General features: G+C 57.0%; 8 protein-coding genes across 22 annotated transcripts in view; 6 read left to right on the top strand and 2 right to left on the bottom strand.

Moving 5' to 3' along the window:
• Positions 1–173, top strand: part of LRRC25 (leucine rich repeat containing 25) — a 4395-nt gene extending 4222 nt beyond the window's left edge. Inside the window, exon 3 of the mRNA XM_081288293.1 lies at positions 1–173. This exon is cut by the window's left edge and continues 205 nt beyond it. The gene's annotated coding sequence lies outside the window, so the exon portion shown is untranslated.
• A 2212-nt stretch (positions 174–2385) lies between these two features.
• On the bottom strand, positions 2386–5156 carry GDF15 (growth differentiation factor 15). The gene is made up of 2 exons (XM_081288239.1): positions 4536–5156; positions 2386–3253 (listed from the first exon to the last, which is right to left on the bottom strand). Exons 1-2 carry the CDS (start codon positions 4867–4869, stop codon positions 2613–2615), a joined length of 975 nt encoding a protein of 324 aa, XP_081144365.1. The 5' UTR covers positions 4870–5156; the 3' UTR covers positions 2386–2612.
• Positions 5157–15581: 10425 nt separating this feature from the next.
• On the bottom strand, positions 15582–42477 carry PGPEP1 (pyroglutamyl-peptidase I). Of its 5 annotated transcripts, XR_014020725.1 has the most exons (6): positions 42343–42477; positions 40414–40466; positions 26573–26689; positions 23317–23549; positions 20041–22222; positions 19351–20000 (listed from the first exon to the last, which is right to left on the bottom strand). XR_014020725.1 is itself a non-coding variant. In XM_081283056.1 (5 exons), the coding sequence occupies exons 1-5, from the start codon at positions 42374–42376 to the stop codon at positions 15614–15616; spliced, it is 525 nt and encodes a 174-aa protein (XP_081139182.1). In that variant the 5' UTR covers positions 42377–42477; the 3' UTR covers positions 15582–15613. The 5 variants fall into 5 exon arrangements, 4 of the variants coding, with proteins under 4 accessions (XP_081139182.1, XP_081139179.1, XP_081139180.1 ...); XM_081283056.1 differs by lacking the exons at positions 19351–20000; positions 20041–22222 and adding an exon at positions 15582–15701; XM_081283053.1 differs by having other exon boundaries at positions 19351–22222.
• A 10891-nt stretch (positions 42478–53368) lies between these two features.
• On the top strand, positions 53369–66476 carry LSM4 (LSM4 homolog, U6 small nuclear RNA and mRNA degradation associated). The gene is made up of 5 exons (XM_081284226.1): positions 53369–53483; positions 58119–58160; positions 61017–61115; positions 64432–64615; positions 66043–66476. The coding sequence occupies exons 1-5, from the start codon at positions 53481–53483 to the stop codon at positions 66132–66134; spliced, it is 420 nt and encodes a 139-aa protein (XP_081140352.1). The 5' UTR covers positions 53369–53480; the 3' UTR covers positions 66135–66476.
• Positions 66477–81401: 14925 nt separating this feature from the next.
• Positions 81402–83248, top strand: JUND (JunD proto-oncogene, AP-1 transcription factor subunit). The gene has a single exon (XM_081283088.1). The coding sequence runs from the start codon at positions 81543–81545 to the stop codon at positions 82581–82583; it is 1041 nt and encodes a 346-aa protein (XP_081139214.1). The 5' UTR covers positions 81402–81542; the 3' UTR covers positions 82584–83248.
• Positions 83249–91204: 7956 nt separating this feature from the next.
• On the top strand, positions 91205–103816 carry IQCN (IQ motif containing N). The gene is given in 4 exon segments (XM_081287261.1): positions 91205–91335; positions 92613–92722; positions 92724–97808; positions 100317–103816. Coding segments are annotated over 4 exon segments (8679 nt in total). The 5' UTR covers positions 91205–91322; the 3' UTR covers positions 103788–103816.
• Positions 103817–104660: 844 nt separating this feature from the next.
• CIST1 (colon, intestine and stomach enriched 1) lies at positions 104661–108194 on the top strand (the record flags this gene model as incomplete). The annotated part of the gene is made up of 4 exons (XM_081288191.1): positions 104661–104751; positions 107073–107429; positions 107896–108050; positions 108147–108194. 4 exons carry the CDS (start codon positions 104661–104663, stop codon positions 108192–108194), a joined length of 651 nt encoding a protein of 216 aa, XP_081144317.1.
• Positions 108195–123119: 14925 nt separating this feature from the next.
• PDE4C (phosphodiesterase 4C) lies at positions 123120–134713 on the top strand. 11 transcript variants are annotated; one of them, XM_081284221.1, is made up of 16 exons: positions 123177–123316; positions 124572–125160; positions 126098–126289; positions 126792–126828; positions 126903–126976; positions 127244–127296; positions 127647–127759; positions 127837–127930; positions 128417–128580; positions 128742–128840; positions 129225–129389; positions 129469–129568; positions 130250–130518; positions 131853–131975; positions 132367–132549; positions 132764–134713. In XM_081284221.1, exons 4-16 carry the CDS (start codon positions 126805–126807, stop codon positions 133037–133039), a joined length of 1737 nt encoding a protein of 578 aa, XP_081140347.1. In that variant the 5' UTR covers positions 123177–123316; positions 124572–125160; positions 126098–126289; positions 126792–126804; the 3' UTR covers positions 133040–134713. The 11 variants fall into 11 exon arrangements, 9 of the variants coding, with proteins under 9 accessions (XP_081140345.1, XP_081140342.1, XP_081140346.1 ...); XR_014020836.1 differs by lacking the exon at positions 124572–125160 and having other exon boundaries at positions 123120–123316; positions 132402–132549; positions 132764–132898; XR_014020837.1 differs by lacking the exon at positions 124572–125160 and having other exon boundaries at positions 123120–123316; positions 131853–131987; positions 132402–132549; positions 132764–132898.
• Positions 134714–136989: the final 2276 nt, after the last annotated feature.

The following is a 136989-nucleotide window of genomic DNA, read 5'->3' as shown; positions in this document are numbered from 1 at the left end:
GCCTCAGTCTCCCCGTGTGACCAATGGGGACAGAGAAGGTCCATCCTGGAGAAGGGCCATCCTTTGACAACACCATGTCACCCCCCTCTCGATGTCGCGGAGGTGCTCAATAAATGCTTTGGGACACATACGCTGCTGGCTCAGTGCCTGTGGGTTCCTCCTGGCGGGCATTTCCAACGCTCCCCAGACCACGGCTCCATCTGAGATACCCAGGCTCCCCCACCCCCAGCCCTGCCCTGTGCCCTGCCTTCGCCCCCTTCCCAGGTGTCCAGGCTGGGCCCTGACCCTGAAGTGGCACACCCCTCCTTTCTTCCCAGAAAAGTCTTCACTGGGCTTCTCCAGAAATCTTCACCATGGCTGATTTGGGGACTGTCAGCAAAAAAGTTTCTGCAAAAGAGTTCAACTTAGAGAAACTTCCTGTTTACTTGGCCACTGGCGGGGAAGATACCAGCACTCCAGGTGCTGGACACCCCTTACTAGTTTTCACAAACGTATCCAGTATAGTACTTTGTAGAAATGTGCAAACAAGGCCTCTGGCCCTGGGCTGGGCTTCACAGAGATGTCTACATTTTTAAGATAAGTTACAAATGGGCTCCATGGTGACAGCTGGCAGGGGGTGGAAAGAAAGGGGAAAAGAGGCTCTCCCCTTCTCAGGTGTTGTCCTTGAAGAGTTAACTTGCCCGAAACAGTGACAGAAAAAGCTGCTTTTCTGTGAACTTCTGCAGACTGTGAACTTCCGAGCCCCTCCCCTTACATGCTGGGTATAAAACTCTGAAACTCCCTGAACTCGGGGTTCAGGGGATTGATTGATTACAGCAAAAGCTGTGCCCTCTGAACCTGGCTGCAGCCAAATACAAATGTTTCCTGCTGTCCTCGGTGCCCTGCCTGTCTGTCCCTACAACAACCCCACGGGAGGGAACACTGGCTCCAAAAGCTTCTTTCTTTCTTTCTTTTATTTATTTATTTATTATTATTATTATTATTATTATTATTATTATTATTATTATTTTTGCTGTCATCCCAGTGATGGACCCAGGCACACTTTACCACTGAGCCACGTCCCCAGCCCCTTTTCTTTCTTCTTTTGAGACAGTGTCTTGCTGAGTTGCTTGGAGCTTCACTAAGTTGCTGAGGCTGACTTTGAACTTGTGATGCTCCTGCCCCAGCCTCCTGCGTCACTGGGATTACAAGGCGTGTGCCCAGCTCCCAGTCCTTTCACTTTTAAAAAATTTTCAATGAGACAGGGCCTCACCAAGTTGCTGAGGCTGGCCTGAAACGTGATCCTCCTGCCTCAGCCTCCTGAGGAGCTGGGATAGTAGGTATGTGCCAGGAAGCCCCACCTCGTCTGACCCTCTTAACCCACTTTCTTTCCCACACTAGTGAACTACCAGGGTTGAATCTCCACACATTTCCTCTACAGTGCCCACTTTCTTAGGATTTTTGGTGTGGTGCTGTGATGGCACCTAGGGCCTTGCCCAGGCCAGGGGAGCTTCACCACTGAAGTGCACCCAGCCCCCCAGGATTCCCTCCAGACTCCTGCGTCTCCTCCATTCCATCAGATCATCAACAATGGCTCTTGTCTGTGTGGTTACTGCTGCATCCTCAATGCCCAGCCAGAACCTGGCACAAAGCTGGCACTCACGAACTACATGCAGGGACACCTACTGTCATTCAGGTTGGCTTCCATGGAAGTGGCATTCCCAGGGACACAGCTCATTGCTGGAGATCCTCTATCCCTCCAGAGCCCCCTTCGGCATTCCCCTCCAAGGCCCAGAGGGGGACAGGCTGGTAGGTGGGGTGCTGCCTTCAGCACACCTCAGCAACACCAAGAAGATGCTTATGGAACCTGGTAGATGTGATGTGCATGAAAGTGTTCTTCACCACTTATTTATTTCTCCCTGCTGTTTTTATATGAAAGAGCGGAGGTATCATTAACATGGAAGGAAATGCCACAAACAGGAGGGGTGGTGGGTCTCTTCAGGGAGGGGCAGGGGTACAAAATGATGAACTCTACGGCAGATGGGTCTGGCTCTGGGCTGCCTGTGCTTGGAAAGGTGACCACTCTGGGACAGAGACAGAGAGCCACCTCTTTCCCCCAGAGAAGAATACTGAGAGATGAAGAAAGACAGAGGCAGACTGAGACCCCAAAGGGTCCCAGAAACAGAAGAAAATATAGAGACAGAGAATCCCCAGAGCAGTCAGGGAGACCTCCCTGGCCATGAACGCCTCTGGTGGCTGCTGTTTGAAGGACATCCTGCCACCCACGCTCCAAACCCTTCCACTCCCCCCTCCCAGCTCCCCTGGGGAAACTGAGGCCAGGAGTTGGGAATCTTTCCCAGGTCACCCAGCCCCATCCTGGACAAGAATCAGTTCAGACAGCTCCATTTTTATTACATATCCAGAGTTTTAAATAAATACACCTTCCACCAGGCGTCACCCAGGCCGAGACCCCAATAAGTTAATAATAAATACAGTCATAAATACAGCGGGAGGGCGGGAGGGAGGCAGCGGGAGTGAGTTGATGGTCAAGACCTGCGGGCCCCCTCCACAGGCGGGACCACTGAGGCCACTTCCATTGCGCAGGCGCTGGACTAAGTGAGGCCGGGGGCTGCTCATGCGCAGTGGCAGGCTTTGGCCTGGAGGTCGTCGTAGGTCCTGAGCGAGACGCCGCGGTCGGTCTTGTGCATGAGGACGACCAGGTCGTAGCTGGAGGGCACACAGCACGGGGCGGGCACCGCGTCCGGCCTCAGGCCGTGCAGACGCGCTTTGATCTGCGCATGCGTGTTGGCCGCCTGGTAGTGGCTGGGGCACTCGCCGACGCACACGCTCACCTGCAGCTCACGCGGCGACAGCACCCAATCAGTCCAGCCCAAGTCCTCCAGCGTCGCTCGGACTGTCTGCAGGCGACAGCAACGCCCGGGCCCGAGCGGGCAGCCGTCCGAGTCGCGTGCACGCGCGCTGCGGGGCCCCCTGGCGGCTCGTGTCCGCAAATGCAGTTCCAGCTGAGGCCCGGAGGAGGGCGACAGTGCCAGTGGCAGGTCCGCAGGCGGCGACAATCGCAAATGTAGCGTGGGTGCCCGGGATCCTCTGAGGCTGAGCTGATGCTTCAGCGGCCGCGTCACGTCCCACGACTTCGTCTGTGTCGGGGACAGCCGCAGCAGGGCCCGGTGCACGCGGTAGGCCTCCGGGAGACCCTCTGTCAGCGAGGCCCGGGAGAGGCGCAGGTGCACGTGGCCGTCGGAGCCGAGTCGCACTGGGAAAAAAAGAGATCAGAGAGTTGGTCACCCTACTGTGCGCGAGGAATAGGGGTTACCATCCTGCCAACACACCAAGCAGGACCCCACCACAGGGCCTTTGCACAGCTTCTTCCCAGGAATCTCAGCGTGGCTGTGCCCCATCCCTTTAGGCCACCTAAATAACAACCATCTTGTTTTATTTCGTGGTAAGTACTTCATCTTCCCTAGAATCTCAGTCCCTCTTGGCTTGGTTGCCACCATGCCGGACACACAGTGTACACAGTAAATATCTGAAGGAATGAATGTATATCCAATAATCGGTGAATCTGAGATTCAAATCTTGGCCTGCTTCCTTCTCATTAAAGAAGAAGAAAAAAATCATTTATTTATTTATTTATTGGGGTTGGATGTTACTGTGTCACCTAGGCTAGCCTTGACCTCCTGGGCTCAAGTGATCCTCCTGCCTCAGCCTCCCAAGGAGCTAGGACTACAGGCACAGTCGACTGAGCTAAGCTCAAAAATACCTCACAGGAGGTCTGACCTGATTCTACAAACTTGCGTAGACCAAGGAGTGAGGAGCACCAAGCCCCCCATTATTCCAGATGACTTGGTCCCAAAAACACAGTCCCCCAGGGTGGTGCAAGTGTGGAGGGTCTGTGGAGACCCGTCTGAAAGCCTGCAACCCAGCTCTAGGCTCAGCGAGGGCTAGAGATTTACCAGGAGTCACACAGCAGGGCAAGGATTGGGGGCGTGTGGGGAAGTGCCCTTCTCTGCCAGACCCCTGCTTCCACCCCTCCTGGGTCCCAGCAGCGCCCCCTGGAGCCTCTGTGGAGGGTGCGCAGAGGGAGAACCTCCCTCCCCTGTTGGGGCGCCTGCCCCGCGACTCCAACATCTTGCTGAGGGATTGCATCAGATTCCCATCCGGCTCCTGCAGGTTCTGCTCGTCGCTGGCCGCCCCGCTGCTCCCTCATCCCTCCTCCTGGACCTCTGGGCAGGGACAGGGACCAGCCTCGCCACCGGGTCCGCCAGGTACCCAGGCCCTGTGCGCACTCGGGAGACATAGCATCTTTGAGCCTGGCTTTGCACATCTGCAGCCCCTGACTGAGGTCCCATCCCGGGGGAGCCCGGCCCTGGCCCGTTGCAAACAGGTGGTGGCCACCTTCCCCATCGGACTCCGGAGAGGACAGAGAGTTCCCACCCACCCATTTCCGAGGCCGGAAAACTGGCGCTTGGAGACGGGGCCTGGGCCCGTGGGACAGTCAGACACGGGGGAGCCCCGGGGTCGCCAGGGCCACTCACCTTCTGGGGTGAGGATTCGCACGGCAGGGGCGGGGCCGGGCGCGGTGTCGCACGAGCTCTGCTGTCCCCGGAGTCTGACCTGCAGGTCCTCGTAGCGCATCCTCAACTCCCGGGACCAGGGATCGGGCTCGGCCTCGGGGTGGGTGTCCGATGGCCGCGGGAGGCCAGGTCGGCGCTGCTCGGCCAGGGACACCGCGTCGCCCGACGGTGGCCATGAGATCACCAGGAGCAGCAGCAGCAGCAGCAGCATCTGCGGTCGGGGCGGAGGCGCGGGTCCCCTCCGGGGCCACGCTGTCGGGGCTGTCGCTGAGGCTCGGGCTCCGGGCTGGGGCATGGCTGGCTGCTTGCTGAGCTCAAGACTTGACAGCTACGTTGAACAGCGGCCTTTATAGTCCCGGACTTTGTCCCTCCCGCCTGCCGCCCGCCTGCCCCTGTGCGCCTCGGGAGGTGCTGGGGGACGGAGTCTCCCGGACATGCCCGGGCTCCTCCCCGAGCAGGGACAGGATCCCAGCCGCGGGGCTGTGGGAACATGATTTTGTGCAAAGACCAGGACTGTGGGAAATTGCAGGCAGGAGCCAAGAGGTGGCCTTCCCCCAGGGGGACTCCCGCGCCCCTCTCCATGGGATCAAAGGCTGAAGAGGGTGAAAAACAAAGGAAGCCGAGGAGCAAGGTCAAAGCTGGGAAGGGCAAGTTCAGGCTTCACTGTCCCCACCAGGAAAACAGACTTTCTCTGAAGAGGTGGCCAGATGAAGTGTCAAGGACAGCATTAGGGACCTAGTCAGTGCTCAATAAACTGCTATTGCGGTGACTCAGCCTCCCTGGAGAACTCCTACTCCCTCTTCAAAACCCTGTTCCAGAAACCCCTCCTCCAGGGAGCTGCCTCTGACCTGCCCTTGGCCGCTCAGCGGTGCTGATCCGCCTGTCCCCTCCTCCCCTGCCCTAGCGCTCTGTCTCCTTTGGGGACAGGAGTGCATCTTCTCTACAGGGCTGCAGTCTCCTGGTTGGTCCCAAAACAGAGGCAGCAGGAAACTGGAGTCCTAAGGTGTGAGGGCGGGGGCTGGTGTCAGTCAGGCCCAGTCACCGGACAGGAGAGTTGGGGTGCCCAGGAGCACCCTGCCCCCTGCTCAGGACTCCTGGCCCAGACACCGCCCCTGTGGCTGCTTCCAGCTTCCCGCACAGAAAGGCTGGGCTGTGCCCGCGGGTACCCACTGTACACCTCTCGCTGCGTGTGCCCAGACAAGCCTCGAGCTCCACCCTGGAGGTCGAAGCCTCTGTCCCACGGGGTCACCACTGTGCTGTGTGGGGGGAGAGGTCCCCCGTGAGACACTCTGGGCATATAATAGGTGCTCAGGAAACGTGCCTGTCGGTTCCATCCTGACTGCTTGGTTGGGAGGAGGAGCCTCTGGCCTCGCTCCCCACCCACGTGGTACATACAGTAGGCGCTCAATGAAGGGTGCCACACGGAGGAGGCTGAAAGCTGGCAGGGTACGAGGTCACTCCCCCACAGGTGGCCTGTCAGGAGAGATGAGTAATCCTGATGCGTGTGGCCTTGAGCAGGTCAGGAGGGTCACCGAGACCCAGGAGGCCTGTTCTGGGGTGGCATTGGGGCCAAAGGACACTGCCCAAGTCGGCAGCTTTTCAAGTTCAATAGCGGAGATGGGACAGCCGCGGTCATCGGACTCCCAGCTGGGCCGCGTCCAGACACCCTCTTGTTCTACAGGGAGATGCAGGGGATCAAAAGGTGCATAATAAGTGTTCAATAACCGGGCGTTACTACAGCTACTCAGCCGCCCGGGAGAACTCCTGCTCCTTCTTCAAAACCCTGATCCAACCCCCTCCTGCAGGGAGCAGCCCCCACCCTACTTTGCCGGCTGAGCAGGGCTCATCCTCTGCGAGGGCTGACCGTCCCTGGCTCCTGCTCCCCGGACTGGGGCCCCTTGAGGGCAGGAATGCATCTTCTCTGTGCTCCAGTCTCTTGGCCGGGCCCAGAATGGAGGTGGCAGGGAACTGAGGAGCTGGGGTGTCACAGCGGGGAGGGCTGGTGTCGGTCAGGTCCAGCCATCAGATGTGGAGGCCAGGGGTGCCCCAGGAGCCCCTCCCCCACCTTCTTTCCATGCTCAGGGCTCCTGGCCCCGGACACCACCCAGGGCCAGGCCATGACGAGGAGTGTGTCTGGGGGTGACAGGTGTGAGCAGGCAAGCAGCTCTGGGGCTCCCTGAGTCCCCAGGACTCCCAGGGCCTGCAGGCCTCCCCTCCCCAGCACACACCACTTGCCGAGTGGGCTCCTGCCCGGCACCCAAGGCGGGCACCAGCCTGTCCTGTGGGGTTACCCCTGGACCATGGCAGGGCTCTAGATGTCCCCCATGTGACACTCTGAGTATATAGTAGGTGCTCAGTAAATGCACCTGCTCACACCTGTCGATTCTATCCAGTCTGTGGCCGGGTGGGGAGTGGGTCAGGTGAATCTTGCCTTTCAAACGCAGGGCTCCTGGGGGTAAGGGACCCAAGCCCAGGCCAGGCCAGGGGTCGTGGAGTCCGTCAGACGAGCACAGAAGGGAGAGGGCTGGGATGGGGTTCTCCAGGCAGCCTCCTGTCACCCCAGGGCTGCCCTGGAAGGCTATTTCTCTCTGCCTCCCAATTGTGAAGCACCATGAAAAATCAACTCAACATCCATCAAAGTTTAAAGTTTACCACTCACTGGTGTGGTGAGGCACTCCTGTTACCCCAGGACCTCTGGAGGCTGAGGCAGGAGGATCGCAGAGTTTGAGGCCAGATTTTTCATGTGCTGGGGATTAAACCCAGGGACCTGTCTACCACAGAGCCACATCCCCAGCCCTTTCTATTGTTTTAGTTTGAGACAGGGTCTTGCTAAGTAGCCAGGCTGGCCTCAAACTTGTGACCCTCCTACCTCAGCCTCCCGAGTGGTCAAATAAAATTTTCACAAGGACAGAGGGGTGGCTCAGTGGTAGAGCACTTGCCTGGCATGTGCCAGGCCCCGGGTTCGGTTCCCAGAACCACAGAGTGATAAACAAATAATAAATAAATACATAAAACGTCTGAGGCGGGCTGGGGCTGGGGCTCAGTGGTGGAGCGCTTGCCCGGCATGTGTGAGGCCCTGGGTCTGACTCTCAGCACCACACATGAATAAATAAAATAAAGGTCCATCAACAACTAAAAAGTATTTTTAAAATGTCCGATGCAGTGGCCTTTAGCACATTCATCGTGTAGTATAAGCACTGCCTTAAATCTTCCAGAACATTCCATCACCAGCCCCTGGAGCTGCTGGCCTGTTTTCTGTCCCTGTGCAGTCATGGGTTCTGGACCGTTCATGTCAAGGAGGTGGCCCACTGTTGGCCTTTGCCTCTGGCCTTTGCGCTCAGCGTCGTGGTTTGGGGCTGGAGTTGCGGCAGGTGTGGGCGCTGCGGCCCAGGCACCACGCCTGGATGGCGCACTCACTCTGGGCGGACATTAGGCTCTTGCACCTTGTGGCTCTCAGCCGCTGCGAGTGCGTGAGCACCAAGATTCGTGCCCCTGCGTTCAGTTCCTTTGGGTTTGTGTCCAGAGGTAGAATTGCTGAGTCTCGTGACGATGATGCTTAAGGTGTTTTTGGAGGCTGCTGGGCAGGGACCTCTGGGTCTCCTCAGGCCAAGCACATGCTCTTACCCGGGCTCCGCCCCAGCCCACACCTGGAGAGTGTCCGCACCTCCACCTGCTTTAAAAGTTTTATGAGTTACATAAGCGGGGCCCAGAGGCTCAAGCCTGTCAGCCCAGCAGCTCCGGAGGCTGAGGCAGGAGGATCCTGAGTTCAAAGCCAGCCTCAGCAACAGCGAGGCGCTAAGCAACTCAGTGAGACCCTGTCTCTAAATAAAAGGCAAAATAGGGCTGGGATGTGGCTCAGTGGTCGAGGGCCCCTGAGTTCCATCCCCAGAAATCCCCCCTTCAAAAAAAGATGGAGTTACATAAAACCAAAAGGGTCAATCTGAGGTGTTTAGTTCAATGACATTTTTATAAATGGTGTCTCCATGAGACTTCTCAGGGATGAAGTTCCAGAACATTCTTCCTAGCCCCAGGGAACACCTCCCTAACATCACCCTCCTGACCTCTAGATAACATGGATGCGTTGCCCGTTTCCCACCGTGACCTGAACAGAAGCAGCCGCAATCTCCTCTCCCGCCTGGGGCCCTTCACTCAGCCCATGTTCATGAGCGATGGAGTTTTGGGGTCTCTCTGTTTGGGTTCATCCTTTTCCCTTGTTATGTAATATTCCACGGCACATGCCCAGAGTGGAGCTGCCAGGTCGGGAATGGGCATCTGTCACTTTAAGAGCGGGGTTAGTAAATAGCTCACTTCATTCATGGAATTTCCCCCAGGGGCATAAAAGCCATGAGTCCCCTGGAGAAGGGCCACCTGTCAGGTTTCCGCTCCACCAAGCTCCAGAGCGGGGTGGCTGGGCCGACTCCCCAAATTCTGTAAACGATGACCTCATTCGTGGCCATTCCCGTGGCTGAGCTGCAGGGGGCCCGGGCAGCCAGCCAGGGGTGACCTCAGCCCTGGGGACCCTGACTTCCTTGGGAACAGCAGCCACTGTCCCTGGGGGTGCAGGAGGTGGTCAACTGCGGGGCCGGGTCAGGTGGCTCCTCTGCCTGGTGGGGTCCCCAGCCCGCACAGGCTCTCAGTCACCGGTCCCCATGTCGCATCGTTGCCAGGGAAACCACGAGCCTCCCGCTGAACGGACGAGCCAGACTGTTTCCAAAGTCCAGCGAGTCCCAGGGGGACAGGGTGGACGGCTGTCCGTCGCTTGCTGTGACCTCCCTGGGGGTCAGCATGTGCCTGGGTCCTGAGGAGTCCCCACCGCTGGCTCTGGGTGGCACGCTGGCTCAGCCTGCATTGCTGGGCAGATCTGGGGACCATTACTAAGGACTCCCAAGCCAGTGGCCTCCCCCTGGAGAGGGACAGCTCTGAGCTCGCAGGCCCTCCGCGAGCCGTCGTCCAACACCAGGAGCCATAGTCACCTGTCCTGGGCCGTGGTGCTTAGCCTCAGCTACATCTGGAGCCAGTCAGGCTCAGGCAGGTGGCGGGGACAGAAGGGCCCTGCCGCCACCCGCTCCTCTCAAGCCCCAGCCCCATGGCCCTCCCGCCCCTTCCTGTCCCCTCTCATCCCCTCCCGCCCCCTCCTGTCCCCTCCTACCCACTCCTGTCCCCCCCAGCTCCTCCAGGCTGACAGTTCCTCCTGCCATCTGCCTCTGCCCCCCCCCCCCACAGGGCCTTCTCAGTGACCTTGACGTCCATTCCACGGATGAGACACTAGGACCAAGGTCCCAGGCTGGGAGGCAGCGGGGCTGGGTGGAACCCTGCAGGCAGCCCCAGCCCACCCCACCCCAGGCCTATGGGGTACGGGCAGAGGGAGCCCCAGGAGCCGGGGGGCCGAGGTTCAGGGCCCCGCTCTGTGGCACCGGGCTGTGTGATGGGAGCAGGACTGGGCCTTTCTGTGCCAGCTTCGTCAACATTCTGAGCTGTCCCAGGTCACACCTCAGGACCAAGGGCTCCTTGCTCTGAAGGGACATGTTCATTCGTTCAGTGGATCGAGCCACAAGTCTTCCTTAAATCCCTGTGAACAAGGCTTCCAGGCCAAAGAAAGAAAGGGAGAGGCATGGAGGGAGAAGAGGGAAGGGAGCAGGTGGAGGGGCCCAGCAGGTGCAAAGGCCCTGAGGTGGGAGCTTCTCAGGCAGCTCTAGGCACTGGGTTGGCCCAGGGCCTGGAAAGCTGACCCGGGACCAAGAGGATATTGACAGGAGGTGGCTGGCTTCTCAGCTGGGACCTGGGCCAACTCATGCACATCCCAGAATATTTTCTTTGTCAAAGGTGGCTTCCTCCCCTAGACAGATTTATCTGCATTTCCTGCAGTTAGGGTTAGATTGAAAGTCATGAGCATGGAGATGAACCCCCAAAAGTGCTGGGTTGATGGCAAGAGTGACATTTGTCTATTTATTTGTTCAGTGGTGCTGCGGATGGAACCCAGGGACTCCTGCATGCTAGGCAAGCTGAGCTGCATCCCCAGTCCCTTCTCAAGACTCTTGAGTCTTGAGAAGTTGCTGAGGCTGGCCTCCAATTTAGGATCCTCCTGCCTCAGCCTCCCGATGCCGGGATGACAGGTGTGCACCACGGTGCCTGGCTACAATTGTCTTAAATATGCTCAAAGAGCTAAAGGTAAACGTAAGGAAAGAACTAAAGGAAGTCAGGGAAGGTAAACATACAGAAGGACACCATCCACGTGTGTTTCTGAGGAGCAGCCCGTTCACACAACACGAACAGAGACGGCAGCGCATGCTCAGCTTCCCTCCACCCACAGGGACCACACAAGGAAGCAAGGCCCAGAGGCGCGGCTCAGCGGGCTGCTTGCCCAGCAGGAGCAGGACCCCAGGCCCAGGCCCAGCGCTACAAGAAAGGGGGGGGGGGAGAGTGAGAAAAGAAGAGAAAGGAAAAGAAATCCAAACGCCTGGCACATGGAGTGGGACCGTGGTGAGCCAGGGCTCATCTGAGGACAGACAGACAGACACATAGGACCTGGGGTGATGCAGCCACAGGCCGAGGGAGGCCAAGGATGGCCAGCAGCCACCAGAAGCCAGGAGAGCAGTGTCCTGGGACAGACTTCCCCCCGGCGCCTGCAGAGGGACCCAGCATGGCCACTGCCCTGACTGAGCTTTTGGCCTCCGTGGAGGAGGCTGAAGCCATGGAAGATCCGTTTCTGTCGCGAGTTTTTTATTCATCTATTTTGTGGCGCTGGGATGGAGCCCGGGCCTAGATGAGCGCCAACCACCGAGAACCGGGTCCTTCCTGTTGTTGAAGTCCCCGTTTGGCCGTCCCCTCCCCCCTCCACCCCACCCCCCCCCCGTGGGCCTGGTGTGACATCCCTGGGGCCTTCAGATGTCCAGGAAACTCTGGGGTCCGCTGCACGGAAGTCCCTTCTCTCAGTCCATAATCCATTGGTTTATTTTGGCTCCGGGAACTGAATCCAGGAGCTTGACCACTGGGCACAGCCCGCCCTCCCTGAGCTGCCGAGGCCGGCTCCGAACTCGCCATCCTCCTGCCTCAGCCTCCCGAGCTGCTGGGATGACAGGCCTGCAGCTCCGTGGTTATCTTTTTGGTTTCTTTATTGACATCCAGACATTTGAAGCGGTGATCGCCTCTCGTTTCCGTCCGGAGCCTCCAGGTTCTCACCTTGTCAAGACCAAGGGCGGCCGAGGGCGTGTGGCAACTCACAGGCTGTTAAGGAAGTGAAGGGTTGGCTTCCCCCAGGTGTGACCTCCCTTCCCTTCTGGGTCTCTGCCAGGTCCCCTTAGGGTGTCCAGTGAGTGGGGACAGATGGTGACAGCTGAGCATGACTCAGCAGGTCTGGGCCGTGGGGGAGAAGTGGTCAGTCAGCCCTGGGACCGGCTGTGCGGGTTCCTGCCTGGGGGTGGGGGCGCAGGGCAGCCAGAGCCCAACAGGAAGTGGGTCACCTCGGGATCCAGCACGAGGCCCCACGTGCCTCCCGCCTGAACCCAGCGGCTGGGCCACCTCCATCTCCCTCCTGCGCTCCCCGCACCCCACATCCTGCTTGGTACCCTTGCGCCTCTGTCCTAATGCTATTCACTGTGTGCATTGATGGAGCACCTGCTGGATGCCAGGCCCTGACCGAGCTTGGACCTATAGCCCTACCAGGTGGGTGCAGGGATCAGCTTCATGTCACAAGGAAAAACTGAGGCCCTCAGGGCACAGCCCAGGCTGGGTCCCTCGGCACAGAGCCGGTTATCCCTGTGACAAGTTCCTAGAGAAACTGCATCTGCGACAAGGTCCTGCAGACGGCCTGCCCTTGGCCAGCGGGAACGTGGAGATGGCGGAGAGGAGGAAGGTTGTAGGCCAAGTGCAAGTTCGTGGGGCGACAGTAGTCCTTTAATAGCCCTTCACCTCCTTTACCAGCTGCTTCCCTGGACTTCTGCGTCTGGCCTCCCGTCCTCCTGACCAGTGCGTCTCTAAGGGAGGCAGCGCTCCGGCCTCCACCAGCCGCGCACCTCAGAGGCCCAGGAGGAGCTCTGCCCGTCGCCCCCCCCACCCCGGCCACCAGACTTGGTCAATGTACCGAGGTCACCTTCTTTTGTCTTGTGACTAGGAAATCCATGGATCCTCTCCAACCGTGGGACACGTCGTTCAGCCGACCCTGAATCCACTTCCCAGGATCAGGGTCGCTCACGTTGGCTCCAAAAGAAACTATTTTATTTGAAAATGTTTTTTACGTCCTAGCTGTTATTTTTATTTACTTATTTTGCGTGGTGCTGAGGACGGGCCCAGGGCCTCGCCGTGCTGCCTGAGCGCTCTGCCACCGCAACGTTTTCTTACGTCTTTTAAGAGTTCCTTTCTGCCTGCATCCTGCTCTCTCTGTCCCTCGCTCTCTCTGTCCCTCGCTCTCTCTGTCCCTCGGTGTTTTTAGTCTAAACCAGATGCCCGGGGAGTTCCCAGCCCTCTGTGTCTCTTGCTGTCTGCTCCCCGCCCCTCCCTCTCCTGTTTCTGCCCCCCATGGGCACTGCACACTGGGGGTGGCAGGGCGACCCTCCCATTTCCGGGGCATGGACATGTCTGGGCAGGTCCCCGCTCCAGTCCCTGGCCGGGAGGAAAGCACCTGAAGGCGGGGGGGGGGGGGGGGGGGGGGGGGGGGCTCCCCAGGGTCCAGGGCCAGACTTTGCCCCTCGGCTCCCTCTGGGCCTGTGACTTTCAGTGAGTTCCCAGGATGACCTCAGCATCGCCCCCAAACTCTGGGTTCGGAGGGGTCCCGGGAGCTCTCCAGGTTTGTCGGAGGGGCTGGGAGAGGCCTCCCGGACAGGGGGACGGGAGCAATGAGAGCCTCCTGTCTCCAGAAAGGAGGGGACGGGTTCGAATCCCAGCAGAGGAGTCGGGCTTTCCCCTGGGGACAAAGGGGCCAAAGAGGGTGTAAGAGAACCCAGAGCTGAGACCCCTGCCGCTGCCTAAGGCGAGGCCCCGGGTGGGACTGAACTGCCCTCTCCCAGCCCCTCCCTGGCATGCGCCCGCCCAGGACCCTTCAGCTGCCCTTGAATCCCCGCCAGCTGGGACCCTGTGCCCTGTACTGCTGGGTCCCCAGAGTAGGACCAACACACAGTGGGTGTGACTAGAGCAGCCCCAGGGTGAGAGCCTCCTGAGGCAGGGACAGGGTCCTAGGGACCCACATTCCCAGCTCACAGCACCCCCTCTCCTTCCTGTGACTTACCACCGTCCCAGAGCAGGGCCAGGCTCAGGAGACACAGGCCCAGGCAGACCCACCCTCCATAGAACCTACTGGCTGCCACCCAGAGTGCTGTGATGGAGGGCGCACAGGCAGCCCTAGGAGGCAGAAGAGGTGCCTGGCATCCAGGAGGGCTTTCCTGGAAGAGGAGACAATTGTGTTGATGAAGCCACGGCTCTGTGCCCGGCACCCGGTGAAGGCCCCTGAGGTATGGGGAGAGCGAGGCTCGGGGCGCAATGGGAGGCCAGGTCCCTCTTGGGCTTCTCAAGGCCCTTAGGACAACACCCAGCCTCTCCCTGCCCACCCCAGGAGGCCACTGTTTTGGACACAGCTCCTGTGCGACGCCCTGGGCTGCCCAGGCTTAAAACCAAAATGGAGTCACTCACACTAAAGCTCCATATCCCTGAGGTGGAATTAAGCTGTTTACATGATCTTCCAAGAATTCAGGATCAGCAGCCAAGTTGTCTGAACAGGAGGCCAAAGAGGCACCACAACGAAGTCCCTTCTGCTTTAATTCTTTCGCAAAAAACGTTATCAAGGTCTGGGGTGCAGCTCAGAGGTGAAGGGGTTCCCTACACGCCCAGGGCCCTGGGGGAAAGAAAGGAAGGGAGGGAGGAAAGGAATAGGAGGGAGAAGATGATACCCCAAAGCTTTGTCAGGCTGCGCTGGAACGCCCGTCCAGGGTCACGTCCCTCTAACTGCTACATGGTTGAGTGTGTCCCCAAGGGGTATGTGCTGCAAGTTTGGTCCTCAGTGTGGTGGCGTGGAGGGGGACCCTTGAAGAGATTAATGCAGTTCTTTGGGGATCCTGGTTAGTTCCCCCCAAGAGGGGTTTGTTGTAAGAAGAGAGAGCGTCTCCCCACCGACCCCTCCCTCTCACGCGGATTTCCACCATAGTGTGTCCGCCATGTTGTGATGGGGCCAGAGGCCTCCACCAGAGCCCAACAGATGGGGCCTCCTGATCTTGGACTTTCAGCTTCTAAAATTGTGAACGGAACAAATCTCTTTACAAAGCACCTAATGTCAGTATGTGTTATAGAAAAACAAATCTCGTTCCTCCCCCAGGGCCAGGAGGGGCTCTCTCTGAAGTTCCTGTGTTAGTCCATTTTGTGTGGCTATGACAAAAGACCTGAGATAATCCACACAGTAAGAGAGAAGCTTAATTTGGGCTCATGGTTTCAGAGGGTTCAGTCCATAACTGCTTGGTCCCCTTGCTTTGGGCCTGTGGCAGAAGGTCCATGGTGGCAGAAGCACATGGTGGAGGAGGCCTGTTCACTTCCTGGCAGCTGGGAAGCAGGAGAGGAAGAGGAGGGGCCAGGTCCCTGGAGGGCACACCCCATGACCTCATTTCCTCCCCTGAGGCCCCACCCCTAAAAGCTCCACCCCCTCCCAGTGGTGTCTCAGGCTGGCGATAAAGCCTTTGACTCAAGGGCTTTGGAGGACATTTCTGATTGAAAGCAGAGCCTTTCCAGCCAAGGAAGGTCTTCCAAAAGAAATGCCATTGTTTTGAGCCTTTTCCCTAAAATCTATTAACCAGGAAAGATGAAGCTCGGATGTCAGGACAAAAGGCTGGGACATGTCACCACACCCAGAGAGGCATTGTCACAGCCTGTCTTCTCTTCAGTTTCCAAAGAGAATCATTTACAAACTGGAATGTGTTCTTTGGACCTGTTCAATTCCCATAAAAGTCACTTCTTAACCCTCTGAAATTGCCCACAATGTTAGCCAACTTTTTGTCACTGTAACAAAATGCCTGAGGGACTCAATTTTTTTGGTTCAGAGTTTTGAAGGTTTCAGTCCATGGTCAGCTGGCTGTTGCTTTGGGCCTGCGGCAGCACGTCATGACCGGGGGCCTGTGGCAGGGCAAAGCTGCTCGCCTCATGGCCAGGATGCTAGAGAGAGAGAGAGGAAGGCCTAGGGTCCCATAGTCCCCTGCAAGGGCACCCCCAATGACTTAAGACCTCTCCCTGGCCCATCTCCCAAGGACACTGAGCTGGAGACAAATCTTTGAACAAATGGGTCTTTGGGGACATTCAGGTCCCACCACTAGCAGCCCACGACCCCTCCTCTGTGCAGAAGATGTCTAATGTCAAACCTCTGGCTCTTCTTTGACGGCCACAGGTTATGGTGCTCTGTGCTGGTGGGCTTGTTAACACCTTGTTTTTCTCTCTTTATTTCATTTGTTTATTTCTGGGCAGTGCTAGGGATCAAACTAGGCCTCACCGCTGAGCCACTTCCCAGCCCTTTTCAAATTTTCTGATGGTGAGACAGGGTCTCACTAAGTAGCTCAGGGCCTCGCTAAGGGCTGAACTTGGCCTTGAGCTTGGATCTTCCTGCCTCACCTCCGAGTCATATCATATCTTAATAAATTTGTGTAGCCCCCCGTTTTTTTCTAATCAATCTGTTTTCAATTCAGTTCAGTGAATTTTCAAAGGAGTCGGGGAGTCTCTCTCAGCCCTAGAGCACCTCTGTGCCACCCAGACACCCCTCAGTGTTCGAGATGGGGTCTTGCTACGTGGCCCAGACTGGCCTTGAACTCCTGGGCTCAAGTGACTCTCCTGTGGATGGTGCCACCACTGCACTGGCCTGGGCCACTCCTAGGTCTCTTGTCTGAGAAACTGCAAAACAAGAGTAGCTTGGGAGGGCTGGGGATGTGGCTCAAGCGGTAGCGCGCTCGCCTGGCATGCGTGCGGCCAGGGTTCGATCCTCAGCACCGCGTACAAACAAAGATGTTGTGTCGATGTTGTGTCCGCCGATAACTGAAAAATAAATATTGAAATTCTCTCTCTCTCCTCTCTCTCAAAAAAAGAGTAGCTTGGGAAAGCTGCCCTTTTGTACAGGACACTGGCATCTGTAAAGGACACTCTCGTGACCGGTCCCTGGGTGAGCGCTCCTGCAAGTCATCCTGCTTTTTTGCTATAGTTTCTTTCTTCCTTTTTTGTGGTGCTGGGGATGGACCCGGGGCTTCACGCATACACACGTGCTGTCGCTGAGCCCGTGGTTTGGGTCTTAAAGGTCCCCAAAGAGCCCTGTGTTAAAGGCTTGGTTCTCAGCATGGTGCTCCTGGACGGTGGAGAGAGCTTTCCAAGGTGTGGCCCAGGCCAGCGCAGTGGTGGCACCACCTACAGTCCCAACTACTTGGGAGGCTGAGGCAGGAGGCTCACTTGAGCCCAGGAGTTCAAGGCCGGTCTGGGCAACATAGCAAGACCCCATCTCAAAAAATAAGCAAACAAAAAAGCCTCTGGGTTCTCAGTGGCTCCAAGGCTTCCCTCTCCCATGGGCCTCATGTCCCCCCAAATGCTTTCCTGACTACTAAAGCCCCACCACAGGGTGATTCTTGAGACATCCATGGAGGTGGGGGGGGTCTTCATCCGGGACAAGGTCAGACATGAGCGAGGAAAGATCCTGTTGTGTTCTGCAAACTGATCAGCTCTGGAGAGTCTGGCCTGGCTCATGCCCCACCCCCTCTTCTCCACAGCTGTGGCATGAAGACGGGGGGGCTTCCACGGGTGGGGCCCGAGTTTCCTTGTCTGTATAAGGGGCCATGCCACCCACTGTCGGGGGTTGTACATGTACAAGTTGACACAGATCATGGTTCTAATTCTAGCACCTGCTCTCCCTTGCTGTGTGACCATGAGCAAGTTCCTCAACCACTCTATGCATTAAAACAAAGGCCACTGGTTTTTATTTGTTTTTGCCATACTGGACATCAAACCCGGGGCCTCACGAATGCTAGGTGAGTGCTTTACCGCTGAGACACACCCCTGACCCCAAGGACACAATACCTTTATTCATTTATTTTTATGTGGTGCTGAGGATCGAACCCAGGGTCTTGCACATTCGAGGCAAGCGCTCTACCACTGAGCCACAACCCCAGCCTGTCACCTGGATTTGAGGACAGAGAACAGGCAATAAGAAGTCCTCTCTTCTGGGGTACAGTAGCGACAGCTACTCAGGAGGCTGAGGCAGGAGGATCTCAAGTTTGAGGCCAGCCTCAGCAACTTAGCGAGATCCTGTCTCAAGATAAAAAATGAGAGGGGCTGGGGATGTGGCTTGGTGACAAAGCACCCCTGGGTTCAGTCCTCAGTAGCAAAAACACCACAAAATCCCTCTTCTCATTCATTCAGCACCCTCTTAACAGCTGCCATGAGCCGAGTACCACGTCACCCACCCAGGATGGAAAACCTAGTGAGAGGCGTCCCCTCTGCCCACTGATGCCCCAGGCTGCGATGACCCCCACCAATGCCAGCTTCACACAAGGACACACAGAAAATGACACATTTCAACTATTTTATTTGCCTCTGGGGTGTCAAGTGTGGAGTCTCCCAGAGCCCAGCCCCGAGCAGAGCCCAGCAGACCCTTCTCTGCTCCAGGGAACCCCAGACACGGAACGGGGTCTCAGACAAGGCACTGGCAGGCCCTCAGGTGGGGGAGAAGCCACACTGAGGACGGAGGGGTGGGGCCCTCCCTGGGGGGCAGAAAACAGTCACTTTCAGCAAGAACAACTATTTCCTAGAAATTGAGAACAAAATGAAAACCTGAGATTTGGGTGGGCCCCAGAACAAGCCAGGCAGAAAGGGGGCCCCTTCCTAAGGCCCAGGTGTGGCCTCTCCTCGTGGGCCAGGACGGGGACGCCACAGGCCGTGAGGAACCCAGAGCCGGGGGACTTCAAGACAAAACCCTGGCGCGAGCCAACCTGGGTCCAGGTGGAGGGGGCCATGGCCACTGCCAGCACCAGGACCTGTCCCCTTCTCTGTGCCCTGCGAGCACGGGAGCAGGGCAGGCACTTCTGTGTGTCGCTGGGCAACTGGAGAAAGGTCAGGGGAAGTGGGGGAGGGGGAGGGAGGGGGAGAGGACAGGAGGGGGCTGGGCTGCGCCTCCAAGGTCCTCAGAGGACCCAGACAGTGTGTGACAACCAGCCCAGACACAGGCCACCGGGATGGGGACGTCTGGGTGAGGGCGTTCAGCACCCCCCCCCCAGGCCTGAGCCCTCCAGACAGGGACGTCGGCCAGGCCTGCCCCCAGGAGCCGTGCCCAGGGTCTTGGGGGGTCCCCAACTTCCCCACGGCAAACACACTCCCCCCCTCGCCCCCAGCCCGGCCGTGAGGATTTGCACCTGGAGAAGGAGACAAAGCCCTTTCACTGTCCCGGCCACTCCGGGCGCCCGCGTCTGTCTGTGAGGCCATTGGTGCCCGAGGCCAGCTGTAGCCTCCGAGGCTGCCCCGCAGTCTGGGGCAGAGGCTGAGGCTACAGAGAAGAAAGGAGCTTTGTCCCCGACTTCTGGGTGCAGACGCTGTGAGGGGGTGGGGAGGTCAAAGGTCAACAGTCTAGACAGGCAGCCAGGAGAGGCGGGGCTGGATCTCCTGCAGCCCCTCCAGCCCCAGAGCCACACACCAGGTGGCCCTGCTCCCAAGGAGGCTCCTAGGACAAACAGCCCCCCTGCCTCGGAGCAGACCCTGGCTGTTCTAGACGTTTCCACGCCAGCAAAGAATAGAGCAGGGGATTTCCCTTCGATGAAACTATTGCAGTGTGACATTTTCCCTTTATTTTCTTTTTTTTTTGGTCCTGGAGAGTGAACCCGGTGGCCTTAACCACTGAGCCACATCCTCAGCCCTTTTTGAGACAGGGTCTTGCCAAGTCGCTAAGAGCCTCACTAAGCTGCTGAGGTCAGCCTTGAACTTGTGATCCTCCTGCCTCAGCCTCCTGAGTTACTGGAATCACAAGTGCGTGCCACCCCGTGCCTGGCACAACATGACATTTTCTTAAAAAATCTAGCTCTGACTGGGAATTCATGACTCAGCCCTCCTTCCCCTGGCCAGCCTTGCGTGAGTGGCCTCGGGGACCTTGTGTGCTCCAGTCCTTGACCGGGCAGGTCATCAGGTGTCACCAGGTGACCCCAAGCTCAGTTCACCGGTCAGACTTCCCCTCGCCCTTCTCCCCTCCCACCCCCGTCTCACTTCCTTCTCAGGCTACAGCCCTGCACACGCCACCCACCTCCTCCCCAGGCCCCAGGGCTGCAGGAGACACAGTGGTCACAGGCTGTGGCATCTGTGAAAAAGGAGCCATCATCAGGTCCATGCCTGCTCACCGTCCCCTCCTCAGCACCCCAGGGGCTCCCCGGCTGCTTCCCACAGACCCACCCAGCGTCACCTCCCTCCTCCCCCAGCTGCCCACCACGTCCCCCAGCTGCCCTCCATGTCTCCCAGCTGCCCGCCACGTCCCCAGCCTGACTCTCCACCATGAACACTGTCATCGCCTTCCCCATCTCAGACCGACCTTCTGCCAGCTCCCCGGGTCTGAAGATGAGGGGGGACAGGGAGACTGGGTCCTCCCTTCTCACACAGGGACCAACACAGACAGACCAACCGACCATGGAGTGAGCGATGAGTTCACCCAACAGAAACGTCACAAAACGTCACCCCCTGAGGAAATAAAAGCTGGCAGGACGTGAGTGACGTGTTTAATGGCATCTGATGATGTGAGAGCCGCCCCGCGCTGCGCATGGCAGGGGCAGCTCATGAGGAAGGCAGGACAGCGACGTGCAGGACGTCACACCTCTGAGGGGCGGAGCCACACAGGACCAGGAACACAGGGAGAGACAGGGACAAGAGCTGGAAAGGTCTGGGCAGGTGCCCAGAGAGCCCAGGACCTCCCCTCCTGCCCTGGGGCCTCTGGGGGACAGAGATGGCCCGACGGAGCCTGGGGTCGGTCTGAATGAGATCCCGGGGCCCCACGTCCCAAGAGCCCCACGTTCTTCTGTCACAGAAGCCACCGAGTACGTGGCTCTCTGGAGACCCCGTGCTCAGGCTGGGGACTTGGGGGACAGTGCCCAACAGAGCAAGGGCTGGCATGGAGGTGGCAGGGTCCCAATCACCTTAACCTGCCAGCCACAGTCCAGCCCGCTGCCCAGAGCAGAGCTGGGTCACACAACCGTGCTGCTGGCCTCCCAGGGAGAGCCAGGGCTCAGGACACTGTGGCCAAGACCCGCCAGGTCCCAGAGGACCACCGCCAGGTCCCAGATGGCCAGGCGACCATGCGACCATGCGGCAGGTCCGAGAGGCGCCCCTGACCTGGGAACGGAAGGGAAGGGGAAGGGAGTCAGAAAGCCCAGCCAGCCACCTGGGGCTGCAGAACACCTGGTGGGACCCAAGCAGGACTCAACCAGGGACAGGGTCCAGCGGGCGCCCTCCCAGGGCAACAGAGAAAAGCCGATGGTTCCCCAGACGCGCGTCTTCCTCCCTTGGTGGCACTGCTACAGGAGGACGCTCTCTCCTGACAGGCGTCAGGGTCGGGCTGAGCGTAGCCACCTGCTGAGGGAGGCCGCCGGCCCTGCCCGCCAAGTTCAGAGTGGGCAGGGAGAGAGGTAGAGCGACTCCCGAGTCCTGGGGACGTCCCAGAGACCACTCACATGAAGCCCACTGGGGCCCGCCAGTTCCTGCAGGGACACGTGGGGACACTCCAGGACGCCAGCTCCAGGCCCCAGGCCCAGATGCCCAGCGAGGTGGCGGCTACTTTAGGTGTTAAAGGACCCCCAGCGGCCCAGAGAGGCTGTCCCACGGGTGCAGGAGGCCTCCAAGGACGGCGCACGGCTGTGGTGTCAAGGGACCAGGTCCCCGTAGCTGCACTGTGGCCTGGCCACTATTGTCCCGACACAAAGACAAGAGTCAAGTCCAGTTTTGGGGGCCAGAGGCCAAAGAGGCCACACCCTGGGAAAAAGAAAAGGCCCGTCTGTCCTCGGCTGAGCCAAGGGTTGGCAAAGGGGACATCAGTCGCTCTTGGCTCCCAGCTCCCACGACTGTCCTCAAAAATAGAAAAAAAGAGAGAATAAAACCAGCCGTCCCAGGGCGGCCCCATCTGGGGCCACCCAAGCTTTGGGGGACAGTTTTGGGCTGAGACTCTTCATGAGACTTAAATTCGAGACAAACCAGCCAGGAGCCAGGGGCTGGCTCTCCTCCACCCACAGACGTGGGAGGCAGAGGAGCAGGCAGCCCGGCCGGAGGTCACAGAGCACGGGCCACCTGACCAAGATTCTCTGGACGTCTGGGCCCACTGGTTGACCTCCTGGCTGTAGCGGCAGTGTCCCCCAGTGCACAGGGGAACAGGAGAAGTCCCAGCCTCTGCTTCAAGTCCACCGGAGCTTCTGCAGAGAGAGAGGAGCTGGGTGACCTGGGACAACCGCTTGTCTTCCTGGCCAGGCCCCTGAGGGCGGATGTCCCTCTTGGGTCCAGCGGGGCGAGGTCTTGGGAGGCCTGAGCGGCTCTCAGTGTTTGTGGCAGTAGTTGAGTTTGTCTTCTGACTGCTCCAGCAGGTCCAGCATCTCCTCGATGATGGCCCGCAGCGCCCTGCCCAGCTGGTCGGCGTTGTAGGGCTTGCCCAGCGGGGGCACGTGGACGAAGGCCGACCGGCCGTGGCTCTGGTACAGGGAGGTGTAGTAGGTGAAGTCACACAGGTACCTGACCCACAGGACACGGGAGCAAGGACAAACCAGGTCAGCCCGTCGACACGCAGGTGGCCGAGCATCCGACCCTCGGGAAGACACCCCGGGCCCACAGTGATCTGCCAAATGGGAGACCACTGCCCCCTTCCCAACAGGCAAGCACGGAAAACCCGGCTAACTCCAAGTGCTGGGGTCCACGTGGAGAAGTGGGCAGGGTGGGACGGTGCTGGTGGGAACAACAGCTGCCTGTCCCCGAGGAAGGCGACAGCACAGGCTAGTGAAATCATAACCGTGTGGACTTTTCAACCTGGCATTTCCAGGTTCGAGAATCTCCTCTTGGGAAACATCCGCACGAGGGTCCAGGAGAGCAAAAACAAGGACCTTCACAGTTATGTAAAAAGGCAGAAAAACTGACGGCAATCTCCACGTCTGCTAACGGAGGGGGCTTGATGGACTTTGGTTCTCCCCGCCCAGTGGAATACTACGAAGTCATCCACAAGGAAGGCAGCAGAGCGCGGGGAGCGGAAAACCCACCGAGATGCATGTTGGCTGCTCCCAAATGGAAACTGGGGAAGGGGATTCCCAGGGAGATGCATGTGATGTGCCCCACCCACGTGAAAACAAAGCAAAGCCAGATGAAGTCCTAGACCAGGTTATGGGGACCTGGTCCAACCCCCCTAGATAACACCACCCAGGGATTCTCAAGACCCTCCACAGAGTAGGTAGTATTTGCACAAAACCTGCACACGTCCTCCCGGGGGCTTCAAGTCCTCTCTAGAAGACTTAGAATATCAGATACAATGGAGACTCTATGGGGTCATCGTTATCCTGTGTTGCCGGGGGAATGACGACCAGGAAAAGCACCGGTCAGCACAGATGCACCCGTGCACAGATGTGTGCAGCATCGACCCTCCAACACAGAGGCCAACAGTGGCAACTAGTTCTGTGCTTCATGTGTGTTGAGCGCTCCATCCAAAAAGGCCAAAGCCGACAGACTGGGCTTGCCGGTACCAGCCTCAGCCAGCCAGGGAGACCCCCTCACACCCACCACAGGGCCCACAGCACCCTACCTGCCAGCATCCTGCGAGATGGTCACTGTCACATCCAGACCCAGTGTGGTGACCCTCTTGCACACCGCATCCATGTCAATGATGGAGTCGATGCTCTCAGGCCCGTCCTCCACGCAGCACTGAGAGCCAGGACAGAAGCGGCAGTTGTCCAGTCCCTTGTAGCCCTTGTTGTGTCCACACTTCTCCAGTGTGACTGTGGTTGCCATGCCCGATACCCCCACATGCACCACCAGCTGCAGATAAATAGGTAGAGCTTAACACAGCCTGGCCATGGGACTGGGGGTGACCTTGGGCCAAAGAGAACAGCAACCCCCCCCTGCTCTGCCTGGGGTACATGGTTCCTGACTTCTTGCTGATGGAATAGACCCTGCAGTCACTCTCGCAGAAAAGGTTACCAAACAAAACATGCAAGAGAATGAACACTCAAGGGTGCTTACGGCTGCTTTGTGTGCCCTTACAAATATTGCAAACAACCTAATTAGCCATTCCTGAGTGGAGGATAAATAAACAATGAAACATTACGCAGCCGTTAAAATGCCCAAGACAGTTTTAAATGGAATAATCCTCAAGACTTGTTGCCAAGTGCAAAAGGTATAGCTTCCAGGCATCTAGCCTGAAAGGTATCCAGGATGTAAGGAAAATGGTCACTTTCTCTTCTTAAGTAACTTTATTTTAGGGCTGGGGATGTGGCTCAAGCGGTAGCGCGCTCGCCTGGCATGCGTGCGGCCCGGGTTCGATCCTCAGCACCACATACTAACAAAGATGTTGTGTCCACCGAGAACTAAAAAATAAATATTAAAAAAAATTATCTCTCTCTCTCTCTCTCTCTCTCCCCCCTCTCTCACTCTCTCTTTAAAAAAAAAAAAAAAAAGTAACTTTATTTTACACATAAATTTGGATTGTTTAGAAAAGTGAGATTCAAATCTGGGTGCCACCTCCCAAAAAAAACCCAAACCCCAAAGCAAATGAAAGCAAGAAAAAGCCCAGAAATCAGTATGCCCAGTAGGAACAGAACAGCTCCACAAATGACCCCAAATTCCCCAGCCATGAGGCTAATAATGCCAGATGTAGCCCCAGAGACTCAGGAGGCTAAGGCTAGAGGATCGCAAGTTTGAGGCCAGCCTTGACAATTTAACAGGATGCTGTCTCAAATCAACTGAAACCGGGCCAGGGATGTAGCTCAGAGGTGCAGCAGGGTCTATCCTCAGTGCCACAAAAACTAAAATTTAGGCTGAAAAGAATAAAACAAGGGCTGGGGATGTGGCTCAAGCGGTAGCGCGCTCGTCTGGCATGCATGCGGCCCGGGTTCGATCCTCAGCACCACATGCAAACAACAATGTTGTGTCCGCGGAGAACTAAAAAATAAATATTAAGAAATTCTCTCTCTCTCTCCCTCTCTTTAAAAAAAATGAATAATTCATAAAATAAAGTAAAATAAAGTTTAGGCTGAAGAACTTGCTGTTTCTTCTGGTAGCTACCCATGGCCATAAGTGCCTTCTGGGCACGGGATATGTACGACTCAAGATTGAACTGTGTCCTTTGTGGAAAATGTAGTCCAAGTACAGAAAACCGGCACAAAAGACTGTAAAACATCTCATCGGTAACTTTTCCCCTAAAGGCTGGGGGTGTGGCTCAGGGACTCGACACTTGCCTAGCACACACGAGGTCCAGGGTCCAGTCCCAGCACCACAAAAAAATAAAACATCAAAAAAGGCCGTGGCGCACGTCACCTGGGATACAGAAGTGCACTCCAGGATGTTTACACAGTGACAAAATCACCTGACCCATCTCTCAAAATATATCCCCACATTAAGCAACACAGGAACATGTGACTGTAACTTGCTTTTATTTGTTAAACTGGACGAAGACAAGATTACCTAAATGTAACAGGAGGGGAAAGCATCTATGGAACCCCTGATCCACAAGCTTCCAGGACCCCCTCTCCAAGACAAAGAAAATTCCACCCAAGACCAGTGAAGAGGCGTCCTTGGAAAGGGAGATGCCTGCCAGGTACAGTGGTGCTCATCTGCAATCCCAGAGACTCGGAGGCTGAGGCAGGAGGATTGCCAAGTTCAAGGCCAGCCTCCACAACTTTCCCTGTCTGAAAAAATAAAAAAGGGCCGAAAGCGTGGCTCAGTGGTAGAGCACTGGCCTAGATTTTGGGATGCCTGGGCTCCATTCCAGCATTGGCAATAAAATAATAGTAATAATAATAAAATAATAATAATAAATCAAATTAAAAAGGAAGGCCCTCTGGCCCGCTCTGGAGCCCCTAAAGGAGGCACGAGGGACGACATGAGGCCTAGGACCCCACTTCCCAGCCAGGCTCTGCCCACCACCTTGGCAGGGCCGCATGGGAGGCCAGCCAGCGCTGCTGCCCCCTGGACTTCCCTCCCCCTCGTCCTTTTCCGCCCCAGGCGGTCTGAAGAGAGCCGAGGTCACCCCCGTCTGCGGGAGTGGACACGTGACCCAGGCTTGGCAAATCAGAGTAGGCCTCTCCTCCTCCACCACAGTGATTGGCTCAGGGGCCAGCACGTGACCCCAGCTAGCCAATCAGGATCAACGGTGGACCTTGGGGAAATACTGGGGGGAAGGTTCTCTTCCTGTCCAGGGGCAAAACTGCGAGGTCACCGAGCTGCCACCACCTGTACCCCCAGAGGCACTTCCCAGCGCAGAGCAGAGCGCAGCTGAGGCCAGGAGGATGCAGACAGCGCTGGGGGACACGGATCAACCTCCCCTGAAGCACACACGCTTTTCTGTTCAAATCACGCGGAGAGGGGCTTGGGCACTCTGTCATTTATGGTTTTTTTGGTGCTGGACATTGAAGCCTGGGGTCTTAACCCCCGAGCCACGGCCTCAACCTCTTTATTTTTTATTTTAAAATAGGATTTTGTAAGTTGCCGAGGCTGACCTTGAACCTGTGATCCTCCTGCCTCAGCCTCCGGGTCGCCGCCTGCCCGGCTTCTGTTTTTGGGGTCCTGGGGGTGAACCAGGGCTGTGCACGCGGGCACCTGCCCTGCCACTGAGCTGCACGACCTGACCCACAGCTCCTGAAAGTCACTTGTAACCAAACCCAAATCCTCACTGAGGGACAGAACCAGGCTGTGAGGTCCCAAAGACAGCACTCCTCCCTCACAGAGACCAGAAAAGCAGGTCCCTTTTGAGGCGGGGGCTCTGGCACTGGCCATGATGGAAGGAGGCGGGCCACACAGCGTCCCTGGGTGTGGTGGAGCCCGGGAAGCCCCGCCCTCCTCACCTGGGGACTGTGCTTCTCCCACAGGGCGGGGATGAGCCTCTGCACAGTTTTGTACTCAACCGGAATCTCGTACACGTGCAGGTCCACGCTGTCACCAAGACCCAGCTTCTCCAGCTCCTGGAGGAGAACAGAGGGAGGCTCGTGATACCGGTGAGGGCCGCAAGGAGAATGCGCTCCTGGGGACAGGCTTGCTTGTCCTCAGGACACAGGCAACGGCCCTGACTGCTCCCGTGGAACAGGCGGAGACGTGTTCTGTGTCCCATAGCTGCTCCTCCCCTCTCTCACCACATCTCCAAGGAAGGTGGCATGAGTGTTGTTAGAGCCAGGCTCCTGGGTTTGAACCTCGCCTGTGTGACCTTAGGCAAGATGCTTAACTTCTCTGAGCCTCAGTTTCCACATCTGTAAAATGGGGGTAATAAAGTCCTTCCCTTACAAGGGAGTTGTTAAGAATTAAACGGACCAATTGACACAGTTCCAAGCAATGCCAGGCACATTTTAAGTGTTCAAATAATGTTAGTTGCCATTACTAATATGGTTTTGTTGTTGTTGTTGCTGTTTTGGTTCAGGGGATGGAACCCAGGGCTTCACATATGGTAGGGAAAGGCTCTACCCCTGAGCTACATCCCCAGTCCCCCTTTGTTGTTCTGGATAAAAATTATTTTTAGACTCGGTGCGTGGTAGGGAGCAAGTTCTCAGTATATGTTTGCAGATGGACTCCACTCTTTGGGGAGCTTCCAATCATCTCAGGCTTCGGATGAAAAGGTCAGAGGGATCGCCAGGCACAGTGTGTGATCCCAGGGCTTGGGGAGGCTGAGGCAGAAGGATCTGAAGTTCAAGGTTAGGCGCAGAAACTTAGACACTAAGTAGCTTAGCAAGACTCTGCCTCAGAACAAAAAAAGAGTTTGAGGCCAGGCGTGGTGGTGCACGCCTGTAATCCCAGAGGCTGAGACAGGAGGATCACGAGTTCAAAGCCAGCCTCAGCAACTTAGCGAGGCGCTAAGCAACTCAGTGAGACCCTGTCTCTAGATAAAATACAAAATAGGCCTGGGGAGGTGGCTCAGTGGTTGAGTGCCCTTGAGCTTAATCCCTGGTACCCACTCTCCCAAAAGAGTTTGAGGATCGAGAGATGGAACAGGTGTGGTGCCTGCAGCTGCAGCCTTGGGCCTCCCTGCCTCCACTGCTTTCTACACCATCAAACCCCGATTCCCGTGCCTGCTCCCACCACAGCTGCTTGCAGTGGGGTGACATCCTGATAGCCGTATGGGGCCTGCCTCACCTGCTGTGCACCAGCTTAGCCACACTGTGCACTGTAGTGTGGCTTGATCCCCGTGATACAGGGCTGGCTGGGATCCAGGACTGCCACTGTCCAGCATCATGACAAGGGATCATTAGCCCAGAGAAGATCTGTGTTAGTCCATTTTCTGTTACTATAACAAAATGCCTGAGGCTGGGTTACTTTATAAAGAAAGGGGGTTTATTTAGCTCATTGTTCTGAAGCTTGAGGGCCTGGCTCAGGCTTTGGCTGAGCTCTGGTGAGGATCTCAGGGGTAGAAGCAGGTGCGAGAGGGGGAGGTTACACAGCAAAGCAGGACACCAGACGGCAGTTAGGGGTCAGGCTCAAACCCGGGGGTGCTCTTCCACCAAGCTCCATCCCCAGCCCTTATATTATTTCAGACCAGAGCTCACTAGTTGCCCAGGCTGGACTTGGACTTGAGATCCTCCTGCCTTGGCCTCCCAAGTAGCAGGGATGACAGGCCTGAGCCACTGGCCTGGTTCGGCTCACCCTTCTCTAACAGCCTTCTCTGGAGGACCAGCCAGGGTCCCAGAAATTACCTGGGCTCCTTGTGCAGGGAGCGAGCAACCCGGCAGCCCACCCTCCCCACTGGGCCCCTCCTCCTGGAGGTCCACCATCTCTCTCTGTTTTTGGTGCTGGGGTGGAAGTCAGGGCCTTGTGCCTGCTAAACGCCTGCCCCTGCCCTCCACAGGCCACACCCAGGACCAAGCCTCCAACCTACTGCAACCATGTCCCAACCACAGCGGGTCCACCCTGTGTGCACAGCTCTCCCGCCAGTGGCGCGTCCAAGCTGGTGTCCAGTCTCCTGCCGTAGGACCCTTCTTATCATCAGAAGTCACCAGCTGCACTGCCACACAGGGGGCGAGGCCGCCGGCCACACAGAGACCCTTCTCCGGGGTTTCTCAGATGCACCCAAGTTTTCTGTGGCAAAGGGATTTGGAGACCTAGACCCCACTATGGCCACCAACAACCCCAACCCATGAGCCCCGGCCCTGCTCGGGGGATCCAGAATCGCTCAAGGATGGGGGCGCGACAGAGCGCAGGCTGCGCATGCGGGGAGCCGGGGCCACCCCAGCACCCACCGCACAACATGGTGATGATGGTGATGATGATGATGATGAAGAACTAGATTACATCACATTCCTTCCCGGCTCCAGCCTTGTCCCAAATTAAATTGCAACTCCCCGCGGTGGCCCTGGTGCCTGCAGGGGGCGCTCCTGTCATCTCCCTGCCCTGCTCTCCCTCCGCCCCCTGCCTCCTGCACCCCTACAGCCACAAGTCCCTCCTGGCCAGGGCCTTCCCGCTGCTGCAGGAGGCACCATCTGCAGGCCCTGCCTCTCCCCCCACCTGTGACACTGCTGCATGTCCCGCCCCAGCTTCCTGCCTCCGGGGAAGCCCTGACTGAGTCCCGGCCCCTTGCCACTCTCCCCGTCCTGTCCCATGGGAAGGCTCCCTCACACAGCAAGTGCTTGCTATGTGGTTGAGGAACCTCGTGGCTCAAGTTTGGACTGATGGCAACAGGACTGTGTGGCCCTGGGCATGTCCCCAAACCTCCTGCAGGAGTCTTACCTGCCTCAACTGTAAGTAGGGGCTGGCTGCGACCTCACTCTCCTTTTCATCCTTTGCCACATTTAAAGTGAGCTCCTGACCATTCACAATCGTCAAATGGTAGAAACAACCCAAACAGAGGGAGGATAAATGAAATGTGGCCTGTTCGCCTGGTGGAACATTATGCAGCCATGAATAGGAGTAGAGCTGGATGAACCTCCAAGACCATCCTGAGTAAAGAAGCCAGTCAGCACAGGAAACAGCACGTCCAGTTCCACTCATAGAAATGGACAGAACAGACACATCCATAGACAGAAGGCAGAGCAGTGGCTGCCAAGGGCTGGGGGTGGGAGTAGCAAGTGATGGCTATTTGGGATGGGGTAATGGAATGTTCTGGAAAAGATAAGGTGATGGTTATGCTATTGGATGAATGTGCCAAGTGCCGATGCATTGTACGCTATCTACTTGTTTTTTTGCAGTACTGGGGATTGAGCCCAGGGTCACGTACATGCTAGGCTAGACATGTGCTCTGATCCTAAGCTTCACCCCAACTATCAAAATGATGACTAATTTTATGTTACGTGAATCTCACCTCAATTTAAGAAGAGGAAGACGAAACAGTTCTTAACCGCAAGGTTGGCAGAGGGTAGCAATAAGGAGAATGGCCTCTCTAGAGTAGATGATCAACTTTGTTCCTTCCTTCCCCCACTGATTGGCTGGGTGTTGCTGGACAAGTTGCTCGCCCTCTCTGTGCCTCAGTGCTCTCATTTGTAAATGTGGTTAACAGTAGTGCCCACTGCACAGAGAGAAAAAAAATAACAGAAACGAAGGGCAAGTACCTAGATCCAAGCTAGCTCAGGGTTTTAACACACCAGTGGGCTTCCTTTAAGAAAACCTGGGGACTGGGGCGTGACTCAGTGGTACAGCAGGTGCTTGGCCTGCGTGAGGGCCTGGATTCCATCCCCAGCAAGTCAAAAAAAACAAAAAACATCCCCAGCAAGTCAAAAAAACAAAAAACAAAAATGAAAGCCACTCTGGCTAAGGTTCAGCAATCAGATGAACCCTCTTGTCTGGAATATCTAGAAAGAAAAAAAAAACAGACAAAATACATAAATTTATGTTCTTCTCGTCAGGCCTCCCGAGACAGTATAGTGGAGCACCTGTTACAGAGCACACCGCTGTGGTTTGGATGATTGTCCCCAGGGACCCAGGTATTAAACCCTGGTGCTAGCTGGGTGCTGTGGCACACACCTGTCATCCCAGCGGCTTGGGAGGCTGAGGCAGGAGGATTGTGAGTTCAAAGCCAACCTCAGCAACTCAGCGAGGCCCGCAGCAACTCAGTGAGACCCTGTCTCTAAATAAAACACAAAAAAGGGCTGGGGATGCGGCTCAGTGGTGAAGCGCCCCTGGGTTCAATCCCTGGTACCAAAGGGAAAAAGCAGGGTGATGCCATTGGAGCTGGCAGAACCTCTAAGAGGCGGGGCCTGGTGAGAGGTGGCTGGGTCCCTGGAGCCCCCTCTCTCTCCTTGGCCCTCTGGGCATGGTGAGGTAAGCAGCTCTGCTCCTGCCCAAATGACCCGTGTCACCAAGGCCCAAAGGCAGGGGTTCATCAATCCTGGACTGAGCCCTCCGAACTGGGAGCCAAGGTAAACCTTTTGCCTTTAGAAGCTGATGACCTCAGTATTTGCTCTAGTGACAGAAAGCTAACAGGGTATTCGACATCTACAGATGACCTCATCCTCGGAGGATGTGGGTTGGTTCACTGAAAGGTCACAGCTTTTCATAGAAGGCACTTGAGCACTCTGGGCTCTGGGATCCCAGGGGCCTTGGGATCAGCCCTCAGACACTAGGGGACAACTGCAGCTGTGTCTGTACAGCCCCAGAGAGAACCTCTTGCTGAAGGGGGTGTGTGTGTGTGTAAAGGAGCCCAGGAATTGAAGGCTGTTCTGATCCTGCTAACAAACCCAAAGAGGATGAGGTCGTTTCCAAGTACCTCAGCTGTCTTCCAGACAGAAGCTCAGAGGCAGTCACAGGAAATCCAAGAGGACCAGCATGTGGCAAGGAGACGCTCACAGTACCTGGCACCAAATCAGAACTCACTAGGCACCAGGCGCGGTGGCGCACGCCTGTCATCCCAGCAGCTCGGGAGGCCGAGGCAGGAGGATCACGAGTTCAAAGCCAGCCTCAGCAAGAGCAAGACCCTAAGCAACTTGGTGAGACCCTGTCTCTAAATAAAATGCAAAATAGGGCTGGGGATGTGGCTCAGGGGTCGAGTGACCCTGAGTTCCACCCCTGATTCCCCCCAAAATACAAAACAAAAACTCCCATAAGGAGAAAAATGATCAATAGAAACAGGCCGAGAATTAGACAGTTGCCAAATTTCTTAAGAGCCTGACAGATTGTGCGGTCCCCTCATCCCCACCCCACCCTGGGCCCTATCGCCACTCTCCAGAGGTGATCCTTTAAGACCCGCCTTCTGCCTCATGCACAACTATCCAATTAATCACAGTATGGCGACCCCTTATCTTTTTTTTTTAAGAGAGAATTTTAATATTTATTTTTTAGTATTTGGCGGACACAACATCTTTGTTGGTATGTGGTGCTGAGGATCCAACCCGGGCCGCATGCATGCCAGGCGAGCGCGCTACCGCTTGAGCCACATCCCCAGCCCTGCCACATCCCTGCCCTCCTAATCTACAAGGATATGTTCCAAGTACCCCTGTGGATGCCGAAATCTCCGATAATACCCAATTCCATCTTAACTAAGCACTTAATTCCTTTTCTATCCCCCCTCCAGTGCCAAGGATAGAACCCAGGGCCTGGCTCATACTAGGCAGCCTCTACCACTGAGCTATACCCCCAGCCCTTTTTGAGACAGAATCTCACTCATTTGCCCAGGTTGGTCTCAAATTTGTAATCCTCCTCCCTCAGCCTCCCAAGTAGCTGAGATCACAGGCATGTGCCGCTGCTCTTGGCCTCCTTTCCTGTTTTAGCTAAGTATATGGCACACACTGTGTCCATAACTTCTGCACCAGAACTGGCACGAGTTTCTTTTTCCTTCTCTACAATTTAAAGGGCAGAAGAATCATTCCTTCCATATATCAGAGCAAGCTCAATATCTGATTTCTTCTTTACTTATGAGCGAACTCTCACCTTTCCACTTCAGGCAGCACTTACAGCTTCTGTATGTCATATCTGAATTCTCAGCATCACTACTCTTACGCTTTGGGAGCACTATTAACTGTTAAGTTAGTAAGGATCACACAAGCACAATGGTACCAGGGCAGGCCATCTGGTAACTAAGATGGTTACTAAATGACTAATGGGTGGGTAGCATATACACTGTGGATACACTGAGCAAAAAGATGATTCACATCCCAGGTGGGATCAAGTAGGACAACAAAAGATTAATCAACCTACTCAGAACAGTACACACGTTATAACTTATGAATTGTCTATTTCTAGAATTTCCAACTTAATATTTTTTGGTCCATGATTGACTGTGGTAACTGAAACCAAGGAAAAGTAAAACCACAAATAAGGGGGCATTACTGTATTTCTTTTCACATCAATTACAAACTTCAGTAATTATTTTCTCCACTCTGCAGTCTTGTTTCAGAGATCCATCTGCATATCTACACTCTCTGCTGTATAATATTCCACCTCAGAAACCGGCTCTCATGGATTCAACCATTTTCTTATGTTGGAACATTGAAGTTTCCTCAATTGTATGCCATGCTGCAGTAAATGTACTTGTGCACATTTCTCACACAAATGCCAAGAAGTGGCATCACCATCCTGCAAGATTAGTACATATTTATTATCGAGAAATATTGTTGGAATCCCAGCTACTCAGGAGACTGAAGCAGAAGGATCACAGGTTCAAGGTTAGCCTAGGCCACATAGTGAGAACCTGCCTTAAAAAAAAAAAAAAAAAAACTTAAGGTAGCTTAGTGGTAGAACACCCCTGGGTTCAATCCTCAGCCCTGAAAGAAGAAAAAGTGAGTTGGGCTCTACACTGAATGTGTTAACTCACTCATGTGACTAATGGATTAATGGGTCATTTGCCAAGTGGGACTGCCCTAAGAGCTATGTGTGGCTGGATTCCCCCCCTCTGTTACCTGTCTCTTGCCATATGATGTCCTGTTGTGGCCTCAGAATTCTGCCAGAAAGAAGGCCACCCTTATTGATAAGACCTCTCAGCCTTGGAGGAGAACCATGAACCAAAATTAACCTCTTTTCTTTATAATGTATTCAGTCTGTGATATTATGTTACAGCAACAGAAAATACATTAAGACAGAGACCCACTGATCTCTTCTCTCTCTTAAAAATAAATCAATGGGCTGGGGATGTGGCTCAAGCGGTAGCGCGCTCGCCTGGCATGCGTGAGGCCCGGGTTCGATCCTCAGCACCACATACAAAACAAAGATGTTGTATCCGCCGATAACTAAAAAATAAATATTAAAATTCTCTGTCTCCTGTCTCACTCTCTCTTTAAAAAAAAAAAAAAAAAAAGAAGGAAAAAAATAAATAAATAAAATGTGCACCATTGTGGTGGATGTCTGTATTTCCAGCTCTTGGGAGGCTGAGGCAGTAGGTCTGCAAGTTCAAAGCCAACCTGGGAAACACAGGGAGACCCTGTCTGAAATAAAAACTAAAAAGGGCTGGAGGGCCGGGGCTGGGGCTCAGTGGCAGAGCACTTGCCTAGCATGCGTGAGGCACTGGGCTTGATCCCCAGCACCACAGAAAAATAAGCAAATAAAATAAAGGTATTGTGTGCAACTGAAAAAAAAAAAGGTGGGGGTGCTGGAGATGCAGCTCAGTGGTAGAAAGCTGGCCTGGAATGCAAAAGGCCCTGGGGCCCATCCTGGGGGGGGGGGGGGGGCAGTTTCTCTGTAGTAACCTGGAGGAATCTCCAGGTGTGAACGGTGAGAGGGCGCCACCTTCTGGACAACGAAGGAACGGCCGCGGACAGCCGCACGGATGGACTGTGCAGAAACTCACTTGGCACTTGGGCTCCTTCTCCTTGTCTCAGTTCTGGGGAATGAACCCAGGGAGCTCTACCGCTAAGCACATCCCCAGCCCTTTTTCCTTTATCTTGAGACAGGGTCTCCCTGTGTTATCCTTGGTCTGGAACCTGCGATCCTCCCGCTTCAGCCTCCTGTGTAGCTGGGGTTGAGTTTGACGTATGAACCAAGTCAGCGCTTCCCAAGATCAGAAAGAAAACCCACCCACCCCGGGCTGGGCAAGTGGCTCAAGCGGTAGCGCGCTCGCCTGGCATGCGTGCGGCCCGGGTTCGACCCTCAGCACCACATACCAACAAAGATGTTGTGTCCGCCGAGAACTAAAAAATAAATATTAAAAATTCTCTCTCTCTCTCTAAAAAAAAAAAAAGAAAACCCACCCACAGCCCCTCTCCTCCACACCTGATTCCTGCCCTTCCCCTCCAGGAGCTCAAGGTCATGTCTTGAGTCCCAGGCGACAGGTGCGACCCTACACGGTGGCCCACACCTGTAATCCCAGGGGCCAGGAGGCTGAGGCAGGAGGATCCCGAGTTCAAAGCCAGCCTCAGCCACAGAAACAGCCTCACCTCTCCAAAAAAAGATATATAAAACCACCTAATTTTTAAATATTTGTATATTTTTTAAAATCTTATTTTACCTTAATTTACTTCTCTTTATTTTATTTATTTTTTTTTATGTGGTGCTGAGGATCGAACCCAGTGCCTCATGCATGCTAGGAGAGCGCTCTACCACTGAGACACAACCCAGCCCCAATATTTGTATATTTTAAAAATTATTTTATAGCACTTCCTTCTTTCCCTCTGCCCACCCCAAAATATTTTCAAGTTACTCCTTAGAAAACAAGTCATTTTTAAAATTTATTTTTGCCCAGCCTGGCCTCCTGCCTCAGCCTCCCGAGACTCCAGGAGTGCCCCACAGTGTCATGGGATACTTTGTGGTTACAAAGGACAACAGGGGAACTTTTCAGGGAGAAATCCAGCAGATCCCACCTCAAGTCAGAGGACGAGGTCAAAGGCACCAGTGACGAGACAGGGTCACAGCTGGTGTCTCCTGATAGGACCCACCAAGAAGGTGACACCCAGAAATGGAATTCTCACCCAGAAATGCAGCGCCTGAGGCTAATCGGGAGGAAACAGTGACAAACCTGCAGCAGAGACAGTCCACACAGTGACTGGGCGCTTCTCACCACAAATGTCAACCCCCAGACAGCAGGGAAGAGGGGGAGAGTGTGCAGAACAGAGGGGCTGGGGGAGGGGAGATGTGATCTGGAAAGTTCTCCCTGTGGAAGGCACTCCGAGACAGTTGGCGAGATCCGAAAACAGGCTGCAGAGTTCAGAGCTGCACTGACATTAAATAAGTCTGAGCCAGGACCCTTTTAGGACATTCACTATGAACTGCTTAGGGGCCCGGGGTGGCATGTCAGCAGTGACCCTTCTGTGACTTAGAGAAAAATTCTATTTAAAGAGAAAGAGCAAATATAATAAAAGACCGACGTTTGGGGAAGCCGGCGACGGAGCTCTGCTCCCAGATGAGAGACGCAGACTTCAGGTCCCTGTTAGGAAGAGTGACATGGTGACAAGTGTATAAACGTTTCTCTGATTTTCATCATAGTGAGAAAACAGTTATAACCTGACTTGCAAAAAAGAAAAGGAAAAAACACACAGACTCTCCCTCCCGCTCCCTGAAGCGCCACTGGCCAGAGGCCCGGGTCACTCATCTACCAGGTTTGTTCTTGCCGTCCCTAGATCCTGTCAACCATGACCCTGTCCTCCCCTTCCTGGATCCTTTCTGCTCTCCTGTGGCCCTGGTGGAACTTTCTGGCAATGCAAAGCATTGTTAGGAGACAGGAATGAACAGGATCCGTGTCCCAGGCCGAGGACTTTAAAGACCACTTTTACATGTTCAGAGCTTCAGTTGGGGACCTGTCCCTTCGCCAAGCATGCTGCCCATGGCCTGGCCACCTGCAAGCCCAGCCAGCCCGGTGGCTCTATTTAGTGGCACTGCACTGACTCACTGGTGCAGGTGACATGAAGGTAACCAACTCTACAAATCTTCCCGGGGCCACCAGGACATATGACCTGCTGAGACCAGATGCCCAACTCAGGGAGCCAGACCTACCTACCCACCCTCTCGTGGCCTCTCTTCCTTCCAAGGAGTGGGCGCGACATGCCCCATGACTTCACCCCCTGAACATCATCGCCACTGGGAGATGTTTCCCAAGCACCTGGGGACTCGCCCACATTAATTTTTCTTTTTCTTTTCTTTTTCTTTTTTTTTTTTTTTGGTGCCAGGGATTGAACCCCAGGGTCCTTAATCACTTAATCCCTGAGCCACATCCCCAACTCTTTTTATTTTTTAAATTTTGAGACAGGGTCTTGCTAGGTTGCTTACTGCCTTACTATATTAGTGAGACTGGCCTCGAACCTGCAATCCTCCTGCCTTAGCCTCCCGAGCTGCTGGGATTACAGACACACACCATGACCCCCGACTCGCTTTGATGATTTGAGGCAGAAAATGGGGTGGCCTGGCAAAGGAGCCATGGAGGGAGTCGTCTTCCTGGCCTAATATTTGCTCCTCATGTCTCTGGATCCCACCCACGGCCACCCCCAAGTAGGAGGGAAAGTCTCACTAAGAAAATCAACAGCAAGGGGCTGGGATTGTAGCTCAGTGGTAGAGCGCTTGCCTAGCATGTGAGAGGCCCTGGGTTCGATCCTCAGCACCACAGAAAAATAAATAAATGAAATAAAGATATCATGTCCAGTTACAAACAAAAAATAAATTTAAAAAAGAGAGAGAGGAGAGAGAGAGAGAACCACAATCAAGCCCTGTGGTGATGCATGCGGGTCCTACCAGCAGTTTGGGAGGGTGAGGCAGGAGGATGGAAAGTTCAAGGCCAGCCTCAGCAACTTAGTCCCTGAGACCCTGTGTCAAAAAATAAAAAGGGCTGGGGGTAGGGCGCTTGTCTAGCCTGTGAGAGGTCGCGGCTTCCATACCCAGCACCAAGACCAAAAAAGAACCCAGGGTAGTAAAAAATGTCACATATGACGACCCTGCTTAGGATGGCGCTCCCTCTGGGGCAGGCTGGGGAGCGATGGGTGAGGGGCGCTCCGGGTGAGTGGCACGTCCCTGTCCCGGCATCTGCTCATGTGAATTGTTCCCTGGTTTTCAAAAGGGGGAGAGCCGCGGGATCTTTGCGGCTGCACGGGGAAGATCTGGATAAATTCTTTGCCTCTGGACGCATCCTCTTCCGACCCGGCAAGACGGGTCTCCTGGGGAGGCGGGGTGCTGAGTCCCGCAGTCCTCGGCAGCGGCCCGGGCTGGGTCGAGCAGACGCGCATTGTCCCCGCCCCGTCTACCTGACAAGACCGCGCGCGGCGCCTGACCGATTCCCTTGACCCCACGACAAAGACCCTCTTTGTTCGCTGGTAATATCCTTAGCAGGTCTGTCTAGACTCACTGTGGCAGTAATTGTCCCGGGATGTCACCACGTTCTGTGACCCGCTCAGGCAGGGAATGCTACAGACAGCCCCAGCCTAGCGCTCCCTGGCCCTCCACACCCACCTGAGCCTCCCGAGAGACAGGCAGCCGGTGTCCCAGCCCATGACCCCATGTCTAGGGGAGCAGGGACACGTGAAGGGCACAGGCCCTCCTGCAGGAGGTGCTGGGGGGAGGGAGGGGTGTATCTCAGCCCCTGAGGAGGCTGAGGCAGGAGGATCACAAGTTTGGGGTCAGTCTAGTAGCTCCCAGGCTGGGCGCTCCGGGGTCCCATCCCCTGCACTGGGGTCAGCCACCATCCTGGGGAAACATTAAATGGAGAGCTTCCCCCCAACTCCCACTTCCCAAATGAGGCTGGTGGAAACAGTTCACTCTCTGTGGGGCGCAGCCCCCCCAGGGCACGAAGAAGGAAGAGTCAGGAGAGAGAAAGTGTGCAGCGGGGAGACAAAGCCGGCCTCCGGTCCCCACTGAGGACAGGTGCTCCTTCCACACAGGAACTCTTGGGCTTCTGAAAATTCAGTGAGGCCACAAAGCAATGGCAGCTGGCACCTTCAGGTGCAGGGGGACACCCGTCCACTGTCGCCTCCCTGCAGCTGCTGTGGACACCAAGAACAGCCCAAGGCTTATCTTCTTGAAGGATGGAGCTGGCCATCCAAGCCTTTTGTAACAGGCCAATCTGCCTTCATCCAGGGCAATGGAAAAGAACCCACGGCAGCTGCAAGCCACCCCGGGGACACGTCTCACAGATCCCGAGCAGCCACAGGTCACTAATGGTGCCAAGTTCGAAATCGGCAAAACTCACCAAGCAGCGAGCAAGTCAGCAGAGGGCTTAATACCTGGGCCTGGGGCGCAGCCAGGAAGGGATACAAGGGGCTTCTTGGAGCAAACATGGAAGAACCACAGAATGTTCTAGATCTTGATCCAGACTCGGGGTGCACATACATAAGACTTCACTGATCCTACACACAAGTGCCTCCAGTCTGCGTGTTTGTTTTTAAAGGGAAGCAACCAGATCTGAGAAGACCAGCATCTTTTAATCCGGGGAATGGAGGAGAACCTCCTTATTTCAAAACTTCAGGAACAAAGTGGCACATGGAAAGGTCAGGTCTGGAGAGACCAGGAACCGAGCAGAAAGGGTCTTTCCCCCAGGGCCACAGGATGAAAAGCTGCCAGCCTCCACCAGGAGCCCTGAAGCTCAGAGGGATTTCCAAAGATTGTTTAATTGATTTTTCTTCTATTTAGATGCAGATCGCAGTGTCTGGGGCCCAGGAATTCAGACACTCGGCTTTGTGTCCACTCAGCCCCGTGAAGGCTCCTGTCTGAAACTTGTACAAAGCCAGACTCACAAGTCTTCAGAAACACGCTGTTTCTTTTTGTCTGGGGCTCCGGGGAGCGGGTGCGCAAGACGGGCCTCGGACACGCTCCCATCTGCAGGGTCCCGGGACCCCGGCCCTCCATCCTGCTTGCAGAGTGGGGTGGGAAAAGAAGGGGGGAAGCAGCCAAGACTCTGAGGTCTCGAGTAGGGGGTGAAAAATAGTGGGGAGGAGGCAGCTGGGGCTCAACACCCTGAGAGTTCCATTTGGATTTCTCTCCAAATCCAGGAGTCTGGGCTGAGAAGCATGGAACACTTTAAATCAGGCAGCTAATGGGCTGATTTATATAAGGGGGAAACATGTCTCCCTTTCTCTCTAGTCATTGTTCCCTAGCTGCCTCCAAACGCCCCATATGGCATAGAAATGAGGACAATTCTGCAGGCTGGCACCCTGCTCGGGACACCAGGGAAGACACCCCCTCCCTGCCTCCACTAGGCAGATTTTTTCCATTCCCAATTACTGGAAGGTGACAGTAAGGGTCATTGTACCCTCTCCTACAGGTTTAAGACACCTCCCCCAACCATGTCCCCATCTGGTCTCCCAAACCTTGGAGACACCTGACCAAATACCAGGGCCTCCTCAGGTTGGCCATCTGGAGACCAACCAGAGTCCCCGTTTGAGTAAATGCAGATGATTTTTGATAAAAAGAGATGAAGATTGCCTATTTGGATGCTTCCTAGGTAAAGAGGGGCCCAGCCCCACTTATGCACCTGCGCTGTGGAAACAGGTAACCTTGACATCCGTGCCACAACCCCCCAGGACCCAGTATGTAGCTCCCAGTCAGAGCATGGGGGGACTTCTGAAGCAGTGCCACTCCTGTTTCCTCGTTGTGTGACCTCAGATAACTCCCTTGATCTCTTCCCCAGGCCTCAGTTTCTACATCCATAAAGTGGCCACAAGAATAACTGCAACTACCTTGCAGGGAGAATTGAGAGAATTCAAGAGAGCCGGGCAGAAAAAGGCACATTCAACAAATGTAAGCGGCGGCGGAGACTCTGTGAGGTGTGTATCAGCCTTGAATATTTGAAGGAGACTTTCTTCAGGGCCAAGTATTTCTGGAGGAGCCCAGCTCCAGGCCCGACTCCTCCCCTCGGGGTCTGAGTTACCTGGACTGCAATCCAGCTGGCGTTCACAGTGTGTTCCCCAAAAGGGCCGAACCCTGAAAAATAGTAAGAGCAACGTGTTACCGTAGAGCCGTCCTTCCCAGCCTGTCCCAGGACTTCTTTTGAATCCCAGCTCAGTGTCCCCCTCCTCTGCCTGTGTGCTTTCAAATAAAGTCCAGGAGTCCTGTCTTCACGTCCCCCTGACTCTCATTTCTCACGCCCAGCAAGAGGCCAGGAGCCTCCATTTGCCCCAGAAAAAAAGCTGGTCTCCTCCTTTCTCAATTTCTTTCACCATCCTCCACCCACCCTACAACTATTTTATCACCCTTCAGTGTTGGAGTCTCCTGACTCTGGAGATACAGGGCCTTAGGCACTCCATGAATCACCGCTGTGTAAGGAATGACCCAAGTCATCTGCATGACAGTGACATTCAGCCTCTCAACTTTCCTTTAAGGCAAGGCTACTTCCTGGCCCCACTTTACAGGAGCAAGGACAGAGGCACAGGGGTCAATCCAGATGCAAAGGTCACAGTGCAAGAAGATGGAAGAGCCAGGATTCCAACTCCCATCCGGGAGGGTTCACAGCCTGAGCCTCCCTCTGCTAACCACGGGGTCATACTGCCTAAAAACTAAGAATCTCTAAGAGCATGGGCCAGCTGGGTAAGGGTTCCTTATGATGTCAATGTCATGGGAGAGAGACAGTGCCCTGGGATAGCAGGTGGGAGCAGCAGTTCAGGAGGGGACCTCCCGACTCCCTCCTTCCACAGATTCTGAGTCCCAGCTCAGTGACTTACAAGTGGGGTGACCTCTGTGAGCCTCGGTTTCTCTTTACACAAAATGGGACACTGTGAAGATGTCCAGAACCCAGGAAAGGAAAATGCCCTGGGGCTAGGGATGCAGTTCAGCGACAGAACCCAAGCACAGGGCCAGCCTGCATAATGAGAGCCTGAGTAATAGATAACAAGATTGAGGACAGCTGCAGGGGGCAGGGACTCTCCACACCTGTTAGGAAGGTGAATGGCTTCCTCCAATTTCCTGGGACTTACAGCAGGCCCACCTCTATCCTCCTAGGCTCACAAAACACCTGTTGGAACGTTTTCTTTTCTTTTTTTCTTTTTCGTGGTGCTGGGGCTCAAGCCCAGGGCTCCGTGCCTGTGAGGCAAGCGCTCTGCCTGATCTGTATCCCCAGCCCGGAGCGTTTCATTTACTCCCCCCACACCACCTCTCTGGAGAGCAAGTCAAAATGCCCCTGCACACACAAACACACTCCGGGGCCTGGCGGATGTTGACGGGCCACTAGGCCCCGAGGTGGAGTCTCAGCGAAGAGGAACAGTTGGTTTCAAGAGAATCAGTGACAGCTGGGGCTTGACGCACCGAAAACAATCCAGGCTGAAAAGGTTTTGGCTGAGACAGTCCCTGGGACGGCCAGGGGGGAGCCCGGCGCCCTCGGACCTTGAACCCCTACCAGCCCCTGCCCGAGGGGAGCAGCCCCCGTTAACTCAGCACCGGGGAGCAGCGGCTGGGAGGTTCATTTGTCACGGGGGCACTTCCTGCCCGTAAGTCAGCCTTTGTCCCCTGGGGCCAGGGGGTGGGGAAGGGTAGGAAGGCAGGGTCCAGTCCAGTCCGCTGGCTGGGCAAACAGAACAAGCAGGTAGGTCCCTGGAGGGTCACTGTCCTCAGGGGTACGAAAGGACTCCAGAGGGGGCCTGCTCCACGCGGGGTACCTGCCCGGACCCTCCCCCAGCAAGTCCCGCCTGTCCTGACTCCCCGTCCCGGGGGCCGCGGAGGCGCCCCCTCCTCCACTTTCCAGGTCGCCCGAACTGAGCTGGACTCCCCCGGGCGATGACATCTTCCCAACCTGGGACAACGTGCAGCACCTGCCCGGTCCGGCCCGCCACCCCGGAGCCGCCCACCAGCCCCGGCCGTTGCATACCGGTCACCACCACCGCCTTCCTGGGCTGTTCCATGGCGGGATCCGGCTGCGCCTCGGACCCGCTGCTGTGGGGACTGGCGAGTCCGCCGCCGCCCCAGCCGCCGCCGGGACTCCGCGCAGCCCCGCCCGGGCCCCGCCTCCGGCCCCGCCCCCGGGCGCCCGCTCGGCGTGCGCGCCCCCGGCCACACCCCCAGCCTCTCCCCCAGCCACGCCCCAGTCGGGCTTTCGGGACGCAAGTTCCCAGTCCCGCCCCGGCCGGGCGCTCAGCGTGCGCGCCCCCGCAGGTTCCAGCTGTACCCCGGCCGGCCGATCGGCGTGCGCGCCCCCGGGCGCCAGACGTCGTTGGCGCAGCCTGCACGCCGCCACTCTCTGCTGCGCCCCGGGGCGCCCGCCCGGCGCTCACCAGCCGGTTTCCCTACCTGCCAGCGGGCTGGTCCGCCCCGCGGGGTGTGGCAGCTGACCGTCTAGGAGCCTGGCGCCGCGGACCCGCAGGTCGTTTGTACTGCCAGTATACATTAAGCGCCTACTGTATGCCTACTGCCAAAAATGGGGAGCAGGAAGAACCAACCAGGGACAGTTCACCACCCGCTTATTCACAGCGTTTTGCACATGGGGAAACCAAGGCACAGCTCCAGACCATTTGCCCTGGGCCACTTCTCGAACTTGGAAGGGGTCACAGAAGCTGCATTCAGGCCAGGAAGTTGAGGGGAAGAGCAGAATTAAAGAGGACAAGCACAGACTACATTGGGCTGTTGCTAAGGAACAGCCCAATGTGGCCTCAGAGACCTCAGCTTCCCGTCTCCCCCACGCTGTCCCCGAGCCCAGCTGCCTCCCAAGGCCTAACACTGTGCCCTCTGCCTGGAACAGCCCCCAGGTACCTGCAACTGGACTGTTCCTCCTCCTTCTACCTCCCCAGGGGCCCTCCCCACCTTGTCCCTGGTGGTTATCTCCTCTGAAGGTCACCTATCTCCCGGTCACCTCCTGCAAGGGTTCTTTCCCACCCAAGCTGAAATTATCCCACCCACACCGAGGGTCCTTCTCATTTCCTGGTTCCATCTCTTTGATAGCGGTGAAGCTCAGAAGTCACCCCTTTCTCCTCTCTGCCTTTCTGTTTAACTCCTCATTTCCATTGACAAAGGGATTAGACCTTCCAGAGCAGGAAGTGTCTGTTAGAGCTGTGACCTGGTACCCACAGCATCCCCTAGCGCAGGGTAAGTGCCCCGCCGACGTGCAGATTTCCTCCAAAAACATCCAGAAAAGTACAGCTTGAGTTTCTGGCCAAGTCCTCAGAGACAGGGCTGGACCTTGGACTTGGATCTCTGGCTTCTCATTCCAAAGGCCTTGGCTCCGCCCCCATTCACCAGGACTCTGGGCGAGGACTGGCTCCCCCCTGCACCCTTCCAAAGTCCCGGGCAGAATTCTCTGGACTGCCCCGGGGCTTTATTTGCGAGCTCAGGCTTGAGATCACATGCTCAGAAGCTATTTTGGTGTTTGGCAGCTTCAGGTAGAATTCAGAAAGTCTGAGAGCCAGCCTGGGCCGGTTGTGAGAGCAACAGCCAAGCCCATGGGAGCAGAGAGCTGACCAAAACACTCGCCCAAGTTTGTTGTTTTTAAATATTATGTGGATTTTTAACCTTTATTTTATTTATGTAGTTTTATGTGGTGCTGACGATCGAACCCAGTGCCTCACACGTGCTAGGCAAATGCTCTTGCCACTGAGCCACATCCCCAGCCCGCAAGTCACGTTTTATAATTCAGATATTTATAGGCAGTCTTCCCTATCCACAGTTTCTACAGCCACAGATTCAACTAACCCCTTATGAAAACTATTTGGAAAAAAAACAGTATCCGGCACCTACGGACCCTTTTCCTTCTCATTATTCCCTAAACAATATGGTACAACTATTCACCTAGCATTTATATGGCATTAAGTATTACAAATCATCAAGAAATTATTTAAAATTTATGGGAGAGCATGTGTTTGGTGGCACATGCCTGTAATCTCAGCTATTGGGAGACTGAAGCAGGAGAAGAATCACAAGTTCAAGGTCAGCCTCAGTAACAGTGAGATCTGGTCTCAAAATAAATAAATAAATAAAAACAATAAATAAAAGGGCTGGGGTGTAGTTCAGCGCTATAGTGACCCTGGGTTCAACTCCCCAGTACTGCAAACAAAAAACTAATAAAACGAAATCTATGGGAGGGTGGGCATAGGTTCTGCACAAATATCATGCTCTTTTATAGGAGGGACTTGAGCATCCAGATTTTGGTATCTGCAGAGGGTCCCGGAGCCTGTTCCCTGCATATATCAGGAATGACTGTAAGAAATGCCTGGTGCAGAGTCTCTTGCTAGGAATCGGGGACATGCAGAGAGGGAGCCCACAGCAGTTTTCCATTTCTCCTGCTGCACTGACAGAGGGGTGACAGGAAGCAAAAACCCAGAGTCAGAGTGATGGGGAGAAATGGAGTCACACACTACTGTCCCATGTGACCGCTGATAAAGGGGAACCTTCAAGAACTGACCACGCACAGGCTCAGAGCTAAGCACTTACAAAATTTCTCTCTCTCTCTCTCTCTCTCTCTCTCTCTCTCTACCAGGGATTAAACCCAGGGACTCTTTTTTTTTAATATTTATTTTTTAGGTGTAGATGGACACAACACAATGCCTTTATTTTTATGTGGTACTGAGGATCGAACCCGGGTCCGCCCCTGCTCGGGGAGTGCTCCACAGCTGAGCCACAATCCCAGCCCCTAAACCCGGAAACTTTTAACCACTGAGCCCCATCCCCCGCCCTTTTTATTTTATTTTTATTCTTTTTTATTTAGAGACAGGGTCTCGCTGAGTTGCTTAGGACCTCACTAAGTTGCTGGGGCTGGCTCTGAACTCTCAATCCTACTGCCTCGGCCTCCCTAGCCCCTGGGACTACAGGCCTGCACCAAGGGCCTGGCTGGAAGGGACTATTTTTAACCCATTCTGCAAAGTGAGCCAACTGAAACCCAGAGTAGTGAAGTCCCAGGTCCCACACGGGTGGGGCTGGGATTTGCAGCAGAAGTGAACAGACACATCCTTAGGGGAAGAGAGTCCTCCCCAAAGTCCTTACTGGAGCTGCCAGGATGAAAGTTCAAGGGCAATCTGCAACAGTCCACCTGAGCAGGTGGAGGTGGAAGGCAGCGGGGATGGGGGTGGGGGGTTGGAGTGTGGCCCCTGGGTAGGATGCTGGCCCAATATGCAGGAGACCCCGGGTTCCATCTCCAACATCACAATAAACAACAAAACTCCCACCTCACTGAAAAGTCAAGTGCAATAAAGCAGGCAGCTGCTGCGGAACAGCTTGGCAGTTCCTCGGGAAGTTAAATACAGATTTAATTTAGGACCAAGTAATTCCACTCCTAGATATAGAACCAGAGCAACTGAAGACACGTGTTCACAATGTTCATGACAGCACCATTCACAGTGGCTAAAAGGTTGAGTGAAACAAATTCCCAGCAATGAGGAAGTAAACTGTGGCATAATTTATACTATAGAATATTACTCAGCCCTAAAAAAGAGAGTGTAATATGGACACATGCCACAATGTGGGTGAACCTTGAAAACACCCTGAGTGCCAGGTACAGGGACACACACTATAATCCCAGCAGCTCCAGAGGCTGAGGCAGGAGGATGGCGAGTTCAAAGCCAGCCTCAGCAACAACAAGGTTCTAAGCAACTCTTTAAGACTCTGTCTCTAAATAAAATACAAAACAGATAAAACAGGCTCAGGGAGATGGAAACAGGCTGGGGATGGGCTCAGTCATAAAGCACCACTGCATTCAGTCCCTGGTACAAAAAAAAAAAAAAGAGTTCAAGTCCAGTCTGAGCCTCTGAATGAATAAATAAATAACAAAAATTTAAAAAGCCAAGTGTGTAATGCAAAATGTAAAAGAAAGAAAGACACTTTCAATGTGTTTGTAAATGCATAAACTATCTCAGAAAGGAAACATGGGAAATTAACAATCCCATGGGTCCCCGGAAGGGAACCAGGATGGGGTGGGGTGGATGAGTACCCCAGTGGATGGAGTACCCTAATGTGTTTTGCATCATGTACACACATTAACCACTCAGAAATAAGTATATACATCTTCCTTTTTCTTAAAAAAATAGTTTTTTAAATTGTTGATAAATACTATAACATAAAATTTACCATCTGAACCATTTGAATGTCTAGTTCAGCAGCATTAAGAATAGTCATAATTGCCAGGTGGGGGAGGCTGAAGCAGGAGGATCTCAAGTTCAAAGCTGGCCTCAGCAACTTAGAGGCCCGAAGCAACTCAGCAAGACCCTGTCTTTAAAATAATTTTTTTTTTAAAAAAAGGGCTGAGGATGTGGCTCAGTGATTAAGCTCAATCCCCATACAAAAAATAAATAAATTGGGTCACCAGCTAGTCAGCTTTCTGTTAACTGTAACAAATAGCTGAGATAATTCACTTATAAAGAGAAAGGTATATTTTGGCTCATGGCAAGAGGTTTCGGCCCATATTGGTTATCACCATGGCTGCTGGACCTGTGCTGTGAAGCCACAGCACATCATGGCGGGAGTTGGTGGCTGATCAGGATGCCCAAACTCATGGTTGAGATGCGAAAGAGAGAGGAAGACGAAGTAACTAAGGTCCCCCTGTCCCGCACACCTCAGTAACGGGAAGACCTGGTGCTAGGTCCCACATTTTAAAGGAGCCACCACAAAGCTAGAAACTAAATCTTTTTTTTAAAAAAAGTTTAATAAATTTATTTTTAGTTGAGTTGGACACAGTACCTTTATTTTATTTATTTATTGTTTTGTGGGGCTGAGGATCCAACCCAGGGCCTCGCACATGCTAAGCAAGCGCTCTACCGCTGAGCCCCAGCCCCAGCCCTGGGGAAACTAAATCTTGAATGCATGGGCTCTGGGGGACATTCCAGGACCAAACTGGCATACAAGAACAGATGAGGATTGCTGGGCACGGTGGCACATGTGATCTCAGCCACTCAGGAGGCTGAGGCAGGAGTATTACAAGTTTGAGGCCAGACTCAGCAACTTATTGAGACCATGTCTCAAAATCTCTGGGTTCAATCCCCAGTACCCCACCCAACAAAACAAGAAAAGAAAAAGGAAAGAAAGGATGAGGGTTTATGAAGCACCAGGTATAGCTAGATCCAGGGTTAAATAAGGGATGACTTTATAGTGGGGAAATGGCCAGGTCGTGTACATGAACCACATGGCTCCAGACTGCAATCCTAGAACACTCCAGCGAAGCTCCCAGATGGGCCGGGACTGGGTCGTGTGTCCATGACGATGGTATAGGGGAAACTACTGAACAGTCTCTTGTTAGAGGCCCATATAAACTCTCATACTCTGCTCCTGCAAGTCAGAGCCTGGAGGTCTTAAAATGCAATTGCAACGCAGCAGAAAGCAAATAATGCTGGAAGTCAGGGCCAGGTGCTGAAGTTCAAAGTATAAGAGATGGATGGCTAGATTTTGGAGGGCGGGCAGTTAGGGAAGAGATCATGAGGCAGGTATGCACTGGTGGGGGTTGTTTTGGTTTTTTTTTTTTTTAATGAGATCTTAGAGGGGAGGGGAGGGGAGGGGAGGGGGATAGTAGAGAATAGGATAGACAGCAGAATACATCAGACACTAGAATGGCAATATGTAAATCAATGGAAGTGTAACTGATGTGATACAGCAATCTGTATACGGGGTAAAAATGGGAGTTCATAACCCACTTGAATCAAACTGTGAAATATGATATATTAAGAACTATGTAATGTTTTGAACGACCAACAATAAAAAAAAAAAAAAGAAATCTTAGAGGGAACTCCATTTCTTTTTTAAAGAGAGAGAAAGAGAGAGAATTTTAATATTTATTTTTTTTTTTTTTTAGTTTTCGGCAGACACAACATCTTTGCTTTGTATGTGGTGCTGAGGATCGAATCAAACCCAGGCCGCATGCATGCCAGGAGAGCGCACTACCGCTTGAGCCACGTCCCCAGCCCGGTTTCTTTCTTTTTTTATTATTGGGGAGTGAACCCAGCAGGATACTTTACCTTTCCGCTACATTCCAGTTCTTTTTATTCCTTTATTTTGAGACAGGGTCTTGCTAAATTGCTGAGGCTGGCCTCAAACTTGCAATCCTCCTGACTCAGCCTCCCAAGTGGCTGGGATTACAGGTATGCACCACAGCACCCAATTTAGTGTAGGTTCTTTTTTTCCCTTATTTTTAAAATTGGTGTTATAGTTGTACATAATTGTGGGATTTCTTGTTACACGTTTGTACATGTACACAATAAAATTTGGCCAATATTGCCACAGGTGGTGGGGCACGCCTGTAATCCCAGCAGCTCTGGAGGCTGAGGCAGGAGGATCATGAGTTCAAAGCCAGCCTCAGCAAAGGTGAGGTGCTAAGTAACTCAGTTGAGACACTGGTCTCTAAATAAAATGTAAAATAGAGCTGGGGATGTAACTCAGTGGTTAAGTGCCCCTGAATTCAATCTCCAGTATCTCCCCACAAACACACACACAAAACCCCAACTTAGCACAGGGGATGTGGCTCAGGGGTAGAGCACTTGCCTAGCATGCATAAAATCCTGGGTTCTATCACTAGCACCAGAGGAGGATAAAAAACTTCCTGGGCTCACCTTAGTGGAAGGTTACAGCTCATGACTTCAGGTATAGCTGGATCCAGGAACTCACCTGTGCCCTTCTTTCCACTGAGTAACTGCAGTGTGTTTTCATATATATATATATATATATATATAAAATTTTTTTCTGCAGAAAGTTTCACCCAGAATATTGATCTTGATGGCATTGAATTTTCATTATTTTATTTTATGCCTTTCAGCTTTCAGTATTGTTCTTCTTGTGCAGAGTTTTTGTTTTTAGGTCCTGGGGATGGAACCCAGGGGACTTCACACACGCTAGGCTCCACCCCCAGGCTCCCAGGGCAGAGTTTCATTGGTCTTGATAGATCTTCTTTTAACCAATCAGGATGGCTAAGGGGAGGGCGAACTCTCAGGGGCCCACCTATGTTGCAAGAGCTCACAAAAACTGCAGTAACCGAGGTCTGCCACATAGTGTCGCCCAAGCTGGGGTTTTAAGACTGTTCGCCTGTTGGGGGGAAAGGAAGACTTAGAAAAGTCTAGAAAAAGTCATAAAATGGTGACCCAGCATTCGATTTTCTTCCGACTTCCATCGCCATATTGATGCTGGGACATCGCATGGACCCAGTTTCTCTTGTTTACATCCCTCGGGCTTTGCCTTTGGCAAAGGAGGCTTGGCCAGGCGCCTGGATCCCTCTAACCCAGTTGGCATCCCACCCGCGTCCTCCCGTCCGACCTCACCAGCGTGTCTGGGCCACCCAGAACTGGCCCTGGGCAAAGCTCATCATGAACGTTGGCATCTCCTTCAATGCCTGGAATTCACACAGCCCTCCTCCTAGGGGAAGCCCCGGCTCCCCACCGGCCTCCCAGGAAGGGAGATGGGGATGAGGACTTCATCCTCCTGAGCCACGTCCCCTCAGCCCTCAGCGTCCACAGGGGACTGCCTGTTGTTAGGGACCCTGGGTTTTCTTAGACACTGGAGCCTGTTCTGTCGGTTGCAGGGCCAGCCCCCAGGGTCAGGGAATTCAGATGCCTCGGGAGCAGCCCTGAGCAATGATGTGAGGAACTTGGAGACTAACTGTGTTAGCCCCCCTTCCCCTGGGGCGGAACCACCATAAGGCTCAGGGTCTCTGAGGTCCCCAGTGGGACTGAGCCCTATTGCCACCGCACCATCTGCTCCTTGACATCTCATGTAGGGCTCCTTCCTGCTTTGTCCTGCTCAGCTCCAAAGGGGCTGCCTGGGATCACCTGCTAAATGAACCACATGCCCTTGAGTCTTTTTGTTTGTTTTTTAGTTGTAGATGGACACAATACCTTTATTAATTTAACACTTTTTACACCTTTATTTTATTTATCCATTTTTATGTGTGCGTAGGATCCAACCCAGGGCCTCACACGTGCTAGGCAAGCGCTCTACCACCTAGCTACACCCCAGCCCTGCCTGCCCTTGAGTCTTTACCTCAGCATTGGCTTCTGGGGGTGGGGGAAACCCCAACTTAGACATAAGCTTGGAGGTCAGGTGCTCTAAAACTGGATCTCCAGTCTTGTCATCTTCTGATTTCAGAAATTCTGTTTACTTCACGAAGTCATTGCCTGAATTCTGCCAACATCTCCCCCCCAAATTCCCTTTGGTGCCAGTTGCTTAAGGAAGTTGACTCCGCACTCTTGATCCAGCCAGGGTCACCCCTGAGGTCCTCCTTCTGCCCCTGAGCGGACTTGACATTCTCTAACCTGTGTTTTCGCTTTTCCTGCCATTTACCATTGCTGGGATTTTTCTTTGGGTTTTGATAGAAAATTTGTCTCAAACTGGCCTAAGCAAAGAAGAAAATTTCATGACTCAAAGAACAGCGAAGATCAGGTAAACTGGCTTCAGGCATGGCGGAATTCCTGTTTTTTTCTCCTTCTGTCTGGATGTTGTCTTCATTCTGCAAACTGTAGGGAGGCCCGCTGTTGGTCCAGGAATTCTGGGGGCTCTCTGCTTTCTCTTTTGATCCATCAGCCAAGTAACCCTGCTCGTAGGAAGAACATGTCTGAGCTTCAAAGCTCTGTCCTAGCAGAGTTCCCTCTCCCCTTAAAAAGAGGGAAGAGTTTAGTGCCCCAAGCCCTCTGGTGGAAGGCAACTAGGTATGTGGATTCCTGTTCTAGTCTTCCCAGATCTCAGAGGCCTAGTACAGGGCCATCTTTCATTAAGAAGTCAAGTATCAGGCCGGGCGCAGTGATGCACCCCTGTAATCTCAGCAGCTTGGGAGGCTGAGGCAGGAGGACCTCAGGTTCAAAGTCAGCCTCAGCAATGGTGAGGCCCTAAGGAACTCAGTGAGACCCTGTCTCTAAATAAAATACAAAATAGGGCTAAGGATGTGGCTCAGTGCCCGAGTTGAATTCCCAGTACCCCCTCAAAAAAAAAAAAAGTCCCCAATCTGCCTCAGAGACAAAGGTTTCTTTCAACTGGAAGCTACTGGTCCTGGGTGTGTTAAGAAAATGCTCTGCAGCCAGTCCTGAGGCTCAGAAGGCTAGGACAGGGACCCCTAGTGCACATTTACAGGCCTGAAGATCAAAGCATTAGGCCAAGGATGGATCTTTCCATGGGCACCCAAGTGAGTCTCTCCTAGGAAGTTAGGTACCCCCAAGGGTGTCAACTACAATCCCATGCGCAGGTTCCGCCTCCGTGGATTCAACCAAACACAGCCCTAAAATATTTGAGGGGCTGAGGTTGTGGCTCAGTGGTAGAGTGCTTGCCTACCACGTGTGAGGCACTGGGTTGGATCAGCACCACATACAAGTAAAATAAAGGTATTGTGTTCATCTACAACTAAAATAATACCAAAAATTTGAGAAAAAAATTTTAAGATGTATAGGCTCCCCCCAATTATTCCTTCCACAATACAATATAACAGCTATTTACCCAGCATTTACATTGTGTTAGGCCGAATAGAGATGATTAAGAGCCTACAGGAGGATGTGTGTAGGTTCTCTGTAAATACAAAACCATTTTACATAAAGGATTTGCGCATCCTGGATTTTGGTATCTCCACGGGGTCCTGGAACCAATTCTGTGGATGCCAAGAGACACCTGTACATTTGTGCTCACCTTGGAGAAATGAACTATTAAAAAAAAAAGGCTACATAGTTAATACTTGGGTTGAGTGATATCCCTTAAAAACACATATCTAAGTCCTGATGTTCTGGTACTTGTGAATATGATCTTAATTAAAATAGGGTCTTTGCAGTGTAACAAGGACCTAGAGATGAGATTGCTCTGGATTTAGGGTGGGTTTAATGAGACAAAGGAGTGTCCTTAAAAGAAAAGGAGAGGAGAAACAGAGAAGACGGAGGTGTGAAGACAAGAGGCAGCGATCAGAGTGACGCATCTACAAGCTGAGGAACAAGGATTGCTGACAATCACCAGAAAAGCCAGGAGGGAGAGGCAAGGGACAGATTGTCGTTCAGAGCCTCAGGGAGGAATCAACCCTGTTGACACTTTGCAGAATTCTGGCCTCCCAAATAGAATATTGCGTTCTCCCCTCTCCCCCGCCCCGCATTTGTCTGTTTTGTTACTGGGGAATGAACCCGGGGACGCTTTCCCACTGAGCTATACATCCCCAGCCCTTTTTATTTTGAGACAGGGTCTCACTAAATGGCCCAGACTGGCGGGCGGCTTGGAACCCTCCCAAGTGGATGGGATTATAGGCGTGAGGCACCGCATCAGGCTCAAGATCTGTTTGCAGGCTCCCGGTTTTGGGCACAGCGGCCCCCCCCCCCACCGCGGCTTTGCTTTCCCCGGTTTCAGTCACCCACGATCAACTGCAGTTCAAATCTACTAAATGGAAAAAGAAACTATTTAAAAATCATTTAAAATATATGAAGTGGAAAATTCCAGAAATAAACAACTTGTAAGATTTAAATTGTGCGTCATTCTGAGCAGCGTGATGCGATCTTGCGGTCCCCTCCGTCCTGCCCCATTAGGCACCTGGGTTGTAGGGACGGGCACTGTACGCCAGGGCCTGTTTTCGAAAGACCCTTATTTTACTTAATAATAACAAGGATAATAGCAATAACGAGAATCGAAACACTAGGATCCCCAAGGGTGACATTAAGGACCTCCCAATAACCGCAGAGGCTCAATTTCTCCCTCTCTGTAGCAAACCTGGTGGCATTAACGGGCTTTGCCCACAGCGAGGAGCCCAGGAGACCAGCGGCGGGTTTCATTTGCGCATGCGTTCTTACCCACAATGCATCGTGAGCTGGCATGCGCTACTTTGCCCCCTTTTGCATCACTCGCCGGGGCACTTTACGACCTTTTCCCTTAGTTCTCTGGCGGGAACACGGCCTGCCACGCCCACCATGCCCAGAAGGCCCCGCCCCTCTAGGCAAGGATTGGCTGTCTGTTCCTCAAGCCCGGTGCTGATTGGCTAGCGTCTCTGCCACTCCTTTTCAGCTTGGTGGCGCGCGGCCGGGCGGCTACCGGGAGGAACGTGAGCGGCTGTGGCAGCGGCGGAAGTGGCCGGCGAGCCCGGTCCCCGCCGACAACATGGTGAGGGCAGGTCGACGGTGGGTTCTCCTGGAGGTGGGGGACGCGGCCATCCGGGACCCTCGGGGCAGGCGCTAGGGGCCGGGATAAATATGCAGTGCAAGTCTTGTGTCCCGCCTGTGGCAGGCGGGGAAACTGAGGCCCGAGGCAGCAGAGGCCTCCCCAGGGTACCCAGTTCGTCGCTATTCAGGAGTTTGGGGGTGGACGGGCACATATTCACAATACAGCAACCGGCAGCGGTCGTCCTAATATGTCGGTGGGGTGACAGGACCCGCCAAAGGGCACCGCGAGTGAAGGGGAATGAAGTTTGGAGGGACACGGAGCGAAGTGGCCCAGGCTAATCTCATAGGTTACAGAAAGCTAGTGTGTCGAGAAGTAGGGATCAAGTGAAGCCCGTTTGGGGAGCTAGAGAGCTTGCGAAGTGTTCAGAATGTTGGCAGCACACACTTAGATGCCTCTGTCTTAAAACAGGCACAGGGAGGGGAATTGTTTCTCCCTGGGCCACACAGCATTTCACTCCAGGGAAAGGAGGGGTTCCTGTCCCCAGCCCTGATGCAGAGGATTGAACCCAGGGCCTCAGTAGATGAGAGCTGTACCGCTAGGCTACTTCTCCAACCCTTTTTCAATTTTATTTTGAGACAAGGTCTTGTTAAATTATCCAGACTGGCCTCGAACTTGTGATCTTCTTCCCTTGGACTCCTCAGAACCCAGGATTACAGACATGTGCAGCACGCCCAGTAAAGGCGCATTTTAAGCCAGAGGGGGACAAAGGGAATCCTCCCCGTTCACAGAAAGAAAAATTAAGGCCTGAGAATTCTGGGTGGGAAGGTTCTGGTGACTCTGGTGTATAGATATAGACACAGGAATTAGAGCTGTAAGTCTCTTGGCCCATCAGCATCCATCATTTAGTGAGAGAAATCAAGGATGTTGGTGGGGAAGTGACTTCCAGTCACTCCATGAGATGGTGAGGGATTCTGGAATAGCAGAAGAGGTCCCCAAGGGGTGGCTGCACATTTCTCAAACTAAGGATTAATGAAGGCTTCTAAGTGCTGCTGGCCAGTGCAGGAATTCACAGAGAGCCCCTCTCCCTGCTGCGTACCATCCAGTAGATAGAGTTGGCACTGTAGGATAGGCACTGGAAAGACCCATCTCTGTTCAGCAGATCTTCATTTTGTCCCCAACACATTAGCAGAGTCTAGAAAGTACTTACACAAGGTACAGACTCAAGACTCTCATTCAGCCTCGTTCCGCCTCCTGAACATCCAGAGTCCCCAAGTCTCGACTTTCTAGGAGTTTCCTGGAGGAGAGCCAAGAGTAGACAGGCAAAACACCCTCACACGTTCCCAGTCCCTTGTGGTCAGATTGGAGCCAGAAGGAGCAGCCTGGGGGTGGGCCATCCTGAAAGGCTTCCTGAATGAGAGGCATTGGGTTAGTCCTCAATCCACCCCAACCTGAGGATTAGACCTCTGGAGTTCTAAGAAAGTCTAAAAACAGGAATCCTCTTACCTGAAACAACTTTTCTAGCCTAAGATTTAGATTTCTGTCCCCTGGGTAGAAGACTCCCATCTCACTTGGCACTTTCCTGCTTTTTAAATTTTTTTTGTGGTTCTGGGGATGGCAGCCATGGCCTCGCCCATACTCTGCCTGTGCTCTTGACACTGAGCTGCACCCCTTCCTCCATCTTTTAAGTTCATCAGGATCCACCCCTTCCTCTGATCTCTGTCTGCAGCATGGTTTGAGAATGAGGACATAGAATAAGGCAAGATGCAGTCACTGCTCCAGGCCATTGTCACGTGGCTCCCTGTCCCTGTGCCACCTCTGTCCATCAGAGCCACCCTTGCCTTACCTGTGGGGTGGGGCAAGCATTCTGCTCTGTGTGCCTCCCTGGGTGGCAGTGCACTTCCCTCCTGTATTTATTCAGCAAATATTTACTGAGTCTTCTCCCTGGTCCCTGGCCCTGTGTGTGCTTGGCACTAGACAAAGCCCACACCCACTGAGTGTTCCAGTCTAGCCGGGGAGGCAGGTAATATATAAACAAGATAATTAGAGGCTGATGGCAGCCTGTGATGGAAACCAACAGCTGCACAGCAGAGGGTGGCCATTAGGGCTTGGCCAGAGAAGGTGACGTTTTAGCAACCGCCAGCCACTGGAAGGGCACCCTGGGTGGAGGCCACAGCAGGGTGAAGGTTGGCCAGTTTGGCTGTGGCCTCAGACTGGCTTGGCTTACCAGGGGTGGGCTGTCAGGCTGTTCCTGTCCCATCTGTGTCTCAGATGTTTTGTTTCGTTTTGTTTTTTCCCTTCGGTGCTGGGGTTGAAACCAAGGGCCAGGTGTGTGCTAGACACCTGGTCTACCTCAGGGCCCCATCTGCATGTCCACTCTTGGATACGTTATGAATAGGGACCTGCCAGTCACAGCTGAGGAAACCATGGGTCGTCCTGAGAAGGACTGTCCCCAACAAGGAAAGCGTGTGTACACTGTAGTATGACATCTGCTCACCTGCTGGCAGCAGGCATCTGTCCCTGCTGGGCTTTCCCAGGGACATGCTTTGTGTTCCTGGGCAGGTCCCTCCCGTGACGAGTGCTGGCATCTAAAATAAATGACTGCCAAGCCCATTTTTCTTCTTGGCATCAAGGGCCAGCCTGTTCCCTACCCCCTTCCCAGTGATCTGGGAGAAGCGCCCATGCATCTCCTCCCCCTGGGTCCAGGTGCCCATTGTGGACGTAAGAAAGCAAGCAGGCCAGTGTGAGGCTCCTGAGTGTACCTACCGCCGGGGCAGTGTTGCTGGGCTACATCCCAAAGGCAAAGGCAGGAGCCCAGCCCGCCCACCAGGGCCCAGCAGCCACTCCTTCAATGCTTGGCCTCTTCTTCCTTATCTTGCCTTTCCAGGAAGCCAGCACAGGAAGTGGGCTTGGGCCTGGCTTCCTGCTGGCTTGGGACCTCCTCCAGGCAGCTCTTCTCAGGAAGGGCCTGTGGGATGTAGGATTCCCTCCCCCAAGGCCTTCAAGTTCCACCCCAGGGAGGAGCAGCCACCTTGTGGCTGGACCAGGACTCCCCTGCAAAGGCTTCTGGGGATTGGGCTGACTGGGATTCCAGAGTCACCCGGGCGAGGCGCACTGAAGCTCTGTCTTCTGTGAGGTGTTTTCTCAGCCCTGGGGCCCTCAGAGCCAGAACCTTCATCCTGGCCACACTGGGATGGACTCTGGACCCAGGCACTGCCACCTGAGTTACCCTTCTTTCTGGAAGCCCAGAGGCAGTCCCCAGGGAATGAGTCATTCTTTGTGTTTCCAAAATGAAAAGAGCTGCTTTTTTTCCCCCAGTTATAAAAATACTACCAAGGGCTGGAGGCGGAGTTCAGTGGTAGAGCCCAGCATGCTTGAGATCCTGGGGCCCTGGGTTCAGCCCCAACACCAGGAAAAACAAAAACACCAAACTACCAGGCCAGGTACAGGGGCATGTGCCTGTGGTGCCAGCTGCCTGTGCAGCTGAGGCAGGATTGCTTGAGCCCAGCCTGGGAACATAGCGAGACCCCATCTCAAAACAAAAATATTACATATTTGTCATGAAAGAGGAATTCAGTGGTAATAGGAAAATGAAAAATCGAGTTATCTGTGTGTGTGTAAAGATTCCATCTGTTTGTTGTCTGCCATTGCCTGCAAAAAGAAGCAGGCTTTTTCTGGAATATTCTTCTGCCTTCATTTGATGAATATCTTTGAACCCCCAGCTCAGATGTGTCCGCTTCAGATTGGGGTTGACCCCTCAATAGGGCCTGGCAGAGTCAGTTGTGGGCCAGTGGGGCGTGGGCTTAGGCCAACCTGGGGCAGACAGGGTCAGGTTGGGCCTGTATCTTCCCAGCTGCCTGCCTTTCAGCAAGTTCCTTGGCCTCCGCACTGAAGCATCCTCGCCTCCATCCCGTCCGGTTGTCTCGGGCAGGGGAAATGGTCCTGGGCTGGGGTGGTGGTGGCTGCAGCCCCAGGTATAAGCGTGGTGTCTCAGTACCCCCAGGCGGCGGGTTCCAGGCCTCTCCTGGACACCCAGACCCACGTGGGTGCTCGGGTCCCTCGTGGACTAGGATCCCCGTGGCACCCGTGCACGCCCCCAGTGGACGTTCAGCCCTCCCTAGAGTCAGGAGACCCCGCCGGCTGCCATGCTGTGTGCAGAGTTGGTTCGCTGTGTTGTTTGAGGAGTAATAACAAAATCCATGTCTCCAGTACAGACACAATTTTATTTTCTTCAAATATTTTCCATCTGCATTTGGTTGGGTACCCTTGATGCAGAGGCCAGTCACAGGCGCAGAGGCATCTTGGACACCGTGTGGTCGAGTGAAAAATGCAGGCGACACAGGGACCGTGTTGTGATGCTGTCTATAAACCCGAAAGCAGGGCCCTGCTCTGCACTGGGTGTGGGTAAATGTAGCGAGAGTTGTGAAGAAATGACCAGAATGGTCAGCACCAAGGCCAGGTGGCAGCTGCCTCTGTGAGGGCGTGCGAGACTCCTGGTCCAGGAGGTGGGTGTGTGTGGTGGGGTGGGCTGAGGGAGGAGAGGGCTGTCGTTTGGGGTGGTCCAGGTTCGCTCCTGCACTCCCAAGGGGCATTGGGGGTGCTGGTCAGACAAGTCACGTGACTTTGTTTGCCTTGCAGCTTCCCTTGTCGCTACTGAAGACAGCTCAGAACCACCCCATGGTGAGTAGGTGCTGGGCTAAGGTGGCCTGTTCAGAAGGGACATGTTGAGGGTGGAGACAGGCCCCTCTGGATGGGGGATTTCCTGCTGGTCTGAACACCGAGGCTCGTTCTCTCTTCCCTCCCACCCAAGATGTTTCTGCTCCTTAGGAAGGTGGCACACGCTGCCATGCACAGTGGCAGCCTGTGATCCCCGTCCCTTGAGCAGCCAGGGCAAGAGAACTTGGTTAAAGGTCAGCCTGGGCAACTTAGCGAGATCCTCTCTCAAAATAATAAAAATGGCCTGGGCACAGCTCAGTGGTGGAGCGCCACTGGGTTCAGCCCCCGCAGACATAAGGGAATCCGGGGACGGACTTTGCTCCTGAAACTACTTCTGTCTTCAATAATACACGTGGCCACTGTCCACGTCAGTGAGCTGTTTCTCTTTTACATTTTTTTCTTCAAGTGTAACCAACACGCCACACAGCGGAGCCGGCTCCACTGTGTGTTCCTTTGCTGCTGGAGCTCCCTCAGGCCTGGCCTCGGCCCCTGTGCTCGTGTCTGCCTTGAAGCTTACAATGCAGTGGCGTTAGCACGCGCACAGCTTGGGCAGAACATTCGTGGCCCCCAGAGGAGACCCTGTCCCCATTAGCAGTCACTCCATTTCCCTTCCCCAGCCTGGTACAGCTACTGATCTGCTTTCTCTTCCGGGTGCACCCATTCTGGACATTCCATACGAGCATGGACGGAGAACACGTGGCCTTTCGTGTCTGGCCTCTTTCATGGACATTGTGTTCTTGAGGTTCACCCTGTGATAGTGTGTCAGTGCTCCATTGTGGCCAGATGACATTCCATTGTAGGCAGACCACATTGTGTTCACACATTTATCTATTAATGAGCTTTCTAACGATGTCCATTCTTGCGCTGTCGCAAATAGTGTCACTGCAAATACACATTTTATTCGTATTGTTTCTCTTGGGCAGAGATCACAGTTTTTTTGGTTTTTTTTTTTTTTTTTTTTTTTTTTTTTTTTTTTTTTTTTTTTTTTTGGTGGTACTGGGACTGGAACCCAGGGTCTTGTGCATCTTGTGTGTGTTAGATACCTGCTAGCCACTGAGCAGTGCCCCCCACTGTGATTCTTTTTTTTTTTTTTTTTTTCCAGTCTCAGCCTTTCCCCAGCAGTAGCATATTTAGAATGATGTGCTACTTACCTTTGTCCTCAAACCACATCAAAAAAGGCAATTATTGTTGCTGTAAGGAACAGCATTTCCAGGCCACCAAAGTCCACATAGCCAGGCTCGGTGACGCACACCTATAATCCCAGCAGCTCAGGAGGCTAAGGCAGGAGGATTGTGAGTTCAAAGCCAGCTTCAGCAAAAGCAAGGTGCTAAGCAACTCAGTGAGATCTTATCTCTAAATAAAATATAAAATAGGGCTGGGGATGTGGCTCAGTGGTTGAGTGCCCTGAGTTCAATCCCTGGTACCCAAAAAAGAATTAAAATTTTAAAAATCAGTGGTTAAGTGCATCTTGGCTTTAATCCCTATTTTTAAATTTTGTTTTTAATAAAATATTTTTATTAAATATTTATTCAATATGAAGTTTTTTTTAATATTTATTTTTTAGGTGTAGATGGACACAACACAATGCCTTTATTTTTATGAGGTGCTGAGGATCGAACCCAGGTCCCGACCGTGCTAGGCGAGCGCTCTACCACTGAGCCATAATCCCAGCCCCCCAATATAAAGTTTTAAGTTTTATTTATTTAATTTGATTTATTTGTGGTACTGGGACTTGAGCCCAGGGCCTCAGGCCTGATAAGCATGTGCCCTGCCACTGACCTGTGCTCCTGACCCTAACCTGTGCTCCTAACTCCTGGATTTGAACCCCAGGACCACAAATGGGGGGCGGGTGGTAGGCAAGTACATGCCACTGAATTCTATCCCCAGCCTTTTTTATTTTTAATTTCAAGACAGGGTCTCATTAAGTTGCTGAGGCTGGCCTTGAATGTGCCACCCTCCTGCATCAGCCTCTCAAATTGCTGGGATTGCAATTTGATTGCAGGCATTCACTGCTGCACTGGGCTTAAAAGATTTTTTTTTAAATGAATATATGAATATATAACCAGTGTCACTCCACATCGTGGACAACCACAAGAAGGGGAGGTTAGACTTCAAGTATGTCTGATACGTCAGAACACACTCCACTGTCGTGTATATCTAAAAAGAACAAATACAGGGTTTTTTTTAAAAAAAAAGCCATCTGGAGCCGGGTGTGTGGCACACACCTGTTATCCCAGCAGCTCAGGAGGCTGAGGCAGGAGGATGGCGAGTTCAAAGCCAGCCTCAGTAAAAGCGAGGTGCTGAGAAGCTCAGTGAGACCCTATCTCTAAATAAAATACAAAATAGGGCTCAGGATGGGTCTCAGGGGTCGAATGCCCAAGTTCAATTGTCTGTACCCCACCCCCCCAAAAAAAGGCCATCTAGAAAGAAAAAGTAAGTTGTTTTAATCAAATAAAAGTCACTGTCCCCTGGGGCTGGAGATGTGGCTCAAGCGAAATCGTGCTCGCCTGGCATGCATGGGGCGCTGGGTTCGATCCTCAGCACCACATAAAAATAAAAAATAAATATGTTGTGTCCACTGAAAACTAAAAAATAAATATTAAAAAAAAAGTCACTGTCTTCATAGAAAGTCTGATGTCATCTCCACGGTGTGCAGAGCAAGCCGAGCTTGTCCTCAGGAAGGACCACTCTGGGGTCTGGTGCTGCAGGCCTGCCCTGCGGGGGTCCCAACAAGGCCCTGGCGGTGGGTGGTTGCCAGTGGGACTGGGGCCAGTGCTCAGGCTGCAGGCCGCCGATGACCATCGTCCATTTCCCTTCTAGTTGGTGGAGCTCAAGAATGGGGAGACGTACAATGGGCACCTGGTGAGCTGTGACAACTGGATGAACATCAACCTGCGGGAGGTGATCTGCACGTCCAGGGTGAGGGCCCGGCCATCCCTGGAGGCAGTGGGGGAGGTTGAGGTGGCAGGGAGGGCGGTGGCCGTGCACCAATCGAGCGGTTTGGCAAGGGCCACCTTCGAGCCGGCAGCACTGTCATGGGGTGGGGACTGGGTGGGCGCAGCATCCGGAGTGCAGGCTGCCACCCAGCATTCTCACTTCCCAGTGGGCAGGAGCCCTGCGTGGGCCTTGTGGAAGGGTGACAGGAACCTTCAGCTACTGCTGAGGGCGGGGAGGAGTGGGGATAGTGTCTGGCCAGGCCTCAAGTCCCTGAAGCACCTGGGCCTTACACCTGTGGCACAGGAAAGCTGCCCTGTTGGGTGCTGACCACCCAGGTCATTCTGCCCACCTGCGTCGGCCACTATGTCTGTAGAGGCCACCCTTGGCCTAGAAGGACTTAGGCACATACGGCACATGCATGGCTATATGGCAGGGGCAGCTACCTCCATGGGAGGACTGACCCTCCCTGTCCACCTCTGCTGCCTTCAGCTGTGGATGCTGCCTGGACTCTGAGGGGCCACGTGGTCAGGAAATGTCCAAGCCACTGCTGGGGGGGCAGCACCAAGGCCGAATGGCCCCGAGCCTTTGGCCAGTCCCTGAACCAGGAAGTGCCTCACTGGGAGCAGCGCTTGGCGAGTTTAAGCTGGGAGACTGCTCCCCTGGGAAACCAGGCCTCCACCACTCTTGACGTGACCCAGATGGCACTGACAAGAAGGACGGGTGGGGACAGCTGCTCCTTCCCGTCAACCTGTGCTGATCTCTGTCCTCCCCATAGTTTGGGGGAGGAAGTGGTGGAGGGGAGAACAAGAGTGTCACCCAGGACTCACCTTGTCAGAAGACAGTAGAATGTAAGAAGGGGACCATTTGCCAGGTGTGGTGGCACATGCCTGTCATCCCCGCGACTCAGGAGGCTGAGGCAGGAGGATTGTGAGTTCAAAGCCAGACTCAGCGACTTAGCGAGGCCCTAGGCAACTTAGTGAGACCCAGTCTCTAAATAAAATATAAAAAGGGCTGGGGGTGTGGCTTTGTGGTTAAGCGCCCCTGGGTTCCATCCCCAGTACCAAAAAAAACAGAAGGGGGCCATCTCTCATCTGGATGGGCAGGCGCAGGGTGGCCCCTCCGTCGTAGACAGGCTTCTTGTGTCAGCACTGGGTGGGGGCCCTGGGTGGGGGTTCTGTGGTGGGCTGCTAGTAGTGCCTCCTGGTTTTCATCCCATGCTCTTCAGCGGGTCTTGATGTGTCCACTTGGTTGTGACGGACAGTGCCATGTGAATGGCCACACCGTGTGTCATTCTGTGTGTACCTGGCAGCTCTTGTCTACCTTCAGGCCTTGGAATCTCCCTGTGTCAAAGGGTGCGCGAGCCCCTAGTGTGCTGTTGACGCCTCCAGATTCTGTGCCCTTAACTCAGGCTGGATAATCCCCGGGGTTGGTCAGGCCTCCGCAACCTGCTCAGAGGGCAGCTGGGCTTCCCCTGAGTGGCCCTGCCCCAGCACCCGCAGTGGGCAGGAGGCCTCGGTGGCAGGCACACAATGTGGAGACCCTCGGAGCTGGAAACCTGGGGAGGTGGGAGGCTGTGGGCTTCCTGCTGTTAACCAGCCCCTGTGCCCAGGTCCCCAAGGCTCCATCCACACAAGGACGGGACTCAGGCCGAGGGAGCCGAGCACCGCAGGCAGCCTGCACCCTGAGCTTCCTCGGAAGGCTCCTGTGTGTGTCTGGGTGGGCGTGGCCTCCCACCCCCTCTTCTTTCTTTTCCCCAGAAACACCTACGCATTTGTTTTGGAAAGCAGAGACACATTCAGGGAAGATGTGAGCTCTTGTCAGGGGAAAGGCGTCTTTGGGGGTAAAGTAAGAAAGGGAGAACATGGGTCATGGGGGTCAGGAGGAGCCCGCTACCCCCCCAGGAGAGCGAATGTCCAGAGGCCTCGGGAGGTTCCTGTGCTCCTGGGAAGACATGGTACCCTTGCAGCCCATCTGTCCCTGCCAGGTCCTTCCACTGGCTGGACCAGACAGACCTAAGCACCAAGGAGTGTGGGTGACAGGAAACTGAGGGTTTGAGACAATGGGGACTGCTGAGGGCTAGAGCTATCTGGAGAGGAAAGGCAGGGACAGCATGTGGGAAGCCCTGGGAACAACCTGGGTATGTGCTCCCTGTGGAAGGAGTGGCAAGGGCTGGGGGGCGGACAGCCAGCAAGGCTGGCCCCAGACCTCTGCAGCCATGCTGGGGACCTGGACCTCCTCTGTGGTTCCGGGGTGAGGCGCCAGCAGGAAGCTGCTGTGGTCTGCTGTCTGGAGGTGATGGAGGGAGGCGGCCACCTGGTTTGCATCTGTCCACAGACGGGCTGGGAAGTGGGGCCGAACTCATCTGATAGAAGCAGCCCCAGGGCAGCGGGAGGGGGACGGGGAGGGGCAGGCCAGTGCTTGCTGGGTGTGTCCTGCTGTGGGAGGCAGTTGGCTGCTGGGTCCTCAGGGTTGACGTTGAGGGTTTAGGCCTCACTTTGCTCCCCATCCTCAGTTGGCTTCTCTGAAAACTGGCATCACTTGGGCTGGGGATGTGGCTCAAGTGGTAGCGCGCTCGCCTGGCATGCGTGCGGCCAGGTTCGATCCTCAGCACCACATACCAACAAAGATGTTGTGTCCACCGAGAACTAAAAAATAAATATTAAAAAATTCCTTCTCTCTCTCCGTCTTTCTCTCTCTCTCTCTCTCTTTAAAAAAAAGAAAAAAAAAACTGGCATCACCGAAAGCTGTCCTCGCCCACCCTCTTCACAAACCGTACAGGGTCACTGTGGTACTGCCCTTTGTCTCTGTGCCCAGCTCAGCCCTGCTGAGATCAGTCTTGGGTGAATGAATGAGTGGGGGCCTATAGAGAGGGTCCCACGTGGAAGGTGGGGCTGGGGCAGCATTTGGTGTCGGGGAACCCCTCACCCCTCTGGGCTTTGGGCTGCAGATAAAAAGCTTCAGCTGAGATTGGCAGAGCCTTGGCTTAGACTGGGGAGGGCGCCGTCCCAGCCTGGGGGAACCCCATCCCGCCAGCCAGGCCCAGGACCGGAGAGGCTGTCTTCCTGCAGCCTCGGGTCCCTCCTCAGTATGGAGCTGTGAGTCAGGAGAGAGCCCTCCTGGAGGCTGGACCCCTCCCGCAGCTTCCATGGGGGACCAGAGCTCCCTGAGGTGGGAACAGATGACGTCCCGGCCATCTGAGCCCCCATGGGACCACCCCCCCCCCCCCCCGAGCGGGTCTGAGACTCCTACCAGGACTGGGCCTGCAGAGGTGAGTGACCCCAACCTCTTCCTCACACAGGATGGGGACAAGTTCTGGCGGATGCCCGAGTGCTACATTCGAGGCAGCACCATCAAGTACCTGCGCATCCCCGACGAGATCATCGACATGGTCAAGGAGGAGGTGGTGGCCAAGGGCCGGGGCCGCGGTGGCTTGCAGCAGCAGAAGCAGCAGAAAGGCCGCGGCATGGGGGGCGCTGGGCGAGGTAGGCTCCCTGCCCCCCTCAGTGCGCTGACCTGGGGCTGCCAGGGCCTCCCCACTGTGTGGGGACGAGCACGTGGTGTCTGTCCTGCCTGGTGTTGACATTCTTGACTGGTGTCATCACGGGCCTCCTCCCCCACAGGGAGCTGGGTCAGGACAGAGTGGCTGCCAGGGCTTGTCTGTGCAGCAGCTGACGGTGTGAGTGTCGCCACTGGCCCTGCCACCTGCCAGGGCCTTCTCCTGGCAGTGAGCCTTGGCACCGCCTGTCAGGGAACAGCTGTGGTGGGGCTCCCCTGCTCCAGGTCCAGCCCTGCGGCTGCCCAGGACACAGCTGGGGGCGTTAGGATTCAGCCCTGTCCGTTGTCTGGGTCCTGCCATCTCCGCATGGCAGATGCACTGGGCGTGACAGGTCGCCTCCCTGAGCTTCAGTTTCCCCTCTGGAGAGTCTGGTGGTGCCCACCTCTGGCTGCTGGCAGGACCCTGGCTCAGGCCTGGCATGGAACCCTGACTACTCTGCAGGAAGCCAAGCCTTGCCCTTTTGGGTGGACGCCGGCCTCGCCGCTTCCCCCGCCTGAGATTGTGAGTCTGGCATAAAGTTCAGTTTGTTCCACAAGCAGCTCAGGCCTCGCGGACCCTGTCCCTCCCACCCCATCCCAGCCTTGTGCTCGTGAGGCACCTGGGTTGTGTCCACCGCTGTAGGACACCTGTATGCCTGGCGGGGCTCCCGGCAAAGCAGGGTTCCGCAGCTGGGAAGGGCACTGGAGCCAGCCCTGAGCCAAGGCTCATGAGGTGGTCAGGAGCAGCTGGGAGAAGGGGCAGGAGGGCAAGGGGAGCAGGGCCCCTGGAGTCCCGGCCCAGCAGAGTTGGTTCTGCTGCTGAGATGTGAGGTCGAGCAGCTTGTGCTGGTGTCGTCCTCTGTCCTCACAGTGCCCAGGGCCCACTGATGAGAGTCTGGACTCCCAAGTCTCAACAAAGCCGGGATGACCCCGTCTTCACAGGTGGAGGGTCCCAGAGGAGGTGGGGATTCTTGTCTCCAGACCACAGATCAGGGCCTCCAGCCCAGCAGGCTCTGCAGAGGGGCCCGACAGTGGCACTGCACGTGGCTCAGGTGCTCAGTGAATGGCACTTGTTGGCGACAGCCTTCCTGGGGTTCCGAGCTCTGGCTGGGCTGCTCGAGTGTGTGCCCTGCATAGCTGGCTGCACTGAGGGACGTGGGGGGCCTGAAGCAGTGCCTGGCACCCCTGGGGCAATATCAGCCCTTGTCACAAGGAGAACATGCTCAGGCACCCACCCTCGCTTGCGCGGCAGAGGACCTTGGGTGTAGGATTGCTGTCCCCACTTCACAGCTGCAGCTGAGGCTCAGGGGTCCGGTGACATGACCAGAGGCCAAGGCCCTGGGATCCAGCCACAGCCCCTCTTTCTGTCCCACAGGTGTGTTTGGCGGCCGGGGCCGAGGCGGGATCCCTGGCACGGGCCGAGGCCAACCTGAAAAGAAGCCGGGCAGGCAGGCGGGCAAGCAGTGAGCGCCTCCCCACCGAGCCGCGGGCAGTGGTGTGGCTGTCAGCTCCCAGCGCGGAGAGGAGGGAAGAGCCAGGCGCGGCGCGGGGACAATGCACACTGTATTGTGGGATCCTCTTTAGGTGAAGTCCCCCCACGGGTTTTTTGTTTGTCTTTTAAACCAACGTTGTCGTTGTACGGTTGGGAATGTTGCTGATGTTCTTGGTCCTGGGAGAAGCCCCCTCGGAGGGGAAGGTGCGGCAAGGAGCCTCGGGCCCTGGTCCTGGAGGCTCGGCCTTTTGCCTCCAGCCCCTGGAGCCCCATGGCAGCTGCAAGAAAGGCGAGTTTTTGTCTGCAGCCCCCAGTCGTCTTGAACGGAGCCCCCAGGTCACCTTTCCAAACAGCAGGGACAAAGGACGGATGCCACAGAGCCTGTTCCCTTTTGCTTCCTTTCTCTTTGTGTTATAAAAATAAAAACAAAAACAAGTTCAGTACCTGTGCGATCCCTCATTCCCTTGAGCCACCAGGTAACCTAGTGTGTTGTGTCCACTGTCCCCAGACTCTGGAAATCAGCCCCCGTGAGGGCACTTCCCTTTCAGGGCTGTGGCCCATGTCACCAAGGGGAAGCCTCTCCACAGGACAGGGGCTCCTGTCTCTCCCATCCTAGGAGAGGCGGCTTGGGCTCGTCCCCCCAGCTTGTGGAGGTGGAGTGCCCTGGGCAGCAGCCAGGAGTGGCACCCTCTGCTGCCTGGACTCCCCCCTGTGCCCGGCTCCTCAGCACCTCCACCCTGGGGTTCACCAAGAGATGAGCTGCGCCGCGGCCACGCAGGAACTCAACACAAACCCAAGACTCTTGCCCTGTGTGTGGCGTCCACCTGAGACATGGAGTCAGCACTTTGGAAAAATGCTTCCAGTAGCGTCGTCTGCCCGAGTTTTCCTTCTGTAAGCAGAGGCAGGAGCCACGGGGCCAGACACGGTCGGCTGTCCCTGCGGGTGCTTTCTGCCCAGCTCTGTGTTGAAGCCTGCTCTGAGGGGCCTTGAAGCCAAAGGGGTGCTGCCCTGGGTCCAGTCCTTCTGGGACCTTTTGGGTCCTGCGTCTCACAGGTCTCTGCCTTTAGGATTCTTCTAGCCTGGTGCCCAGGACACTGGCCGTGGCCCTCTTGGGACCTGGTGCTGTGGGAATGCTTTTGTGGTGACAGAGCAGCACTTTGTGAGGGTTGGAGGTAGAGTCATGGGGCCAGCAGGTCTGGGGGAGGCCAGTCCCAAGCCTCACAAAGCCGCCTTCCTCCACAGGGACATGGACAGTAGTCGTGGCCCTGGCTTAGACTAGAGCGGACAGGCTCAGGGGCCCCTGCTCGCTAGACAGGCAGCCCTTGGCATGGTCCCCCCCTGTGCTGAGGGCCCAGGGGCCTAGGGCAGGGCGGAGGCTCCCCATTCCCAGCCCATAGAGGTCCCTGGGGTCAGGTCCCTCCCTGCTGGGGTCAGCTCTTGGGTGAGGCCCTGATGGAGTCCAGGAGCTCAGGGTCAAGCTCACAGGAAGCCCTGGAGGCCTTTCCCCTCCCCACTGGGCTCTGCCCAGGTCGCCTCCCTCACCAGGCTGAACCAGAGCTCACTCCGAGCCAGTCAGAGCCCCAGGCTCTCGCAGTCCGGTGCCTCTGGGGATCAGTTAGTGGGTCTTTCAGGAGCTAATCCCTGGTGCCAGGCGGCGTAATCTGCGTAATCGCGGCTTCTCGCCTGCGTAGCCAGACGCGGAGCCGCTCTGACCTTTTCAGCCAGGCAGCTCCGGGCTCCCAGCCCAGTTCCCCTCTCGCCTGTGACGTGAGCACAGTGCCCTGGCCTGCCCCAGCGGCCTTCGCCTCCCCTCCTGAGGTGCTGCAGACGGGCCTCCAGGGCAGCCCCCTCCCGGGCCTGGTGTCAGCACAGCCCAGGTTTCTGTCTCTTCCTGGTTGGTTTTAGAGGACGAGCCTCGGCCTCTGCACAAAGAGAAACCAAAAGCACCAGCCCAGCTCCTGACCTAGACCTTCCGCGTCTTCCTGGGCTCCTGCTGGTCCATGGGGCCCGGGTCTGCACCCTGTCACCTGGCCAGCGAGGGGCCCCTCCTGTGCGGGGGTTCTCACCCGCCCCCAGGACCTTCTCCCTGGCGCTGGCTTTCTGGCAGAGAGGCCTACGCACACGCACACGCCCTCGCTGCAGCACAGCGTGACTCAGCCGGGGGCTGAGCTGGGCAGGGCCACCCCCACCCCCTGTGCACTAGGAGGCACAGCCTGTTTCAGGGACACGTGCAGAGACTGTGGCTCCCAGGGCAGCAGTAGGAAGTGTCCCCTGCCACTCCCTTACCTGGCCACAGCAGGCATCAGGGCTCTGCTGGGCTTCCATGCTGCCCAGAGCCCCTGCCCCCGCATCGCCTCCCCTGCCCCTGCCCCTGTGGCTGGACCTGGGCCCAGTGCATCCTGGCATGGCAGTGAATGTGCCCTGCCATCCCTCCCTGAGGACAGAGGCTGGTGGAGGTAAACCCAGCACCAACTCAGCCTGATGACCACGGCAGGCGCCAGGGGGACCTGGGGCATCCGCCCTGTCTCCACGCACTGGCAGCACGGCAGGGCCCCGCCCTGAAGCCCTCCCCTTCCACAGTGGGCCAGCCGCAGGCACGCCAGCTGCTGGGGGAAGAGGAAACTGAGGCCCGGGAGGAGGGTGGCGGCTGCACAGGTGACCAGGGAAGGCTTGAGGGAGGCCAGGGAGCCAACCGTCTGGGAGAAGGACTTCCAGACAAGGAATGGCTGTGCAAAGGCCCTGTTCCCCAAAGATGGGAGCAAAGCAAGAGGGACAGGAAATGGGGAAGAGGCAGGCCCTGAGTGACAAAGGAACCTTCCAGAACAGCTGGAGGCAAGAAATCAAGAGGCCAGAGCAGGCAAGGCCAGGGGCTCAACCCAAGGTGCAGGACAGAGGTCCATGGGGTCCAGCACGCTGGGGAGGGACCTCCTTCCCCAGACTGGAGGAGAGGCCTCTGAGGGGGCCTCACAGTCATACCAAGCCCCAAGCATGGGAAGCCCTGGGCTGCTGTGGCCCCTCCGGTAGGCGTGGAGCAAGATGTGGTCTGGGCACGAGCGGGGACTGAGGATGAGGAGCGGAGCCACTCAGCCCCCACCTCGCCCCTGCTGGTCCCTGTGGGTTTACAAAGCCGCTTCAACTGGCACCTCCGAGGGTCCTCACAGAGAGAAACAGGCTCCAGGGACAGGGGCGGGTGCCCACAGCAGCCAGTGTTTATCTCTCCCCAAGTATGGGCTGAGCAGCTCTGGAACCCACCCCGGGGAGGCATTGCCACTCAGCCCAGGCACAGACAGGGTGAGCAACCTGCCCTGCGTCACACAGCCCACTCCGCTCCCTCTGCAGCCGCCCCAGAGCTCCTCCCTCTGTTGCCTCTTGAATTCAGAGCACCGGGTGACCTCTTCTGACTTAGGTGTGTCAGGCCCAAAATGAGGAGTCCAGAAGTGGCTGGGATGGGCAGGTGAGGTCAGAGATCTGCTCCTGCCTAAAATGCATTCCCCTGGGCTGGGGGTGGAGCTCGGGAGTGGAGCGCTTGCCCAGCACATAGGAGGCCCTGGGCTCCATCCAGGGCCACAAAAACTAAATTAAAGAAATCACTCTCCTGGCTACAGCATCAGAGAGGCTCAGGGTGCCTGGCAGGTGTGACCCACGTGCCATGGTTTCCTCCCTGGTCAGCAGGGGACACAGCTTCCCCCACAGGACACATGCTGGTAACCACCATAGGACCAGCCTGGTATACAGCAAGTGTTCAATAAATGCAGGAAACACTCTGGCAACTTGAGAACACCTGCAGTGTGTCCACACATTCTTGGTTCTAATGCTGTGGGGTTGGTGAGAGGCTCTTCTTGTCCAAGGTGGTTTCCCTGCTGGTCCAGCCCTCACTGGAAGCAATAGCCAGGTCACTGTCCTTGGTGACCAGAAGCCTGATCCTGGACCAGTGAGCATTCTCCTTGCAGGCCCAGGATTCTGCCTTGAGAACACCCTCCGGGCCTGGCCCAGCCTCTGGCCACACAGTGACTCACCCCTGCCCCGCCTCCACTGGAACCAGGCACCGAAATAGTCACCCTGGCTTGCTCTCGGGAGTGGCCGTGGAAATATTTCAGGGCTGCGTTCAATGCCTAAAAATAATCTCTGCGTCCTGAGTGTCTTCCCCTCCCTATTCCCTCTTCTGAACCACATGGGCCAGGACCTTTCACGCCACGCCCCTCGACCCGTGGAATGTCCCCAGCAAACAGAAGGAGCCTGGCCTCCCTGTCTCCATGCTGCTGTGGAGCTACTCAGACACTTCCCAGGGCCCTGTCAACCGAGCCTTTCTGAGACCCCAGAAGTCTTTTTGGGGAGAGAAGGCCTGGCCTCAGTGACCTTGTCCAGGGAGACCTGTACTGCTCAAGAGTTCTTCCTTAAGCATTGAAAAATAGTACCAGGTCCAGCGTCCCTCACCTGTGATCCCAGGACTCAGGAGGCTGAGCAGGAGGATCGAGGGTTCAAAGCCAGCCTCAGCCACTTATTAAAGCCCTAAGCAACTCAGTGAGACCCTGTCTCAAAAAAAAAAAAAAGAAGAAGAAGGCTGGGGATGCGGTCAGTGGGTAAGTGACCTGGGTTTGATCCCCAGTACAAAAAAAAAAAAAAAGAAAAATGTTCTGTTTGTATTCACAAGATGACCTGAAGCAGGTCCCCAGCTGGACTGATCTCCATCCCTTTGCCCACCCACTGACCATGAGACCCCATGTAGATTGGGGTCCTTTCCTTCCCCAGGGTGGGTGGACAGTCCCCTCCATGACTTCCAATGTCCTCACCATCATCAACCTCCTGGTCACACTCAGTAGCCCCTGTCTGTGGCCTCAAAGAGTGGCCAACCACAAGCACTTCAGCTTCCTGGAGACCAGAAGGAGGTGAGGCGGGGGCCAGGGCTAGGGTCCTTCTGCCTTTCAGCCCATCAGCGGGGACCCAGGGTCTCAGTCCTCTGAGGCCACCGGCTGGAGAATGCAGCAGGTGCAGACCCAGGAGCAGGTGCCCCAAGCTGTGGTGGAAAGGCAGCAAGTGGCGGTGACAGAGGAAGCTGGTGGCAGGTGCCCCAAGACGGCCTCCCTTCTCCTCTCTGGGCAGGTGACAGAGCCAGGTCCCTGAACCCACACATTTCACGCTTTTTCCCCCCTTTGGTACCAGGGATGGAACCCAGGGGCACTCAGCCACTAAGCCACACCCCCAGCCCTTTTTTATATTATTTAGAGAGAGAGTCTCACTGAGTTGCTGAGGCTGGCCTTGAGTTCGAGATCCTCCTGCCTCAGCCTCCGGAGCTGCTGGATCCCAGGTGCAGGAATGCACCTCCCTTCTCCCAGTACTGAGGACTGAGCCCAAGGGCGCTCTTCCCCCAGCTCCATCCCCAGCCATTGTTATGTTGTTTTTACCTGAGGACAGGGTCTGGCTAGTTGCCTTAGCCTCTCCGGTTGCTGGGTTTACAGGTGTGTGCCACCGTGGCAAGATTTCCTTAGTTTTAATCTCAAATGTAATGTTCCTGTTTGTAAAAACCTAGGTTAAGAGTCTCAACATGAAATTAACTTTTTTTTTTTTTTTTTGGTGCTGGGGAGGGAACTAAGCAAGCACTCTACCACGGAGCCACACCCCAAGCCTCCAATTTTTCGACACTTTTGGGTTCCAGCCACACTATAGCATGGGCCAGGGCTCCATTCCTCCTTCTTTGAACCCAGGGGCATTTTGCCATGGAGCCACATCCCCAGCCCTGTCTTAGTTTTGAGACAGCCGTGCGCCACGGTGCCCGGTTTCATTCCTCCTTGTGGCTGAACTATATTCTGTACAAGGACAGGCCACAGTTTTGCCTTTTGTTTTTGCGGTGCTGGGGATGGAACCCAGGGCCTCGCACCCATAAGGCAAGCGCTGTGCCACTGTGCTGCCCCCCAGCCCCAGATCACATGTGTTTACCCTTCATTTGCTGAGGGACGGTCAGGTTCAGGCTGTTTGGATGGGAGTATACCTTGAGGGTTAGGTGCAGTTCAAGAGCTTAATCCCCACCCCCAGCTCTAAAGTCAGACACTATGAAATGCTCATTTGCACAATTTTTCTTTGGGGAAATAAGGGTACAAGCCAAAAAGGAAACAGGCCATCTCCTAGGCTTTTATACTCTAAAGATGGAGTAGGGACAGAAAATAGGGAAAGCAAGAATGAAATACCATAAATGCCAGGTGAAGAACCAAAGGATCTTCCAGGCAGTGGGACGTGCAAAGGCCCTGAGTTAGGCAGAAGCTGATGTGGCTGGAAGTAGGACAAGTTGGGGGGAGGGGGAGGAGAGGGACAGCTGGGGCCTGCAGGCTGTGGAAAAGAATCTAAGATGTACTCTGAGGTGGGGAAACTGAGACTCAGGAAGAGAGAGGGAGAGAGACTGGGAGCCCAAGGAAGAGATGGGGACTTAGCATCTTGAGATCTGGGCCCCAATGGCCACGAAGGCTTCAGCCGCGTCTTGTAGCCCACCCCAGACCCCTCTGCGGTACCCTGACTTCACCAGCACAGGCAACCACCCTGCACCCAGAACAGTGTGGGCATACAGTAGGCACTCTATAGATGTTGGATGAATGGGTAAACAGAGGGATGGACAGATGAGTGGATGTGGATGGACAAATGGACGGGCGGATGGGCTGGGCGAGTGGATGGATGAGCAGGTGGGTAGATGAATGGACGGTGGAGGAAGACTCGGTGCCGAGGTCGTGGCCCTGAGAAGCAGCATTTCTTTTTTTTTTTTAATTTTATTTTTTTATTGGTTGTTCACAACATTACAAAGCTCTTGGCATGTCATATTTCATACATGAGATTGAAGTGGGTTATGAACCCCCAATTTTACCCCAAATGCAGATTGCAGAATCACGTCGGTTGAGAAGCAGCAGCATTTCCCACTGTCCAGCAGGAGCCTGGTCAGGGGCCTGTGCAGTGATGGGTGGAGGGACAGCAAAGCCAGCCTTGGGGACCCAGCCCTCCACTGTAGCCTCACAAGATCTGGGTGGAGGCTGTGGGGCGGGCAGAGCAGGTGCTGCGCACAGGCCAGGCAGGGGCCGCCGGCGGGTACCAGATGCTGCTACTGCCTCTGCCGCTGAGTCAGTGTCACCATGGCAACTCGGCCTGCAGGGTGCTCCTGGGCACACCCCCTCACTGCAGCCACCACCACAGCCGCCTCCTGGCGGGGGCAGGGGAAGCAAGGACCTAGAGCTCTGGGCCCAGGTTCCTGGCAGCCTGGGGACCACATGCTGCCCTCCCACCCCCTCCACAGCCCCTCCATCCCCTGGGAGTGGACAGGGTGGGGTCCCCAGATGAGGACAAGGTCTGCTTACTAGATATGAAGAAGCGGCTACAGTTGGGGGGCGAAGGGGAGAGGGGCCTCAGTAAGGAGCCACAGTAGGTGTGGAGAGGCGGGGGTGGGGGTGGGGGACACAGCTATCCTCAAACCTGAGCCTCCCCTGTCTCCTCTGGGGCATGGATGCTCATGGGGAAACTGAGGCAGGGAGAGATGCCACGGGCTCCACCTGGGATGGCAAGGACTTGAACTTCTCTCTACTGGCTGTAGAGGATTGGGGTACCCCTGTGACCCACCTCCTCTCCTCGCTGCTCACCTGACTGACTCCAGGACCCCTCCTTGATAATCCTCCAACACTTTGCAAATCCCTACTCCAGGGCCTTTGCACAAGCTCTTCCAGCTCCACAACCTGCTTCCCTCTGGAATCTTCCAGGTACCCTCTCTGCTGCCGTCAAGGACTCTCTGAATCCCCTCCCCAAACTTTTCCCCTCCCTCTCGGGATTGGGCGACCAGCGGTGATGTGCCCGTGTCTGGCCCCTCCAACATGACTCAGAGCTGGAGGAACAGGGCAAGGACTTGGGGAGACCGATAGCTCCCTGGGCAGGGTTGACCCTCCATTGGGGCCACAAGACCCCCATCAGACACCAGCAATCAGGGATCAAATCAGGCCAGGCGGCCAAGCCCCAGGGCTGGAGTCACCTCCACAGCCTCCTCCTCCAGGGCACCTGCCCCATGCCTCCAGGCCACACTGGGGCCTCCACCTCCCACTGACCATCTGGAGTCACCAAGTCCCCACCAGCCCTGGCGTGCTGCCCTGGCTAAGTCCCTTTACCTTGGCCATAGAGAAGTATTTATATGGTCACCTCTTTTTGCTAAGGGGTGGTGTCATGTCCTCGGCCAAGGACTGTGGTCCCTTCACAAAACATGGATCTGGTTAAAAAACAATCATGTGTCTCATTTTGTTTGTGTCTTGGTCCGGGGATTGAATTCGGGCCTCATACATGCTAAGCAAAGGCTGGGTCACCCCTGAGCCCCAGCCCTCCCAGTCCTGTCCCCTGCTGGCCCTGCCTTCTCCGGCCCTTGTCGCCTCTCACCTGCTTTCTCCTGGCACTCCGGGCCTCCCTTTCTCTGGCTCCTACAATTTTCCTCCCTCCTAGTCCCCCTCTCTCCTCCATCTCCTTCATTTCCTATCTCCTTATCTCCCCGGGTCACTAACTAGCTGTCTTCTCTGGCTGTCACTGTGCTGTGGGGCTCCCATCTGGAGGTCTAGCTAGCCCAGCCCTGCAGAGCTCGGTGGGGCCTTGGCCTCGACCCTTCGGCTCATTTATCCCAGGTCTTGGCCGAGGGCCAGAAGGGCGCCCTGAGGAGGAAGGGGAAATTCCAGCGGCCCAAAGCCAGTCCCCTCCCCTGCTCAGAGTCCCCTCCAGGGCGCCGGCGGGAAAGGGGTTAACCCGGGAAGGGGTTAACTGCGCGCAGTCCCCTCCCCCCAGCCCTGAATTTAATTAGCAGCCCAGGCCGGGAGGGTGGGAGGAAGGGAGGGAGGGGGAGGGCTGGAGGGGGAGGCGCGGGGAGGGGCGAGGCAGGGCGGAGGCCGCTGGAGGGGATGCGGGGAGGCGAGGCCGGGAGCCAGGAACCCACCCTGGATTCAAGTCCCGCCTGGCTGCTTCCCCCACTTAAGCCTCTGCCACTCGGTTCTCTGCCATCCCCTCTCGGCGGCCAAGCGGAGCGCCGGCGGCTGGCGTCACTTGTCCCCCCAGTTGTTCTGGGGAAACTGAGGCTCACGCAGCCTGGCCACTGGCCAGGACGCAGCTGGGGGCAAACGTTTATTTGGGCGGTTTTGCAGGGATGTGTCTGAGCACTGGAAAGCAAACCCCAAACCCACGTACCCGCCCCCACGGTCCTCCAGCCCCCGGAGCTGGGGGAACAGGAGGCGGCGGAGGGGACCAGGTGGCCTGCAGCCCGGGCTTGAGTACCAGTCAAGCAGGGCCCCTCCTGGTGCCTCGGGCTCCCCTCTGCGTGGCGCGCACGACAGCGCTGGAGGACACACTGCCCCCGACTCTCGCTGTCGGTCTCCTGCGCCGCGTGGGTTGCGGCCCCGAGGCCCAAACGTCCGCGTCTTCGCCGGGCCCTGACGTCGCGCTGACGCCACCAGCCCCCCTCCCCGCGGGGTCCGGCAGCCCAGAGTGGTTAACTCTTCCGCTGCCACACGAGACCCCCAGGGTCCCTTCTCCCTCCACCCGCTCCCTGCCCGGAGAGGGTCCAGGCTGGGCCCCGACGTCGGAGTGTCCTGGGCGGACCTGGTAGATAGGCCCTTAGCCCGGGCTGTTCCCTTCGCCTGGATTGCGGCTCCAGTCCCAGGTCAAGCCCGTGTTTACTGGGACATCGCTCCCGTGTTTACTGGGCCCTGACCCCTCCGAGGCTGGGCGTGACCGCGTCTGGCTGCATCTCCCGGCCCGGGGTGGGTCCTCTCCTCAGCCACTTGCTGTTTCAAGGTCAGTTTCTTCCCATTTTTCAGATGAGAACCAACAAAGTCCAGGGAACTTAGGGACGTCACCTAGAGAAGGGCCGAAAGCCCGGGCCTCAGCTCTGGCGGATCCCTGCCCCCACCCCATGCGGTGGCGGGGACTGCCTCGCAGCCGGGGTGAGGACCCCCCCGCAGGCCCCGCCCTGCCCCAGGGGAAGTGAGACTCGGGCCCTCCCCCGCATTCTCGCCACTTCCTCCCGGGGAGCGGCGGCGGCGGGGAGAGGGAGGAGGTGGGGACGGCCTGGGAGTTCAGGGAACCTGCCTTGGGTCGGGGACGGGGGTCCCTCCATGATGACCGTATATTTGGTAGAAGACTGGCACTAGATGCCCCACGCGCTTGGGCTGAGGGATGGCAAATCTGCTCCTTCCTTGAGGCCCTTCTTAAGCGACCTGTTGTCTGTTTTGATTCCCTCGGTGTCCTCCCCAGCTGGATCCCAGAGCCTTCCACCCTATCTTCCCCTTCTGCTCTCCCGCGTGCGCCACCGCTGGGATGCGTCCCCGTCCTCCTGCCATGGTCTTCCCTGGGCGGGGTAGAGGGGACTGGATTCCTCTGCGCTCCAGAGATTGAAGGCCTGCTTTGCTCAGAGCCTCAGTTTCTCTGCTGGGGACAAACATCCCTCCGCGGGAACAATGTCTGGAAGATGTTTCCCAGTTTGGCAGCAGGGATACACTTGCTCATCCGTTCATTCATTCTCTCCTGCTGCTGGGTGCCGGCCTGTTACCTCCTTCATTCACTCCGTAGACTCACAAACCACAGGCTGTCTGGGAAGGACTCAGTGGCTCACAGATATGTGGGTGGGGACAGCCCCAAGACCAGAGGTGGGATCCTCCATTTTACTAAGCTAACCTGAATCCTCCCCAGAGAGGCCCGGCAAGGTCCCCAGAGGCAGCAGCCTGTCACTTCAGTCTCAGCTGGAAAGGGGTCTGCACCTCTCTGAGCCATCCATAGGAGCCTGCGCAGTGACGCAGGCCAGGCCCAGGGTAGTAGATCACCAGAGTGCTCCCTCAACTCCTGAGTTCCAATATCAACTAGTCAGACACTGTGAGGACCTCGTGTGTGCTGGGGCCACTGAGCAGGCCTCTCTGGCTATGTTCTCACCTTCCTGGACAGCCTCCCTCCTTGAATGCCACTCAGACAGTCAGGCCTAGGCCCAAGTGTCCCTGAGGACAGAATGCCGGGGCTCATCATTTTGTTTTTTTTTTTCAGTTTCCTTCTATTTATGGCAAGAGGAAACGATTTTCCATTCCTGGTGGTGACACGAAGATCCCCTTTTGAAATATATTGAAATAGAAACAGAAAAGGGGGTAGAGAGTGACATGGCCCTAAAGGGTGCTTCTTGGCTATGACTTACTTCCTGTAACTCCCCCCTCAGCTCTAGGAGGGCTGGGGGCTGAAGAGCTGGGCCCAGCATGCCCAGCGCAGGCGCACCAGGGACTGTCCAATGAGCCAACCATGATGCCCCCAACCCAAATCCAACCGACTCCTCAAGGTGATCTAGTAACAGTGGATTCCTGATCTTCTGACCAACACCTACACACACCTGCTGGACCCCAACATCTGAACCTGTGAAAGGACCTAACTCCACTGGTGCATACAGCAGGTGCACATTCAGTGCACGCTGGGGGAACGCAGGCACTGCTCCTAGGAGCTCTTTCCTTTAGGTGCTAGAGACCTAAGGCTGGAGTCCTTCAGTCCCTTCACAAACACTGATCTGCGCCACTCCTTGAGGCCTTTGAGGAGGCTGGGGGCACCAGTCTCAGGGACAACTGGACTCTGTTGTCATCAATGCGGGATGTGCCAGGTTCAATCAATGTCCAGGGGCCTGTTGCACCCGCTGCCTTATTTGTAATATGGCCTTCTGAGGCTGAAGGAGCCAGTGCCACCCAAAGGGCAGAAGCTGGATCCCCTCCATAGGGCTAGTCAAACACCTGCACAGGGACGGGACAGGACGGCGGTTGCGGCTCCAGGGGAGGGCGGAAGTGGGGCAGTGGCGAGGGGGGAGCCGCAGCCCTCCGCGGTAACCTGATCCTCAGGAATGCGCCGAGGCCAGACGCAGCCCCAGGCCGCGGCCCCACCCCCAGCCACCCCGCGGGATCCTGCCACCTGGGGGACTGTTCTCCGCCCCCAAGCCCTGCCCCCACTAGCCAGTTTGTTTTCAGGGCAGAGTTACCCTGTCCCAGCCCTGCAGGGTCCTGAGCTCTGGGGGACCATCCCCAGCAAGCCCCGCCCCCAGGAGGCCCCCTAGCCTTATCCCCCTTCTGCTCCTCTAACTCCTATTCTTTCCTCTCCCGGGGACTTTCTGTTTTATCAAGTTGATGGTAGGTCCCTGGGTGTTGAATAAAGACTGAAAATTCAGCCCAGTGGCAGATCACTCTAAACCAGAAAGTCACTGTCTTAGTAGTGGGCGGCGCAGAGGTCAGAACCTGGGCTGGCCAGACAGAAGGGGGAGGGCACATCAGATTCAGTGTCCGGAAGGCCAGGTCCCTCTCCAGCCCTGGCTGGGGGAGCCCAGGCAGGTCAGGTCGCCAGTCCTCCGCAGACACTGCTCTGGGAAATCCGATTAAAATCTCACAATTTGCTGGGAAGATAAAAGTGAAAAAATATGGAGTCCAGGGCTGAGCCTGGTTAATGTCCCTTCCTCCAGCCTCATCTGGGACCCCACTGATTTTGGGACAAATACCACTTGGTGTTTGGTGAAAGCCTCACCATTTCTTTTCCACTTTGGCTCTGTGGCTGCCAATTTAATCCAGACTTGCTGCCCCCCAGCTCTCCATCAATGCCAAATGCTGGTCCTTGCCCCGGGGCCTTTGCACTTGCTGAACCTACTGCCTGGAACACTGATTCCCCATTACTTGGTTATTTGCTCCAACCTCTCTTTCAGCATCATCTTCTAGGGTGCCCCTCACACACTAACACACTCTAAGACATCCTCTGCTTTACCAACGAGGCCACCATTTATTCTCCCAAAGGCTGCAATTATATTCCTGTTAGTCTGGGTGCGTGGAGGGTATGGAGGTTTGTCTCAATGTGTGTCCCAGCCAGTGCATGTGGAATAAGTGAGTTATCCCTAGTTCACTGCATGGATTAAGCACACTCCCACCTTGTCTCAGGAAACCCTGTCTCTGAGGGACCCCCAGTCTGGGAGGACTAAAGCTGGACAAAATAGCTGTTCCTCAACTTTATGGGATCAAGTTTGGGACAAATGGAGGGATGAGAATGGAATATCTTGGAGGACTCCCTAGCTGGGAGGAAGAAGAGGGCAGGGAAGGGGATTGGGCAGAGGGAACAGCAGCTCAGGCAGAGGAATCCACAGAGGGGGGATAGACAGGCTGGCTGCCCAGGGCAGTTCTCTATACTGAGGCCATGACCTTCCCCTCTCCCTGTCTGGGAAACACAAGGTTTGCTGCAGATAGAGGACGGGTTTAGGGTTTAGCCAACCTTAGGGAGTCTAAGGGGACTCCTAGGAGGCATGATTAGGAAAGGCTTCTTGAGAGGAGGCAGTGGAGGTAGGTTTTGAAGGATGAGTAGGAAGGAGTTTGCCAAGAAGCTATGTAAGGGCAGTCCAAGCTGAGAGAACACAAAACCAAATGACTGCAGTTCAGTTTGGCCAAGTAATAATTAAGCAAAACAGTTATTGAATCTTTACTATTTCTTCAAATCCTCCCTATAAAACAGTCCATGTGGTAAGTAAGCTTATTCACTCCTTCTTTTTCGTAAGGCTGGAACCGAGGCTCACCAAGACAACACTTTGGCCTATGAAGGCCTACTTGCCTTGAGAAAGGTCACTTGGCCCAGGCTGGCTTGGCCCACAGTTCAACCCCCCACCTGCCAAGGTCAGGACTACACCTCCTTGCCTCCTACTCAATCCAGACTCTTAGAGAAACACCACCCGTCTCTTTCAATCTAGTCCCACTACCAGAGGCTCAGACTGAGGCCCCAGGACAGGGATGTCTGGAGGCCAGGGGCAGGGGCTGAGTCTCCTTTCACTGGGGGTCACAGCCTCTGGGGAAGGTTCGGGGAAGCACAGCAATCCTATCTGAGAGGTCCTGGAGGGGATGTCTGGCCATCTCTTCATTCTGGATGATTCCAAGGCTACAATGGGAATAAAGGGGAGGGGGATTCCCTGAGGACACACATTTGCAGGAGGAGGGGTGGTAGGGGTGTGATCAGGGAGAGGCCACCACAGTTTGTAAAGGACCTGAGGTGGGAAGGAGCTGGGCCCAGCAACTGGGAGATACAGAGAGGGCTAGAGGGGCTGAGGGGTGGGCGGGGAGCCTGAGGGATTGTGTGAACAGCAAGTTTGTCAGATCCAGATGTTTCCAGGATATCTGGAGCATAGGTGGGGCCGTCCTTCCCACCTCCCCTACAGCCCTTTCCCAGGGAGCCTTAATGGTGGCCCATTAAGCCCTAACAGCCATGATCTACTAATAAGCAGGTAATAATTACTAGCTGGGATTCCTGCCTCATCAGCTCAGCCTCTGGAGTCGGGAAACCTGCCCAAGGACCCACATCAGGCCCTGGCAGACTCAAGGTTAAAAGCGTGGGCGGCTGAGGGAAGCAGGAGCCCTGGTGCCCGGACTCCCAGGTTCCAGGACTCTGCTGGCTGAGAAACACTCCGGACGGGGTCACAGCCCAGGCCCTGCCATGATTCCTAATTACCTCTGGGCTGGCAGGTCACTCCCACCTTGCTGAGCCTCAGTTTGCCACCTGTAGAGGCAAGAAGTCCGACTTATCTATTGATTCCACGAAGTGGAAAAAATAAATAAATAAGGTCGGAAGCACTTCCAGAAACTTCTGGCTACCCTCCTCTTCCCTTCCCCATCTTTCCGGGGAGGTGGGGGAACAGCCGGCGTGGACGGAATGAAGAAAAGGACCTGCCCCCACCCGCAGTAAGCCCCCAGCCCGCTCTAAACCTCTCCAGAAGGAAGGAAAGGCCGTGGGCGCAGTGAGCTGGAGGCGCCAAGGACTTATTTATCCACCCGGGATCCCATCCCCCTCCGGTCCCAGGAGGCCGGTACCACCCCCGCCTCCGCCCGGCTGGGGCCCCACGCGCGGACGCGGGGCGGGGCCTCGGAGAGGGCGGGGGCCCCGGCGGGCTGGTGTCTGCTGGCCTGGCCCATCACGCCACCCGGGACGTGCCTTGGCGGGAGGCGGCGCTGGGGGCATCGGTCGTACACAGGGCTCTCGGGGCGGGGTGACCGGGCCTGAGCGTGCGGCCCGCCCCCATGACGTCAACCCACAAGGCAGCGCGCTGTTGTGCCGTTTACCGCGCGTCGCCGGGACAACGGCGGCCGGGGAGGTGCAGACACCTTGACCCCGCCCCTTAATGCAAATGAGCGACGTCACCCGTACCCAATGGCGAGCAGGGCCGGTGAGCTCATCGCGCCCGGCCGAGGCTATAAGGGGGCGCCCAAACGGCGCGGCGCAGGAGCCGCCGCCAGCGGAGGGCCGGGCGCAGCGGCCTCGGCCGGGGCGGGCGCAGGGCCGAGCGGACGGGGGGGCGCAGGCCCCCCGGGAGGCCGCGGCCACTCCCCCCCGGGCCGGCGCGGCGGGGGAGGCGGAGGATGGAAACACCCTTCTACGGCGATGAGGCGCTGAGCGGCCTGGGCGGCGGCGCCAGTAGCAGCGGCGGCAACTTCGCGTCCCCGGGCCGCTTGTTCCCCGGGGCGCCCCCGACGGCGGCGGCCGGCAGCATGATGAAGAAGGACGCGCTGACGCTGAGCCTGAGCGAGCAGGTGGCGGCAGCGCTCAAGCCGGCGGCGGCGCCACCTCCGGCCCCCTTGCGCGCAGACGGCGCCCCCAGCGCGGCGCCCCCCGACGGCCTGCTATCGTCGCCCGACCTGGGGCTGCTCAAGCTCGCCTCTCCTGAGCTCGAGCGCCTCATCATCCAGTCCAACGGGCTGGTCACCACCACGCCGACGAGCACGCAGTTCCTCTACCCCAAGGTGGCGGCCAGCGAGGAGCAGGAGTTCGCCGAGGGCTTTGTCAAGGCCTTGGAGGATTTGCACAAGCAGAACCAGCTTGGCGCGGGTGCGGCCGCCGCTGCTGCGGCCGCCGCAGGAGGACCCTCTGGCACGGCATCGGGCGCCGCACCCCCAGGCGAGCTGGCCCCGGCCGCGGCCGCGCCGGAGGCACCCGTCTACGCGAACCTGAGCAGCTACGCGGGGGGCGCCGGGGGTGCCGGGGGCGCTGCGACGGTCGCCTTCGCCGCCGAGCCTGTTCCCTTCCCACCGCCGCCGCCCCCCGGCGCACTGGGGCCGCCGCGCCTGGCCGCGCTCAAGGACGAGCCACAGACGGTGCCCGACGTGCCAAGCTTTGGCGAGAGCCCGCCGCTGTCGCCCATCGACATGGACACGCAGGAGCGCATCAAGGCGGAGCGCAAGCGGCTGCGCAACCGCATCGCAGCCTCCAAGTGCCGCAAGCGCAAGCTGGAGCGCATCTCGCGCCTGGAGGAGAAAGTGAAGACGCTCAAGAGCCAGAACACGGAGCTGGCGTCCACCGCGAGCCTGCTGCGCGAGCAGGTGGCGCAGCTCAAGCAGAAAGTCCTCAGCCACGTCAACAGCGGCTGCCAGCTGCTGCCCCAGCACCAGGTGCCCGCGTACTGAGCCCGTGCACGGGGCGCATGCGCGGCCCCCCTCCTTGAGGGATGGGCTCGCGGGGGGGGGGGCGTGGGCGCCCCGGACTTGGAGAGGGTGCGGCCCCGGCGACCCCCCTCCCCCAGGGTGCCCAGGACTTGGAGAGGACGCTGTCCCCGGGGGTGCCCAGAACTCGGAGTGGGCGCCCTGGACTTCGACAAGCTGGACCCCCTGCTCCTTGGGGGGGCGAGCGCATGACCCCCCCCCTCGAGCTGCCTCTGTTCCCCGCGCGGCCGCCCCGTGTTGCACAAACCCGCGCCCCGGCAGCCCCTTCGTACACAGCGCTGCGGAAGGGGGCTCTGTGGGGCGCAGCCTCCAGCCTGCCTTTTCTTTTACTTTTTTTTTTGCCTTTGGAAGAGAGAAGAACAGAGTGTTCGATTCTGCCCTATTTATGTTTCTACTCGGGAACAAACGGTTGTGTGTGCGTGTGTGTTTCCTTGTGTTGGTTTTTTAAAGAAATGGGAAGAAGAAAAAAAATACTACTCCTTTTCCTCGCTCTCGATACCCTCTTCTGCCCTTCCGACACCCCCGTGCCCTTTTTGTTCTTTTGTTTTTGTTTTGCTACGAGTCCACATTCCTGTTTGTAATCCTTCGTTCGCCCGGTTTTCTGTTTTCAGTAAAGTCTCCTTACGCCAGCTCCGCTGTCCGCCTCCTTCTTCCCCCGCCGGGGCCTGAGGGGCTGGGCGGAGCCTGGCCTGCTCCCCTCCCCCCCACCTTCTGGCTCCTCCCCTAGTGGGAGGGCGCGGGGAGTGGGCTCTGGGAGGGGCCTGCACATCTGGCGCGCAGCTAGCGCCACCTAGGCGCAGTGGGGCAAGTTAGGGAGGGAACATCCAGCTTTTCTGACCGGTGTTTGGTCAGATCCTTTGCCTTCTGGAGAGGAAAGCTTGGGTGGTGGGTCTTTCCGGTCCAAGATGGGAGGAGGAAACAGATGTTTAACCTTGTGGGCCTCTTTCCCTGTCTGTGAAATGGGTAGAACAATTGAAGATCTTGGTCCCTGAAAATGTGAGGCTTATGAGTTCAGCTGCACAGCAGTGCTGGGCTCGAGGTTGGTGCTCAGGGTAGACGTTGATCATCCCTTGTTGGAAGGGGCGGGGCAGGGAGCTCTGAGGGCTCCATACCAGGAAGAAGGTGGTCGGAGCGGCACTGACCTAGAGGTGTGGTTACATGGACTTAAAAGCCAGGAGTTGGCAATATTTCCCCTAAACATGACCTCCTCCCAACATTCTATTCTCATTTTGAGGGAACTTAAGGTTCAGAGAAGTTGAACAAGTGGCGACATCACAGTGTGTAGAGGACTGTGCAGGGACATTTGGACCCTGGGCTCCACCTCCAGAGACTTGAACCCAGGCTGCCCACTTCCCCTGCCAATTTTGGCCTTTGATCTTAAAACCCTGCGCCTTGGGCTTATGACTGGAGCCAGGTGGAGTTGGTGCAGGTGTACCCAGCCAGACCTGCTGGGGAAGGTCATTTTGCCCATTTTAGATGAATTGAGTACAAAGAAGGGCCTTTGGCCATCAAGAGTAGGGCCCTTTCTGACTCCAGGTCCCGTCCCTGTCCCCCCCCCCCCCCATTTTGCAAGGCTTCAGGAACTGTTCAGGGCTGTTTTTAACCATGTGACCTTGCCTTGTGCCAAGGTCAGGCAGACGTTTCAAGATGAGGGTGCTCATTGATGCTGAGGTGGGGGTGCCTGTCGACACAGGAGATTTGGGGGGACGGAGTGTCACTCTTTGAGAGACCAAGTGCTGACTTAGGTACACAGTTGGGTGGCCTCAGCCCTGTCCCTGCCCTCACATCTCTGCTGTGAGATGGGTGTGTTCCAGGTGCATCTCCCAGGTGGGCAAGCCAGGTGCTTGGGGAGCAGTGGACAATGGCGGTAAAGAGGACCCTTGCAGCCCCAACTTCTAGGGAAGGGGAGGCTCAAGGAGGTTTGGGGACTTCTGGGACTCTGCAGCCCCTGCCTGGATGCATACCAGTGGTGGTCTGAAGAGGAGCCAGCAAGCTCCAGCCTTGACAGTCTCTTGCTTGCAGTGGTGGCTCAGGCCGGGGTCCCTGCCTGCCCCGTGGCCTTCCACCCCAGCCCTGCAGGCTTGTTTTGTTGTGGGGTGCTTATCAAAACCCCAGACTTGGCCCCCAACTTGAAAACTTTGGAGGCAAAAAAATCCTTGACCACCTAGTTCCTGCAGGAGTCGGTGTCCCCCCCCCCCCCCAGGGACCTTCCACCCAAACTATCAGTGTCCTTTCCTCTGCCCTCAGGGCCTCTGCTGAGCTGCCTGTCTGGGGTCTTCCCCAGCAACTCTGCCTCCCAGCTTCCGACCCTCTGGCTGGGCCAGCGCCCTACTAGCTCCTAAGGGGCCCGTGTTCTGCCATCCCTGTCCTGACTACTCAAGGCTGTGTTTCTTGGGCACATGTAGGGTCTCCTGTCACTGCTGAAACAGATGAAGGATGCTAAATCCTGTTCAACTGCCAAGTCCCTTATCTTGCTCCAAGTTACAGCCACAGTGTGGAGAAGACTTGGGAGGGGGTCTGAGGGGGCGAGGCTGGGCACCCCTTTTGCTTTCGTGCCCCCCACCCCCACCCCGTGGCTCCTAAGGGAGGCCATGCTGTGTGGCTTTGGCTGTTGCCTGCTGTTCTGAAGCCAAGGTGTGTGTCAGCCTTGGCCTGGCCAGCTGTGACTCACCCTGGGCCTTGGCCTAGCCCCGGGAGGTGACCCAAGGTATTGGCCTCACTTCCCCCACCAGGGCTGCAGCTCAGGGTTGGTGCCCACTTTTGCTCTACGGGAATCCCAAGAGGACTCAGGTTTGGCTGCACCCAAAGGAGCCCTCAGACTTGGAGCTAGGCCCAGCTGCCAGCCAAGCATTCTAGGCTGTAGGTCAGAACTCATTCCTCCCTAGCTCTGAACCCTCCCCTGGCTCCCTGGTGCCTTCTCAATAAAACTCAAACTTCTTTTGACACTTCTTTTGACACTCTGCCCCCCCAAATCTCGTGTGTCCTATCCAGCTCCTGCAGATCTCTCACCCCCTCTTCCTCCAGCCACACCAGCCTTCTCCAGGGCCCCTAGTCATTGCCCAGCTCCTTCCAGCCTCAGGGCCTTTGCTCAGGCTGTGCCCTCTACCTGGGACACCCTTTGCCCAGCTCTCCCCAGGTTCTTTCCAAGTTCCTTCTCTTTTCTAGCTCAGGTTGCTGACTGGCCCATCCCATCCTGTTTGATTTCTTTCTACCTAACAGTTTTCTTTTTGTTTTGTTTTTTGGTGAGCAAAAAGAACTGGACTTATTCAAATGAGAAGAAAAGAGAAAGCGCTCCTGTGGGGAAGAGGGGACCCCCTAGGGTTCCCCCTACCTAACAGTTTTGCTTTGGTACCAGGGATTTAACCTAGGGGCACTTTACCACTGAGCCACATCCCTAGCCCTTATTATTTTATTTTTTTAGTTTTGAGACAGGGTTGTTGCTAAATCTCAAAACTTGAGATCCTCTTGCCTCAGGTTCCTGAGTCGCTGAGATTACGGACATGCACTTGGCTCCAACCTAATGGTTTTAAACCCCCAAATTATTTGTGTTGTTTTTTATATCCCTAAAGCAAGGGGCTGTTTCCAGCATACAGTAGGTGCTCAGCAAATGCCCAAGGGCCAAAAGACTGAATCTGCCTCTGGATACATGGATGGGGAGATTTCTGGGGTCCCCTCTGTGCTCAGAGTCTTGACTTTCTCCCCAGGAGGAGTAAGTGATAGGTAGCAACCACCATGACCTTTAGCCCTGGCCCACATCCTGCCCCCCAACCTGGTTCTGCCTTCTAGAACCCTCTCCCAGCAAGGGCTGGTAGGGATTGGCTGGGACTGGGCTGTGAGTCACAAAGCTGCCATGGCACCAGGGGTCCCAAGGCTGGCCATTCGGGCTGGTGGGTTCAGCTTCGGGGGCACGTGAGTGGGGCTGGAGAGAGGGGCTTTGTGGGGGGTACACAGGGGACCCTGCTGTCCTCCGCTAGCCCCAGTACCTCCTACCCCAGCCTGCTCTGGGCTTCTCTTGAGTGGTAGGTCGGCCACTTGGCAACCCCAAAGCCTTGACGGTGGCTTCATCTGCCCTGCCCGGGGGGCGCATCCTGAAGAGCCTGCTGTGTCCCTGGGGTCCGAGGGACGGTGGTCTGAGCTCACTTCAGATGGGGGGACGGAGGCTCAGAGGGGTTTACTCCCTGTTGCTGAACCAGACTCTGCGTCTGTGTCCTGGGGGACCCTGTTCCTTGCCCGCGCCATCCTGTTTCTCTCCCTCTCATCTGGTCACTCACTGGTCGGTCACATGGTTCATGAAACCTCTTACCCTAGAATGGACCCCATGGGATTCTGGGTCAGCTGTTTTCAAGTTCTACAGCTTGGGCTGCCCTCATTCACCCAGCCACCCACCCAGCCACCCATTCATTGAGTCATTCATAAAGCATCTCGTGAGCACCTACTGTATGCACTCTTCTATGGGATGCTGTTAAATACGGCAAAACTTAAAACAGTTGTCGCCACCCTGAGCAGCCCCTAGTCTAGTGGGAGAAAAGTCACAACAGAAAGAAGCAAGATAGGGGCTGGGGACATAGCTCAGCAGGTAGAGAGCTTGCCTCACATGCACAAGGCCCTGGGTTCCGTCCCCAGCTCCGAAATGCGGCCACGATCGGGCCAACTCCAGGGGAGCCGGGAGAGCCGAGAGATGAGGATGCCCCAAACCTGGTCCTTGTGCCAGTTTCTGCCCCACACCCCGAGAGTTCCCAGCATCTACAACCACAGTAGCTTATTGTGATTCCATTACCGGCCCCTCCCAACATGCCCGGGGCGGGGGCGGGGGTCTTCTGATCACCCTGCCCCAGAGGGCAAGGGAGACCTGTGGAGGGGCTGCTTTGGGTTCTAGAGCAGAGTCTGAGAGCCCACTTCCTACCCCAGGCTGCTTTGTGCTGAGGCCAGCTGGGTCACAGGCCTCAGGGGGCAGGGTTCGCCTTCCTAGGCAAAGAGCTGGGGACTGTGTTCTGTCCCACCAACACTGCTCACAGGACAGTCTAGACTTGAAGATCAGTGAACCAGAGGTGGTTCTTCTGGGGACCCCCTGATGTGACCACAGGCAGGTGACCTTACCTCTCTGAGCCTCCATTTCTCAGTGTGGAAATATCAGTTAAGCCTGAGTGGTTGACAGTGTCTCGGATTATCCATGTCTTTTTTTAAAATTTTTTAGTTGTAATTGGACACAACACCTTTATTTCACTTGTTTATTTTTGTATGTGGTGCTGAGGATGGAACCCAGGGTCTCGCACGTGCGAGGCGAGCGTCCACAACCCCAGCCCCATTATCCATGTCTTGACTTTTTTTGGTGGTTGTTTTGTTTTGTTTTTTTGGAACTGGTATTGAACTCAGGGGCATTTGGCCACTGAGCCACATCCCCAGCCCTATTTTCCCTATTTTGTATTTTATTTAGAGTCAGGGTCTTACTGAGTTGCTTAGGGTCTCGCTCTTGCTGAGGCTGGCTTTGAACTTGTGATCCTCCTGCCTCAATCTCCGGAGCATGCGCACCATGATGCTCAGTGTGTGTAGGGGGGTTTGTTGTTGTTGTTATTGTTGTTGTTGCGTGTTTGTTTTTGGTACTGGGGATTGAGTCCAGAGCCTCATGCGTGATTGGCAGGTCCTCTACCCCTACTACTGAACTACAGCATCAGCCTATTTATTCAACTATTTTTATGTTCCCCCCCTTTTTTTTAGGTCTCAAATTATACGTGTATTAGGCCTTTTGATATTGTTCACAGGTCCCTGAGGCTGGTTTGTGGCCCTTTTCCTCTGTGTTCTTCAGATTGGTTAATTTCTAGCTCTCTGTACTCAAGCTCACTGACTCATCTGTCATCTGTACTTGACCCTTTGGCCTACAAGTGAATTTTAAATTTTTCAGATATTGTCTTTTATTCAATTTCAGAATCTCCATCTCTTCACTCATTATGAGCTCTTTTTTTTTTCCCCCCAGGGATTGAACTTTGAACTCAGGGGCCCTTGTCCACTGAGCCACCTCCCCAGCCCTATTTAGTATTTTATTTAGAGACAGGGTCTCACTGAGTTGCTTAGGGCCTTGCTTTTGCTGAGGCTGGCTTTGAACTCACAATCCTCCTGCCTCAGCCTCCTGAGCCACTGGGATTGCAGGCGTGCGCCACCGTGCCGGCTGTAAGCCTGTTTTTTAATTTAGCATACAGTTGGCTGTCCATATCTATGGGTTCTGGATCTATGTATTGAACCAACTGCTGATTGAATGTATTTAAACGTATACTGAATATGTCAGTGAATTTTTTGGTCCTTATTCTCTCAACAGTACAGTATAATGACTATTTATATAGCATTCCTGTTGTATTAGATATTCTCAGTCATCCAGAGAAGATTCAAAGTCTCTGGGAAGACTGCATAGGTTCCCTCAAATCCTACCCAGTTTATAGATGGGACATAAGTGTGCGTGGATCTTGGTGTCCACGGGGGCCTGTGGAGACAGAGGTACAGCTGTAATTAGAAGAGTTGTTCTCCAATCCTTATCTGACCCCAGAATTTTCAGCACCTTGGTTCACACTTCTTCCTTCCTTTCTTTCTATTTTTGTGGTGCTGGGGTTGAACCCAGGGCCTTTGCATATGAGGCGAGCACTGTACCAGCTGAGCTCTGTCCCCAGCCCTCAAGCTGTTTCTTGGAGGGCAGCTCTGATCTCAGTTTGGTTCTGTTATTCCTACCTGGGCTGCTTAGAAACTGCCCACCCACGTGTGGTTCAAAGGTCCTGTCGTGATCTTGGTGGTTTATTTTATTTTATATTTACTTTTCAGTTGTACTTGGACACGATACCTTTATTTTATTTCTTTTTTTTTTAATTTTTTAATATTTATTTTTTAGTTTTTGGCGGATGCAACATCTTTGTATGTGGTGCTGAGGATCGAACCCAGGCCGCACGCATGCCAGGCGAGCGCGCTACTGCTTGAGCCACATCCCCAGCCTTTTATTTTATTTCTTTATTTTTATGTGGTGCTGAGGATCCAACCCAGGGGCCTCGCACGTGCAAGGCAAGCGCTCTACCGCTGAGCCACGGCCCCAGCCCCTGGTTTATTTTATTTTATGTGTATATTTTTGAGATGGGTTTTGGCTGGGTTGCTCCGGCTGGTCTCAAACTCCTGGGCTGAAGCGATCCCCCTGTTTCAGTGTTCCAAGTCAATGGGACTTCAGCTGTGCCCCGCTGCACGGGGCTTGGGCAGTGCTGGGGATGGAACCCAGGGCCTTGCGCATGCCAGGCAAGCGCCCTGCCACTGACCTACACTCCCACCCAGTTGGAGGGCTTTTCATCAGACTTTTTGAAAACCTTTCTGTGAGGAACCAGTTGGTGTTCCCGTAGGCTAAGCTTCTAAAAACAGGAGAAACTCCCAAAAATCTGCCGATGGACTCAGATGTCGCTCAGTTGGTAGAGTGCTTGCCATGCATGCACAGGGCCCTGGGTTCAATCCCCAGCGCCATTAAAAAAAAAAAAAAAAAAAAAAAGCCTATGAGCCAGGCACGGTGGCACACACCTGTAATCCCCAGCATCTTGAAGGCTGAGGCAGGAAGATTGCAAGTTCAAGGCCAGCCTCAGCAATGATAAGATACTAAGCCACTCAGTGAGACCCTGTCTCTAAATAAAATATAAAACAGGGCTGGGGATGTGGCTCAGTGGTCGAGTGCCCCTGAGTTCAATCCCTGGTATCAAAAAATAATAAAAAAAAAAAAAAAGAATCTGCCTGATTGGGAGTAGGGTATACAGCTCAGTGGCCGAGCACTTGCCTACCATGCTTGAGGCCCTGGGTTCCATCCCTAACACACACACACACGCACACACACACAAAAAAAAAAAAAAAATCATGGTGCCTATGATTTTGTAATTTGCATTTTCCATTTAAGACTGTGTAGTGATTATTACCTCAACAGCCCTTAAAATAACTTTATGACTTGTTTTTGAAGATCCTGGATTGTCACGTGGACCCTTTTTTTCTGCTGAGATAGGGTCTTGCTCTGTTGCCTACGTTGTTACTCTTAACAATTCATAAGGTTGAATTTCTGGGTTGCCTTCAAGATACTGTTTTTTGTTTTTGTTTTTTGTACTAGGGGTTGAACTCAGTGTTACCCGACCACTGATCCACACCCCCAGCCCTATTTAGAGACAGGGTCCCACTGCATTGCTTAGTGCCTCGCTGTTGCTGAGGCTGGCTTTGAACTCATGATCCTCCTGCCTCAGCCTCCTGAGCCTCTGGGATGACAGACGTGCGCCACCGCGCCTGGCCCAAGATACTGTCAAACAGGGCCTGGGCTGGCAGAGCAATCGCGTAGCCAGTGTTGGGTCTTGGTTTTGCCCCGAGCCTGGGGGCGGGAGCCATCCTGGACTCTATTTCTTCTCAGCCTTGGGTTGTCTTCACTTTTCCTTCTTCTAAGCAACAGTGAGGGATGACCTCACGGCGTCCTATACTCATATCTGAATTCCTGCTATTTCCTAGTATGTTCCTTCCTGTGGACTCTTTTTTTTTTTTTTTTGAGGAATTCGGTGTTTTTTGCTTTTAACATTTCTTCTTGTGTTGGTTTTGAGGACAGAGCCAGCCAAGAGCAGTGTTGCTACACGGTGCATGTGATGAAGAGCTGAAGGCAGCTGCCTCTTACAGGCTGGCTTCTGAGATTGTACCTTCTTCTCCTGCTCCTCTTCCAACTCTATGACCCTCCAAGGTAAGGAGATGGCTGGGCAAGGGCTTTGGCTGATCCAGCCAGAGGAACAACATACTTTTCTGCTAAACAAATATGTCCTGCTGCAGCTTGTGTGGGAGGACTATCTGATAGGGTCCTGACTCTATGTGAGGTGATCATCACTATACGGTCTTAAATGGAAATGCAAATTACAAACCCAGAGGCACCAGGATTATTATTAGTAATATTTTTTGGTGTTAGGGATGGAACCCAGAGCTTCGAGCATGGTAGGCAAGTGCTCGGCCACGGAGCCGTATACCCTGCTCCCAATCAGGCAGATTCCTTTTTTTTTTTTTTTTGAGATGGGATCTCACAGAGTTACTCACAGGTTCCAAGTTACTTCTGAAAGCCACAGTCATCCTCTCAGTTTGCCTTCTGCTCCTCCTCCCACCTGCAGCTGGTCCAGCCACCCACCAGCCACGCACTCATCCATCTCATTCATCCCTTTACCCATCCACTCACCTGCCCATCTACCTAATCATCCATCCACCCACCCATCCACCCGTCCATCCATCCATCTATCCATCCGTTCATTCTTCTGTCTATCTACACGTCTGTCCATGCATCTAAGCATCCAACCATCATCCATCTATCCATCTGTCTTTCCGTTCATCCTCCATCCAACCATCCATCCACCCATCTATCCACCTATCCATCCACCCATCTACCTGTCCATCTGTCCATCCACCCATCCATCCATTCATCCATCCATCCATCTGTCCATCTTTCTGTCTATCCATCCATCCACCCATCTGTCCATCTTTCTGTCTATCCATCCATCCACCCATCTGTCTATCCATCCATCCATCCATCCGTCCACCCATCCATCTATCATCCATCCATCCATCTGTTCATCTTTCTGTCCATCCATCCATTCAGCCATCTGTCCATGCATCTATCCATCTATCCATCTATCCATCCATCTATCCATCCATCTGTTCATCTGTCTGTCCATCCATCCATGCATCCTCTGTTCATTTTTCTGTCCATCCATCCACCCATTCATCCACCCATCTGTCCATCTTTCGGTCCATCCATCCATCTGTTCATCCATCCATCCATCTGTCCATCTGTCCATCCATCATCCGTCCGTCCATCCATCATCCATCCGTCCATCCATCCACCCACCCATTCACCTGCTCATCTACGCATGCATTAATCTGTCCATCCACACATGTAGCCACTTCCACCCCTCAACCATCCATCTACCCACCCACCCCTGCTTCCCCCTGTCTGTCCATCGACCTGTCCCCCCACAGGCCCATCTGACCTGCTCAGGAACCAAGATGATGCAGCCGGCCGCACAGCTCCAGTTCATGAACCAGTTGTCACCGAGTGGGCAGTGCATTCCCCCGCCCCAGCCCGTCCACTGCCTCCTGGACAAAGTGGGGAGAGCGTCTGCGCAGCAGTATGAGGCCCACAAGTCCAAGGAGCAGCTTCCGCAACAGCCGGCTCAGAGCAAGACGGAGCCTCGCCGCATCCCACGCCTCCGGGCGGTGGTGGAGAGCCAGGCCTTCAAGAACATCCTGGTGGACGAGATGGACATGATGCTGTCCCGGGCAGCCACCCTCATCCAAGCCAACTGGAGGGGCTACCGGCTCCGGCAGAAGCTCATCTCCCAGATGTTGGCGGCCAAGGCCATCCAGGAGGCCTGGCGGCGCTTCAACACGAGGCGCCTTCTCCGCTCGAGCAAGGTCACGGTGAAGAGGGTGAGCAAGGAGGAAGGAGACATCCCTTACCACCCGCCCCAGCAGGTGCGCTTCCAGCCCCCGGAAGACAAGCCCCTTCAGGTGCAGCCCGTCATGATGAGCAAGGAGACCCAGTTCCCATCCTCTGACAGCCTCGTCACCTGCATCCCCCAGCTGGGTCTGCTGCAGCACCCCGCGGCCCAGGGCATGGCTGGGCCCGGAGTGCAGGCTCCCCACGGCCCCGGAGCCCACGGGGTGGCCTTCCTGCCGCACCAGACCATCGCCATGAGACTTCCGAGTCCGGTGAGTCTAGATCCCAAATGCCAGCCGTGCCTGCTGACGAAGACCGTCAGGAGCTCCTGCCTCATCAGGCACCTGGAGGGGGACACGGTGAAGACCAAGCACGTAACCACCAGAGCCACCAGAGCAGGGGCCCCAGAGCCACCCCCCTCCGGCAGGTATGGCCAGACAGTTCCTGGAACATTCAAGGCCCAGATCCAGGCCCATGTAGAAGCCGATATCCACAAGACCCCACCCCAGGCCTTCCCAGCGTCCACCCTGAGCAAGACCCCACCCAAGACGAGTCCACTGGTTTCCATAACCAGGACCCAGGCCCAGGTGTCCCCCATTTCCACAGTGACCAAGACGCCACCTCAGACAGGTCCAGGACCCATAATGACAGTCATGAAGACCCTGGCCCAGACAGGCCCGTCGCCCACAGTGACCAGGACCCAAGCTCAGATGCGACAGACACCTTCACTCACCAACGCTCCACTGCAGTCGCGGTTAGCGGCCACCATGGCCAAGATCTCCCCCCAGGTATGCCTGTTGGCTTCGGTGATGAGGCCCCCGGGCCCGGCTCGCCCAGGGGCCACCACAGCCAGGCCCCCGCCACAGACGTGCCCAGTGTCTGCAATGACGAAGCTCTCACCCCAGATACGCCTGGTGACCGCCCCGACCAAAAACCAGATGCCAACTTGCCAAGCCGCCCCTGTGACCAAGACTCCGTCCCAGGTTTGCCCAGGTGCCTCCATAATGAAGCCTCCGCCCCAGACGCGCCTGGCGGCCATGATAACTAAGACCCCAGCCCAGATCCGCTCAGTGGCAGCTGTCCTCAGGACCCTGTGCCTGGTCCCTCCCGTAGTCGGAAATCTCAGAACGCCACCCCAAACAGCGGCAGGATCCCCCGGAATTCCCAGCACGTGCTCCACCGTGCACCTGAACGCACAAAAGGGCAAGGTCATGGTGAACGTGAGGCAGACAGCCGGCGTCAAGGACTCATCCCACTCGTACCTGGCTGAGGGGAAGGTCCGGAGTGTCCCCCAGCCACACCTCGAAGCTGGGGCTCCCAAGCCTATGGCCAGGGGTCCCTTGGAACCTGAGAAGGTCAGGACCTGCCTCCAGAGGCAGGTGAAAAAAGAAACAGTGTCAAAGACCAACATGACAATGGGAATGACCCAGCCTTTGCCTTGGACAAAGGTTGCTGAGGACAAGAACAAGTCCCCGCCACAGGCACAGCAGAGGATAGAGCTCATCAAGGTGCAGTCCAAGGTGTACGTACCTGTAGAAGCAGCTGTGGCCCTGCCCCGGGCCCAGATGACCGCCCCTCTGACCAAGACCTTGGGCCAGGCGCGTCCGTCTCCTAGGCAGGCCAAGGCCCTGCCCCAGGAGCAGCTGACCACACCCCTGACCAAGACCGTGACCCAGTTACATCCAGCCACGGAGCAGGCCAAGGCCCTGTCCCCACAAGCACATCTGGCCACGTGTCCACCAACAGCCATGCCCCAGCCACATCTGGCCACGTGCCTGACGAAGACCACATCCCAGGTGCATCTGACTTCTGAGCAGACCAAGGTCCTGTCCCAGGGACATCTGTCCACAACCCTGGCCAAAACCCTGCCCCAGCCCCCGCTGGCCGCACCTCTGATGACGGCGTCCCCACTGCACTCGCCCGCCAAGCAGCCCAAGGCTGGGCCCCCAGCACACCTGGCCCCGCAATCACCCAAGACCCTCTCCCAGGTGTACCCACCCTCCAGGCTGACCAAGACCCCGTCGCTGGCTCACCTCGTCACGTGTCTGACCAAGGCCCAGTCCCAGGTGCATCTGAGCTCGGGGGCAGTGAAGATCCAGTCCCAAGCGCAGCTGCCCGTTGGGCTGACCAAGACACAGTCCCAGGCCCAGCTGGTCTCCCAGACCAAGTCCTTCTACACAGCTCGCCAGTCCACAGACCTCAACAACAAGACGCAGTCCCAGCCCCTCCTGACCGGGCCCAGGGCGTCTGTCCCCTCCTGCCAGCACCTGGGGGCGATGAGCTTCCTGTCCCGACCCAAGTCCGAGGACAGACCTGCCCAGCTCCAGTCCCAAGGCCACGTACAGAGCAAGACCACGCACGGCCCCTGCCCAGTGGCCTCAGAGGCCCAGGGCATGCTGGTACCTCTGATGACCTCCACCGGACACCCCACGTGCAACATTGAGCCCTGGGGTGACAGCAGAACGGCGCGGGCCCAGCCGCCGGTTGCCAGCCAGGCGGTGCCCTGTCAGGAGGCAGCGGCTTCCCAGATCGCCTCCCTGTGCGCCGAGCTGGCCGCTGTGCTGGGCTCCCAGGAGGACATCCGGGCCCTGCTGGCCAAAGCCCTCTCCCAGGGAGAAGTGCGGGCAGCTCTGAACCAAGCCCTGTCCAAGGATGTCCTGGGCACCACTGTGACCAAGGCGATGCCGCAGGGCATGCTGGGCATGGCCCTGGTGAAGGCGTTGTCCTGGGGTGAACTGGGCATCACCCTCTCCCGGGCGCTGTCTCGGGGCGAACTGCGCTCAGAACTCACCAAGGTCATGCAGGGCAAGTTGGCCGAAGTGCTCAGCAAGGCCCTGACCGACGAGGAGCGGGCGGCCCTCGGTCAAGCCCTGTGTCAGGGGGAGCTAGGTGCTGTCCTCAGCCAGTCTCTGTCCCAGGCAGCCCTGAGGACTGGAGCCATCCTCCCCAAGGCCTCCTCGAAAGCTGTGGGCAGTGGGATGACTCTGCTGCCCGCCTCGGTGGAGGTGGACTGCCGGGGGAACGCGTCGGCCGCGTGGGGATCCGCCGTGGGCCCCGGGAGACCGCAGCCCAGCAAGGTCAGGGTCTCCCAGGTTGGAGGCTGGGAGGACTTCACCATGGGCCAGCACGCCGGGCTCCTGGAGGAGATGGGGGACGGTGCCACGTTGGAGGGGTCACCCTGCTCGACACTGTTCCCTGTGGGTGTGTCCCTAACGGGTAGGATGGTCCCCAGCATCTACCAGTATCCCATGGTCATGGGCCTAGACCTCATACAGCCCTGGGGGAGGGGGCCCGCGGGGGTCTCGTATCTGAGCCCCAGCATCAAAAAGAGAAGCAGGTGGCTGACCCCAGGGGCCAGCCCCGCCGCGGCGGGTGTGGAGGGCCCCCACTTGCCTAAGGCGCCCCGCGCTCAGCCACCCCCCAGCCTGTGGCAGTCCTTCATTGTCAACGGCATAGGCCCCAGCACAAGCCAGCCATCCGTGACATGTGACAGTACCCCGAGCTCCCACAAGCCACAAGTGGTCAGCAGGGTGGCCTCTCATTCGTGGGCGCTGTCAGGGAAGGGCAGCGGGGCCTTTGGTAGACCTCCGGGCAGCGTGGGAGGCAGGAGGGTGGTCCATTCCCAGCCGTCTTTCCCCGTCTGTCAGGATGCCGCTTGCTGGTGTCAGTTTTCGGGGGTCAGCAGGGTGTCCCCCAAACACTCCCGTCACCGCTCAGTGATCAGAGGTCAGAATCATCTATGCAAGGCCCCTGAGGAGGCTCTGAGGAGGAGGCCTCAGCCTCCATGTCACAAGCCGGCCCTCCATGGTCCCAAGCAGGTAGTCACCAACATGACCTCAAGTTCCATGAGGACCACCATGGTGAGCAAGGTGCAGGCACCCAAGTGCCCGGCAGGTGGCAGTTTGTACTCAGGTCCCCCAGCCATCATGTTGGGACGTGGCCTTCCCTGGACACCCACCCCTAGACCGAGGGGGGCTCTAACAAGGAATCCTCCCCGTCCCCGGGAGCATGTGGCTAGTCACCAAATGTCCCTTCTCAATGAGTTGGTGTCCAGTTTGCCCCAGCACCCAGACAACGTCCTGACTAGAAACTTCACTCGGGGCTCCGCGGTCCCCAGGCAGAATAACAGCGAGTCCCAGAGCTCTCTGCAGAGCTGCAGCTCCCCCAGCTTTTCCACCCTGTCCGTGGCCAGCCTGACCGCTGTGGACCTGGTGGACAAGGCCCAGGCCGGCCCCGCAGACCAGGCCCCCCGGCCCGAGTCCCTCCCCGCACAGGACGACAAGGGGAGATGCCAGAGGCTCGTGGATCCAGAAAAATCCGAAAGAGTGAGCCCCGGGCAGAAGATCCCAAACCTCTACCGGCGCCCCCCTACTGTCCCCCCGCTCACCCCAGTCCTGAGCCGTGGCCCAGTGTCCAGCCACACGGGCTTGAGTGTCCACTGGGACTCAGAGGAACAGAAGAAGAATAGGTCCTCCCCGGGCCAGAGCTCCCTGGACCTGGTGGAGAGAGTCTCTCAGGAGACTTTCCGACCAGGGCTGAGGAGGAGTCTGTCTCTGGGCACTGTGGTCCCTGTGGAGCACCAGCAGCCATCTCTGGCCACCAAGCTGGCTCTTAACCAGTCTCAGTCTCTATCAGCCAGTCGGGGAGCCCCAAACCTAGCCAAGTCAATCCTTTGCCAGCTGCCAGTGGGCGGCAGGTTGACCCGAAGCCTGTCCCAGCCTACGGTGTGCATTCAGGTGCCCTCAAGCAGAGCCCAGCCACTGGCCACCATTAGACCAGCCTCAAGCCCACCCCAGCCAAGAGTGGGTGGCAGGGTATTCCTAGTAATCCCCAGCACGTCCTCGAGCAGCGAGGTGGCTTCTGGAGGTGTATGTACCCCTGGGACTGGCAGGGAGACCCCTAGTAAAGCCCCCCCACCTATGGCCAGTGAGATAGTCCCAAGGTCCTGCCACTTATCTGAGGCCAGTAGGGTCTCCACAAGCCTGGTCCCTATAGCTAGGACTGATGGGGTGGTTCCCACACAGAGCCACCCATCTGAGATCAGTGGGGTGACCTCTGGCCCAGCTCAGCCACCTTTGGCCAGTGGGGTGTCCCCAAACCTGGCTCAACCTTCTGTGGCCATTGGAGTTTCCTTAAACTTTGCCCAGCCACCTGTAGACAGTGGGGTGTCCCCCAGCCTAGCCAAGCCATCTATGGCCACTGGACTGCCCCCCGGCTTAGTCCAGTCATCTGTGGCCAGTGGGGCACCCCCAAACCTGGCTCAGCCGTCTCTGTGCACTGAAACGTCCCCCAGTCTAGCCCAGCCATCCAAGGCCAGTCAAGTATCCCCAAGATTTGTCCAGCCTTCTGTGGACAACGGGTTGTCCCCAAGCCCAACTCAGCTACCTGTGGTCAGCGGGGTGTTCTCACGTTTTGTTAAAACTTCTCTGACCAGTGGGGTCTCCCCCAGCCCAACCCAGCCATCTTTGGCCACTGGGGTGTCCCCTTGCCCAGCTCTCCCATCTACGGCCAGTGGGACAGCCCCAAACCTTGCCCAACAATCTATGACTGTTCAGGTGTCCCCAAACCTTCCCCATAAGTCTATGGCCAGTGGGATGACCCCAAGCCCAGCCCAGCCTTCTATAGCCATTGGGATGGCACAGCTTCTTGAACAACCTTCCGTGGCCCATGGGATGTCCTCAAACCTTGGCCAGCCTTCTATGGCCAGTGGGATGTCCCCACATCCTGCCCAACCATCTTTGACCAGTGGAGTGTCCCAAAGCCTAGCTCAACCTTGCATGGCCACTGGGCTGTCCCCAACCTTTGCCCAGCCTTCTATGGCCCATGGGGTGTCCACAAGACCACCCCAAAGATCTACAGCCCAAGGAATGGTTCTGAGAATGTCCCAACCTCCTATGGCCATTGGGATGTCCCTAAGCTTGGCTGATCCTTCTGTTTCCCATGGGGTATCCCCAAGTATTGGCCAGCCTACCATGGTCAGTGGGATGTCCCCAAGCCCACCTCACCTATCTCTGACCAGTGGGATGGCTCCGAGTCTAGATCAACCTGTGGCCAGTGGAGTGTCCCCAAGCCCACCCCAACGATGTACAGCCCATGGAGTGTCTCCAAGAGCGCCCCAGCCTTCTATGGCCAGTGGGCTGTCCCCCACCTTTGTCCAGCCTTCTATGTCCAGTAGGGAGCCACCCACCCTTGAGCAGCCTTCTATGACCAGTGGGCTGTCCCCAAGCCTACCTCACCAACCTATGACCAGTGCACTGTCCCCAAGCCTACCTCACCAACCTATGGTCAGTGGGATGTCTCAAAGCCTAGCTCAACCTTCTGTGGCCAGCGGGGTGTCCCCAAGACCATCCTACCAATCCACAGCCTATGCAGTAGCTCCGAGCCTGGCCCAGCCTTTTATAGAGAGTGGGGTGTCCCCAAGTCTGGCGCAACTGTGTATGGCTATTGGGATGTCCCCAAGCTTGGTCCATCCTTCTATGACAAATGGGGTGTCCCCCAGCCTAGCTCACCCACTGATGGCTGGTGGCTTATCTCCCATTCTGTCCCACCGACCTATGGCTACTCATGTGGCTCCCAGCCCGGCCCATCTATCTATGGCCAGTGGGGTACCCCCAAGCTTTATCCACCCCTCCGTGGCCAGTGGGATGCACCCCTACCTGGCTCAGCCACCGGTGGCCAGTGAGGTGTCCCCGATCTTTGCTCAACCTTTTATTGCCCACACGGCTCCCCCAAGCTTTGCCCAGCACCCTATGCCCTGGGGAGTACCCCAAGGCCTGGCCCAACCCGCTGTGGCCAGTGAGGTGGCCCCAAGCCTAGCCCATCCAGTGTTGGCCAGTGGAGGGTATCCCATTCTGTCCCACCAACCGATGGCCCCCAGCCTTATCCAAACACCTCCATCCAGTCCACCTGTCTCTAGGCAAACCTGGGCCAACCACCCCTTTCTGGCTCCCAGGGCATCCCCTCTTCTAGCCCAGGCCTCCATGGCTCATCTGGGGCCCCTGAGCCTGTCCCAGCCCTGCGTGGCCACTGGATTGGCCTGTGGTCTCTCCCAGCCATCCGTGATCTATGGGGTGGGCCGGGGTCTCTGTGAGCCAACCCCAGGGCCCCGGGTGGATCCGACCCTGCAGGCCTCACGAGTGAGTGCAGGTGCCCCCGGCCTGTGCCCTCCGTCCATCTTTGTCTCCCTCGGCTCGGGCAGGTCCTACTCCTGCATGCCTGGGAGGCTGGGCCTGGGTCTGCACCAGCCTCCTCTGGACGTCGAGGTGGGCACGTGTGAAGACCCCGCCATGGCAGATAGGGTGGTCTCAAACCTCCAGGATGCTCAGTTCAGCAAGGTGTCCCTTGGGCTCCACCAGCCATCCAGTGGGTGGGGGAGGCACCCAACGGCGGTCTCCATGTCCGCTCCCAACCTCTACCACACGGATCTGACCAAGGAGGCAACCCAAGGGCCCAATATGTTCCATTCGACTTGGCTCAAGGGCATGTCTGCCTGCTCCTCTGAGGGGCCCGCAGCCGCTGGTCTGCTGCTCAGTCTGTCCCAGGGGGCTATCCCCGCGGGCCTGTCCGGGAGCATGTTCCAGAAGAACATGGTGCCTTCAATGGGCCCGAGCCAATGTCAGGTGACGGATGGCCTGGTTCCCATGGTGTCCCAGGTCTTGGAGAGAGGGGTCTCTCTGACTCATGGAGAAACTTCCATGGCCTTGGGGATGGACCCCAGCCGTCCCCGTGGCACACTGCCCGGCAGACTGGGTACGAGCCAGGACCCGCTCTCCCTGTTTCATCTGGGCCTCAGAACCTCTCAGGCCACCATCCCACTGCCAGTGCCATTAGACCACCAGCTGCCCGCCGTGCCCACAGTTGTCCCATCTAGTTACCCGTATGCACGTATTGTCCCTGAGGATTCTGTAATGGGGACAGCCAGCGGTCGCCTTGCCTCAAGTTCTGCAGGCCGTCGGCTGACCCCAACCATGGTCCCCAACGCTGTGGCTGATTTTATGGCTTGTAGTCTTTCCCGAGGGTCTGTGATCCGGGGTATGGGTCAGAGCCTTCCCCGGGGGGCCATGGTCACTGGCATGGCCCAGAGTCATCTTCTAGACCCCACGGCCAGTGGCATGGCCCACAGTCTGCCCCCAGGGACTGGAGCCGGTAGGGTGGCCCCTCATCAATTGGCGACATCAGGGGCTAAAGAGAAGAGGCTGGGCCTGGCCATGGGGCCCTTGGCTAGGTTCACTGCTCCGAGCCTGTCCCCGGGTTCGGTGGCCCACAGGGTAGGCCCAAGTGTCCCTCTTGGTTCTGTGAAAACCGGGGTCCAGAGTCCTCCCCAGGGGTCCATGCTCATCGGACTCACCCCCCGGCCCTACCACGGAGCTGGGGAGGGCCCTGCGGCCCTGCTCCAGGCCGCCCAGGCCACCCATGCCGCTGGCCTGGCCCAGGTTCACCCTCAGGCCTCAGGAGCCCAGGGCACAACCAGGGGTCAGCACCGAGTGCCCACAGTTCTGTCAAGAGCCTCAACCTTTATTCAGGACCCTAGGATACTGACACTGGGGACCACAGAGGACCCAACCAAATTGAAACCAAGAGAGTTAGGTGAGGCTCTAGCCCAGGAATCAGGATCCGACAGAGAGTCCAACAAATCCAAGGTCCTGGAGGCGACCCCCTGGATGTACCAGAGCCCCATGGACAATGACGCTGAGACTCCTCGAGGGCCCCCACGGGCAGAGGAGACACTTCCCAAAGGCCAGATGTCACTGCTGGGCGAGAGGGCTCCCGGCCAAGCCAGCGGCATGGCTCCCATCCCTTTCCGGGCCAGGCACTCGATGACCAGTAGCTTCTCCACAAGTCTCCAACCCGACTCGGCCAGCCCCAGGGGGCCCCCCAGCACCTACCTCATCACCACCAGCAGGGCCCGTAGTCTGCAGTTGGGGACTGCAGTGGACAGGGCCATGCCACAGCCCCTGACTCCAGTGGTCTCTGACGACTTCTCAGCTCTGCAGCCCGAGTCCATGACTCACATGAGACCTCCAAGCCAGGGCTCACTGACTTCTGATATAGTCTTGATGTCACCCCATCTGGCCAGTCCCGTGGCCTCCAGTTTATATGCAGGGTCTGTGGCCAGGACGGAGAGCTCAGGTGTGCTCCAGAGGTCAGGGACCGGCAACGTGGCCCCACACGTGCAGCCCTATCAATCCTTGGTTAAAAAAGCCGTGCCCGGTCACTCCCAGATGGCACCTGTCCCCAGTACACTCCAGAAACCAGTGTCCGGGAACCTGACCCAGACCAGCCTCAAGTCTCTCCGCCCTAAAAAATACTACCGACTCATTCATGGTAAACTTATTCCCGAGTTGCTAGAAGGTTCTATGACCACGGTGGTGCCCTCCAATCAGGTGCAGCGGCAGGAAACCCAGTCCCCCCTGGGCAGCCGCAGACACTCCCCTTGTGAACTGTGGGTGGGCAGGACACCCACTGTCCAACCCAGTGATACAGCCTATGACCCCAGTGTCACTAGACTGTCCCCCGGGGTTCGGAGGGTGTCTCTGGGCTATACAACTTCACCCAGTGGCCTCTGGAGGCCCCTCCTTGAACAGGGCTCCCATGAGTCCGTGCATCTTGTCACTAGACAGCACAAGCCATTTCCGACCCCCTCTGTCCACCAGGGCCAGATCTCCCGTCATGCCGTGGGTCCTGTAGCTGGCCTTCACAAGCCATCCCTGGTCCCCACTGTACTCCAGGGCCCCGTGGATGCTGGCTTGGCCAGTGGTGTTCCCAGCGTAGCCGTCAGGCCCATGGACCACGCTGTGGCCCCCCAGAGCATGTGGGAGACGGCCAGGGGCTCCGGGCCGTGGGACACCTTGGGCAGCGTGGCGGCGGTGAGCCCCAGACAGCCGGGGGAGCTGATGGTGTCCGTGCAGACCATGGAGAAGATCCTCGTCCGGGCCGCGGTGGTGATCCAGGCGTTCGCGCGTGGCTATCTGGTCCGCAGTACCATCCGGGTGTGGCATCAGTGCGCCACAGTCATCCAAGCGAGTTGGCGTGGCTTCCGCGTGCGACGGAACCTGGCCCGGCTGTACCGAGCCACCACCATCATCCAGGCCGCCTGGCGAGGCTACTGCACCCGCAGGGACTGTGCCCAGCAGATGCTGCTCCCGGCCGTGTGGGTGGAGCTGGGCAGCAAGGTCCGGGCCGCCCCCAACCCCCGCTGTTTCCGGGGCAGCGAGGCCAGGCTGGGCTCCGACCACCGCTGCTTCCAGTCCTGCCAGCCTCACATCTGCAGCCTCTGCCAGTCGCTGAGCCCCGGGCTGGGCAACCCGCCCAGCGTGGTGATGCTCGTGGGCTCCAGTCCCCGCACGTGTCACATGTGCGGCCACACCCTGCCCACGCGGGTGGTGCACGGCATGGGCCGCAGCATCTCCAGCCAGGGGGGCCTGCTGTGGGCCTGCAGCTCCCCGAAGGCCTCCCAGGGCTTCTGCAGGTCACCCGGCCAGAACAGAGCGGCCATGGCCATCCAGTCGGCCTGGAGGGGCTTCAAGACCCGCCGCCAGCTCCGGCAGCAGCAGTCGGCAGCCAAGATGGTTCAGTCCAACTGGAGAGGCCACTACACCCGGAGCTGCCTCACCACGGACATGCTCCTGGGGTCGGGAGCCCCGCGGGACTGCTCAAGGGATCCCTCGCGACACAGCACCCACAGCACCCGGTCTGCGCGCTGGCCCGGCGTCTAGGACCCTGGCTGCGTGCCAGCAGAGGGACATATGGGAAGGACCGTGTGGCTCTCTGGGTCTGATGAATAAAGTCCTCCACAGCCTGGGTCCCGGGTCACGTGTTCTGGGTTAATGGGGCGTCTTGGGAATTGGGGGAGGGGATCAGGAACAGCCCAGGGGGAGGGGGCCCCAAGGCTTCCAGCCACGTGGGTCTGTCCTGAAGGTCACGGTCTGCCAGGACGGCCTCTCAAGTGCCATCCTATCCTTCCATGGCTAGCAGGGTGGCCGTTGGCCGGTCACTTCCAGATGAAAGCTGCCCCCTGCATACTTCAGAAACCCGAATCTGGGGACCGAATCTGGGGACCCGGCCCAGAGCAGCCACCTTGAATACCTCGGCCTCGGGGCACCTGGGGCTGGAAGTACTGGCAGGTTCCAGGTCATCCCGATTGGGAGGGTGCCAGGCCCACCCACAGTGGGGGACAGTGACATTCCCAGCCTCTTGGGGCCTAGGATGGAGCTGCAGAAAAGGGAAGGGGCAGGGGTGCTCTGTGTGGGCAGCCTGGACAGAGAAGAGTCACGCAGGGTGGAGGGAGCCCCAGAGGGAACGTTAGAGGGGTGGGGGCTGCGGGGGGAAGGGGAGCAGAGCGCCAGGGGTGCTGGGGGTTGGAGGGCTTCAGGGTGACGGTCCAGGCCGGTTCCGGGAGGACTGGGGAGGGAATGGCACCCTGGAGGAGCGGGCGCCACCCCTGAGCCCCGTCTGTGCCTGGTCTCTGCGCAGTACCAGCTGCCACCAGCAGGGGCGCGCTTGCGGTGGAAAGCGCACCGTGCCGCGCACCTGGCGGCGCACCTGGCCACACACCTGGCAGAGCCTGCTGTGGCCCTCCCCGCTCAGAAATGGCGAGCTCCCAACTGCTGCCGCTTCTGCTCCTGGCTCTGGCGCTGCTACGGAAGCCGCCAGGGAATTCCTCTACTCTTGCCTTTACAGGTGAGGGCAGGTAAGAGGGAGGCTGAGCTTCCAGAAGGCTGGTGGGGGGTGGGGACAGGGCCCACTGTCTGGTCTCTGAGCCCCCCAGGGATACCTGCCCTTTCCCCAGAAACACGAGAGAACACCTCCAGCACCTCTGTGTGACAAGCCCCAGGGACACCAGACAACCAGTTGGAAGCTCTGTCTCTCACCCGTTTCTTTGAGCCCCGTCCCAAAGGGCGATTGGCGAGGACACCAGGGCCATGGGAAGGGCCTGGTATCAGGGGTTCACTTCCTGGTCATTCAGCCTCCACAGCTCCCAGGAGTTCTTCTTAGTGTCTGACTTAATTCCCTCCTGCTGCCCTGTGAGACAGCTTCCCAGCTTCCCCGGTGGGGAGAAGCATTCGGTGCATCCCCTCCCCCAGTCATCCTTCCACCCTGCCATGGCTCCCTCTGGCCAGCCTTCAGCCCCAAACTACAATGCCAGAGCAAAGGTCACCTGGGTTGGGGTGTTTACTGCAGGCCGGGTTTGTTCATCCCAGTTTCAATAGCTCAGGAAGCTGAGGCTCCGTCCCAGACGCAGATTAGACCCCGCTGACTTGGCGCACACCGGCCTCCCGTCCTGGCACACCATCTAGACGCAGCCCTACGGTCTCTTCTGGCCAACTTTCCTGTAGCTCCTGAGCACTTCGTCTGTGCTGAGTGCTCAGTAGGGCCTGCACCTTCCTCCTCTTCCTCTTCCTCGCCCCCTGCTTTTCCTCAGTTTACTTTAAAAACTCGGTTTATTTAGAGTCCTGGCAAGTCTTGGGGTTCATAGGGCCCCTGACTCATCTTCACTTAAGTAGAAACCTCTCATAGTCCAGATTCCTTCTCAAATGATGGTGGGAGGCAGCCTGGGGAAGCTGACTTATTCCTGGACTCTATGAAGGTCCTTATACGATGAGCTGTAATTCCTTACATTTAAAATGAAGGTGAAGTTGGGGTGTTACTCCAAGCCTCCTCTAGACTCACTTGTGTTCCCCTGGGGCCTGGGAGGCCGAGGGGGAAGGGGGCTGCAGATCCACCTCCCCCAGCCCCAGGGCCAGGGCTAAGTGTTATTTCCGCATTTCTGCTGCGTTTGGTGACTCAGGGAGAAAGCAGAGATCTGCCCAAGTCAGAGTGAGGTGGGGTGTGGCCAGAGGCCACCGGGAATGAACCTGCAAGCACCTGAGGTGCCCAGCCACCTCGAGCTGGGCAGGAAGCCACCGTGGGAGATATCTGCCCCTCGGCTCCATGCCAGGACAGGAGGGGAACCTGGGTGTGGCTGGAGCCAGGGAGGGCTTTTCAGAAGCATGAACCCACCGAGGGTTCCCAGGGCCCAGGTCTCTATGTCTCCCCATTAAAGCCCCGAATGTAGGGCTGGGGTGAGGCTCAGTGGCAGAGCAATTGCCTGGCACGCGTGAGGCCCAGGTTCCATCCCCAGCGCTGCAAAGGACAAACAGGAGACAAAAGCAAGACCTCTTGGGTTTAGGCCAGCCTGTGGCGCACGCAGCCTTGCAATACCCGCAGCTTGGGAGGCTGAGGCAGGAGGATCGTGAGTTCAAAGCCAGCCTCAGCAACTAAGTGAGACCCTGTCCCTAAATAAAATACAAAATAGGGCCGGGGATGTGACTTGGTAGTCGAATGCCTCTGAGTTCAATTCCTGGTACCAAAAAAAAGCCCTCGGGGTTTAGCCCTGGAGACCCTCCAGATCCCTGAAGCGCAGAGGCGGCTCTGCTGTGGGACGGAAAGTCATTGTACACCATTATTCCAGTCCTGGGTGAGCTGAGGCAGAGACTTTCTATAATCTCCGTTTTACAGTAAAGGAAACCGAGTTCCAGAAAGTCATCCTGTCCCTGCTACTGGGGCTTGAACACAGGCTGGCCTCAAACTTGCAATCCTCCTGCCTCAAAGTCCCACAAAGTTTCAAGGTGTTGTTCCGCCTAGGTGACAGCCACTCCTCCACCTGGGGGCTTCTAGAGCTCTGAGGCAAGAGGCAGTGACTGGGAAAGCCCCCCCCCCACACACATCTGGAATTGAACTTGAATCCTGAGAAAGCCCCCCGACCTGGGCTTGAACTTGAATCCTGGGGGGGGGGAGCTTGACCTCTCCAGGGAGCCTGCTTCTCTCTGAACTCTCCTGTGGGGTCCTGGGAGGAGCTGAGCGGGCTCCCTCTCTCTCCTCTCTCTCTTTTGGGAGCCGGGGGTGGAACCCAGGGCCTTGCACATGCTTAGTACCTGTCCTGCCACGGAGTCCCTGCCCCAGTGCCAGCACCCCTTTGATCCTAATCACAGGCTCCCAAACCCTGTCTTCTTTATTCTCAGGTGTTGCTTTTACATTGATCTCGGAAAACAGAGTTACTTCTACCAGCTCCACGCCCAGTTTAGAGTTCACCCCCACCAGCTCCCTAAGCCAGACAGGGCCAAGCCCCACCAGCCACACGAGCCCCTCAAATTCAGAGTCCACCCCCACCAGCTCCCTAAGCCAGACAGGGCCAAGCCCCACCAGCCACATGAGCCCTAGCTCCTCAAATCCAGAGACAGCTCCCGCGTCTGCACCACCAGGGACAGTCACGCACCCCAGCGCTGGCTCCCCCAGTTTAGAGTTCACCTATTCCACTCAACCCAGTTCCACACACTTGAACTCCCACTGGATTTCCACTCCCCCCAGCCCTGGCCAGGGTAAGTAGGAAGAAATTGGGGCTCCTGGCGGCATGGGGTGGTGGGAGGGGGTAAGAGCTAACTGGGGTACCTGGATGCAGTTCTGGGGTTGACCACAAGGGGGAGGCACAGACCCAGGAGATTGCGGGGAAGGGCCCCCTCCCCCACCCCATGGACCAAGGTGGTTCTAGGGGAGAGTCTGTGCCCATTAATGAAGGGTCCAGTATACGGGGACCTGGGGACCCACCGCTCTGCGCAGGAGAGACCGCAATACCCATGTGCAAAAGGGACAGGTGATCAATTCTGTATTTGATTGTAAAATAATGAACTAGGGGCTGGGGCGTGGCCCAGCGGTAGAGCACGTGCCCACCTCGCACCAGGCCCTGGGTTCAAACCCAGTGCCACCAAAAACAACAGCTCAGGGCCCTGGTGGGTGTCCCCGACGGGGGAGGGTGGGGCTCAGGGCTGACCCCGGCCTCTTCCCCAGGTGACCCTGGCGTCCCCACGTCACACAGAAACCCAGGCGTGGTGGTGGCCGTGTGCGTGTTGGTCTCTGTCCTTCTCATCGGGTCTGTGGTGATGGCCGTGAGGTCCTGTCACCGAGAAGCATCCAGGTTCCATAAGCTGGATGAAGAGTCCATGGTGAGTTGGGGGCTCCGCCTGGCCAGGGGCAGTGGCTTTCCCACACAGGCGAGCCCTGCCGCCCAGCCTGATGACCACTGTGTGTTCCGTCTCCAGGGAAGTGAGAGCCAAAGGTCATCCTTTGCCCGCCGCACACCAGAGTGACTGTCCTGGGGCCGAGAGAGACCGGGGCTCAGGTGGGGCTGGGGCAGCTGAAGAAACAAACCCCCTCCTGTGCTGCGCGGCGGCCAGGATCTGCAGCCACAGCTGCTTGGGAGGCTGAGGCAGGAGGATCGCTTGAGCCCAGGAGTTTGAGGCCAGCTTGAGCCACAGAGTGAGACCCCCATCTAAAAAATAAACAAAGTCCCTATGGTTCATCGGAGGCTTCCTGAGTCATAGATTCATGTGACCCACATTACGGGGGGTGCTAAGGTGTGCCATAGCCTGTGCTGGGGGCGTGTCTGTCATAGGCAGAGGGAGAGGCGGACAAGAACCCGGAGATGGCTGGGCACAATGGCTCGGGAGGCTGAGCAGGAGGATCGCAAGTTGGAGGCCAGTTTTAGCAATTTCATGAGGCCCTAAGCAACTCAGCCAGACCCTGTCTCTAAATAAAATACAAAAAAAGGCTGGGGATGTGGCTCCGTGGTTAAGCAGCCCTGGGTTCAGTCCCAGGTACCAACCCACCAACCAACCAACAAATAAATAAATAAGTAAAAGAACCCGAGGGCCTCAGTGATCACCAGACGGCACTGAGGGTCAGAGGGTCACAGGTTGGGGCTGATGCTGCCCCCCACCCAGGGTCTGGTGTATCCAGGTTTGCAGGAAGGGTGGGGAGCTCTGTCTGAGAAGGTGATGTCCAAGCAGAGACCTGAAGGTGGGAAGGAGCCACCTGGGAGAAAGCCAGAAAGGATGTCCTAGAAAGAAGACTCAGCCTATGCAAAGGCCCTGTGGTAGGAAAACTTGGAAGTGTTTGATAAACATCCAGGAGGTGAGCAGGGTCACAGTGGGTGAGAGAAGTTGTGGGGGTCACTGGGCTGTGGGAGGGAGGATGGGTTTTACCCCAAAGGTGGGAGTCCATGAGGGCGTTTTCAGCCTGCAAACATCAGAATGCAGTTGATCAACACCTGGGAAAGATGATCAGCTCCGGGGACAGGCTGGGGCAGAGGCGGGTGGGGGAAACTTCCCAGGAGGCAGAACGGCCTGAGCAAAGGTCAGGGGGCAGGAAAGTGCCCGAGACACCCAGAGAGCAAGAAGTCCAGGCTCCCTGCCCCCCTCCTTCCCTGAGTCACCTCAGTCCTGCTTCTCAGGGCCCAAGGTGAGGTCCCCTTTGCTCCCTCCCATGATACAGGGGAACACCGGGTCCACAGAGGGGCGAGCCTCTGGCTGGGGACCTTTCTGCTGCCCGCACCACTTCCAGGACCCCCTGGCCTCTCCAGCCCCAGGGGGACACTGAGGTCTTGGCCACGTGCTTTGGGCTGGGACATGTCCCCACACTGTCTCCCTGATGACCTGGCTGTGCCGTGGACCCTCCAGAGGCCGAGGTCAAGTTCAGGGGCACATGGAGGGCAGAGGCCCCTGGAGCCGGTCACGCTCCGATGCTGTTGGGGGGAGGAGCCGGCGGGCAGCGGGGGAGGGGTGGGTGAATCATTAACCTGGAAGTGGGGGCGGGTGACACCCTCCCGACAGCCTCAGAGCCCCCACCCCAGCCAGACCCCGTCAGGGGCCCCGGTTCTGGCTGTGGCTGGTCTCAGCGAGAGCTGCTGATCGGCCTGGTGTGGCCGGCCAGAGTGGACAGGTTTCTGGGGACCCCAGGGAACCCCAGTGGCATCTCCGATTTCCTGAGGCCACACCTCCTGGGCTCTGGCTGGTAAGATTCCGGTCCTGCCCTGGGGGGCACCTCTCCCCGCCTCCTCTCCCACTCCCTTCCCTGGGTCTCTCTGAGTCTCTCCCTGTCACCCATCTCTCCTTGTCACCTGCAAACACACAACCTGCTGAACAGGACCCTGCTCACCCCCTGCCTTCCCTCCTCCCCTCCTCCTCTCCCGCTCCTCCTCTGCCCTCTGCCCTCCCCCTGGGTCACGCACCTGTCGCTCTGGGCTGTTGGCAGCCAGGTGCTCAGACAGTTGAGGGACTGTGGGGTGTGGGGACCCTTCTTGGGCAGGCCCCGTCCTCCCCTCCCAGCCCCCTGGGAAGTCACAGGTCTCCATTGGTGGCAGGGAAGAGCACAGGCCTGTTGGGGCCGCACAGAGCAAGAGCCTCTGCGTCTGCGGGGGTCCCAGTGGTGGGCGGGGCCTCCCGAGTCCCCCAAAACCCCTGAGCTGCGCCAGGAGCTGGAGGTGTCCCTACGGGGCCTGGAGGGGGGAGACCCCTTCAGCGCCTGCCAGGCTGCTGGGGAGGAGCATGTGGGGGCTGTGTCCCTGGACAGAGTCCCCACACTGGTGACACGGTGTGACTCCAGCTACCTTGATTGTCCAGGGCGCCCAGGGGCAGCGGTAGGGGGCCGAGTGCAGGCGGAGCCGCAGCATGAGGCGCAGCAGGACGTCCCTGTCCTTCCTGATGACCGAGGTGAGCCGTGGGGCGGGCCGTGGCTGGGGCCTGCAGCCCAGGTCGTGGGGAGGAGCTGAGGCCAGAGAGGCCTCGGGGAGCCCGGGGCCACCCAGGAGCTCGACTGCCTCGGGAACAGGGACCCCAGGCTGGGGGCAGGGCCGTGTCCACGCAGGGAAAGGCAGGCTGCTCTGCCGCCCGCAGGCAGGGGCGAGGCCACACCTGCGTGGCAGGACCAGTGACCATTCTGGGAACGGAGGCGGGAGAGAAGACCAGCAGGCAGGTGGCCGCGGGGGCAGGAGGACAGGAGGCTGCTGGCCTCTCCGGGTGTCAAGAATAGGCTGGGTCCATGTGGAACGAGGGACTCATGGACATGCCGACCCAGGGTCCCCCCCAGCCGTCTGCAGAAAGCAGAGGGAACAGGGGAGAAAGAGGGGACCCCAGTTACAGATTAGGAGATCGAGGCAGAGAGAATCCACCCTCCCTCACTGTGAGAGGCCAAGCAGGGTGTGACCCCACACTGAGCTCCTGGGTCCAAGCTGGGACCCTCAGTGCCTACCCCTGGGACTGGTCTCATCTCCCCTCCCAGGATGTCCTCTCTAAAGTGGGAGCTTCCTAGTGCTCCCCAAACACCCGGTTCCTGGCACGGAGTGTTCCACCCGCAGAGCACCGGTGGTGTGCCGGGCCTGGGCTGGCCATGGGCTTGCTCGGGGCCCATGGTGGGGGAGATGGATGTTAAACCAGGAAAGGGGATAAATATGGGGGTGGGTGAGCGTGCATCAGGCCCCCTGGCTGGGCAAGAAGGGCTTCTTGGAGGAGGTGATATGTGAGCTGAAGAATAGATGTAAACCAGCAGCCACCAGGGAGAGGTGGGAGAAAGAGATCCCTGGCAGAGGGCCCAGCACGTGCAAAGGCCCTGAGACAGGCTTAAGGAGATTGAAGGGGCTGGTGCAGCTGAAGCAGCGTGACCTAGGGATGTGGTGAGGATGAGAGCTGGCAGTGGGAGGGTCCCTGAACACCCTAAGTCTTGGGGGCTGAGGGGTGTGCATTTTGTTCTAGGGGTGGCTTAGGGACAGATAAAGGTAACCCCAGCTACTCAGAAGGCAAGGCAGGAGGATCACCAGTTTGAGGCCAGCCCGGTAACTTAGTGAGACCCTGTCTCAAAAATAAAAAGGCCTGGGATATAGCTCAGTGGTAGGTGCCCCTGGTTCAACCCCCAGTAACCACACACAAAAGAGAGAGAGAGAGAGAGAGAGAGAGAGAGAGAGAGAGAGAGAGAGAGAGAGAGAGAAAAGAAACCTCCTCCTGACCCGTTAACAGACGCAGTTGATTTCTTCCCGGGGACCTGCTTGTCTGCCTCCCCCAGCACGAGCCAGATTTAATAATAACCCCAGACTCAAGCACCCAGCTGCTGCTACAGGCTCCCCCTACAAGTTACATGACCCCCAAACTAAATTGGAGCAACCCCGGGGCTCAGTGTCTCCCTCCTCCACCACCCTAACCCCGCCAGGGAAAGATGCCCCCACCCAGCGGCCTGTGGCCACTGGGAAATGACCTTGTCAATCATAATCCCCATCAGCCACCCTTGAACCCCCCTCCTGGGCACCCTAGGGCCATGGTCTGTCTCTCTCAGCCTCCGACACATGCCCCGGGGCTGGGGAGCAGCGCTTCACCAGAGCACCTGGCTTCCAGCCCCAGCTCTGAAAAACCCCCAAATCCATGCATGAGCCTTACTTTGGTCCACGCACCCCGCAGACACTGTCCCAGCCTTTGCCCAACCCTGACGGTCCCCGCCCTCGAAGCAGGTTACATCTCCCGAGAGCTCACTGTCTCAGAATCCAACACCAGCTCCTTGCCCACCGAGGCCTGATTGGCCAGATCCTGCCCGTGGCCACCTCCTACCTTCGAAGCAGCCTCCTCTCTGTTCCGGAACCACCAACTTGCTCTGCGCAGGGCCTTTGCACATGCTGTTCCTTCTGCCAGGCCTGCTGCTCCCCTAGCTCTTTCCTGGCCGGTTCCTTCTCTTCCAGGTCTTAGCTCAAAGGGACGTCCTCAGAAATGTCCCTAACAGCTGGGCACAGAGGCACAGGCCCGTAATCCCAGCCACTCGGGAGCCTGAGGCCAGAGGATCACGGATTCAAAGTCAGCCAGGGCAACTCAGCAAGACCCTGTCTCGAAATCAAAAATAAAAAGAGCGGGGGATGTGGCTCATGGTCCAGTGCCTCTGGGGTCAACCTGGGACAAAGTCTCCAACAGCCCGTGGGAACATATCACCTGCCAGTCTCCCCAGGCCCTTCCACAACTTTTCCTCTCTCTAGAACGACCCGAGCTCTCTTTTCAGTTGTTGAATAACTGAGCAAATGTGGGGGGGGCTCTCCCACCTGGATTGTCCCCCCAAGTAGAAAATGGTCAGGTGCCGTCTTAGCTGGCCTCTGCTCTGGGGGACTCTGTCCCCACGCACCCGCCTCTGCTTGTCCTGACACACCCTCCTGACCGCCAGGGGAGGCCTCGGCTGAGGAGTTGGATTCCGGGTGAGGATTCAGGCTCCTGGGAGAGGGTGGGGACACTTATGCTCAAGTGAGGAGGACTGTCGAGTGTCCTGGGTCCTAGAAGGACAGGATCTTGCAAAGAGTTAAGTGACCCTCAGCCCCAAGCTATGGGACCCCCAAATGCCATAGGTCATTTCCTGTCTGAGTTTTAGCGTCTGCACCAGGACGTCGCAGTAAGAGGACCCACAGGTGTGGGCCAGGCGCACAGCGGCCAGTCTCCCCAGGCCCTTCCACAACTTTTCCTCTCTCTAGAACGACCCGAGCTCTCTTTTCAGTTGTTGAATAACTGAGCAAATGTGGGGGGGGGCTCTCCCACCTGGATTGTCCCCCCAAGTAGAAAATGGTCAGGTGCCGTCTTAGCTGGCCTCCTCCTCCCGCCTTCGCTGGCTCCAGCCTGGGACCTCCAAGCACGGTGGGACCTCAGTTTCCCCCTCTGAATGTTCAGTCTGAGGGTGGAGATGGATGCATTGTGGGACTCAGGAGCAGGGCAGTGACAGGTTGGGCCACCGGTCAAATTGTCTCCTCCGGTCCCCACCACAACCCATCTTAAGGCCACGAATTCCAGTTTTATGCACCACCCTGCGGTCAGCACCGTGGACAGATCCCCATGTTGCCTGCGGAGGGTGACCCGGTCACTACCAGCCACCCTAAGGGATCCTTCCTCCAGGCGCGGTGGCACACACCTGTCATCCCAGCAGCTCAGGAGGCTGAGGCAGGAGGATCGCAAGTTCAAAGCCAGACTCAGAGAAACGAGGTGCTAAGCAACTCAGGGAGACCCTGTCTCTAAGTAAAATATCTTAATACGGCCGGGGGTGGTCCGTGGTTAAGGCCCTCTGGGTTCAATTTCTGGTACAGAAACAGACAAACAAAAAAACAAAAACTGATTCTTCCTTCCTCCTGGGCTCAAGTGACCCTCCTGCCTCAGCCTCCTGAGTAGCTGGAACTACAGGCCTGGCTGGGCCACCGCGCCCCACTTGTTAGTTTTCATTTCCGTTTTATAGATGGGGACATTGAGGCCAGCCTGAGACCATGTGGCGTGGACTGAACACAGGCCCATCATGCCGGGGGGCTCACCCCCCAACTTGTCCCTTCAACCTGATTCTGTGAGCTTTCACAATGTGGCCCACACTCCCCCAGCTGCTCACACATGTTTCTTAAACTCTCCAACTCAGTCCTTTGAGAAATGAGGCGCTGAAGCTCAGAACCCAGAATCGCCCCAGTTCACCAGCACAAGCTTGAGCTGCTTCATCGCTGAGCCCCAGTAGCCTCATTTTTAAGAGGAATTTTTTTTTTTTAAATCCTGGGGATTGAACCCAGGGCTTTTAACCACGGAGCCACATCCCCAGCCTTTTTTATTTTTTTATTTTGAGACAAGGTCTCACTTAGAGCCTCAAAAATGCTGAGGCTGGCTTTGAACTTGCAATCCTCGCGCCTCAGCCTCCCAAGCCACTGGGACTACAAGCGTGTGCCACTGAGCCCGGCTTATTTCTGCAAATCTTAGTGGGGGTCAGGAACTATTGCATTCCCTCAAGGCTGGGCTGGGGGTGCCGCTCCGTGGTAGAGTTCTTGCTTAGCACATGCAAACCCCTGTGTTCCCTCCCTAGCACCCCAAAACAAACAAGCATCCCCTCAATTGAGATCCACATCCCCTATTCCACAGATGCAGAAACTGAGGCTCAGAGAGACAAATTCACTCAGGATAGAAGTAGAACTGAAATAGGGTTCTCTGGACCAGTTCAGGTACCAGGGTGAGGGCACTGCAGAGCCCCTCTGTCCCCTGTCCAGGAACTTGCTCATATATTGCTGGTGTCTGTCTCCCCAGCGGGTCCGGGAGTCAGCAGACTTTGGCTTGGCCCCCATGAGCCCCTGTGGAGTCATCCGGAGACGTTTCTCAGGGACGCCATTGCTGCCACCACTGTCAAGCCGTCTCGGGTCCCCCGGAGAGGTCGAGTCCAGTGCCTGCGTGGTGTTCACCATTGACGCTCAAGGGGTGGACAAAATCCATGGCCTGTCCCCAGGCAGGTGAGAAGGAAGAGGGGGGCCAAGAGGGTCCATCCCAGGAAAGGGAGAGCACATAGTGGGATTTTTCTTTACCGTATTCAAAAAGCAGTTACAAAGTAAGCACCTACTCTGTGCCAGGCTCCATACTGGGCACACAGAGGCTCTCACAGGCTGGTGCGAGAACAGAGTCCTACTCGGTGTAGACAGTGCAGGATGATCTCTGCTCAGATCCACGGAGGCTTCTGACCCGGCGCATTGGGAGGACGCGTCGGTAGAAGCAGCATCTGAGCTTAGCCTGAAGCATAAAAGAGGTCAACCAGGGAAGAGTGAGCCAAGCCAGGGAACAGAATGTGCAAAGCCTCAGACTCAAGAAAATCAGGTGGTGAGAAGCTGAAAACAGACCAACATAGTGGGAGAGTGGGCAGGGAGCTCAGAGAGGGGGCCGAGGATGGCCACTCAGGACCTCACAGGGCACACGGGGAGCCACGGGTGTCCTGTAGGACAGGGAAGTGGTCATAATGTAACTTTTTTAATTCTCTGTGGCTGCCATGGGAGAGAACTGACTGTCAAGGCTGGGGGGGGGGGGAAGCAGGAAGCAGGAAGAGACCCAGGAGGAGGCTTGAGTAAGGTCCTGGCAGGAGCCATGGGCCAGGGGCAAGTGGGCTGGCCTGGCGGATATTTACCAAGTGGACACTAGCAGAGATGGGGCCGGGGACGGGTGTGCATGACTCTGGTCCTTGGTGTGTGATTTCGCTTTGAATCCAAGATGCCATCCTCATTTCCATTGTCCACAATCAAAAAGAGGCTTTGTGAGTAGAAGTGGCAGAGCCAGTCAGTGGCATGGGACACAGGTGGCTCACTGTCAGCTCTGGGAGACAGAAGACAGAGTCAACCAAGGAAATAACAGAGAGGGTGTCCCTAGTTATGCATCTCACAGCAAGATGGGGGGGTCCTGGGGCCTGAGCTCAATTTTTCTAAGTCCAGACACATTCCATTTCTCCCACCTGGAGACATGGGGGGAGGGAGACAGCCTCCATGGGGTCTCTCTCTCTCTCTCTCTCTCTCTCTCTCTCTCTCTCTCTCATACTGGGTATTGAACCCAGGGGCACTTTACCACTGAGCCACTTCCCTAGCCTTTTTTATTTCTTATTTAGAGACAGAGTCTCGCTGAGTTGCTAAGGCTGGCCTCAAACTTGCTATCCTCCTGCCTCAGCCTCCCGAGTCACTGGGATTACAGGCGTGTGCCTCAGCACCTGACTAGAAATATGCCCCTCAAAAGCTTCTGAGCCTCTGGAAATGTTGGGGCTCATCCTGTCCCCCAAATCACTAGCAGCTCCCAATGCCTTCCTGCCCTAAGCGAGCCCCCAGGGAACCTCCACCAGGCTTTGAGAACAGGACTACAAAGTCCCACCTCCTTCCTCCCTGCGCCACGGCCCAGCCCTGCCCTTGTGCAAATCTACTCTGGTTAACCATGATGGAAATGTTCTCCTTCCTCCCTGCCACTTCCCGGGAATTACCCCTGAGACTCAGCTGCCTGGTGGGTGGACACTTGAGTTTCTAGAACTGTGAGGGAGGGGCAGGCTGCGATCTGGGGGCAGGAATCATAGCTGCCAGGTGGGCCCTGGGGTGGCGACTGGGGGCCAATGGGATCCCGCTGATTCCTCTGAGGGTCTGAGGGCTATAAAAGCCTGGGGTTCTCAGAGTGCTCCTGCTGCCTGCCTGGGCCCGGCATAAAGGTGGGTCACCTGCTTGCTCTGGGGTCCTAGCTCCTAGGGGTCCTGGAGTGGGGGGTCTTAGAGGCATCCCCAGGGTGGGTGTTGGAGAGAACCGACTCCCTTCTCTGCCATCCCGCGGGTGGCTCCTGGAATTCCCGGACAGAGGCTGTTCCGCGGGTCCACTCCAGGCACCGAAGAGCCCTGCCACAGCCCTCCCGACTTCCCTGTCCCCTGGGATCCCTGCTCTGCGTGGGCGCGGGCTTAAGGCTCCGCAGCAGCCGGGCGCCTCAGCCTACCTCGCTGAGCTTGGCATGAAGACCGCCATCTGGACGTCCCCCGCCGGCCAGACCCTTGATTGCTTCTACTTGGCGTTGCCGCTGTCGCCCGGGAGGGTTGAGGACCCGCCAAGCTCAGCTCCTGTCCTGGGGTGCTCGGAATCCTGTCTTGGGGCCCTGGGTTGGGCACCGGGGGTCCTGGGCAGCTCCTCGCTGCCTCATCCGCCCGGAGCCCCTGGGGAAGGGACAGCGCGTTGGCGCTGGGGGTGTCCGGAGCCCCTGCCTCCCGGCCTCCATTCCACACCCTCCAGGAGGACCATTTCCGTCCCTTCCACTCTAAGTCCTGTCTTGGCTCTTCCATCCAACCTTAGAGGGGACACAGACCGATTTTGGCGCCCGAGGTCCCCCAGCCCCCATTGCTAACACCCTCACCCTGCGATCTTCTCGCCCTTCGGTAGGGTCTGGACACCGGCAGCTTCTCCGCGCTGACCCCACCTCGAGCCCCTGCCTCCACCTTCTCCTGCCTCAGCACCCCCGGCGCGGACAGCTCCTCGCTGTCGCCTCCACCCCTGGCCCTGGCGGGACCCAGGCGCGGACCTCCCGGGCGCCTGCTCGCGGAGACAGCTCCCGCGCCCTGCTCTCCTCGCGTCCCTCCCGGGCGCATGGAGACCCCGGGGGTCTGCGACGGGGCCGAGGCGTGCGGCGGGCCGAGCCGCGCTCGCAGCCGCCCGGGCGCACCCAGGCCCCCGAAGCACCTGTGGAGGCAGCCGCGGCGCCCGATCCGCATCCAGCTGCGCTTCCTTTCGGACCCGGACAAGCCCGCGGGCCGCCTCGAGCCGGACCGGAACCCGCGGCCCGGGCTCGGGAGGACGCGGCGCTCCTGGCCCACCTCCCCGCACCCGCGGTAGGTGGCGGGGTGCGGCGCGCGGGGCCTGGCGGGAGTGGGGGAGGGTCCTGCTCCTGGGGCGGGGGTCTCGCTGCGGGTGGCGGGAGGCAGCGCTCAGGGGACAAAACTGTCCTGCACGAAGTGGAACTGGGGCTGGGCGCGCGGGCCGGGATTTCCTGCGGGTTTGTGGGACACCCTGCGCCCTGGTGGGGCTGGGTCCCCGTGTGCCTGGGCATGTAGGTGTGCAGAGAGTCGCAGCAGTTGTGACCCTCATGTACGGTGAGACCTGCTGTGTGAGTCCACAGTCACCTGTGCCACCTTGGGTGACCCCATGTATTTGGGTTGTGCCTTTGCGGGGAGAGTCCGGGGCCACCAGCCTTTGTGCACATGGATAGGAGCCGGAGTTTCCCGCTGGGGTGTCTGGGTGGGTGGCTCTGCTCCAGTTGGGCTCCCAGTGTTCCTCAGGCCCTGGGATATCTGCAGGTGTCTACGGGGGAGGAGTGTGGCCACTGTGAGCATCTAAGATGGCCCTAGGTGCTCCGATGTAGTGTGGGAGGCCAGAATGGGCCGTGCTGGGCAGGGCGCAGCTCTGTGGCCCCTGTCGCCGCGCCCTGCCCTCCTGCAGCAGGAGGGAAGCCCCTGGGGAGCAGAGCACTGGACGTGTCTTCACCTAAGAAGGGAGGGCTGGCTCCTGCTCCAGGATCTGGTGCTGGGGACGGCAGGCGGATGGAGAAGAAGGGAAGGAAGACAGGGAGGGGTGAGAACCCCTAGAGGGTAGGTGTGGGGGTGTCCACCCCTTGGGTGGGGGCCGTAAGGCCAAGGAAGAGGGCTCAGAACCTCAGGCTTCGTTGGATTCCGGGAGGAGCCAGGCCAGGCCAGACCAGGCTTCGAGGTTCAAGTCCACGCTGTGAACTTGAGCGGCTCACTCTCTTCTCTGAGCTGGGTTTTCTGCCATCCATGGGCTACCTGGGGCCACAGGTTTCTTAATCAATGAGCCTGGCGCCGCCTCCAGCCTGACCCTCAAGGACCCTGGGAAGCATCTAGGCCAGATGGGTCCCAAGGCCCAGAGCTGTCTCCAGGTGACCGCGAGGCCCCGCCCCCTCCCCAGCCCGCGGCTCCTCCCTCCGCACCCTTCCTGTGACTCATGATTTTCCATTTTCAAGAAAGAACAAACAGGCGATTGGAGCCTGTCTAGGGGGAGACCCCACGTGGCTCTGGAAGATCTGAGTGGCGGATTGTATGGCCCTGGGAGAAAGAGTGTGTGAGTGTGTGTGTGTGTGAGTGTGAGTGTGTGAGTTGTGGGTGTGTGAATGTGTGTGCGTGTGTGTGTGAGCGTGTGTGGGTGTGAGCGTGTGTGGGTGTGTGAATGTGTGTGTGAGTGTGAATGTGTGTGAGTGGGGGTGTGTGCATGTGTGTGTTGGGGGGTGAGTGTGGGGGGCTGTGTGAGTGTGTGAGTGTGAATGTGTGGGGGGTGTGAGTGTGTAAGTGGGGGGGCTGTGTGAGTGTGTGTGAATGTGTGTGTGGGGTGTGTGTGGGGTGAGTGTGTGTGTGTGTGAGTGTGTGAGTGTGTGTGAGTGTGTGTACACGCATGCCTTTTGCTACAATCCTGGCTCTGAGGTCCAGTGGATGTGGGCGTGCCTGCATGCCCGTGTGTTACCTGTCAGTACATTAAAGCGCTGACCTGAGGGAGGCCCAGGGAAATCAAGTTCAAGGCCAGGCCCAAGGCGGACTGCTAGGTGCCCCTGAGCAAGTGGTGGTCTGCACTGGCCTCCGCCTTGTGAGATGAACACTCTGCCCAGGGCCTAGGCTGCACTTGCTCCCAGCTGTGCCTTCCTTCAGCTCCTGGTGGATCACAAGGGTCTGGAAGGGTCCGAACATCTTGCGTGAAAAGCATTTATTAAGCACCTACTGTGTGCCAGCCCTCACTGGGTGATTTGTGCTGTGATCCGGTGAGATCATGACACCAGAAGTTGACTTGTGTGTGACCCCAGCCTGCAGGAGGGGGAGTCAGGGAGGATTACTTGGAAGCAGCAGCATCTAAGCTTAACCTGAAGCATGAAAGAGGTCAACTAGGTGAGTGCAGGGAAGGGTGTGCCAAGCAGAAGGAGCAGAATGTGCAAAGCCTCAGACTCAAGAGGATCGGGTGTACAAGGAGCTGAAAACAGATAATTGTGGAGGGGAGGCTTTATGTTTTTGTGACAAGCATTTGTTGAGCACCTACTAAATGCCAGGTGCTGAGGGCTGAGCTGAGAACAAGGCAGACCCATTCCTGCCCTCAAGGGAGTCACAGGCTGGGCAAGGGGACAAACACAGATCAAATAATCACAGCCAGAAATGTGAGATTGTCCCCGAGACATTAACAGGAAGGTGTGTGGAGAGACATCTCTGGCTGGCCGGGAGGGGCTTCCTGGAGCGGATGGTGTCCCAGCTGTGGAGAGCTGAAGGGCCACAGGGTAGGAATGAGGCTCTGGGGCGAGGGGCAGCGGGGGCCGGGGAAGCAGGGCAGAAAGGAGCTAAGAGGAGGGTTACACGGGACCTCTGGGGAGGCGTGGAATCAAATCTGAGGGTGACAGGGAGCCATGGAAGAATCCAGAGCAGGGAAGGGGCTGATCTGCCCACTGACTGGCCTCCACCTCCTGGAACTGCCCGAACCCTCCACAGGGAGCTGGGCTGTCACCTCTCCTCCCCTGACCTCAGTGCCCCTTCTCTCTGGGGCCACCTGGTAGCCGAGGAGAAAAGTGCTCAAATGGGAGAAATTGAGGTAGTGATGTGTTAAGGGCACGAGACACCATTGGGCACCTCCTCAGCTGGACGGCACAGGAACAGAGTCAGGCTGGGGGCCTTCCATCCACCCAGAAGCTTTGGCCCCCTACCCAGCAAGGTTGGGTGTCTCCCAAGCTCAGGTGGGCCAGGCCCCCTCTGGGGCTGTCATCCCAATTTTAGTTTATGTGCTGCCGAAGAGACCACCCTGTGCCTGTCTCCCTCCCCACCTCCGCCCCCCCACCCCTTGCTGGAGATAGAACTCAGAGCCCCCCTCGTGCTAGGCCAGTGCTTTACCACCTAGCTACAGTCCCCATGGCCCCCTTTTTAACATTTTTGAGACAGGGTCTAAGTTGCTGAGGCTGGCCTCAAACTTGCAATCCTCCTGCCTCAGCCTCCTGAATAGCTGGGATCACAGGTGTGCGCCACAGCACCAGCCAGTTTCTCTATGTTAAAGGCTATTAATCACACATGAGTCAATCTGTTAATGAAATATTTATCAAATCTATTAATAAAACATTAACATTATAACTATTGATAAAATATTAATGACAGGGTAGCCTCTGGGACTGTGGAGAGGATAAAGCCAATTAACAAATTAAGTGGGAGAGGGGAGAGGCTGGGGAGCCCAGTGGCTTGGCCCAAATAACCTCTCCCTGGTGCTTCTGCCTGTGTGACTTCAGGCCTGAGACCACACCTCTCTGGGCCTCACAGCTCTTGGCTCTGTGCTGGGTACATCAGAAACGCAATGATTATATTCACTCTTGATTGATTGACTGATTGATTGATACCGGGGATTGAACTCAGGGGCACGTAACCACTCAGTCACTGGCTGAGTTGCTTAGGCCTAGCTAAGTTGCTGAAGCTGGGCTTGAACTTGCGATCCTCCTGTCTCAGCCTCCCACCGCTGGGATGACAGGCAGGTGCCACCTCGCCCGGCTGTCAGATTACATTGAGTCTTAATCTACCATTTGTGTGTGATTTCAGGGAAGGGACTGAGTCACTCTGAGCCTCGGTTTGTGGACGCCCTGTGAGCCCCTTCCACAGGCTAGGGTTGTGTCAAGGCCCCTGGCCCCTGACCCAGCATCTCTACCAGTTGGAGCCTGGCGGCCTCTGTCCCCTGGGGACTGGCTATAATTAGGTCCGACCCAGCGGCTACAGATGGTATTTTTGTCGTGGGGTCAGTGAGGTTGGTTTCTGCCAGGTGTCTGGTTTCAGGGCTTGGTGGCCTGAAGGGGGTTTCTGGCCAAACCCCTGGGACTCTCCATCCTCCAGGGCTGCTGGCCTCCATCTTCTCATCTGTGCAATGGGGAGAATAACATTTCCAGTGTGGCGTGGTCGCCTCGGCCTCTCCCGGTGATTAATGGAGTCGGGTCTCTGATGCCAGGACCCAGGCTGCCATTTCACTGGGGACACCCAGGGCCAGGCCCAGGCTGAGGGGTTGGGGTTCCTCCCTCAGCAAGGGGCTCCGTGAGGCCCACGGCCTTCTGTGTGGCCTCAGCTGGAAGGTCACCTTGCCCTTTGCCTGCCACATGGCTGTTCCTTGTCTGTCCCATGCCTGTGACACCCGTGGAGACTCAGTTTCCTCTTGTGTAGCATGGAGAGGGACCAGTCTGGCCCGGTGTGCCCAGGGCAGAACACCCAGCACAAATGCTTGGATCGCCCCAGACACCAGGCCCCACCTTCTCATGCTAGTGGGGTCCTTCTGCAGTTGGGATGGGGACAGGAGCTGAATCGTCACAGGGCGGAAGGCTTGGCGGGAGGTGGACTGCGGATGTTTGTGTTGGGGAGAAGGAAGCATCCAGAGACGGGCCTGGAGAATGTCAGAGCAGGCGGGGGTCATGCAGGGACTTGGGGGGTGCTGGGGGAGTGGAGCTGGCCCTGCAGGGAAGGCTGTGCCCTGCCACCTCTCTCCAGTCTCCGTTTCCCCACCCGCCGCAGGATGGAGGGTTGTATTTCCAGCAGCCTTTCGGAGCCCTTTCCATCAGGGAAATGGACGGGGAGGCTGGACAGGCCAGTGGGTCTGCCCATCCCCTGTTGAACTCCGAGCCTCAGTGACCTTCCTCCTGATGGGGAGCAGGGCCCCCGGCATCTGTGACATCCCTTTTCCACTTCCTCATTTTACACCCCGCGGTTAGCGCGCGCCAGCCGCACCAGGGGGACGTGCAGAAGGAAGTGGCGTAAGACCAGGCTCTGTCCCCAAGGGGCCACCTCCTAAGCAGGGGAGCAGAGTCTTATCGGACTCCGTGCCTCAGTTTCTCCGTTTGTCCCATGGGTCACCAGCGAGCGGTCCAGCCACTGGGCGGGGTGGCTGCGCCCTCTCTCCCTTCCCGCTGGGCCCCGCCCCCGAGGCTGTCCAGAAAAGGTCCCGAGCGGCGACTGCTCGCTCCAGCCTCCACGCGGTCCTGGCCATGCAGGGTCCCCCTGCGCCAGCCCCGGCCCCTGGGCCCGGCTCCCCTCGGGGCTCCCCGCGAGGCTCCCCCGGGCTCTTCAGGAAGCTCCTGGTGAACCAGAGCATCCACCTGCAGCGGCGCTTCACGGTGGCCCATCCCCTGTGGTGAGGCGGGACGGGGGCTGGAGGGTCACCGGGCGGTGGGGCGGAGGCCTGAAGGGCAGATCCAAGGACAGCCGGGGCCTCTTTCCCTTCGCAGCGTCTCTGTCCCCCCCCCCCCGCCCTCGCTCTCCGTCAGTTTGTGACTCTCTCCCCCCCTCCCTCCCTCCCCATCTCTGTCTCCCTCCTCCACCCACCGCCTAGACACCCGCCCAGGGGACCGGCCCACTGTCCCTTCCCAGCTGTGTGGCCCAGAGCAGGACGGGCGGAGGCTCACGTCTCTCCTGACCCTCGCTGGCCTGGGACGGGAGGGTTGAGCGCCCTGGGGAGGGAGGAGAGGAAGGCTGCGTCCTTGGCCTCCCCACCCCGCGGTCATCCCAGCGCCAGCAACAAGATGATCTGGGGGCCTCACAATGAACCCGGGGTGTCCACCACCGAGCAAGACTCGATTTGATGCGGGCAGGATGTTCCGGACATAAGGAGAAGGAGGGCGAGTGTCCCTTTCCCAGGCTGAGAGTGGACCCCGTCCGCTCCCAGCCCAGTTCCCTGCAGCCCGGTTCAGCTGCAGCTCCTATGACGTCTACGGCTCTGGGTTCAAATCCCACTCTTCGCCAGGCAAATGTCACCTCGTGGGCCAGTGGGTCGAGGCTGGGTCTTGTGGGCGCCGAGTGTGGCTGGCACCCTGCCTTCTTTTCGCACCCAATTCATATCCACTTGGCAATCTGGCACCCAGAGGCTCGGAGACAGGAGGTCTCCTTCAAGGTCACATCGCCAGAGAGTGACAAGCTGGGCAGAGGGAGGTGTGACTGCGATCCCTGATGGTGCCATTTCAGACTGGACATGGGGTCCCGGGTCCCAGAGAGCGACATCAGGGTACCAGGCACCAATGAAGAGCGGTACCTTCCGAGGGCTCAGAGCGGGCACCCGGGGTACACGAAGGTGAGGCTGAAGCAGGACCCGGGCGTCTAGGCTGCCCCCAAACCTCCTTCCGAGGTCCGGGAGCCCTGAGTCCGCATGCCACCGGTCTGACCAATGGGCAGCCGCGCAGTTCCCAGAGCCAGAGCGACCTCACCCGCACCTCCCGCGTCATGGAACCACCGCCTGACCCGCCGCCCCCGGCTAAGTTTAGAGCAGAAAGAAAAACAGCACCCCCAGCCCCAGGAAAAGCAGGCGCTGCCCTTAACCCTCGGCGTCCGGGATTCGGACTCGAACACAGCACCCGACAGCTGTTCCCTGCCTCAGTTTCTCTATTTGTCCCCAGGCACGCTTTCCCATAACCTCTGGGGATCGGTGAAAGAGGGACAGGGGAGTCGCCATCTGCAGGTCTCCCCGCTCGGAGGGCAAGTTGGGGTATCCGCCGCCTGCCAGCAGCGTCTCCCAGCCCGCCACCACGCACGGGTGCCAAGGGCTCGGAGGGGTTACAAGCCACCCCCTATGTGACATCACGGAGAGACTCTGGTCTCCCCAGCCCTGGGGGACCTGTCGGAGCGCAGGAGCCCGAAGGAATCTGGCGGAAAAAGCCGAGGGCAGCCGAACTTCCCCGAGTGCGACTGGACTGAGCCGAATGTTCCCGACCTGGCCCGAGCGCTACCCGGACTTACTCGAAGCAGCCGAGCGTGTCCGGACTTCGCCGAAGAAACACGAACTCACTCGAACCTGCCAGGATTGCCGGAAGTATCCGAAGCTGATCGAAATCATTCCACCCAACTCCGGGTGAAGAGGTCCAACCCTCTGTGATCTGAGCCAACCAGACACGACCGAATCTGGCCCAGCAGAACCGAATCGTGCAGAATCCCCCACCCCCCCACTATCTGAGCCAAATGTTGCTGCCCCCTGCCCAGAGCCTCCTGGTGGGTGTCGATCTGGCCCTGCGACCAGGATAGAGTCACAGTGAGGGGACCAGGTGGATTCAGGCCCTTGGGCAGGAGCTCGGAATCTGGGCGGTGCTGATTTCTCCTCCTCTCAGCTGTCCCATCCTCATCTTCTCAAAAGCCCTTGACCCCCAAGGTCGCCTACATCTCAGCACTTTCTCTGACCTCTGACCCCAAGAGGAAGGGCATAGATCCCTCTGCCCAGGGAGCTGTGGTGGGGGTAAAACAAAGACCTGGAGTTTGAATGGAGCAGGGGGTGTTGCGGGTGACGGTGCTCAGGGTAAAGGTAGCAGCTTGTGCGAAGGTCCGGGGGCTGAAAGGAACAGGCTGAGTGCAAACTGAAGATGGGGCGTGGCCGACGGCCAGGGGGCGGGGCCGTGAGGGATGAGGGTGGAGCCTGGAGGTTTGGGACAGTTGCTGGGTGGCCTAAGGGTGTGGCTGGGTGGGGACTATGGTATGTGGAGCCCTGGAGAGTGTGCTATGTAGGCGGAGCTGACCCTTCCAGGTGGAAGAGCCCAGGGCCATTTTCACGCCAGGTGGACTTACCCTGGGACCTACCCTTAGTTCCATCTTTGCTATACAGACGCCCAGTCATGTTCTAGGACGCTCAGATGTGACCCCCTAGAGCCCTTGGGGACCGAGTTTAACACGCCCATATTAGGGACAGGGTGGTGAGGTGTAGGGAAAACACCTGCCCAAGGTCACACGGCTACTTTGAGGAACGTTGGACCCAGGACCTGGAGTCCAGGCCCAAGTGGGAAGAGTCGGGGTGGACACGCAGAGCAGGTGTGAGGGTTACCCGGTCCCTGTGGAGCCGGGGGCAGGTGGCCACAGTGCCACCAGGGAGGCGCCCACCGCCACCAGGCACCCAGCTGCCAGGGTCCTGTGCTCTGACCATTACCTCCTCTGCCTTCAGTTTTGACCTGGAAAATGGGCTGTCGCGTGGAAGGACTGTCCTGGACCCTCAGTCCGGGCCTGGCCTTGGACGTGGGGCTCAGGCCCCGGCCCCCCACAGCCAGCGGCGAGAGTCTTTCCTGTACCGCTCGGACAGCGACTATGAACTGTCACCTAAGGCCTTGTCCCGGAACTCCTCCGTGGCCAGCGACCTGTGAGTCAGGGCTGCTGGGGTGACGGCGCCCACCCTTCCTCTTCTCCACCCAGCCAGCTCCTTCTGGGAGCCATTTGAGCTAGATTTGGGGGTTTAAGTAGGAGTTCGCCAGGCCGTTAACTTATTCAGTGGAGCGTGCGGCAGAGGATCTCAGGTGATCTGCGTGCTCCTGGGGTTGGGGCGGGGCTGGCATTCTGGACACATTAAGGCCGATCATCAGCAAGTGAACAGATACTTTGATTTGAGCTTCCTGGTACCCGTAATGAAAAGAGAAATACGACCGTTTCTGTCCCGACTCCACTAAGATCCCCACTGCCCCTGGGTCTCGGTTTCCCCACTGGGGAAAAGCGGATAAAGCGAGGCGCTGGCGGGAGGCTGTGGGGTTCCCAGGGAGAGTGGGGGAGGAGGCCCGGGGCCAGATGAGGTCGGGAGGAGCCTCCAGGGGAGGTGCGCTCAGGCTGCAGACCTTCTCCTGATGGCCCGTCCCCCCCGTCCCCCGCAGACATGGAGAAGACATGATAGTGACGCCCTTCGCCCAGGTGGGTTCCTCCCCCACCCCCACCACGTTCAGGCTTCAGCTCCCGGCCACCTCTGACCACCTGTCACCCGACAGGTCCTCGCCAGTCTGAAGACAGTTCGGGGCAACGTGGCAGCCCTTGCCCAAGGCCAAGTCCATGGTGCAGTCAAGTACGCAGGGGTGGGGCAGGTGGGAGGGCGGAGGCAGAAAAGCAGGCGACAGGTGGCTGGAGCTGCAGCTCAGTGGGACAGCTCTTGCCTGGCATGCGCTAGGGCCTGGGTTCAACCCCAACCCCACAAGAAAGCAAGAGATTTTAAAAAGGGGAGACAAGTAGGGGCTGGGGCTCAGGCACCTTCAGGTGGGGTTGAGGGGCGGGGCCTGGAGGACGTGGGGGCGGGGCCAGGTGGGGGCTACCCCTGAGCCCACTGTAACCTCAGGCAGGCATCTGTCGGGAACCCTCCACCCAGCAGTCAGCCCCCTCCACCTGCAGGTAATGCCTGTTCCCACCCCTCCCCCACTGAGAGACAGCTGTCACTTCCTCTCTGCAGTGACCTCCCCAGCCCACTAGCTCTTGCACTGTGGCTATTGTAACCCTGACACCCCTCCCCCTCCTCAAAGAACCTTCTTGGCAAATGGAGTCCACCATTCCCATATTACAGATGGGGAGGCTAAGGCCCAGAGAGGGCAAGAGACACAGCCACTTACAGATAGATCTGGAACTGGGGTCCTGAGCAGCCCCAGTGGGAAGGGTTTCAGGGTCCAGAAGCAGAGATGGAGGCAAGAAGGGCACTGGGTCCTCTAGTAGGGGTGGGACAGGTCCCTGACCAACTTGGCCCTCAGAAGACTCTGGGCAGAAGCTGGCGCTGGAGACCCTGGAGGAGCTGGACTGGTGTCTGGATCAGCTAGAGACGCTGCAGACGCGGCACTCGGTCGGGGAGATGGCCTCCAACAAGGTGAGAGGGCCACCCGAGCCAGGGCAGGACTGCAGCCCCGCCCACGGGCCCTCCTCACGTCCTGCCCCCGCCCACAGTTCAAGCGGATGCTGAACCGGGAGCTCACCCACCTGTCCGAATCCAGCCGCTCTGGGAACCAGGTGTCCGAGTACATCTCCAGAACCTTCCTGGGTGAGCTGCGAGGTCACTGCCCGCGCAGGGTTGGAGAGGTCATAAGAAGGAGGGGGAAGGCAGGCTGCTGTCACCAACCCCAACATGCAGGGGACCGCCAGATGGCCCCATGGGACTAAGGCTGCACAGGGGGACTTCCAGAAGGAAAGGGCACTGCAGCTGGGGTTTTAAAGCATCGGTAGGAGTTTGCCAAGGAGGAGCTGGAGGGAGCCCAACACTTGGAGCTGCAGGTTGGGACATGTCAAGGACACTGGTGTGTTTGGGAAACGTGAGCCCAGGTGCTCAGGAACCAGGCCAGCCTGGAGCTCACTGAGACGCGCCCTCGCAGAGAAGGTAGCTAAGGGCCGGACGGGACCCTACTCCTCTAGCTTATCTTGGTCCAGATAAAAATGAGGGGGACCCAGGGCTTGGCTTGCTGCAGAGCCCGAGGCCAGACGGGACAGTCCCAGCTGGTGAACCGGCTTCTCGGGGCTCCACCACCTACAGACCAGCAGACGGAGGTCGAGCTGCCCAGGGCGGCCCCCGAGGAATCCCAGAGGCCCATGTCGGAGATCAGTGGCCTCCGTGGGCTGCCCCACAGCGCCAGCCTCTCTGCAGCCACTGTCCCACGCTTTGGGGTCCAGACCGACGAGGAGGGGCAGCTGGCCAAGGTGGGTCCCCGGCCTCGAGGTGGAGGCCCAGGCTTGAGCCCTGGCTCGGCGTGGGTGCTCCCTCCCGGGCCTGTGTCGGGGCGGTGAGCCCAGTGTGCCCCCTGGGGGTGGGTGCCACGCCTGGGAAGCCAGAGGGGTCAGCGCGGTCCCTCACATCTTAGGAGCTGGAAGACACCAACAGGTGGGGCCTCGATGTGTTCAGGGTGGCGGAGCTGAGCGGGAACAGGCCGCTGACGGCCATCATATTCAGCATCTTTCAGGTACTGTCCTGCCTTTGCCTTCCCAGGCCCTCAGGTTTCCTTCCCCTGATCCTGCCCCGAGTCCCAGGGACACTCATCTCTTCAAATCTGACATCCCTGAATGGGACAATGTGAGCAGGGTATTGAGGGATGAGTAGGAGTTCACTGGGCCAAAGATTTATCCTCAACAAGCCCAGCTCTGGGCCTGGGCCTGGGCCTGAAGGGACTCCATCAGGAGAGGACATCTGGACACAGACACCAGCAGTTCCGTGGGGATGTGAAGCAGGGGACAAGGACAGGGAGGGCAGGAAATCAGGGGAGGACGGGGGCACATGTGAGGTTGGGCAGAGTCCGAGGAGGAGCAGGGGCTGTGCCTGCGGCCCTGACGGGCCTGTGATGGACCAGGAACGGGACCTGCTCAAGACCTTCCAGATCCCGGCTGACACCCTGGCCACCTACCTGCTGACGCTGGAGGGTCACTACCACGCCGATGTGGCCTACCACAACAGCCTGCACGCCGCCGACGTGGCCCAGTCTGCGCATGTGCTGCTGGCCACGCCTGCCCTGGAGGTATCCGCCGCTGGGACGGCTGGGCAGGTGCAGGGTGCCGAGTGCCCGCAGGTCACCTCTCCCGCCCTGGGCCTCTCAGGCGGTGTTCACAGACCTGGAAGTCCTGGCTGCCATCTTTGCAAGTGCCATCCACGACGTGGACCACCCCGGGGTCTCCAACCAGTTCCTCATCAACACCAGTGAGTCTGGGGTGGGGGGGGACACTCGGGGGAGAGGGCGGGGCCTGCAGGGAGGGGAGGAGCCTGCAGGGAGGGGCGGGGCCTGTGGGATGGGCAGGGCCTGTGGGGATTGGCAGGGCCTGAAAGGATGGGCGGAGCCTGCAGGGAGAGGTGGGGCCTGCAGGGAGGGGCGGGGCCTGCCCCACAGCGACCACTGAGTGGTTTCAGGCCGACCCCAGCTCTGCTCTGAGCCCAGCCTTCCCTTGCACAAGCACTCAGGGACCTGGTACACAGTAGGTGCTCAATAAGTGAGAGAATGAGCTGAGGCAGAGCCCATTGGGCCCACTGATTTTTTTTTTGCGATACCATTGGTTGAACCGGGGCACTTTACCACTGAGCCCCACCCCCAGCCTTTTCTGTAATTTGGGGCCAGGGTCCTCATGAGTTGCTGAGGGCCTGGCTGCATGGTGGAGGCTCGTCTTGAACTTGTGATCCTTCTGCCTCAGCCTTCCCTGTCGCTGGGATCACGGGCGTGCACCATAGTGCCCTGCTTGAAACCTTAAGTTTGGGGAACTTTGAGGAGGCTGTGACAAGCAATTATTGGGCACCTGTTGTATGCAGGCCGTGGTGTGCTGGGGCTGAGAGCGGAGCCTTTCACTTAGCCTATGTTCTATTAAGACCAACGCTCGGCCCGTCATTCAGCCAGGGACAAGACACCCCCAGCCCTGCAGGGCCAGAGGAGCCCGGGCCTGGGTGGCTTCGGGGAGGCGGGCACTGGAAGGCGCCTTCGGGTCTCAGGCTCCCGGCTTTGCGCAGACTCGGAGCTGGCGCTGATGTACAACGACGTCTCGGTGCTGGAGAACCACCACCTGGCTGTGGGCTTCAAGCTGCTGCAGGCTCCGAACTGCGACATCTTCCAGAACCTGGGCGCCAAGCAGCGGCTGAGTCTGCGCAGGATGGTCATCGACATGGTGGGGCCACGGTGGCTGGGGGCAGGAGGAGCAGGGGCTCCCTTATCCTCTGCGCCCAATCGGGGGGAGTCGTGTGGACCCAGGCGTGTCCCCGCGCTGAGCCTCAGCTTCCTCATCTGTGAAATGGGGTGATGACATCCGAGCCCTGGGTGGGGTGGGACCATCCGTCTGGCTCCTCAGGCCATTTGTGTGTGAGCAAGTGGAGACGGCGCTCCTGGGGTGGGGGCCGCGGCTTTTTCTCAGCCTTACAGTAACATCCATCCGTTGGACTTTATTCAGTCAGGAGGACTCTGGGGAGTTTTGGGAAATTGTTTCTCATTTATTCATTTAACAAGCATTTATTGAGCTATCGTTGTGTGCTTGGCCTGTGCCAATCACCTAGCCAGTTCTGGCCTAATTTCTGAGATTCATGGTCCCTGGGGGAGATGGATCATATGACAGCCATATAGCATTTGAGAGGTGCAGATGGCGGAGGGGCCAAGGAGGGCCTCTAGTGTGGGGAACACAGGAGCCAGGCCCCTGTGGGATGGAGAGGTGTGTTCCTCACAGAGGGAACAGCATGTGTGGACGGTCTAGAAGAAGCCAGGGCCTGGGGTGAGGAGCGGCTGGGGTTTGGCGAGGTGAAGAGGGGCCTTGGTGGCGAAGCCACAGTAGGGGTGGCATTTGGTACAGATCAAGTGTTTGGGGAGAAAGTTTTGAGACTTGTATTCAGGTCTCGGAATGTGGCTGTGTGTGGCTCACTCCTGGGCTGGATCCACAGCTGTGCTGAGGGCTGGACTTCCTAACATAAGGCTGAAAATAGTCCTTCAGGGCACACAGTGGCCACGGGGATGTTTGAAAGCACCATGCCAGGTCCCCAGCTCCAAACCCTCCCATAGATCCCATGAACCTCTCCATAGGTGCTCCACCTCCCACCGCCACATCCTCTGCCCCCTCACCTCCATCTTTCTTGTCCTCACCGGCTCCAGCCCAACCTCCTCTGTGTTCACACCCAACTCATTCAACCCCAGGGCCTTTGCACAGGACATAACCTCTGTGGAGCCTTGGGGCTACCCTCTGGTGCAAGTCATCTCAGCTGCTGAGTGTCCTCACCCTTCCCCATACCCTGTCATACATGAGGGATGCTTGGCTGAGCCCAGTGAGCCCAGAGAAGGGGCCACTGATCGTGTCCCTCTTCTGAGCTGGTTTGCAATGAATCCTTTATCATACCCTCCCATTTCACAGATGAGGACCCGGGGACTGACAGCAGAGGGGTCTCAGTGGGGGTGGCCTCTAGAGGTGGGAAGCAGGGCAGATGGGTCCTCATGCTGTCACCCTCCCTGGCCTGTCCCCAGGTGCTGGCCACTGATATGTCCAAACATATGAATCTCCTGGCGGACCTCAAGACCATGGTAGAAACCAAAAAGGTGACAAGTCTCGGTGTCCTGCTCCTGGATAACTACTCGGATCGCATCCAGGTATGTGGCCAGGTGAGCCCTGGGGCCTCCGTTTCTGAAGTTCTTATTTAATTGCATTTATGAAGCACCAACTGTATGCCAAATCTGAAGAAATAATGTCACATGTCTCTGTTGTGGCCACTTCTTCTCCCAGGTCTGCTCCCCACCTGCAAGATGGTGTCTGTAGCTCAGAGCATTTCAGGGGCCTCTATCCCTAGCACAGGGATGGGGGGGTCCCACAAGTCCCTTGTCCACCTTCTCCAGAAGTCATTCTTGAACCACAGAATCAATTATCACCTAAGTTTAAATTCTCTCCATGTATTTATTGAGCAGCTACCATGTGTCAGGCCTGGACCTGGAAAGGTTTGGAGGTGGCGGGTCCGGCCAGTGCCCTCCTGTCTTGACCCCCCAGGTCTTACAGAACCTTGTCCACTGTGCTGACCTCAGCAACCCCACCAAGCCGCTGCCCCTGTACCGCCAGTGGACGGACCGCATCATGGCGGAGTTCTTCCAGCAGGGTGACCGGGAGCGCGAGTCGGGCCTGGACATCAGCCCCATGTGCGACAAGCATACGGCCTCGGTGGAGAAGTCCCAGGTCTGTGGGTGGCCAAGCCTGGCCCGCGGGGGTGGGGGAGGGAAAGCCGGAGCTGGGCCAGCCTGGGGTCCCCGACCAGGCACAGCTCGGTCCTGCCCTCAGGGGGGCGTCTGAAGAGACTTTGGAGGCTTACCAGGAGCTGGGGAATGGACGTCCAGGAAGAGGGACAGACATGGCCCAAGGCCTGACCTGCCACCTGCCTGTGTCACCCCAGGTGGGCTTCATCGACTATATCGCTCACCCGCTATGGGAGACGTGGGCTGACCTGGTCCACCCCGACGCACAGGACCTGCTGGACACGCTGGAGGACAACCGAGAGTGGTACCAAAGCAAGATCCCCCGCAGCCCTGTGGACACCGCGGTCAGCTCGGAGCGGGGTCCCCCCGACAGGTTCCAGTTCCAGCTCGCCCTGGAGGAAGCAGAGGAAGAGGAGGAGGAGGAGAAGGAGGAAGCCCTGGAGAGGGAGCCCTCAGGGTCACCTGACACTTAGCTCTAGTACCCAAGGCCCTAGGGGGCCCTGCCCCTGGACAACCAGGAGATTCCAGGCAGGCCCCACGTGGATCCCGGGGCAAAGTAATGACCAAGCCCTTTGGCACCCGACGGCCCTGGTGGGTGAACTTTCCAGAAGGAGGTTGCAGGGGGCCCTTGCTTCACGTTCCCACCTGCTGAGTCAGACAACCAACTTTTTAGTGATAGGTAGGTCTCAGGGTCCAATGGAGGCTGGGGTCCACTCTGACCTCAGGTTCAGCTGAAATGGCTCTACGGGGCTGGACGGGGGCAGCTTCTTACAGCACCCTTGGGCTCTCCCTCTGGACCTCTATCCCTAGTATGGAAAAGGGGGTCTGCCAGGCCCTTGTCCACCTTCTCCAGTCGTCATTCTTGAACCACATCTATCACTTAATTCTTTCTTTCTTTCCATGTATTTATTGAGCAGCTACTATGTGTCAGGCCTGTGCCTGCTCTGTGCTTCTGGGATAGCCCTGCACAAGGTAGGGAGGGAGTCAGCACCCCACAGGGGCCACAGGGGCCTCCCCACCCTCCTCTGCCAGGCGGTTCACGGCAGGAGAATGTGTACTTGAAGTGTTGGTGGGAGGGGTGCGATTCTCAGGGCCAAAGCTTCATGGAGACCCAATTCTGGCCTTGGAGCTGTGGTGGAGGCATAGGAAAAGGGAGGCTCTTGTTGGGGACCGTCTCTGAAGGCTGATTTAAGCTGCACAGCACTTGTTGAAATGGTTGCTGTTTTTTTTTTTTTTTTTTTTCTTTTCCTGTTGCTGGGGATGGACTGCAGGGCCTTGCACGTGCTAGGCAGGCACTCCACCACCCAGCTCCTCCCTGCCCCTCAGCCTCTGCGTTCTCTGACTCCCTGCCTCCGGGTGTACGTGTCTCCTGCTCCCTCTATTTCCCCACGCTGGGTCCCCCCCCAACCCATGTCTCCTTCTTGACAACAACAGAACTGCATTTCACCCTGACAGCTGGCCTCTGTGTCTCCTGATCCTCTGTCCCCAGAGGGAGGGAGCCCTGTGCTGCTGCCTTGCAATTCTTAGCTCCTTCTGGGCCCCTGCTCAAGGTCCGCTGAGGGTGTGGTGTCCGTGACATCCCTAAAAGATCTCCGACACGGGGCAGCAGTGAGCATCTCTCTGGGGCTCAGTAAACCCTCCAGACTTTAAGACACCCTAATTTACAAAACCAAGTGTCCTATCCAGGTGTGGTGGCCCTCGCCTGTAATCCCAGGGACTCAGAAGGCTGAGGCAGAAGAGTTGTGAGGCCAGACTGGGTCATTAGAGAGATCCTGTGACGAGATAGAAAAATAAAAAGGTCTGGGGGTGCAGCTCAGTGGTAGAGCACCCCTGGGTTCAATCCCTAGTACCATAAAAAAGCGCATGGCCCATTTCAGGAATGGGGAATGAGACACGGAGCAGCCCTGTCGCCTGCTCAAGGCCACGCAGCCCTGAAGCGAATAGCCAGCGGCGCCCCCTGGCGGTCGGAGCGGGAGGTGCACCGGGCGGGGCAGGCGAGCTCCGCGGTCCTCCGAGCTTGGCAGGGACCAGCTCGTCCTGGGCAAGCGGGCGTCCTACCGGCTTTGTGCTCAGGGCTCGGGTGGGGCCTGTCTTGCAACCCTTCCAGAAGCCTCCAGTATCCTCCCCGCCCCCACCCTGCAAATTTACACTCGATGCGCGTCATCGCCGCAGCCCCCGCGGGAGAACAGCGGCTTCATTCGTAAATATTATGACCACTGGCCACTCTCCAGCACCCAGGAGCGCTCGGCTTCCACCCAGGAAGAACTAAAAGGCATCTGGGGTCGTGAACTTGGTAGGAGTCCCTGCAGATTTTCCTCTGTCCTCTCTGGTAGTGCCGGGGATGGACCCCAGGGCTCCCCAGCAAGCGCCCCACCGCTGAGCTCCACCCGCTTCCTTCCAGACTTTCCAAAGGCAGAGACTTAGGGGACTTTGATTTCAAAATGTTCTCTCTCCACACTCCTTACAAAGTAGTATGTCTCTGCTGCAGCGGATTTGGGAATAATGAAACATAAAGAAGAAAATAAAGTATTACCACAATCCCAAAGCTGTCAATTGTCTTCCTTTAGTATTTCTACTTGTTTCCCTCTGGTCTTTTCCCCACCTGCTTATGACAACGCTCACATGGGGCTGGGGGTGGGGCTCAGGGGCAGAGCACTTGCCTGGGGTGCTCCAGGCCCTGAGTTCCATCTCCAGTACCGCAAATAAATAAATAAATAAATAAATAAAATAAATAAATAAATTGAAGCCTGTGCAGTGGCTCAGGAGGCTGAGGCAGGAGGATCTCGAGTTCAAAGCCAGCCTCAGCAATTCAGGGAGGTGCTGAGCAACTCCACAAGACCCTGTCTCTAAATGAAATTCAAAATAGGGCTGGGGATGTGGCTCAGTGGTTAAACATCCCTGGATTCCATCTCTGGTATCTGAATAAATAAATACAAATAAATTTTAAAAATCATATGTTCTCTTCCAATTTGGGGCCCAGGGCATCCCTCTGTCTCCCTCTTACTGATTCCACTCAACTCCTTGAAGGCACCTGGCTCTGTCCCCCTCAGGGCTTCTGCATATACAGTAGTTACCACCAGCAGCGTCCCTCCTAGTCCCCACCCTCACCCTTTGGGTCTCAGCTGTGCATGGTCCCCTCCTAGAAGCCCTCCCAGGTCTTCTACCCCAGGCTGGCCGCAGCAGAAGCTCCCCAGGCTGCGATCCTTTGGCCCGAGCCTGCTAAGCTCCAGTCCGTATTCCCCAGAGGCCTTGGCCAGGTCTGCCTTGCCCACCTTGCTGCTGGGCTCTGCAACTTCGGGAGGGCTTTATCTATTTATTTATGGCACTGGGGATTGAGCCCAGGGCCTCCACCACTGAGCTCCACCCCAGCCCTTTTAGTTTTTATTTTGAGACAGTGTCCCACTAAGTTGCATTGGCTGGCCTCAAACTTGCAGTCCTCCTGCCTCAGCCTCCCTAGTTGCAGCAACTACAGGGATATGCCACTGTGCCCAGCCTCAATAAGTCCTTTAAACTTCTTCGGTCTTAGTCTTTCACCAGTAAAACGATCTCTTTGCCAGGATCACGTAATTATAACAGACAACTTTTGAAGAGAATGTGTCCTGAGCCAGTACACAGTGATCCCCAGAAGACAAACCAACTGGCCTCAGTCTCCCATATCACAGATGTAGAAACCGAGGCCCACAGAAGAGGCAGATGAAACCCTCACACCCCAGGTCTCGCTCCTGCTTGGGACTCTTGCCTTTATGGCCCATCCTAGACCCAAAGAGGAGGGTCAGAGAAGGGCTGGTGGGGCCCCTGGAATTTTCAGCCCTGTGAACTCCTGGGGCGACTCTCAGGGCCTCAGCTAAGAGAGAAAACATCGATGTCCCCCTTCCCTCCCAGAGCTGGAGAGGGCTCCTCAGGGACAGAGGGGGTGTCCTTTGAGCTCTCCCAGAGGGGGCCCTTCTTCACCTAACCTCCCTGAACAGTATGATATAGTGTCACAGTCTAACTGCTGGGGACCTCAACCTCTGCCGCTCAGAGCTCAGGAAGGACTGAGTCTTCCTTCCCTTTCATGTTTGCTGGGGCTGGATCCCGGGGGCTCACACAGCCTAGGCTGGCGCTCTGCCACTGAGCTGCGTCCCCAGTCCCGGAATGCTCCTCAATATAAAGATCTTGTTGTTATTAGTTCTGGGGATTAAACCTGGAGGCATTTGGCCGCTGAGTCACATTCCCAGTGCTTTTTATTTTTCTTTTGAGACAGGGTCTCACTAAGGAACTCGCTAAGTTATAGAGGCTGGCCTCGAACATATGATCCTCCTGCCTCGCTGGGATTCCTGGCCCCGCCGCCATGCCTGGCTGTTATTTAAAATACAAAGTCAGTGCGGGAGCTAGTGCGCATTCTCCTGCGGACGGGTATTTCTGGGAGCCACCGAGTAGGCAG

This window comes from Spermophilus citellus (genome assembly GCF_964194105.1).
Source record: "Spermophilus citellus genome assembly, chromosome: 3".
NCBI classification, from domain to species: Eukaryota; Metazoa; Chordata; class Mammalia; order Rodentia; family Sciuridae; genus Spermophilus; species Spermophilus citellus.
Note: the sequence above shows the minus strand (reverse complement) of the source record. Positions and strands in the feature narration are given on the sequence as shown.

Excerpts from the sequence above, each read along its gene's own strand:
- GDF15 (XM_081288239.1), bottom strand. The coding sequence starts at position 4,869 with ATGCCCCAGCCCGGAGCCCGAGCCTCAGCGACAGCCCCGACAGCGTGG. Across the intron at positions 3,254-4,535 it reads GCGAATCCTCACCCCAGAAG|TGCGACTCGGCTCCGACGGC; the intron begins GTGAGTGGCCCT and ends TTTTTTTCCCAG.
- PGPEP1 (XM_081283053.1), bottom strand. The coding sequence starts at position 42,376 with ATGGAACAGCCCAGGAAGGCGGTGGTGGTGACCG. Across the intron at positions 26,690-40,413 it reads CCAGCTGGATTGCAGTCCAG|GAGCTGGAGAAGCTGGGTCT; the intron begins GTAACTCAGACC and ends GTTCTCCTCCAG. Across the intron at positions 23,550-26,572 it reads GGGAGAAGCACAGTCCCCAG|CTGGTGGTGCATGTGGGGGT; the intron begins GTGAGGAGGGCG and ends ATTTATCTGCAG.
- LSM4 (XM_081284226.1), top strand. Across the intron at positions 58,161-61,016 it reads CAGCTCAGAACCACCCCATG|TTGGTGGAGCTCAAGAATGG; the intron begins GTGAGTAGGTGC and ends TTTCCCTTCTAG. Across the intron at positions 61,116-64,431 it reads AGGTGATCTGCACGTCCAGG|GATGGGGACAAGTTCTGGCG; the intron begins GTGAGGGCCCGG and ends TTCCTCACACAG.
- JUND (XM_081283088.1), top strand. The coding sequence starts at position 81,543 with ATGGAAACACCCTTCTACGGCGATGAGGCGCTGAGCGGCCTGGGCGGC.
- PDE4C (XM_081284216.1), top strand. The coding sequence starts at position 123,171 with ATGCAGGGTCCCCCTGCGCCAGCCCCGGCCCCTGGGCCCGGCTCCCCT. Across the intron at positions 127,297-127,646 it reads TCAGCCCCCTCCACCTGCAG|AAGACTCTGGGCAGAAGCTG; the intron begins GTAATGCCTGTT and ends CTTGGCCCTCAG. Across the intron at positions 128,841-129,224 it reads TCATATTCAGCATCTTTCAG|GAACGGGACCTGCTCAAGAC; the intron begins GTACTGTCCTGC and ends GTGATGGACCAG.